Below are 144,179 nucleotides of genomic sequence, written 5' to 3'. Positions count from 1 at the left end.
GTGGGACGTGGACTATGGTTAATTCTGGCATCCTTAGATATCAAACACTAAAATCTAGTTGGAGTCAGGCACTGTATCCACAATAGACCCAGAGTCTGTTACGACAAAAGCAGGGTCTTTCATAAACCAGATAGGGGATCTGGAAGAATTGTCTTGGCATCCTGTTCTCTCGCTTTCAAGTGTGCCCCAAGTATTACATGCGAATCAAGAGACCGGTCAAGCAGGATTTGAGAGTGAGTCAGAGGATGCCTATAGCCCAATATTCTGGGAAATTCAGAGGAGGCTTATCTGCTCATTCAGGTCAGCATGTTGCTCCTGGGAGGCATTCCACACTGATTTCACATCTAATCAAGGCGGAGCACAGGCTGAGAGATAACAGCCGCTTATTCTAATTAGCCTTTTGACAGTTCAGACAGGTATAGGGCAACTTTCTTAAAGGTACTTTTCTTAAAAATGTATTAAAAATCCAACCTCATCATTGAATTGTAATATACCTATTAATAATAGTGACTTAATTATTTTCCTATGTGTTCATTAGTAATTTGAACTTTACTATGGTATTCTACACAGGACAGCTAGGCCTATAAGTGAGAAAACAGTTTAGAGGCTCATCACTGTAGGAATGTGATAACATTAATTTCCTACATCATGCACCCTGCCTTTGGACAATAAGGCCTCCATAGCTGTTATTCAATAATATTTAAAGGAATGTTTTTACCGGTCAAAAAGGGTCATTTTAACCGGGTGTACTGCAGTTTCACACTGCACGAGATAGGCAACAGAGGGTAGGCCTGAAGCCATGTTTACACACAACCATTGTAGTGAATGGCCCAAAATGTGCTGCATTTAACTCTTTTTGACCCAGAGTTGTGCTTCAAAGACATGCATGTCTGAGGTTGAAATCGATTTTCTAACGATGTGCAAGCATCAACAATGAATAGGCCCTTTGATTGGGCCAGAGTAAAAAAAAAAAGCAGACTGCGCTATAAAGTTTTAAAGACAGCCAAGCCACTGCACACTATAGTAAATCTGCCTTTTCTGCATAGTCACCCCTAATTGTTTGGCTTTTGCTAGCCACTATTTGTGTTGGCTTTAGAACTTTGTGCATGTTACCCCTGCTAATTTGTAGGAAAGTTCCTCAGCTCCCCCTTTAACAATGGTTAAAGTGGCTTATTCTTGATTGGCACATTTAAGATGTCATTGACCCTAGAAAATGGTTTAAAAAAGGAATTGGGATGGACTTTGCTAGTGGATTTCTGAAAAGTAAGGCTCTCATGTGGCAGGTGCTTGGTTAGGAAGCTGTGATCATAAGGTGCAGGTCTATGTGGTCAGAAGGTGACATGGACCACATATCGATCAAAACATCAGAGTGGGCATCATTAAGAGATAGTGAGGGCTTGGAGGATATTTGCCCTGGTTAGAGAAGTCATATCAAAATGTTTTTCAATGGAGGGCAAATGCAGATCTAGTGTCTGAGCTGCCCTCTGGATCACCACTGCAAATGACGCACTTTTGGCAAGAAAAGTACCATTACAGGGAAGCAGTTTATCCCACTAATATTTTGAAAGTCCAAGTAAAGTTCACCATCAATATATTGAGGTTGGAGCAGCCCACACCTTCCTTATCATCGTCCAGAGGGACCTTATTTGTTTCTTTATAGGGTGAGAATTAGAGCCAAAAGGAGAGTGGAGTCTCTGTTAGTTGCACTGTAGTACAGGTATTGGGTTAGGTGCTAAAACAACTGGTTGGTTTTTGTAATTTCATAGCGCAATATTGGTCAAACTCAGGCGGACATCAGTTTGGGGATCAACATGGGTTTTGGCACCATGTCTTCTATTAAAGCTGGTGGAGTCTAGAGCTGCTTTGGTGCAGTGGGAGCCAGTGTGGAAGACTGTACAGGAGTCGGTATGGGTCCGGTAACAAGTCCCACAGTGAGAAAACGAGCCAGGGAGGACCTGCGGTCAGTAATCTGACATGACACCAGAGGGAGATTGAATCACACCAAAAATGTGCAGCACGACCTCCTCATAGGTCATTGGACCAGCTACAGTATCAGTCCTGAAATCAGGAACTTCAAAGGGGTGCGATGTTTAATGAGGTGTAATCGTGTTGCGTCTTTTCACCTTTGGTTTGGAATTTCACTTACCCGAAGACCTTGAGTAGGAAGGAGTAGTTTCTTACCTGTAACTCCAGTTCTGTAGTAGGGGTATCTCTGTTATAGTCATAATCTAGTGAATAGTCCCGCCCATGTGCAGGGACCCCGGAGCAATCAAAATAATTTCTTACGATGTCTCCATGTGCTAAAATAAATACATCATAGCTACTACAGCTTATCTCCCTAGTTAATGACAACATTCATCAATACATCTCTATATACAATTCAATTATCCTAGATCTCATCTTTCCATCTAGTTATTGGTTCCCATATTTTCAATCCCAGTTTCCTCCCTTTCTTTCCCCTTCTAGCATAGATTGCTTTTTCCAAATTATATATATTCAAAATCCTTGCCAACCATTGTTGATATGTCGGTGGTGTTGGGTCAAGCCAAGCTGAAGCAATACATAACCTTAATATTGCCATGGCCACAAAAATAAAATAGTATTCTTCCCCCTGTGTACCGTCTGAATTTACACCCAACAAGATTAAAGTGGGGGTTAAATTAACTGTTAGACCAATTGTTTATCAACTATGGGTCAGTCAGGACTGGTCTTGCTACCTCTAAACAGTCCATCTCGAGGTGGATTGTGTCCTGTATACAATTGTGTTATCAAAAGGCTAATAAGTCCACCAGGTGCAAAGCGGCCACGACAGCTTTGCTCCGTAATGTTCCCATTGCAGAGATCTGCAGGGCGCCGACTTGGAAGTCGGTCCATACCTTTGCTAAGCATTACTGTCTGGACTCTGATGCCAAGGTTTGGCAAGCTTCGCTGCGAAATCTGTTCGCACAGTAGTGGTGTTGTATTTCTTCTTCTCCACCGCCGCTTTGGTTTTGGGGATGGGCTTGCCATTCTATTCACTAGATTATGACTATACACAGAGATCCCCTACTACAGAAGGAGTAGTTTCTTACCTGTAACTCCAGTTCTGTAGTAGGGGTATCTGTTATAGTCATAAGCGCCCGCCCTCCTCCCCGGTGGAGAAAGATGTTCATGTACTGAATGCTACAGGTCTAGCTTTATACGCCTCCAAAAAGAGCTGAAAGTGGAGGGGACCTGCTGTGCATTCTGGGATACTGAGATTTCAATAAAGTTTCCTTAAAGGCACAGTATCCCTTTTTGAGCCCCATTATGGCAACCTATGGGTCTTGTCTGTCCACCCCTTCCTCTCTATCTTCCAGAAGGCTTTCTTGGTAAAAGGGGAAGTTTTTCTATGAGAAGAACTTGACAGGCTGTGCTGAAGTTAATTTTAGTGGAATATCTAGTTGAAGTACTGGACATTGTAGCCTGATAAGTATAGGCTGCATTATTGGTCTTTAAATTCTCTCTTAAGTGTCTATGCAGGACTGCACATGGAGACAGTTTAAGAGATTATTTTGATTGCTCCGGGGTCCCCGCACATGGACGGGACTATTCACTAGATTATGACTATACACAGAGATCCCCTACTACAGAAGGGGATGCATTCACAGGAGCGAGCACGAGACCAGAGCCAGGCCCACGACTTCAAGCAGGACTGGTGTTTCAAATGCAATCTTTTGTTCAGCCATGCAATGCTTACCCGTCCAGTTCTGGATCACCTTCAGGTGCATGATGGCAACCTTGTTAAGTGACAGTGTCGAAATCAGAGATGTGACAAAAGCCCAGGCGCCAAAGACACTTTGTGCAGGTTTGTGACTGACATCTGCTTCCTGCAGCCTTAAAGTCTGTTTTTTGGAAGGGACATTGTTCGCTGATTCACTGCCTAATAATTTTGGAAATTGGCAAAAGTTCGAAGTGGAGCTAAGGATCTGCTTTGGAAGGAACAGAAGGGAGACACAGAAAGAAACTACCTAGTGTCAGCATTCAGGGGTAGCACTTATATGCAGGTCCACCCAGTCACTTCTAGGGTGGTACAGAGCCAAGATGGAACAGCAGGACGCCACCTGTTGGTATGTGGTGTACCTCTGTTGAAACTCTACAGATCAACTGGCACTAGGGGGATATTCTAAAGGTGAGGAATCTCAGTTAGAAGCATCCATCTGAAGTACTTCTTTCAGGTGGGCCACATGCTCATCCAAACTGGAACCGTAAACAGCACATTCACCTATGTACATAGATGGTACTAAAGGCTTCCAGGATAGATAGGAACGGGTTGACCATGTTTGGAAGGTGGAATGAGAGTACTTAAACCCACAAGGCATAACCTTAAACTGAAGGTATCCCTCTGGGGGTACAACATACTGGTCTCTGCTTTGCACCCTATATTAGAGCAATCTGATATTACCTTGAAGTCAAATTAAAGGTACTCAGAGACCTAGAAGACCCTAGCCTGTCGATGAGCTCAACAGTTCTTTGTACTATGTGAGCAACAATCTTGAAATTAGCCACCTGTTTTCCACACAGAACCTCTAATAAGACCGCTGCTACAAGTTCAAAGAATACTAGACTGCCTACTAATAAATGCTCAATCAGTCTCTAAAAACAAGCACACCTATGACCTACTCACTGACACAACCAGACTTGCTCTTCATAACTGAATCATGGTTGGGAGATGACATGGCTCCAGTGTTGCAATAAGCCTATCTTCCAGGCTATCAAACTGTCACACAAACCGCAAAAGGGGAGGTTAACTAGCTGTTCTATTCAAGGAAGCAAATCTCAACAAAGCTAGCGACATTTCCATACAAGGTTGTGAGGCCCTCACCATCAAATGCAACCCTACATCAACTTCCTGCTGTAACTTCCCCATTACAGACCACCACCTAGCAATGAAACATTCTCAGACAGTTTCTAACCCTGCGACACTACACTCCAAACTATGCATCCTTGGTGACCTAAGCATATGGTTTGACAAACCCAATATACCTCATCCAAGAACCATCATCACTGGCCTAGGCGCACTGAACCTACATCAGATCGTCCACAAACACATTGCTGGATACATCCTAGATGTCATTTTTTGCAAATGCATAACTAGTTACGTTTCAAAAGATTACTTGGTCACATAGCCAGCCCACTGTCTGGCAGCTTCCCAACACAAAACACCACACCTCAGGGCAACTCAACAGTGGAACAAACTCAATTTCGAATACTTATAAATACAACTAACATCCAAATCAGATCTAGACAAATTCAGTTAAAAAGCTGAGTGGCACCAGAAAGCTTTTGATACCCTAATACCACTAAACTACAAAATGGGACAAAAGAAAACAAGCACCTGGTATAAATGTATATAAAACAAATCAATTTCAAACCTGCAATGCGCCTGGCTTAAAACCAATTAGACAAATTTTACCTACACAAACTTGAATATACAAGTCAACAATCCAAAAAAGTTTTTAAAAAGGTACCATTCAAACAGAATTCAAACATGCAAATTCTACGAATTTCGTAGACCAAAATGCACAGAATTTACTGACAATCTGGCAAACCTTTACACAACCAAACCATAAATATTGGACTCCTATTTCAAACAAAGGAAAACCATCCACCCATTTCCAACAATACACCCCCCCGCCCACCTCCCAAGGGTAGGCTATCCCAGCCTCTATATTCCAAACAACTACCAGAAAGTGAATTTATGGATCTTATCAAAGCAAGCAGGCCAGCCGACTGCTCTTCTGACACTTGTCCACCACAAATCAAAAACACTGTTAACCACCTGTTGCGAAACTAGTCAAAACAATCAACAATTCTTTAATTACAGGAACCTTTTCGGAAGACTTAAAAAAGGCATGCATATGCCCATTATTAAAGAAAACAAACCTGGACCCTCATGACCCAAACAGGCAGATTACAAATGGACCTTTCCTGGACAACCGGATAGAAAGAGCAGCTCCACCCAGATGTCACAATTTATTGAAGATAACTCCAAACTTTGACATTCAAATCAGGAATATGTTTAGGAAGAGGAACAGAATCTGCCTTCGCCGCCAACTGGTATGACCTTAAAAACAATGTAGAATGATACGGGGTAACTGCACTACTGCTCATTGACTTTTCAGATGCCTTCAACATAGTTCCTCATGACACTAATTCAGGCTCTAGCGTAGAGGCCATCACAGAGGGAACTGCTCCCGACTGGCACACATCCTACATTCAAAACCGAACAAATGTCATTCAAACCCCTTTCTTTCTCAGCCAAACTGTTCTTCACAAAAGGAGGATCTATCATCTCACCCATACTTTTCAACATCTACAGTGAATTTCATCCCACATGCACTATGCAGATGACAAATACTTCTTGAACTGGAAAGCTCAAAAGACATTGGAAACTCAAAAATCTTCAGTTGCCTCCGAGCAGTTAATCAGTGGATGACATACCACCATCTCAAATTTAATGCATCCAAAATGGAAATACTAACATAATTAATCGACAAATGATGGCCCACTCTGCATGTGACATGAAGATATGGGCCCACCTTCTAAAGAATCAAAGAAAGAAAGCTTGGAATTACCATGGCCTCCAAGCTATCAATGAATGCCCAGGTGGAAAGGTTTACATAGAGATATCAAAAGGGATGATGGACGGAGCGTTTGAGCAAATCAAACACTCACCCCCAGTCAACTGATCTAGGTTTAATCCATCACCATTCTTTAGCTCACTCCACCACCCCAGTTCAGACATGGCAATATGCAAATCAGTCTGACCCTGTGCCTCATGGTTACTGCTTCCTCTTTTCCTTATGGGTTGGGAAGGTATAGGTACCACAATACAAAGTATGTAATTTCAGCATTTTTGCCATGTTGGAAACTTTTTAGGCTGCATGTTTGTTTTCACAAATGCGTATATATGTATTTTGTAATATGCTCTGGGATCCCACACATGTGCGGGTATTATTCATAGATTATCACTATTGATGAATATCCCCTGGATGAGAACTTAGATATGCTTTAGTGAGAGTAATTAAGGTGATCACATGGCCAATTACTCTCGATTGGTCTACGATTTAAGGGATGATCCAACGCCCCCAAACAACCATGGGAGGGCAGCGAGTGGCAATGATGTGCAGTGTCGGGCCCTTGAGGAAGCAAGTGCTGGGGGATTGAGTGGTGACATGGAGCATTAAAAATACTCCACGGGGACCCAGAAGGAATTGGGGTCTGCACCAGAGGAATGGTCACACTGCAGAAGTAGCCTTCATAATTGGCGTGCATGAGACTCACCCAGACAAACCCTTTTAAGGATATGCACTGGCGACAATTGACCTCTGGTGTAGGGTGCCATGGGGTCCTGAGATTGACGATGAGGAACAGCGGAGTGGCATATGGAGGGAACACAGGGGCTGAGATTTCAATAAGCAGAGGCGATATGCATATATTACATTAATAGCATGGAGTGTGTGCTGCGGGGGAGAAGACAAAACACAGCATTTTATGTGTATTACATTAACGAATAGAGCTGCACGGTAAAGAAGGGACGTAGAGTACGGGATCTAAATCCTGACAGAGGTCAACAATGCAGAGTGGCAATAGAAAGGTTGAAACATGACATCAGAAAGGGGGACAGGGCACCATTTACCCAGGTACCCCTAAATCAGTTTTTAACCTTGCAAAGGGGTAGATAAAATTTGGGAGGGTACCCCTTTAGGTAGTTTTAAGTTCGTTCTGCACAGTGGATCCCTTGTAAGGCTGAGGTATTGTCCCACCCAGAGCTTTGGTCTGAGCTTCGGTCTGTGCCAGTGTTGTAGAACACGCTATGATGAAGCATGCCAATATTTAGTGGGTGAGGGCAATTTTGAAAAGCACTTAAGGCTTCCTACAGAGGGCGTTTGTTTTAGATTGGTTCTCTTGTGTGTCAAAATTCCCAGTGGATAGTGGAAAACGTTCCCATATTAAACAAGCCATTGAGGAAAACTTTTCCTGTAATACAAGTGAGACTTACCTCATGTCAGCTGAGAACTTGGAAGCAGCCGCCACAACAAATACAGCTTAAGCCAATTCATTACAATTAGACAAGCAAGCCAAAAATATGACAGCTTCAGTACGTGGACCTACAACTACTCCCATGGCAACAAAGATATTTACTTCAGAAACAAATCTGTCAATCATTACTCCAACTACAATAGCACAGCCATCCTCTTGACATTTTTCTTTTCAGAGTTTTATATAGCGCAAAGTTCACCCAAAGGTATCGGGTATCAGAGGCTTTACATGAGCACCAGTTGCTTACACAAGGACACATTCATTTATTGCAGGCATGGGGAGATCAAGTGATTTGCCCAGAATCACAGGATGTTGAGCATCATTGCAGAGACTCGAACCCAGTTCCCCAGATTAGATTGACCGCCTTAACCGTTAGGCTACATACTCTCCCTTTCAATGGCAATAACTAAAACAACTTATAGCGAGATCTTGCAGTCAAGGATGCCTTCTATGTGCCAAAGGCAATTCAATCCCCAGACAAATCAATGCAACTTTGACTCAAACGATTCAGAGACATTATGGACAGCGCAGCAATGATAGCCAAATCATTAGTAGTTTACCTTCGGGTATATCAGTTTCAGCAAATCTAAACCTTATCCATGAAACACTAAATATCAAGTGAGACTCCCTGTTCGAATACCAAATCAAGAAGAAATACTCATTTCTAACAATTGAATAGCAACCGAGAACAAACTGTGGTCACAAACTATCCCAACACGGCTATTAATAGTCAGTCAAAATGTACAATATTCCACTCATGTGAAGCATAATAGACTTCACGCCCGCATAAATGTTAGAGGGCCGACACTGCATATCAAACAGACTACAGCCCAAAGAATGTTATGTTATTTTTATATAGCGCAAATTACCACTGGTCTATAAGCGCTTAAGAGAAGGAGCAGAGCACTGCAAAGCTGCAGGGCGGAGGGCTAAACAGATGTCAGCGTTTCTCTGAACAGGTGTTTTTAGCAGATTTCTAAAGGGGAGCAAGGCTGGTTCCCTGCGTAAGGACTCTGGTAGGTCATTCCAGATCCGTGGCAGGAGAACCGAAAACGCTCTGCCCCTTTTGGTCTTAAGGTTGTATCTGGAAGAGGCTAATCTGCAGGTCTCTGAAGAACGCAGGGCCTGTCCCGGCACGTACTTTTGTACTCTGTCTTTTATATATTTTGGCGCATCTCCATGTATGGCCTTATGGGCTATACACAGGCTCTTAAAGTGCACCCGCTGTTCTATAGGCAGCCAATGCAATTTATGCAGCGGGGGGGGGGGTGGCTCTCATGCGCCTAGGGAGGCTAAAAATTAACCTAGCTGCGTCATTTTGTACAACCTGCAGACTCCTTAGTAGCTTCTGTGGGATGCCTAAATAAAGGGCATTCCCATAGTCTAGCCGGGAGATGACCGTAGCCGATACAATTTACTGTAGGACAGAGGTGGAGAGGGACAAGTTTACATAGTTGCCTAAGTAGGCCCATACATATACCTACCACTGTCGATACCTGCCTGGACATCGACAGCTCAGAATCGATCTTCAGGCCCAAGCTCTTTACTACTGGTACTGGGGTTGGTGCAGTACCTAATTCAGAGAGCCAGAACAGTTCGCACCAAGGGCTATTTTGAGCTGGGACAATAAGCACCTCGGTTTTATCCGGGTTGATTTTTAGTGAGTTGGCTGCCATCCAGTTAACACTGTACCAGAGAAGATTTCTCACGGATTCTTGAGCCTAGCTGGTATGGTCAAGACTGACCAGGAGTTGGGTGTCATCAGCGTAGTTAAAGACCTGGCAATCCCTGTCTGTGAGCGCCTCCACCAAGGGCTGCAGATAAATGTTAAAGAGGAGTGGAGACAACGCAGAACCCTGGGGGACTCCACAGGTCAGGGAGCCCAAAGTCGACACCTGGTCCCCCATTTGGAGACTCTGGGAACGGTTGGTCAGGAAGGATCTTAGCCACTGGAGTGCTTGTCCTTTTATGCCCAGATTCGACAACCGGCACAGCAAGATGTCATAGCTGACCGTGTCGAATGCTGCTGACAGATCTAATAGAATCAGGGCACTCGGATGTTTGTTATCGGCCCTGCATCTAAGCTCATCCATAACCGACACCATCACCAGCTCAGCGCTATGATGTGTTCTAAAACCCGCTTGTCTAGAGTGGAGCAGGTGATTGTCATCTAGATATTTTGAAAGGGATTTCAGGACATGTTCCAATATTTTGGCAAGGAAAGGGAGCTGTGAGATGGGTCTGTAGTCTTTTAAGGCTGACGCATCCGCCCCTGGTTTTTTTCAACAGGGGAGTGGCCCATGCTTCTTTCAACATTTCTGGTAAATAGCCCAGATCTAAGGACTCATTAAGTAGTTCCAGGGCCTGCTTTTCCACTACCGGCAGGGCCATTTGAAAAAGGCCTGGCGGGCAGGGGTCCATTCTCGAGCCTGATTTAGTCTGTTTGGCCACAGTGGTTATGGTGGCCTGGTCGAGTTTTGGAAAGCTGGCCAACTGACTACTCAGGCAGGGGGGGGAGGGGGGAGCGTGGTGGGGCATACTGCTCCAGGAGACTATGGTCTACGGGGTTTGCAGTGATTTGAGACAATATGCCGAACCTTTTGAAGGATAAACTCCTGGAAGCTATCACAGGTCGGCAAGTCTCCCGTGGTGTTTGTCCCCTATTTGGCTCAGTTCCTTCAGTATTGCGAAGATCTCTTTTTGTTTGTTTCCCGCTAAGCTAATCCTAGTTTCGTAGAATGCTGCCTTCTTCTCTAGGATAACTGATTTGTATGTGCCAAGGAGAGTTTTATAATTTATTAGATCTAAAGGGTCACACCTAAAATTCCACCTCCTCCCGGCTGGACGAAGAATTTGTGGTTTTTTTCCCTTAAGGACTCGTCGTACCAAGGGGCTCCTTTCCCTTTATCTCTAACCCATTCTTTCCGTTCAGGTGCTAAAGAATCAAAGCCCTGTAATAATCGGGCACAGAACTTCTAGTGGGAGATTATGGCCTCAAACTGAAAAAACATCCATAAGGAACCATAAGTTCCATAAGGAACCAATGGCATGCTGCAAACTATAAACCCCCCCCCCCCCCTCAAAAAAAAAAAAACTACAAGGGCCCAGATTCAAACACTATTTGAAAATCTAAAAGTTACAATCACTGCTAGAGAACTCACGGTCAATAAACCAACCGGCATGCTCAATGAATCCGTATACCGGGTGCAGAGTATAGTAGAGAATGTTCCTTTATAGAATTTTCCATTTTTTGGAACATCGCAGGCTTTGAAAGGCTATTAAATCAATTAGGGGAAATAATGTTAACTTTAATTAATGACCACTGTATGTAAGCAATATGGAACCCTCCAAATTTAACGATTTCAAAGTACACTATTTATGAAACCCGGCCAAAGAAAAGAATGACTGGGAGATAGAATGGAGGGCTGATGACTGATCAGTAACAAACTGGTTATGAAACTTAAAATTAAATAGTCTTCCACCTATATATTGATGGTCTTACTAAAGCACCATACTACCACAATATTGCTAACCCGAAACATCTGTTTGCCCCACTGATCAAAAAAACCAAACGTAATGTGTCAACACATTAGAAGAACTGAATTTATTAATGAAGTATGGCCAGCTGTTTGCTATCAGTACTGGGGACTTTAATCAATCTGTTTTGGCCAGTGAAATATACCCTTCCATGGAGGACACAGATTTAAGTTATAACTTAAGCATTCCTTACTGATGCCAATTTTGGGGGGACTGTATTGTTTATTTTGCTGAAAAAATTAAGTTTAAAAAAAAAAAAAACTTAAGCATTCCTAAAATATTCTGGCCTAGGAAACTTAAGGGTCCAAACACCCAAAACAGATGTATAATCTGATCGACTCCAGCTATGGAGCGCGTAATGGTAAATTTGTCAGCAATCAGCCTGCCAAACTCACATACTGGAGCCAGAAGAAACATCCACCATTGATTACACCTTAATTCACTATTCCAACTTCTCCTGCAAGAGGTTCGCTATTTGGAGAGGTCTGAGAGTGATCACCCACAGAAGATAGTTTTTAACTTCATACCAGACCTACTGGAATCTAGAAAAATGATAGATCGTAATTGTATGACGGCTTGGCTGTTCATTCCAAGCTCCAATGGAAAAAGTTCTAAAAATACAGCTTCAAATTTACATGCAGTGCTTCGTCCATTATGTTCATATACTGAAAAGGAACATTCCACATTCATGTTTAGCAAAGGCTGGATCCAAACATGGCAACATACCCTAGACAACATCTTGGCTGCTTTGATCACAAAGTTACCAAATACAATGAGAAATACTTTTCACAGGTCTACTGCTCAGGAAATAAATCAGGCAAAAAGGATTCACTACAACAGTTTTAAAGCAAGCAAATTACAGACTGATTGCGCTTATTGACGTAGAGGCCAAGGCATATGCATCAAATCTCCTGATAGCACTGGAAGATTGGATTAGCCGTAACATCCTCCCAATCACCCAGACAGGGTTCAGGCCTGGAACCAACACATCATGCAACCTGACAGCGCTGAACTTTCTTGTCGATAGAGCAAACACCAAATCAACAAAACTGTACACCTGTTTTGTTGATCTAAAAGCGGCGTTCGACACAGTACCAAGGGAGATCCTATGGGAAAAGAAGGCCAACTGGGGCACACCTCCGAAGTTGTTACGGGCCATTATAAATCTATACTCATCCACCTGGGTCAAGATAAAACTGGGCAATGGGGACAGAACATAAAAAATCCCCACTCACATCGGCCTCAAGCAGGGATGTGTATTGGCCCCCACCCTCTTCAACATCTTCACTGCGGATCTCGACAAGAGCATCTCAGAGATTCAAAGTGACCCACCAAATCTAGCCCAACACAAAATAAGTATGCTGACGACATAGTCATTTGCAGCCAGACCCCGCTGGGTCTTCAACGCGCTATAACAAGGTTGTACAAATATACCTGTACGCAAGGGCTGCAATTCAACTACAAAAAAACTAAAGTGGTTTGCTTCGTGTCTCAGCCAGGGCACCAAACATTCAGATGGCACATCGCGGGAAACAGAGCAATGTACCACCTATAAATATCTGGGAGTACTAGTTGATTTAAGATGGTCATTAAGAGAACACACCTTGTATAGAAAAGCCCAGGCAAACAAATTGCGGTTCGCCCTAAACATACTAAAAACAAAATTAAAATGTCCATCCAATGAATACTTGCTGAAAGTGATTGCTGCTAAATGTTCACCCTCCCTCACGTACGGCTCCGACCTATACAGAGGCAGACACGCAAATGTCCTGAACCTCCAACAGTCAGCGCTGTTTAAATACCTTTACCAAATCCCGCAGTCTGTATCACAGGCGCAGGTACGCCTTGAATTCAGGTTACTTAATCAGCATCAAGCCAGACAAGCCGCCATAATAAAAACGTGCTGGAAACTAAGAGCAGCACAAGAGGACACGCTGATGGGATACTGTTGGTCCGAAATTATCAAACAAAAGGAAAAAAGGCATGGAAAAAAACACTGGAAGAAGCGTTGGGAAACCTTGATAAGCAAGAGACGTGGAACACCGATCATACCTTAGCGGCCTTAAAAAAAGCAGCCAATGGTGCGGCAAAACAAATCCTGGATTGCTGACAAAGCAACATTGGCCAAGAAAAAACACTGCTGGATGGTACTGGCCACGTATGAGAGATGCGTTCCGCAACCGTACTTAGTTAACTACGTAACACCATCCACGCAACAAATGCTATTACGACTGCGAACCTATACCACAAAAGATCAGATCCCAGCATGGCGGCAAACATGGCCAACATCATTGTGCAGACTTTGTGGTCTTTCTGAAGAAACCTTGACCCACGTCCTGTGCATCTGTCCTTCTCTGAGCAACTTGAGACGGTATTATCTCCTTCAAACATTTCGCCTTTACCAAGTCAGATCATGTCGGCCGGCAGTCATGCTAGTACTGAACAGCCAACAGCTGCAGACAGCCTGCAGGGCTACCAGATTTTTTCAGAAAGTGAGCCTCCTATTGCTGAAAAACGAAAAAGAGGTGATCAACGGGACAAAACTCAAAGTCTTGGGGAAATAAAAGACTTTGAAGTTAGATAATGAAAGATAGACTTTTTTACTTTGAAATGGACCAGTCTGCAGATGCATTCTCACTTATTTTATGGAATAAGCTCTTTGAAATTCTCTTTTTTTGTAAAGGTTTTAATTAACCATACACAATAAAATTTTACTTACGTTTTAAAGCAAGCACCCTTGATAGACCCTAATGTAAAGATCAGGAACTTTAAGGTAGTAAATTACAAAAAATGACAAACTAGAAAATGCTTGGGCCAAATTGATACATGCCATCTCATCATGAAAGGGCCTTTTGGGCTCTGGTTGGTGAAGGTTCTACATCTTAGCAGCCCATCAACCTGTTCATATCAAACGACAAGTGGGAAATATACATTAAGTCACGCTAAAAATAAGCTCTCAATGTCTTATCCAAACCCTTACCAGACTTTGTATCACACTCTGCCATCACCAAGGAGGAAATAAAACGTTCTTGCTCTTCGCAAGCTGCCGCCTAAATGGTATATCCATAGACTGTTAACCTTGATGTCCCTTTCTAGAGTTCATTACTGGAATAGCTATTTCTCATTGTCAACAGGATTGGTCAGTAGCTCATCCAATCTACAAAAGGGGAACAAAACAAGATCCAGCCAGCTACTGATCAATTGCCCACTTAGATTTTGAAAAGCAGCTATTTGCCAAACACTTAAACAATATGGCAAACTGGGCTATGGAACAACTTCTAATACCACTAACACAAACTGGATTCTGCCTAGGCTGCCCATCAGCGGATAACATTGTGGCCAGACTCCTTGTAATAACTTAAATAGAACACTGTATGGCTGCTCTGTGGATTATTCTTCAGACAGCGAATCTTCAAAGACTATGGGCATAGCTCAAGAACTGGGAAATCTACCCTTCATTATGGCACTTCATCATCTAACACCATACCAACACATGGTTGCAAGTAAGCTTATCCACCAATAATGTCATGCAAATTTCGCATGGAGAATGACATCTAACAAGGCTGCATTGTGGCCTCCTTTATTACTCTATATCACAGATCTGACAAAGTATCTTAAATCAAACCTCATAATTCAACCCAAGCTGATAGGCAAGGGAATATCATACCTAACCTATGCTGACTACCTGGTGATCTTGAAGCAAACTCCATAAGGGTTACAATATTTACTAAATCATCTAAATGAAATCAATTTGGTGTAGAGGGAACACCATCGCAGAGGTAGCTGACCCAGCGGGTCACCTCCGATACAAGCATGCAGACATAACAGGTTCTTTAATTATTACAAACAGTTCTACAAGAGCGCTGGGCCCCGAGGGAAGAGGGAGGTAAGGGAATACTTCGAGGGGGTTTCCCTTTCCATTATATCAGAAGAAGATGCAGACCAGCTGGGGGCTGACATTTTGTGCAAGATCAGGGTGGCTATCATGGGCCTGAATAGGGGCAAATCCCAAAGAACAGATTGATTCCCTACGGAATTTTACACCACCTATGTGGAGGATTTGGCCCCCAGATTAGTGGAACTATATAAAGCGGCAAGGGAGGAGGGAATCCTCCCACAGATTAACCGGGATGCAGTTGTGATCCAGCTACTAAAACCAGATAAATCCCCTCTCGACTGTACAGCTTACAGGCCCTCGTCAGTGCTTAAACAAGACTTTAAAATTCTAAGTAAAGTACTAGTGTCTAGATTGCTTCAGCACATGACCTCCCTGGTCCATCCTGATCAGGCAGGGTTCATACCGGGCAGAAATACAACCATATTATAAGGAGACTCGTCTCAATCCTAGACCAGGGGGGCAGAGCAGAACTGGAGGGATTGATATTCACAATTGATAAAGAAAAAGCCTTTGACAGCCTAGAATGTAAGTTTCTCTACGTTGTGCTTGAAAGGATGGGAATGGGATAGGGTTTCCTGCGCTGGGTGAGACTGCTATACTTAAACCCGACAGCAAGGGTGCACACTTGCCACACGATCTCAGCAGTATCGTTAGGAGAGGGGCACTCGCTAGGGGTGTCCCCTCTCACTTGTTGTTCACCCTGGCGGTGGAGCTATAGGCCAGCGTTGCGAGGATGGGAAACCGATATAGGGGACTGCACCTGGAGGAGCAGGTACACCATATAGCACTATATGCGGATGACCTCCCGCCGTTTTTGAAAAACCCAGGGGAAGCTATGCAAGGGGCCAAGAACATGGAGTAGCTTAAGGCTCTCTCTGGCCTAAACATGGGGCAGGGAACTCCCCAGCTCGGTGGCAGGAAGGATCGCCTTGTTTAAAAAAGTAGCCCTTCCCCGGCTGATGTACTTCGTCGCACTGTCTGTGTGGTTGCCCAAGGCGTGGTTCTGGGAGCTCTAGTCATGCCCCTCGGCCTACATCTGGGGTTCTGGGAGGCGGAGAGTGGCCTTAGCCACACTAGAGGGGCCGTTGAGGAAGGGAGGTATGGCAACATCGGACTTCAAAGCATACTACTTGGCAGGTCAACTGCAGAGACTCACAATGGGTAGCAGGGCAGGTCACGGCAGATATGGGGTGCATACCTTTACCCCAGGGAGGGATGAGCTGCTTTGAACTTTACTGTGGACTGCAAAGCCACACGTGCACCAGCGAGCATACAGTGATAGGTGTTGGAATAGGTGCCTCCAAAAGACCCAGACGAAATACCCATATTTGCCAGAATTCCTGCTGTTTGTGCTCAGGGTACAACCGCACAGGGACATTGTCCAGGGCATAGACTGGGGTGACAAAGAGGGGACCTCTACAGGGATGGAGAACTGCTCCCAATCGAAGACCTCAGAGCTGACTGGGATGTCCCGCAGGACCACTTTCTGCTGCACAGAGCAGTCACGGGGCGATGAGACCGCACTGGCAGATGGGCACAATAGAACTACCACAACACACCACATGCGAATATATTGGAAGAGCCAGAGGGGTCAATAAGGCAGTCACCTGTCTGTACAGGGCGATCGGAAGAGGCTTGTTTAGACTACTAACGGGGTTAAGGAACCGTTGGGCAGAGGATATAGGACACCCCATGGAGGTCAAGGACTTGGAAAATACACTGCAAAGGGCACCAAAGTCATCTCGGTACGCACGACTGACTCATAAGTCTTTACACGTTACATCAAGCATACATCACCCCGGATCAAATAAACCAGTACTTATAAATGGTGGACACAGAGTGCCCTATATGTAGAGAGGTAGGAGCGAACTTCATCCACATGCTGTGGAGCTCCCGGAAGAGGTCACATGGGAGACGTCGTGTATCACTGAAAAAATATAGTACCCTGTACGCCGGCACACTGTCTGCTCAATATGTTCCCACACACAGCCAAGACCAAAGTTACCACCAGATTCCAGGATCTGGCTTTCATATTAGCCAAACGGGAAATCACCAGCAAGTGGAAGGCACTGTATGGCCCTAGCATCACTAGGTGGAGGCGGGAGGCGGACCGATGGGCAGGCTGTGAGTAGGGTCCCGATGAGAAATGCGAAAAGCACTATAGGCAGAATAGAGCGGACCCAAGCACGGGAGATACTAGTGGAGGAGATGCAGCACACTGGCCAAGAGTCTGGCAAGTCCTCTCCAGTGGTGGGATCCAGACAGTGTAGCCCCCAGAGACAGGACCCAGAGCCTGGCCCAGGGCTGGGACCTCAGGAAAATGCAACACAGAACTAGAACAATTGGACGAGATCAGGTATGGCTAGGAGGTGCAGATATGAAGATTACACAACTCACTACAGAGTATTACAGTAAAAGTGACCCATGGAGGAAGGCAAGAATTGAGACGGCCTGCAGTGAGAGACAGGGAGAGGGTTGGAGGAGGGAGTTTGATTGAGCCCAAACAGTTCGGAGTTGTTAAGACAATAACTGGGTTATCAAGGAAGACAGATCTAACTCAGTCATGCAACATGAGATGCAATTTTAATTGAGGACAAGAGGATCAAGATGGCGGATGGACGCTGCATCGCAGAGGAAGCAGCATACAGAGGCTCCCGACTCCCTGCCATGAGGAGCTATGAGAGCGTTTCTTCTGTGACTTAGTGTATGCAATTAAAAGGGAAAAAAAGGACTTTGGCGTACCTTGGCTTGCTGCATATTTTCTTGTTGATGTCCTGCCTGTGAGCTCTTGGTTGCTGCCGGATGCTCTGTTTTTTCAGCGGGTGCTATTAGCGGTGGCTGGCTGTGTAGAGACTGCCGAGCGTCCGGCCACTTCTCAGCCATTGGCCTCGGTAGGCGGGCCTCACGTTGCTCGCTGCTGCACCAAGCACTGAATGGTGGGAAAGGATACTGCGGCTGGAGCTCCCAAAGAACGGACCGACGCTGAAGCAAACAATGGCTCCAAAACTAAATACCAGAGCAGCTCGCACATGAAGAGTTGTTAAAGCAGAATCTCCGACGCCAGCACCGAAGGTGATATCTGGCGATTTAGCCGAATCCTTTGTGGGGGTTAAAGCATTGGGGACTGCTGGCACAGCGGTAGCGGGTAAACAGCTGATCCAACCCCCGCTCTTTGTAGCTAACTCCGTAGCAGACTTGAACACCAGCGCATATACAAGTGCGAATATTCGGAAAACTGCTGCAACAATGTTTCTAACAAAGAGAGCTCTGGCAATACGGTGTCTACCCCGGCTGACCTTGTAAATATCAAAGCTAAAGGAATTTTAAGTGCGCCTGGCTGTGTCAGTGCTAGCGATAGAGGCGAAAATGCACTCATTCCTACTGAGCCTATCGGAGAAGAGATGGAGAATGTCAATTTGGTGGAAGATGCTGACAAATATGATATGGATTTGGAGTACTAAATCAAACCGGTTCTATTACTGAAGACAGAACTGAGGGCTACACGGACTCAGTTTCAAATTTAGTAAGCCATGATTCACCTGATGCAGCCGATAAAGCGGATACACAGATATATTAAACGAGCCTCCTGTGCCGGCAAGACCAGCTAACCCTGGGAAGGAGGATCAGAGTGCTGAGACAATTGACATTTCAGACACTGGTGGTTTACTCACTGAAGGGGCAGATGAGGCAGAAGAGATATCGAGTGCAGAGTATGAGGAAATCCCTGATGAAGAGGGGAGGTATGCAGGGGTAAGACCGGAACAGGCACTGTTAAATCTCTTGGTCTTAAAAAAGGCAAAATTAAAGCTAAATCCAAACTTAAAAAAGGCAGTGGCAACTCTTCTAATTTGGGCTCCTCTCCAGCCAATTTTCGTAAAAAGCTGAATAGAGATGAAAGCCCTTTACAAAAATGGATCCAAGCAAGGGGCGGTGTTAAGAATATGGCTCTGAGGTTATCAGATGTTAGCCCGGTGGATGATACTAATTTAAGAGACGGTGCAAGTTCCCCAATCATTGTTCTTGTTGAGGGGGATAAAATGGGGGAATCAGCTTGCAGTAACGCAGCTACTGTGCAAAACTTAGTCACAGCTACTGCCATGTCCACAGCTACTATTACTACAACTACTGCGTCTGCCACTGTTCCAAATCTAGCCTCTATGTGCATTAGTGAGTCACCTGCTGCTGAAGCATTGGGGTTTGACCATCCTGCCTCTTCTGTAGATATAATTTTGAAGACTCATGGACCAATGGCAAGAAGGGCAACATTTTCTGCAGCTGAGAGAGGATAACACTAAATTGCAAAAATCATTGAGAGTTATCCAGCAAACTAGGTGGGGTGACGCAGGAAATAGAGGAATTAAAGCAGAGAGTAGTCGAGGTGGAAGAAGGAGCTACACAAACTGAATCCTTAACCCTTCTACATGCAGAACGTATAACAAGCCTGGAAACTAAACTGGAGGACCTGGAGAATCGCGCGAGAAGGCAAAACCTCCGACTCTTTGGGATTCCTGAGGGGTCGGAAGGCACAGACCCCAGGGCCTATATGGTTAAGCTGTTCCAGAAAGCCTTCTTAGATCTTTCAGATTGGGACTGGGACACGCAATTACAACATGTACATAGACTAACTCTTGTTCAGAGGAATAAAGAAAGCAAGTTTCCACGCCCTCTTTTGATAAATGTTGGTAATTTTCTTCTGAGGCAAGCTGTGCCACTAAAAGCTAGGCCCAATACTCCGGTCACTGTAGATAGCGTAACTTTTTTGTGCACTCAGATTTGAGCAAAAGTACAATGGATAGGCGATGGAAGCTTCGTCAGATAATGGATTCTTTCAAGACCATTGGTTGCGCTGTATACTTTCAAGAACCAGCTCGTCTTAAGGCGATTAAGAATGACCAGGTGTATTTTTTTACTAACGTAAAAGAAGCAGAGCAAGCACTAGCTAAACTCAGTATCTGAATTAGGTGCTGGGTATTCGGTAGCTTTATATATATTTTGAAATGCTTACATAAGTAAAGGAGTACTTATTATTGAATGTAGATATAATCTTTGCTCTTTTATATGTAGTTATGAGTCTTTTTGGTAGGTGTTGTCGTACGATGCCTCCTGACTGCTACTTCGCAGTGCTGCCATGCCAACGGCAGCAGGGTATAGGGTGTTCTCCCTGCAGGGACTAGAGGGGGGGGTGAATCTGGGGTGAAGGGTGGGGGGTAAGAAGGGTGAAAAATGTTATTGCAAGAGGTAGAAGAGGTCAATGGAAACAGTAAAGTACTCTTTGAGGGGTTGAATAATGCAGAGGAAGGCTAATCATTTAATTTAAAAATATGTCTATGGTTAGATGTTTAGTATGGAATGTAGCTGATCTCAACAGCACAGCAAGCATAGGAGGAGACTGGTTCAGGAAGAACTTAACATGTACAAACTGCATTTGGCTATGATTTCAGAAACTCATATTGGGTTTCAAGATAGAAAACATTTGGGTCAATTGGGGTGGCAATATTGAAACAAACATTTCATGATTGAAATTATTCGAACAGCTGCTGATCCGAGGGGAAGATGGGTGATCGGCTAAATATTGAATTTAGATTGGGAGGGAGAACTATTGATTATGGGCGATTTCAATTGTGTCATGAACTATGCGATAGATTCTACAAGACAAGGTGCTTCACAACGGATGTGTAAAGTCAGGGCTGCTATATTGGAACTAAGCCGGCTGCATAACTTGAAGGATGTGTGGCACACTATACATTCTAAACTAGCAGGGTTTTCTTATTATTCAGCACCTCACAAATTATGCTCTCGGATTGATATGGTATGGGCCACAGACAGAATTTTGGAAAGTTGCAGTATAGAGCAATGCCCAAGAGTAGCATCTGATCACAATCCTATACTTGTGGAATTTAATATTTATATCAGGAAACAAGGGGCTCGGCAATTTACGTTCCCTAGATATCTTTTTTCAGATTCAATATTTATTTCACAACTTAAAGGGCACATTACTGAATTCATAGAGATCAATCTGAACTCTGCAGCAGTAATCTCTGTATGGGATGCTTGTAAATCAAGCATAAGGGGCTTCGCCCAACAATATGTTTATAAAAAGAACTGAGGATCGGAATGAGACAAAACTTATGACTTCCAATATTCTGTCTTTGGAACAGCAGTTAGCGGCGGCCCTCGAGCAAGGAAAATCTAATAATGAGGAGCTAAGACTCGAACTAGTGAAATTACAGTCAGATACTAAAAAGATTCTGAGGGAGAAGTATAGTGTGAGACTTCATAAGTACCATCTGTCACAGTACGAAAGTGGCGACAGAATTGGGAAAGTGTTAGCCTACAAAGTTGCCAATAAGAAAGCCAGAATCACTATTAAAGCAATTTACGGTATCGATATGGTCACTTTCAACCAGCCAGATCAGATACTGGATCAATTTGCCAAATACTACCGCAAGCTATACACTCCAGAAAATTCTCCCACCAACGATAACATATTATCATATCTCAATACTCATTTTAATGACCGACGAGATACAGAAGGGGTCAGAAGTTCAAAGATTACTTCTGCTGAGATAAAATCTGCAATCTCATCTCTCCCCTCGGGCAAGGCAGCCGGCGAAGATCTACTCCCTATTGAACTCTATAAGACTTGTATTCAGGAATTACTTCCTCTTTTTAGGCTAGTAGTAGATTCAATTGGCCCCTTCTTCCTGGAAAATTGATAAAATGGTATTTTTTCTCAAAAAACTAAAACCTGCGGACGAATGTGGGTCATATAGACCAATTTCATTGATCAACGCTGATGCGAAGGCCTTTGCTAAAATTTTGGCAAATCGACTAGCTCCCCATTTGTCTGAGCTGGTCAATATACAACAGCATGGATTAGTCATGGGGAGAGATGCTACTGCCCATATTAATATGTCTATTATGGCTTTTGATGTAGCATCAATTGAACCCACCCCACTCGGAATGGTCATGCTAGATGCTGAAAAAGCATTTGACCGAGTGGGGTGGGATTATTTATGGGCCGTCCTTAAGGCTTTTGGCATTCAGGGTCAATATCTTGGCTGGATTCGGTCATTGTATGATCAGCCGATGGCTAAGATTAGCTATGCAGGAATGAACTCAACTTTCCGATAGAAAGAGGAACTAGGCAAGGGTGCCCTTTGTCACCCTTGCTGTTCGCCCTTTCTATGGAACCATTTTTAAACTCACTTCTTCTACAAGGTGATATTATCCCTTTCCAACATGCGGGGAATAGTTTAAAAATAACCGCGTACACGGATATCGCGATATTTACTACCGACGTAGTTAAGGCTATTCCGGGGATAATAAAGTAAGCTAAAAGATTCGGGGATATTTCTGGGTATAAATTAAACAAATAAAACTCCGGTCATTGTCAATTATAACCCATCGGTTCCGGTACAAGGTTTGTGTTCAAATGTTGTGTATCTGGGAGTTAAAATTTCGTCAAAGATTGACGAAATAGCACTTAATTATGACTCACTATTGAAGGAAGTAACTATCATTTAAAAAATGGCATAAGATACCACTCAGTCTGGTAGGACGCATTAATTTAATTAGGATGAAAATGTTACCTAAATTTCTTTATTTAGATCAATTCCACTGCGCCTTAACAATCCTTTTTTGTTTAACACTTGATGGAATCTTTAGCAGCTATATTTGGGGGTACAAAAAAGCTTGCACATCAATCCAGCTACTGAAACGCCCAATTGAAAAAGGGGGTTTAACTTTCCCAGATTTCAGATTATATTTTTTTCGCAACTTTTTTCGTCGGATCCAGTCTGCTTAAAAATGAAACTTCATAATTCATCAGTTTATGTTAGGACCCGATTGTAAACAATTTGGCACGAGTTAATGATCCAAACTACTTTAAACGAGTTAAACTTAAGACTGCTAGACATAACACAAATTATTAATTTGGAATCTGATCATTTGACAACATTTTTCTTTAATGCAGAATTACAATTATGGGGGAATCCAGGACTTCCCGGAAGTTTCTCAGATGGTGCAGGGATTCTATGGTCTAGCTGCGGTATTAATACCTTGGGGGACCTTTATGGTTCTGACGGATTATTAGGATTTGCAATACTTAAATCTTTGTATAAATTGAATGATGGTATGCAATTTAAGTATATGCAAATTCAGGATTTTTTTAGTCCGGAAAATGAAAATTAAAGAAATCCGCTATTCGGATACTCTAAAATGTCTGTATTCTGATCGGATTAAATCCCTTGTTAGCAAAAGCTACGGTTATTTAATTCAGGGCAAGGCGGATGATTGCGGCAAAATAGCATCTAAATGGTCGAATAGATTGGGATTAAACAACCGCTAATCAGATATACGCATCTCTTGCCCAAAATCAGGTGGTCCAGTCCTCTAATATAAGACTACAATTATACAGAACTTTGTCAATTATACTACACTCCTCAAAGAATTTCCAGTTGGGCATTAGATGATTGATCGAAAGAACGTACAAGATGTCCTAAATGCGATCTGGAGGCTGCCGATATAGGGGATATGCTCTTTTCCTGTCCTACGCTGAGTTTTGGAAGGGAATAGAATGTGCTTTAATTAAGAAACAAATTATATTCCCGCATTTTTTAGCTCATTTGATTCTATTAGATTTGCAGGAAATAAATAGTCCACATAAAGATTTGATCTCTATTTTATTTGCGTGTGCAAGATTGATAGCTAGGTCGTGGATTTCTTCAGAACCTTCGAATGTTATGGAGTGGTTGGCCTTAGTGAATGAAATACATACAAGGGAGGTAGCATTAGCAAGGCTAAGAGGGCCTAGGTCATTGAGAAAAAGAGAAAAATTGGTGAATGTTTATCTGATTAGTTGAATATAATTTAACTCCAAAAGGCTGTTGAGACCACTCCAATATGAATTTATTTTTCCGCTTCTTATTTCGTTATTTCACTCTGTTTTTTCTTCTTTCTTAATGAATTCCTCTGTATTAGAAACATGTATAGGAAAATGTTAATGTATTTGTTTTATTATCCTCTTGCAACAACAATAAAAATGTCAAAAAAACAAAAGAGAATGTATTTCGCACGAAAACCCAATAAAATAGGTTTTAAAAAAATGAAATCAATTTTGCGAATTGACTAATTGCGAAACTTTCAAAAAACAAAATTATGACCTTTGGAATGACAAATCAAGTCCATAGCTTGGGCTTTGGAGATGCTGTGATCAAAACCACCGACACGACTACCTTGGAGCTACATTTGACATTAAGCCATGACGAAGTAACCACCTATTACAAGAAGTCAATTACGATTTCTAAATCATAAGCTTTACTAACCTGGTCGGGTCAGAGCAATCAAATGTTTGAAAGCAGTAAACATGAAACGTATCCCATACTTAATGCATTACTAAACAAGGTCATAGCTAGTCTCTGTAAAATGCATCTTTGCACAGCCAATACACAGTGCCATCAGGTTGGAATTGAATCTAAAATCAAACATCACTTCACTACAGAAGCAGTTTTAATTATTCCTGTGACCGTGCAAGTTAACCTTAAAATCCTTAATTCGTCAAGAACTAAGGAAAACATACAAGGACATTGACTTGAATGCTGTATTTCCAAAAACTACCCTAGAAATATATAATTATCCGATCTAGTGTTGCTGGCAAAATTAAACTGACTGGCTCAGAAAAGACTACTTAGAGGCATTTTTAACCAGCAGACTGAGGGAGAATGACCTGGCCAAGTAACAATATAAACACATGGACTTAGTTTCTGAAACCCTCGCCTAACAGAACTAAGAATATCAAGGGTAAAGTCTGCTGGGCTACATTAAAATGAAATGCTTAAGATTCAGACGGTTCTACACTCCGTTATGAATTTGAAGGAAAATTGAATCTAGTGCTTAAAGGAAAAACTGCATGTCAACATTGCAGAATTACTGCTGAAACCGTTTTGCACATTTTTTGCATCTTTCACAAACGTTTATATTCAAGAAAAATGCACCTAAGGCCGATATTTAATTAAACAAAAATTAGATTAAATGTAGAAACTGTTAAATGCGGTTTTGCAATCAAAAGATAATTGTGCAATTGTAAGGCTAATAAACATGTTGGATGAAGTTAAAGTGTTAGACTACCGAGTTTAATTTCAGATTTTAGCTTACATATTTTCAGTACTTTTTAACCACCACTTTTGACATTCATGCCAATTGTGATCTTTTGATTAATACAATAAATCAATTTCTACTACTGCCTCAAACCTTTTGCTCTCCCAGTCCAGAGGGGGTGTCTTGTGAATGTAGGCACTTAAGCCCACTCCTCATCAGCAGATACTATCAAGGAGTTGCGATTACATTGGTCTTTATTAACATAGGATGGTTTTGACTTGAAGGTTTCAAAATCGCAAGTATAGGTGAGACTGCCTTAGACTAAGAACTAGATTTTCAAAGATACTAGGGCGCATAAGAAGAAACTGGCTGCCCTAAATTAAAGTAGAGTTTCCAGTAAAAAGCAAGCCTTCACTTTTTTCTGCAAACTGTTTCCCCCCCCCCCGTAGGTACCTGCTGTTATTGATCACAGCAATGTATGAGATCTAAAGGAAAGGGTTGACACAATGAAGTGGGTTCCTTCTTCAGCAAGGCAGTCTGCACAGGTGAGCCCTCTGCTATCAAAGGTTGCTCATTATAAAAATCAACTAAAGAGAAATTTTAGAGAAAGTTTTGTGAATGGGTCTGTCCGAAGAGTCCGCGCCAGGGATTCAACCACTTCGAGAGGGTGACAGGGCACAGTTGACTCGTTCACCACTGCAGGGAAAACAGTCACGATATGATCCCCACGATCCTGACTAGTGCCCACGGCTCTGTATCAAAAAAGCACACATGACAAGAAGTGTGGTCCGAATTCAGTGTGTTGCATAACTACAACCAGGTTGACCCACGCGCACAGTCGATGGATTTCTCATAGTCCTCAATCACCACCACTAGTTGTAGGGTAGAAGGCTGGCACTTGCCAGACAGCTCTGTAAACTGCAGATATGTCCTGGGCAGCCACGTGGGCATGAAGCCGCTTTGGTTGGCATGTACTAGAGTGGGACGCACGTCAGGCATAACGCTGGTATGTTAGCTAGTATTTTGGTTTCACAGTTGATCAAAGGTCTGGGCCTGTATGACAAGCACAGGGTGGGGTCAGCAGCAGTGTGGTCTGTGGATGACCCTGTTAAAGACTCGTCTAGGCTTGGTCAAGGGGCTAGCCCCACTTATGGCACCTTGCAAAGCTTTAGCAAGGGAGGGGGTGAGAAAGTCCATGTAACAGTTGAAGCCAGGATTTTCACTAAGCAGGAGATGACACCTGCTAGCTCCTTGGTAGTGAGTGGGTTGTCTAGCAGGAGACCGTGAGCTGCTCAGGTTTGCAAAAAGTGAAGAGACCCAATCTCGTGTTTGGGGGCTGTTGGTGAGCATGTGGAGGAAGTCAGTAGTCAGCTAAGGTTTTTGCCATCTCATCACGTGTAGTGTGCCAGTCATCCTCAATGGAGTGATGTGGCTGTGTTAGTCAGGGACTTGGCCAGTCTTGTTACCATGTTTGTACATGCAGCTCCATGATTGCTGCCATAGTCCCCTTTCCTCTTCAGTTTAAAAGCGGAGTGCCAAGGTGGTCCTTAATTTTCTATTGATCCTCCTGTGGCACAGGTTTTAATAAGAGGGTCTATGGGTAATCTAATCACTGGGCCTCTTTTCAGCTGCATTTCAAGCAGTCTTGAAAGTTTCTGCAACAATGCTGCCATGTCTGCTTAGAGATGCTGTTTCCTCTACGTCAAGCACATGCAGCTCAATGTAGATCGCCTCATTAATCCTTTAAAGGAGACAGTATGTTCTTCCTTTTGTAGTGTTACCTCCCTTTTGGAATCTAACCAGAGTGCAAACGTTTGTTCCCAGTGCCTGCTTTCATTCTCAGTTCAGCAGCATCACTAATCTTCAGTGCCGAACCAACTGCTGAGTGCTTCGATGTCAAAAGGTTTTTGGTGTCCAAAACTTTGACTTGGACACACTGCGGCCACGCAGCACTATGGGCTTTTTTGGCATCAGTGCAGGGTCATTTGGTACTTTTGGTGTCAAGTTAATGTTTGCAACTCTCATGCATTGTGTTCAGCATCAGATCCTCCCTCTACCTAGGCCCCTATTAGCATTGTATTGCCTTGTAGACCAAAGTCTTTCAGGGATACTTCTTTTGCATAGGATATGGCGTCATGGGCCTAATCTTATACCCCACACCTTTCCGGTTCTTGGGAGAAACTTTGCATGCTTTACACACTTCTAATCCTTAGGAAGCCACATATTATAAATTGGCTCAGGAAGTTGACCATAAGATATGCAATGTCAATTTGGACAAAACCAAAAAAAGAATATTCCACTTTGTTATCAAATTCAGAGTCATAATTTCACACCCCCGTTATAGATGATGTAGTCTCCTCTCATACACGGTTGAAGACAAACAGAAAAACCTGCATGTTTTTTGACGTGGTTCCACTTTGAAGTTTACTGGAGTCATTTTCTACATGCGGTCTCACAATCTTAACACTCCATTGATTTCCTCAACAACCTCTGATCCAGAACTCTCAACACAGGCTCTTAATCCAATGACCCACTGACGGAAAAAAGATCAGAAGATGGAAACCAAGTACTGGGATATCGTGGCTTACGCTTGGATGTGGGCCTGGTTTCTCCACTGGTCAACAACCACACCAAAAAAAAATTCTACAGGCCCAAGAATAGATGGCGGAATGTACATCATATGAACCCAGAACAGAATCAAGATGCAAAGATAGAAAAACATGTTCTCCTTGAAGGTAAAGTAAAATGAACAGCACTGACTAAAATGAGAAAGCACCACTAAGTACAATTCTGTACTATCCGCCAGGCAGTAAAATGATAAAGGCTTTAATTGGATATACTTTTAAAGGCAGCTTCCTGCCCGGACACTCAGAGGGGAGGATAATAGCACATACAACTTCGACCTGGAAAAACTGTCAAGGTCTCCTGAGTGGGGGATACGCTGCTAGGAGTCTTGGCGTTCGATCTTTAATTTGTAGTCTTCCTTAAGAAATGTGTATGGCCTATTGCATTCTTAAATGGAATATACATTGTGGCTAAACAGCATTGGAGCGGCAGAAGGCAAAGGCCTGGTACTCAATGAGAAAGGAATGAAGTCTTGCAATTTCAACAGCTGGCGTAGCTAGCAGACTAAATAAATCCAATCACAAATCTAACTTTGCACAAGACCTTTATCAAGATGGTCGCAGAACGGGGTTTTCAATTCAGAATGTAGCTTCGCAATGGAAAATGTAAGCCCAATAGGACCATCTGCTGTGACTTACTTGTAGTCCAGAGATGCAGCTGAAAACAGTTGGGTCATGATGGGCTTTTTAAGGTTGCAAAATGCAGCTCTACACCCAAGTGGAACACCGATCAAAAGATAGACCACCAAAAAGCAGGGTGGATAGGCGAGGTGATTAGGCTAAAGAGCACTGATCTGCAATGAAAGAGCATATAGGAAGGTGGGGGTAGGGAACATTAGAACTGACAAGAGCTTTGGTCTTTACCATCTTTTTTGAGGCAGAGGGAGAGAAGAAAAAGGGACCTACCAAAAGATGAAGTAATGCAGCCCAAAAAATATGCAATGCAAGAATGGCAGGAGAGTCAATAAAAGTAGTAAGAGCAGACCACTTGAAGGAGGAGCGGAGAAATGACCAATGGTTATGAAGTGAGGAACGGCCAGGGAGCCTTCCACATGGCTGTTGTGAAGTAGGCTGAAAGCAACACTCTTCAGAAGAGGGGATTTGCAAGCAAAATCCTCTGACAGACTAGGCTTTAGTGAACAGTTTACACTAACATTAGGACTTAAGATCTATTTAATAGGCCTAGCTCGGAGTTGCTGGAAACCTCTGCGAGGTTCCGTGGAGTTCCAGGAGCATGCAGTGTTTGAGAGAGCTGGGGCTTGTGGCCTCAGCAGACAAGATGTCAAAGAACAAAGGTGTCCCGAATTGGTGGACAGTATCGTCCTATTTATGTGTTAAACGTAGGGGTATAATATTATTAAGAGCAGCATGCCATTCAATCGGCGGGAAAGGCAAAGTTACAGTAAGATGTATTTTAGTTATTTAAACCATGAGTTATACAGTAACATCCAAAGGACAATTGTAAATACTAACAAATTATAAGTAGTTCTTAAGGCAAAGGGAATTAAATCAATAAAACTTGTCAAAGCATGTATTGGTAAAAATGTGTGTTGAATTTATTTACACAATCAAGTTACAATTCATATCAAAACATTGTTTAAAAACATTTCACATTAGACATTGATTAAAATGATTACATGAAATACATAAAACAAGAAGAATCAAAAAGATCGACGCGGCGTTTCGGCTTTCTTTTAGTACACCTTCATCAGGACTGATTCTAAACAAGTAAAAACATTAAAAGCACAGAGTTACCAGCCATTTTTACATTGGAGCAAGTATTACCTCTTTGCAAGAACACCTCTACCTTTCCCCCATAGTTGCACTATTATTTACAAAACACTAATACTGTTTTTTAATTTTTTTACTTCTAAAAACACATTCGAATATTCAGGGTATGCTCATATTCTATGTTTTTTTTCTTGACATCTCAGTATATATTTAGAAAAATTGTTTGCCTCTCCCTTGGACCTAAATCCCATGCTGTTCCCCCATAATATTAACTCTACAACAGTGGTTTATCGTTTCAGCATGCATACCTTATTCCAGATGGAGCCCAACTGGAAAATGCTGGGTGGATCAGAAAGTCTTATGGACTCTTGAACTGTTATCAGGTCACAGGATGCTTTTCTCAATTTGCAATGCCTGCTGTTTCTGAATAAGAGAGTGAGGATTATCAATACCATCCTTTCTTATCGCCCCTACAACTATCAGCTTATATAAGATGGGCGATGTTCTCATTACATACCTCCTCAGAGACGAGTGACTACCAAGTTTCTTTGATGTCGTCTATATCTGTAGGTGCAAATTATCTCATTTCTGCAAGTATAAGAGTAGGATTTTCCTTACTTACTAGGTTTCTAATAAACAACCCCACATGTTTTTAGGTAATATATTATGATGCACCTATTACCTGTTTGTAGGATATGATCCTGCTTATATATCTGCCAGGAGGAGCCACCGTTTTTATACAGGTTATATGGACTCTTCTTCCTATGGGGTTTATAATTAATATTCTTATCAGGATTGTACACATTTTTTTACCCTCTGATTCTAGTAATATGTCTACGTGCCCATCTTGCACTCACCATGGGAGCTGTGTGATCAATCGTTGCAGTCTGGAGCCTCTTTCAATTAGGACAGCCTTGCGCAGAGGATCGATTATATATTCGGGGTTGGCCTCACGAATTTATTATTCACTGTAAAAGTATTTGATAAAATAGTTTGTATTATTTGTAATTCTGGATAGTACCCTTATGCGCTAAATTCTGTTCATTGGTATCCTGTCTGACTATTTTTATCGAGTCAGGGTTGAAGACTTCCCCATTACATCTCCATTACCTGATGTATCTGTACCCGACGTGTAATTTTTAGGAATCATATTGGCCTCTAGGAGCCTTGCCTCTCTCTATAGCCCAATTCCCTGATTTAACACATTGTCAGGACTGTCTTTAACATATATTCATAATGTCGGTAACTCCCAATGTGGGGACATAGTTAATCTAGCACGGTTCCACGCTATTCGATTATTACTCGCTAGTATATATTACAAGTCCGCTTATTTATCTATACTGCTATTTTCGAAGTCCGTTCCGTTTATTAGAAACCTAGTAAGTAAGGAAAATCCTACTCTTATACTTGCAGAAATGAGATAATTTGCACCTACAGATATAGACGACAAAGAAACTTGGTAGTCACTCGTCTCTGAGGAGGTATGTAATGAGAACATCGCCCATCTTATATAAGCTGATAGTTGTAGGGGCGATAAGAAAGGATGGTATTGATAATCCTCACTCTTATTCAGAAACAGCAGGCATTGCAAATTGAGAAAAGCATCCTGTGACCTGATAACAGTTCAAGAGTCCATAAGACTTTCTGATCCACCCAGCATTTTCCAGTTGGGCTCCATCTGGAATAAGGTATGCATGCTGAAACGATAAACCACTGTTGTAGAGTTAATATTATGGGGGAACAGCATGGGATTTAGGTCCAAGGGAGAGGCAAACAATTTCTTTTCTAAATATATACTGAGATGTCAAGAAAAAAAACTGAATATGAACATACCCTGAATATTCGAATATGTGTTTTTAGAAGTAAAAAATAAAAAAACAGTATTACAGTGTTTTGTAAATAGTGCAACTATGGGGAAAGGTAGAGGTGTTCTTGCAAAGAGGTAAAACTTGCTCCAATGTAAAAATGGCTGGTAACTCTGTGCTTTTAATGTTTTTACTTGTTTAGAATCAGTCCTGATGAAGGTGTACTAAAAGAAAGCCGAAACGCCGCGTCGACCTTTTTGATTCTTCTTGTTTTATTATGTATTTCATGTAATCATTTTAATCAATGTCTAATGTGAAATGTTTTTAAACAATGTTTTGATATGAATTGTAACTTGATTGTGTAAATAAATTCACACATTTTTACCAATACATGCTTTATGACAAGTTTTATTGATTTAATTCCCTTTGCCTTAAGAACTACTTATAATTTGTTAGAATTTACAATTGTCCTTTGGATGTTACTGCATAACTCATGGTTTAAATAACTAAAATACATCTTACTGTAACTTTGCCTTTCCCGCCGATTGAATGGCATGCTGCTCTTAATATTATACCCCTACGTTTAACACATAAATAGGACGATACTGTCCACCAATTCGGGACACCTTTGTTCTTTGACTACTGCCTTCTCCCCAGTCCCTTATAACTCTATGAGGGGTCCTCCTTTTTTTATTCTCAGAAGACAAGATTCCCTAAACAGTGGAGAACTTGGCCCCATCTGGTTCAGGTCAAACAGGTCTACAGTTGCCCAAAAGTGCGTGCTCGGATAGTAGGGTGAGTGTGTGCGCACTGAGGTGTGCTGTGCAGCGCGGCTCCTTGGCGACACTGCGAACCACTGGTTCCTGGGAAGTTGTGTAGGCCTCTAGGCTCGGTCTCTTACCTGTGCTCTCCATGCAAGATCACTGCCACAGGCACTACCATGCCGAGCTGCACGCCACTCCCAATGGGGCTTTGACACCATACCCAGCCAGCTCCCTGATCTGGTCTCCCCCAGAGTAGAGCACATACTCAGTCTTCAGACTACTGCTGCCATTTTCACAGAAGTACTTGTGATCTCACGAGAGGGAAAGCGGAAGTTGGTGATGCCTCAGTCAAGACTTGGGTGACATGAGACCGCTCCAGTCTGCACCCAGCTCAGACTTATCTTTGTTCTAGTTAAATTAACAGGAAAGATGCATGAGAAAGAGAGTACCACATTACACTTTTTAAAGTTGGTGGGCAGTAAGCTCCGCTATGTGACTGAGCAGAGCTTTTTGATTAACTCCGTGCTCCAAGCAGATCGCTGAGTGTGCCAAACTCTGAAATCACTGCTTACAGAGCCCACCGCCAAGCCTTAATATTTAAAATTGAAAAACTACTTTCCTTTAGCACAGCTTCAGCACTTGAATAAGACATGTGCGGTTCCAGGCAAATCACTTAATTTGTCCCTAAACATTCCAAGAGAACCCCTTGTAATTTAGAAGTCATTTCTTGTTAATTTACACGGTCTTGCAATCACTAAACACCCATTACCTCCCACCCACCCATGATATTCATGCAGAGCTCAGATGTTTGAGGTAGATCTCCGCTTCCCAAATACAGCTATAAGTATATACATAGGCTACCTAATGCATTAAACCACAATTACCATGATAAACCTAGTAAAAAAACACTGCTTGGTTACAGCACTCTTCTCTAGACTGACTAGGAAATCCACAAACTCCTTCAAAATTAATAGCACAAATAAATGATTACTCTAGGAGGCATTTTTGCACAGGTTACGCAAGACATTAGTTAAGTGTTTAAATATCGGAGGCATTTAAGTGCATGCAAAACAATTTTGGGGAAGCCAAGGCAGCAAATCCCTACCACTAACGGACAAAATCCTAGTCATCCATACATGGTTCAATCTTGTAAGGAGGCACAACTTGAACAGGAAGAAAAATGTCATAACTCATACAACGTATAGAAGACAAACTGGTTAAAAAAAAAATCACCTTTTAACTTCGATAATCTGAAACAGAAAGGCCATATCCAGTGTCCCACAAATCAGCCTAGCACTGCACAAACCAAAATCTGAACAAGTCTGATTGATGCTCAACAGATTTATCACGTTTATTATGGACAAGTGATTAATGGTGGAGAGGCCACGCCCATTTCCTCATTGGCTTAACAAGAAACTGAAGATAAATGTTTCATACACATTTTACAATTTTTTCCTTCCTCTCAATTTCATTTCCTTGTAAACAAAACAAAGTTTGCCGCATTTTTTTACCGCTGTTCGCCATCAAATCAAAAAAAGAAAACCAAACTTAATTTGTAACCAGCACTAGAAAAGAAAGAAAAAAGGCATAAAGGACTACCTAAGGAGCAACAGAATCACTGGAAAAGGGAGCGGGAGAGGGAGTGCCACAAGGAATTTAAAAGGATAGGAGAAGACTTCTGAACCAAAACACAAGGTTAGGAGAATAAAGAAAATCTTGAAACGCCACAGAAACCAACCCAGCCGGGTCACATCCAAGTCACCATGCTTTTCTTCCACCACTCGAGATTAGAGGGGGGAGGGGTTAAAAAAAAAGTCTACCCCCCTGACAACGGTCTTGAATTTCAGCGTTGATGGCTGTTGTCCAAATCAATCAATGCTTGTGGTCCAAGTGCAAATGTCGAAAGAAATGTTGGGAAGAAGAGAGGGGAGGAGTTAAAACAAAATGAGGCATCTGCCAGATGTGGCTATTAAAATCCAAAAAACAGTAAAAAGACACAGAACGTAAGCTTGTCAATGGTTCATAAATCACAACCAAAGTCGAAAAGTGAACACCTTTCTATCATGACGAGTTTTATCCTTTCAGTCCAATGTCTCTTGCAAAGTTCGATTTGTGTTTTTAAGTTTTAAAGTCTGTTTTAACTGCGAGTTTAATAAGGTCTTTCAGTTCGGTTTTAACTGCAAGTTTTTAATAAGGTCTTTCAGTTCATGAAATTAAGCAGAAAGAAGAGCGTGTCCTATTTCTTCCGCGGGTAACCGATTCATTGAGGCTTCCCGGGTGTCAAGAAGAGGCAGTCGCTGCAGCGAGCAGTTTCTTTTCATTCGGACACTGCCTCAGCGCTTCTGCAAAAGAAAAAATCGACACTAAGTATATAGCATCTGCAACTTAAGTCCACAATCAAAACCATAAACGAGAATGTGTATAAGAGCAAGCCTGCTAAAAAGCTCATAACCAGCCTCAAATGCTTAATGAACAGGCTTTTATATAGATAAAATGAGATCCTAGAACAAATTCAATTATAAAACTAATTCCAGAAGGGTTGCGGGGAACTTTGAGAGGAAAACAAGTGTAGCAAAGCACGTTAGACCAAGGATAGTTGACTGTTCAGAACATTACTGTAAAGGAATGATTTGGAAACCAAATGTCTTTATTAAAACTATCTTCCTATCTGGTCATTTATTTTCAAAGGACTTGTACGTGATGCTCAACTGTCTTAGCGGGTAAAGCCGTTAGGCTAAATAAAGCAATTGTAGCGCTCTACCCTGGCAAAGCACCATTCTGCAAGTGAAAGGGCCAGCAGGATTTATATTTACATAGACCACACAAGAATCATAAATCCTGCCTACTATAAAAACAGCAAATGCGGGCTCTGCTTTACACATTCACTTAGACAAGCCCTAGGTTAGAGTCCAATCTTAGAGCACGGTAGCAGCAGGGACGGCCTTTTACATTGCTTTACATACTGGGCACTGCTATTGTTTTAGTAAAGCAAGAAATAAATGGAGGCTAAAGCTAGTCTTTCATGCCATGCTAAGGACCTGAGCAGACCAGCGAAACCGGAAACCCTGCATACCACCCCAAGAGCACAAAAGTACAGTGGGAGAGGTGTGGCGCCGCGGCCAGGGCGACTGACGCTGGAATCTGGGGACCACGGTTCGATCCCCGGCTCCGGCGGCAGGTTAGCCCAGCACCATGTGACTCTGGGCAATAGCTCGCTTAATCTTCCCGACGGCCCCCAGCGCCTAGAGACCCTTACGGGTGATTGTGCGCTTTACAAATGTGGACTTTACTTTACATATTTGGTATAAATTAGACATACACCACTTACCTAACTGATTCTTTCAGCGCTCTAATTCTTTAACACCTAGAAGGGAAAAATACAAAAACAAAAAGAATTAGTGTAAAGTGTTAAAAGCCCACAGAATTTTGTAACATAGTTTATCATAATTTTAAGACAATTCAGGTAATCATTTAATGATTGGGCCAAAACCCCATTCCATCACTACTGAAATGTACTTCAAGCCTTATTATGGCTTTGGCGGTCTTCCAATTGGACTGCCATGGTGACTGTCCCACTGGAAGACTGCCAGAGTGAGACCTGCGTCAGATTATGAGTTTAATCGAGGGCGGGCAGTGCAGAGGCAGTCTCACAGTGGTGGCTGTGTTAGGCTCATAAGAGCGCCATAACAGCATAGTGCTGATGTGAAAGTGGCTGCAGCACGTTCCTGCACGCTGTGGTATGCACCATGTTGTGTATGCCACACCGTGCAGGAACATGTGTGCAGTTTCCAGGGGGTACAGTACCCCCCCCCCCCCCCCCAACACCCCGCACTCCAAGGCAAAAATTTGGCTGAGACTCCTGTAAGGGCCCCCTAACCTGCTTCTCCACCACCCTTTTCATGGTGGGTCCCCACCATGAAAAGGACAGTGGTTACGCAGGTCGTAATGCTTAATGCTAGGCACCCCCTGCATATTCAGGTCATTTCAAGACCGCCACTATAGCGGGATCCTGGACCCCAGCAAGGGAGGTGGTCTCGTGGCAGTCCCACGGCCACACAATACTGCTGGCAAACTGCCACCGCGAGTATGGCACTACCAAGACTGCCGTACTCTTGATACGGCCCTTAGTGTCCTTTTGGTTAAACACTGTTCAACTCACTGAGGAAGGAAAACGAGATGAAGTATTTTACTGATAGGATGGAGAATTGAATAAAAACAAAGCAGGGGTTCTAATTGCTTTGTTAAAATATGATTACCCTTGGTGGGGTATCAAGTGGTGCATAAATGTATCAATACAACAGAGCGGGGTAGGAAAGAGCAGAACAGAAATTCAACCAGGATAGCCAAACTCGCAATCTGAAATCTTTTAGCGGTCTAAAAAGGCAACAAAAAAGTGGGTGAACTTAAAGAGCCTCAGCTCACAACCATACTTCAGGGAAAGCAAGGATTTCAAACCCGATTTTGAAGACACTTCTAAATGCAATACATCTGAATGTGTAGTTAAACCAACACAGCTGTTTGTGTCCAAGTTGAAGATTAGTTGTCAACACGAAACTGATCATCAACAATGGAACCAAGCTATGCTGGCTATAGCATTTTGCATAAAACCCACTAAAGCACCATACACTGAAACAAGCCTGATTCAAAACTCACCAGAAGGAAACAAAGACAGTCACAGCACTTATTACTGAGTCATTATACCATTGATCATTTTCACTTTTCAGGTGAATCAATGGTAAAGTAGGACAAATGATTTGCTCGATCACAAAGAACCTTTTTGTGCATTAAGGTACAGTTACCAGTAGAGATATACGGGCTACTTCACATGGTTCTAGATCTTCTAGCTGTCTCATTCTGTTATCTAACAGAGTAGGGCAAAGGTTGAAGATAAAAAAACTCAAACCAAAACTAAAAAAAAAAAAGGACTAAATTTCCAACACATCAGGAATAACCAGACTGGGATATGCAAAGTTGATCGAACCTTTATTAATAAAGGTTAAAAACACCTCATTGCGGACATGCTTTTTTTATGTATATTAATGGTACTCAGTATCTTGACTTGATTCAAAGTTCAAACTTTTAGATTAGAGCAGAGATCTGTAGTAACCATTAACTCGCTGAACTTCTTCCAGCACATTTCAGTACTAGAACAGTTCTAACAATATCAGATTGTAAACTTAGAAACAAAAATGTCTTCCCACACACAGGATACATTGAATTAATGACTGACAAAAATAGGATTTCTAGTTCAATTTTTCGGATTCGAGAACCCAAAAGATGAGTAAGCACACCAAATGAAGGGATGGGGCAAACATAAGAATTTTAACAGAAACCAGAGGACACCACACAAAGCAGCATGGTAAGCTGAGCTGCTAGTTTGTTAAAGTCATGAGTAGTCAGGCTAGAAAACTACCATATGGAGAAGTGGCATGTGAGCACCTCTTGGAAACTGCGAGCAGTCCACCAATCAAGCAGCACTGAAATGGACACCAATTTGCATTCAGTTTGCATTTATTCTTTGGTATTCACCAGAAATTTACAATCTTCCACTCCATTTCCATTTCAGATGTGTGGGGGAGAACAAATGCAAAAATACAAGAGCTGTATTTGCAACTCCAAAAATACCTTCTGTGAAGCAGTCACATCTGCAAATGTTACGAAATGTGGGTACTTTGCCTTTTCAAGAGGACAGTCATTTCTCAAAGAGCCCGAGACAATGTTTAAAAGGCACAGGAAGGCAATAGAACTTGTGCTTTAAGGAAGAGCATTCAAGATACACAGACCAAAACCGAAAATTGATAGCATCCCAAACAAATTAGGAGACCGTACGCAAATGGGCTGATGAATACTAATGTAGTCTGCTGGGATTCAAGGCAAGAATGCAACTGCGAACAAAGACTAGAGCTTGTGTATATAAAATTGGTAATCAATAGATATTTAAAAGAAACACTGTTTAATAGGCAACCAATAGGGCAAACACAAAAGGGGCGGAAGCAATCAGTGAGTGCTCGTGCAGAGGTGAATGAAGTGACATGTCAACAGTGCCCTCATTTTAAGGGGACAACAGTTGGGGAGAGGATGTAGCCAATGGCTAGAGCGGTCGGTTTTGAAGCTGGGGAACTGGGTTCAAGTCTCTGCAGCGATGCTCAACATTGTCATTCTGGGCAAATAACTTAATCTCCCCATGCCTAAAAAAAAAAATTATGTGTCCGTCTAATGAAACTCCTGCTCATGTAACGTGCTGATCCCTTCAGGTAGTGTCTGCACCTTATTTAAAACTTTTAAAACCTGTAAGGCTTGGAGGGCCGCCATTACGTGGTAAGACTAAACCCATTGATTTTTACTCTGATTTGCGCCAACTCATTTGAGTACAACTACTGTTGCCAGACTGCCATACCCTCATGCTTCCTGATGCGCATAGGTGAGGATATTCAGCCAACTGCAATGTATTCATCGATTTGGAACACTGCGCATTGTGATGGAAAGAAGGGGTGCCTTGAAACTTGCCAATGGGTGCAGTGCCCTGTGATGCACTTAGACTGGCACACAAGTAGTAGTAGATCAGTTCTTTAATTGACATTCATCAGACATGCGCTCCTGATAATGGTGAGGATCCAAAAACAAGAACTATAACGCTGACGGCACATTAGTGGAGGGAAATGCAACGGCTTCAGGTGGTGGGCAGGGGGTTGCAGATTAACTTGACAACATCTTGCAGCCATAAGTTAGGGGACTCACTAGAAAGTAAAATTGACTCACTGGTGGCCATGGGATTGATACGGTATGATGATCACAGGAAGATGTCAGAGCAAGCGACAAAGTTCAAAACTGGTGGTGGGGATTGTCCCAGCATACCTTAAACTTGCAGCTGTGGCAGAGGATCTCCAACTTTTCGAAAGCAAAGTAGATGACAAAGAAGACACCAGGGTAATTGGACTACATGAAAAGGCAGAAGGAAATGCAATGGTGTCATCCTTTGAGGACTGGCTGCAGGAGGCGGCGTCCGAGGGTCTCCAAGTTCTATGCTCTCAAACAGACATATGGAGTGACAGCGCAACGCCATAGGGCCTGGCGTTATGCCATAGCCTATGGTGGCGAGACTGCTATACTTCGAGATATGAACTATGTTTTCCAGCAGTCCAGTTCGGCTGGACCTTTTACAGTAGATCAAGCAAAAAGGTCTACATACCCAGACTAAGACCTGCTACTCCAGTACTGGTGCATGTTGCTCGTGGCTGTGAAGAAGCATTTATGAGAACTAAGCCTGCAATGACCTGCTACTCCAGTACTGGTGCATGTTGCTCGTGGCTGTGAAGAAGCATTTATGAGAACTAAGCCTGCAATGTCTTGGTATTTTCGGCCTTCCTGACGGTACAGGAAAGGGTAAAGTGGGGGCATTCTTTTTCACCAATTTCCACGTAGAGAAAGGTACTGGATCGACAGCTAGGATGCTGGAGACCGAGATCAGTATCAAGGGTCTCACTAACCCATCAATACGTTAAAGACCACATACCAGAAGCACAGGGAGGCAGAAGTCTACAAAATGGCATGCTGAGGAAAGAGCAAGCGGTGGCAGCCACAGCGGCTCCTCGGCTAGAGTGCACACTTCTGGTGAAGCCTCGACCTCTGGGCCAGAGTGTAAGAGACACACTGATCAGATGCTACCTGGAGTAACCCCCGACACTGCAGATTATATAATACAAGCCTCTATAAGCAGTCACTGGCAAAGTACTCCTATTTGAACACTGGTGAGGTCTAGATTGGAAGATATCCTGTTCAAAAGAGGAGTGTTGGGGCTGCCGGCAACTTGCTGGCCAATTCGGTTGTCTGGGACTACAGATTTTTCCACACAGCACTTGCTTGCAAAATTTACATGAGGCAATCGTGTTCCCCCCCCTCGCCCCCTCCCCAAGCCTTGTGTTTTATGTCTTGGTGTTCCATGTTTTGCACGATCAGTCAAGACCAGTGTCTGTTGTCATCATAACTCCTGGTGACATTACAATTGTACACATTTCCCTGGTGTTATGTTTAGGTGCATCTTTTTGGAATACCATCACAGATAGCGAATAGTTTACCTGTCGGTGTAGTTTTGCAGCTTGAAGATCTTTCTGGATTCACTATGCTGTGCATTATTCCTCGGTCTTGTGGTTGGGTTCGGATAAGTCTTTTCTTTTGTAGCCCAGGTGGGCGTCAACGTCCCACCTTTTGGTGTATTTCCGGAGACGTCGGCACGCTTCCTGCAGAAGCTCCCACTCTTGGGCGCCATCTTCAGATTCTTTCTCATGTTCGTTTTGTTACTGAAGTTATGACAATGTTCTACTGAAGTGATTCCACCGCTTTAACCTTTAAGGTTTCTTTTCCAAGTATTTGTCCTTGTTTCAACCACCTTTTCTCTCCAGCCTCATCTTTCTGGCGGAGGCGGGTGGGTTCGCTAGTGAATCCAGAAAGATCTTCAAGCTGCAAAACTACACAGACAGATAAGAAACTATTCGTTTTGCAGCGTGAATCTTTCTGGATTCACTATGCTCTGCATAGACTTTGTAGCGGTTTCTCATGTTTGTGGCGGCTGGGTGGAAGATTAGCGTTGGTTATTGAATATGTGTTGAAGCACCCTTTGTCCGGCTTGTGCTTCCTTGTTCATCTGTATATCCACACAGTAGTGCTTCGTGAACATGTGCACTGAAGCGCATGTTGCCGCCAGGCATATGTCCTGAATAGGTGTGTTAGCTAGGAAAGCTATTGTAGCTCCCTTTTTCCTGGTAGAGTGGGCACGTGTCCCCTCTGCTAGTTCCTGTCCTGCCCGCTTGTGGCAGAACTGTATTGTTTGGGCGATCCATCGCGCAATTGTTACTGGTTTCGCCATGAAACTGTAAGCGAAGGACACAAACAACTGCTTGTTATCCTGTGTTCCTTCGTTCTCTCAATGTAGTGCATGACTGCCCTTCTGGCGTCCAGAGTGTGCAGTGCTCTTTCAGCTCTTGTTGCCGGTTTTTGGAAGAAACTCGGTATCTGTATAGTCTGGTTCATGTGGAACCTTGACACCACCTTTGGCATGAAGTGTAGGTCCGTTCTCATCACCACCCTATTGTTGTGTATCTGTATGTAGGGTTCTTGCAGCGTTAGTGCCTGCAGTTCGCTCACTCTGCGCAGTGAAGTGATTGCTACCAGGAAAGCAGTTTTCATGGTCAGCATTTCTAGGGAGGCCTTGTGAATTGGCTCGAAAGGTTCCTTCATGAGTTCCGTTAGGACTAGGTTAAGGTTCCATGCAGGTGGTGGCACCCTCTTTGGTGGTGCGAGATCCTCTTTGCTCCCTCCAGGAATCATGTAACAACTTGTGATGTGAAGAAACTCTTGCACGTTTCTCCTCTCGTGTAAGCGACTATCGCTGCCAAGTGAACCCTCAGTGAGGATGAGCTTAGATTTTTGTCGAGCAGGTGCGTGAGGTACTTTAGCACTGTCTAGTCCTTCTGCATCTTATTGTGTAGCTTTTCTCATGCACCACAGTGTAAATCTCTATTTCACTACGTAGCACTTCCGTGTGCTGGGTCTTCGTGCCTCCCGAAGTACTCTATGTCCTCAGGAGCCACGCTACGAGGCTCAGGCTCTCTGGCTCCGGGTGCAGCACTTCTCCGTTTTGCATGGAGAGTAGGTCTGTCCTTCTCCTGAATTTGTGGGGTGCACTCTGTGTCATCTCCATGATCTGCGAGTACCATGTCTGCCTGGCCCACTGCGGTGCGACCAGTATCAGGGTCATGTTGCTCGCTCTGCACTTGCAGAGTACCTTGTGCATCAGCGGTATCGGGGGAAAGCGTAGGCAAATGTCCTGAACCAGTCTATCCATAGGGCATTCCCCAGGGAGCCCTCCCCGGGCTGCCTGGATGCGAAGTTTCTGTATTTTGCATTCTGGCGTGTTGCAAATAGGTCTACCGGCGGTGTCCCCCACCTGTCGAAGAGCCTTCTTGTGCATGGAGTTCCCACTCGTGGGATGCCGATGTCTGTCTGCTTCTACATTGTCCTTTCCTGGTAGATGTATGGCTAGCAGGTCTATCTTGCGTGGGATGGCCCATCTCCAGATCTCCTGCGCTTCGAATGCGGGGCTGATTGTGTCCCACCCTGCTTGTTGATGTAAAACATAGCTGTTGTGTTTGTCTGGATCAACACCCTCTGGTTGTACAGTTTTGTCTGGAAGGCCTTTATGGCTAGGAAAACGGTCTTCAACTCCAGGTAATTGATGTGTCTGACCTCTTCTGCTGGTGTCCACAGGCCTCTTTGAGTTCCTTCATGTGAGCGCCCCATCCCTTCTGGGATGCGTCTGTGGTGATGGTCACTGTTGCCGTTGGTGGCGTCAGAGGCTTCCCCCTGGTTATGTTCGCCATGTTCCACCATTCCATCTCTTTCTGCACTGCATGCGTTACAACCACTAGATCCTCCCAACGACCTGTAGCTTGTGACCATTGCTTCTGTAGCCATTCCTTTAAAGGTCTCATGTGGAGCTGTGCGTTTGGCATTAGGTGTATGCATGATGCCATCATGCCCATGATTTTGCTCGCTGTCCGAGCTTTCGCCTTCTGGTAGAGCTGCGTCTCCCTCAAGAGCGCGCTAGTTCTCTGGGGAACACCTTGCTCTGCAAGGTGTCGATCTGTGCTCCCGGTAAGATTATTTGTTCTGGTTCCAAGGAGGATTTTCCCCAGTGGATGGAGAATCCTAGGTTCATCAGTGTGCTGGTCACTTTGTGCATGCTGCTTGCACGTTTTGTATGAGCTTGCTTTGATCAGCCAGTCGTCCAGGTAGGGGTACACGTGTATCCCTTCCCTTCGTAGGTGTGCTTCGACTGTTGCAAGGCACTTTGTGAAAACCCTTGTTGCTGATTTGAGTCAGAACGCCAGGGTTCGGAACTGGTAGTGGTCTTCTCCGATGATGAATCTGAGGAGGTGCTTGTGGCCCCTGTTCATTGGGATGTGCAGGTAGGCATCTTTTAGGTCTATGGTGACCATGAAGTCCCAGCCTTGCAATTGAGGAAGTACCTCCTGTAGGGAGGTCATCTTGAACTTTTGCGTTCTTACGAACTTGTTTAAGAATCTTAGGTCCAGGATGGGTCTCATAGTTTCGTCCACCTTTGGTACCAGGAAGTATGTGGAGTATACACCCTTGTTCCTTTCCCTGTAAGGTACTGGTTCTATGGCTTGTTTTTGGAGGAGCTCCCTTGCTTCTTCTCGAAGGAGCTCTAGATCTTTCCTTGCTAGTGGCCTTTTTGGCTTTCTGACAGTTGGCTTTCCTGCCAACTCTATGCAGTACCCGTACTGTATGATGTTGAGTACCCATTTGTCTGATGTTATACTCTTCCACTCCCTGAGGAAGTGTTTCAGTCTTCCTCCCACTGGTCTTACATGTACGCAGGTGTTTAATTTGCGTAACTCCTGTCTGGTGTGTTTGTGTGCTCCACCCTGGGAGTTTTTGCTCGGGTGGACACATGGAGCTTTATTGAGTCACTTAGAGGCGGGTTGCTGTCCCCCTCTTCTGTCCACGTCCATTCCCTCTCCCGCGAAAGGACTGGCCTCTTGGTTGGTACTGCCAGGACTGTTTTTGCTGCCCCTGCTGTGTTTGGGTGTCTGCTTGTTGGGCTTGTTGAAACGCTTGGTGTGATGTTCCTGGCTGGTTTCCTCCCCTCCAGTTAGGTCTTCGTGACGGGGTGCCTCTGAACTGCAATGTCCCCATGGATCTTGCAGTCTCATTATCCTTTTTCAGTTGGCTGAGTTTCTCGTCAACTGGGGCCCCGAACAACGTTTCTCTGTTGAACGGTGTGTTGAGGATGCTGTGCTGCACTTCTGGCTTGAACCCCGAAATTCTGAGGCAGGCCTGCCTTCTTTCCATGATGCCCATCACGAGCCTGCTGGAGGTGTCTGCTCCGTCCAGGGAAGTTTTTAGGCAAGAATTGGCTACATTCTTCCCTTCTTCAACAAGGTTTTCAGCTCTTTGCTTGAATTCCTGTGGCATGTTCTTAATTAACTGGCCCAGCTCTTCCAGGATCTGGTATTGGTGCCTGTTGTGCAGTGCGTTGGAATTCGCCATGCGTCAGTGCATTGCGGCATTCCGTTCAATTCTTCTCCCCACCAGGTCCATCCTCTTGCTTTCTTTGTCTGGAGGTGGCCCTGAAGTAGTAGGCACATTGGCCCTCTTTTTTGCCGTGGCTGCGATGGAGTCTGCTGAGACCGATCCCTGAATGTAGGGTGGGTCCTTGGAGGAATGTTTATACTTTTTCCTCCATCCTGGGAGTGACGGCTTTACATGTAGCCGGTTCTTTGAAAGCCTCTTTCCCCTGTGCCATGACACGGTCGAGAATGGGCAGGAACTGGCTCCTCGTTTGTGTAGGGAGCAGTGTCTCAAGAAGGAAGTCTGCTTTCTGCTTCTCTTCGTAGAGTTTCACTTTGAAAACTGCAGCTGCATTCCTGATGACTGTTGTAGACTCAGATGTCATCCGGTGGCGAGGGCCTCGAGGGATACGTGTAGACGGCTTCTTCTGGGCTCTTGGTGTCGACGTCCTGCCAATCTCTTTCCCGAGTCTCCGAGGATGCAGACCCGAGGAGCGTCCTGCGGTAGTCATCTCCTTCATCCTCGTAGTAGGAGGCCTCATCTTCTTGGTCGTCAAAGGTCTTGACGCCCACAGACTGTCCTTCGACGTCGTAGTCCACCTGTATCGTAGGTTTAGTCGGGATTGTGTATTCCTTCATCCTGGCGTCGAAACTTTTTTTCCGCTGCAGGATGTTTTCTATCTCGGCCTCGAGCAGTCTTTTCTTTTTCTCCATTTCGGCCGCGTGGTCTGCATCGAAAGGTTCGGCTGCTCTTTTCGGCGGACAGGTCGGCGCCGAGCCGACTTTCGGCGTCGAAGGTTTTGGTGCAGAGCTGGCTCTCTGGTCCTTCGTTGGCGCCGAAGTGCTCTTCGGGTCTTTTTCCCTCGGCGTCGAACGCTCCTTTTCGGGGGCGATTTGACGTCTTCTGCTGTTCTCCAGCTCTCGGCCCCTGGGAGTCCTTCTCTGAGGATCAGTTGTGCCTTGGTGTAGCCACGGACGTCAAAGTTTTCGGCGTCGGCGCTTGAGGTTTTGCCCTCAATTTTTCGAGACTTTGGGGCTCTCGGTGCCTATGGGGCCGTAGTCTCCTACCTTCTTTGGAGTCTTCGTAATATCGGTCTCTTCCACCGTGTAGCCGTAGTGTTCGGCGGCGTTGTCCTCCTCGTCTGATGATAGCACCAGGTCTCGGAGGGACGGTGGCTGTCCCTCTGCCCTGCATGGTGGCGTTGGCTATCCTCAGTCTCTCACTCGAAGTGTCTTCGGCGTGAGGGCGGAGCAGGCGTTGCAGTCCTCGCTCTCGTGGTCGACCGGTAAGCAAAGGTTGCAGACCGGGTACTGGTCCTTCTGCGCGTACTTGTGGTGGCAGTTACAACAGAATTTGAAGGGTGTGTGGTCCATCTCATGCGTTCAGGGGGCCCCTTGATCGTCCAGAAAGATTCACGCTGCAAAATTATCTTTAATGTGCAACGACCAAACTTGCCACATTAACTTTATGAAATAATCTCTATTAACTGATGCAAGGGTAGAGGAATACAGCCTATGGCATGCTGCTAAGGCTACTTAAGGAACCCAGGCTGGTAGCAGGACTTTCCTGTCCTAGGTAAGGTAACATTTTGAAGCTGCCACTACCACAATATATGCTGCCTTGCTCAAGGTGTGCATAATATTTATAGTTGGTCGCCTTGCTGACTGCTCTAGGCACAAATTAATTTCAACTTCCCATATTATCTATTCTGATAGATCCCAATAACGTAAGCAACGGTAAAGAAATGATCAAATATAGCATATGCAAGGACACTGCATGTTCGTTTGTAGATAGGAAGTATTGCAAGACACGCAATTTATTTGTTGGTGTTCAAGTTGTATTAACAGTGCTGTACACGTGCTAGCAAAAAAGTAGGTGTGCTAATCTGCTGCCAGCTGTACGGGCGCAAATTTGTTTTTTGCAGTTCTGCTGATGACGCAATATGCGTGCAGAACGCTGTGTTTGTACGCATGGAGACATTATGCGTGTGTTGTGGGGACAGAGCAGGTTCGAGGACTAGTATTGAAAGAGTAATAAACGAAGTTATTGTAAACTATAATGATTCAGTGTGTGGCTTGTAGCATGCAAAAGCTTTGTGCTTGTTTTAAGTTGCAGTGCAGTTTTTTGTTGGCAGATGCAAACTTAAAGATTGGAAGGCAAGTGTGGTATTTAACAATATGTAAGCGACAATTAACATTTTATGCGAGAACACTGTTTAACGTGCATGTGTTTTGGGATAAAAGAATTGCAAGATACGTAATTTGTTTTTGGTCCTTTAAGTTGTATTAACGGTGTTGTGTGCGTGCTAGGATATAGAAACAGCCGTGCTATTACGCTGCCAGCCGTATGCATGCACATTTTCTGTTTTTGGGAGTTCTGCTGATGAAGCCATACACGTGCACAACGCAGTGTTTGTACGCATGGAGACATTATGTGCGTGTTGCGGGGAGCAGAGCAGCTTCGGGCGACTAGTATTCAATAGTAGAACAGTACGTTTTTGTAAGCTATAATAAATACGTGGCTGGAAGCATGCAAAAGCTTTGTACTGGTGTTAATTGCAATGTAGTTTATTGGCGAATGCAAATGCGGTTAAAGTATACAGTGTTGGTTATAGCAATGGCTTGGACTGTGTTAGCAACGTGAACGTTTGTAAAGTGTGAAGGTAGTTATTTTATCTAAGATAAAGAGAGGCAACAGGTGATAGGGCGCACAGCTAATAATTTAGGCTTTTTTTCAATTGACGTGTAACTTCTCTTGCTACTAGGCAGAATAGGGAGGTTACCTATCTCCCTTACTAATACACTGATCCCAGGTATTAATTAATTCAAAAGGTTTTCTGCCGAGCAAAAAATTATATTAAATAACACTCTCAAAATACTTAGTCACAATATTCTTATATTATCCATTGAATATATTCTCTAGTTAGACACCAGAATCCAGTAAAGATTAGTCCATATTTATTTCTCTTGATTCAGTTCATCAATTTGAATATTTTCTGTAGTCAGATCAGCCTTTTAAGCAGGTCAGCCGACACGTGTTTCGTTGTTTAAAACAACTTCATCAGGGCTGCAAACCAGACACCATATGTTGTATATGTAATTGCATGCCTATGTGGGAAAATATACGTAGGCAGCACTGTGAGGAAATTGAAAGACCGTATGATTGAACACTATCGGGCATTGAAGAATGGTGATACCAGGTATCCAATTTCCTCACACTTGATCCAAAATAACAATGATTCTGTAAGGCATAAATTTTCATACCATGGAATTGAGCAAGTGACATTAGATAGACGAGGAGGGAATAGACTACTGTACTTAAGACGTAGAGAGGCAAGATGGATTATGGTCCTTAGAGCAGTTGAAGATGGTCTTAATATCGATTCTGAGCTTCAATATTTCCTAGGAGACCGTTAAGAATATGATAAAATGAATGTACAGAGTATATTTTTTATCATAACTGTAACCTACATATAACCAGTTGTAATTTTATGAGATGTAATTACACTTCTGCTTTTGCCTTTAATCCCCCTTAAGCTGTTATGTTTAATGTTTTGAAAAAGAGAATGTAATGGAATAGTGTGTGATGCCAACAGCTTTGACACTGGGGGTCACCGCTATGTTAACCCCACTTGATTTTATTTCCACCTTTCATTAGTGAAATACACTGATAGATTGACCACTTCAATATGGTGGAATGTCAAATACATCTAAGCAGGCTATGACCTTTACTGTCACGTAGACAGCATAATACCATTGTAAAAAAATTTTTTTGCTATCATGTAGATAACACAATATCATTAGATAGCTATATTGGGGTTACGGCCAACTTAAAAGAATAATTTATCCAGATTAGAGAGGGTCAGACCATTCATAAATAAGAAAACTTTTTAAGAGATCTAAATTTTCTTTACCCGTAAATTAGCTATCATTAAAATCACATATAAGACTTTGATATAAAGTAAAACGCTAAATCACGTTAAGCCATACACAAGATGGCTGCCAAATTACACAGTACAACAACACTCATTATAAAGTATATTAAATTCAACCTATATATATGAGCACATTAACTTGGCTGCAATTTGTATTATAAAGTTATAAGGAAAGGTATTATGCGGCCTAAACTGTCAGACTTTAGATATATGTAGCGCTCGTAATTACGCCATTACTCACACAAGATGGCCGCATAACACTTCAACACGCTGTACATATTAACTTAAACAAGATGGTGCTCGGAGCAAACGTCAGATTTTAGATATATGAAGCGCTCGTAATACTTCAACACGCTGTACATATTAACTTAAACAAGATGGTGCTCGGAGCAAACGTCAGATTTTAGATATATGAAGCGCTCGTAATAACGCCATTACTTACACAAGATGGCCGCGCAATACTTCAACACGCGGTACATATTAACTTAAACAAGATGGCGCTCGGAGCAAACGCCGATACTCGAGCGGATGGGAAGAAGTAAGAGGAGATAGACACTCTTACTAGGTGAGTACAAATGACTTCACCGATCGTTCTTTTAAATGAGATACTTGGATATACAACTCGTATTATAAGATACCAATGCTGTTAAAAAATATTTTTTCATAGATACAGAAGTGGATAATAATACATGTTACTGACAGACGATTAAGAAGTGATTAAAATACTAGACTCACAGATTTCGTTAAAGGTAAGGACTACTGCTAAAATAGTTGCAAAAAAACCGCTGTACATTAAAAATATATAGGGGTGAATTAAGACTTCAATTTATCCCCTATAGCTCAATTAAAGTTATCGGTACCGCGCTTATGGGACTAATAGGCGAACTCTGGACATTTGAATGGTAAGACCTCCTAAGTTATGATTATTATTTATTTGGAGTAAACTGAGGACACGCATATATAGTCATGTCCCTCTTTTCACAGAACCTGCATAATAAAAGTGGAAATTTAACTTTAAAGAAACGGAAGGAACATACTATTAACTAAGAACTGAAATTTAGAGAAAGGTAAAAAAACTTTATTTGAACTGTAGAGAAATGAACTTTGAGTAGATATGAAGAGTAAAAGAATTTCTTCTGGGGTTGAAGTGGCGGTGATCAACAGGACGAAGCGGGGGGCTCCATACTACTCCACAGGTTTAAGATAGATGAGTAAATAATTTTTGTAAAACGTTGTGGAAATGTATGTACTAGTGTACAGATTGTGTACAGAAGGCTATAGATCCGAATGATTTTGATGTGGTTTACTTGACGACACTGGGAATCACCGATTTACAAGTTCGAGACACGAATGTATTGGGAACTCTATGCCTGTCTTTCACTCAGGTGGTGTTAGATTAATTAATATTAATACTTTCAAATTATTATAGTTGATTGTAAATAGCTAAACATACAAGGTTTTTATTTTACTTTATATATTCATTCTGGTTTGCAGCCCTGATGAAGTTGTTTTAAACAACGAAACACGTGTCGGCTGACCTGCTTAAAAGGCTGATCTGACTACAGAAAATATTCAAATTGATGAACTGAATCAAGAGAAATAAATATGGACTAATCTTTACTGGATTCTGGTGTCTAACTAGAGAATATATTCAATGGATAATATAAGAATATTGTGACTAAGTATTTTGAGAGTGTTATTTAATATAATTTTTTGCTCAGCAGAAAACCTTTTTAGTTATTTTATCTACTGCAGCTAAGTTTAGCAATTATTGGTAAATGATAGTAAATAATAAGGAGAGCATGTGTAGTGCTTATTTTAACTTAATTGTTGTATCGTACAGGTTTATGAGTGTGCTAAAACTAAAAGACGTAAAAGAGTGGCTGACGGCACGTAGTGTATTGTTGGTTGAGGTGGTTAGGAGTATGTAGGATGAGAATGATTAAAGCGTATGTAGTGTTTAAGAGATACAGTCAGTGTGTGAAGATGACAAAGTAATGTAAGCTTTATTAAGGGTGAGGGTCATGAGAGGTGCAAGAAGAGCTTAGTAAGACACTAAAGGGCTCATTACGGAGTTTGTGTTATTGTCGTTTGTGAGCGGGCTGTTCGATGTGGACAATGGAGGGCAAGTGTGGTAGGCTATTTGTAGATAATAAGGTCTATGTTGCGGGTGAGCTATAGTTGTAAGGTGTTTTAAGAGTTGGAAAAAATGTTCTTTAGTACGCAGTGGTAAGAGGTAACTTGTGAGGAAGGAACTTTTGAAAAAACTGTGTAAGGAGAACTACTGTGCAAGTAAATGTGGTAGTAGGGATAAGTATAAAGGGTACATGTAAGAGCGAGCTTGGGAAAATGGGGAAGCGTTTAGGTAAATGAGTAGGGATAAGGAAGTAAAGGATAAGCAGGAAGACCTTGTTGGTTGATTAGAAGGGTGGTTAAGAGTTTGGCAAGTTATTGTTGTTAGTGAGGGGGTGTATGCGGTCTGTTGGAGATTGTGCATGGAAAAAAATGGTTGTTGTATGGAGCGGGAAAAGGTAATCTGTGAAAAAAAGGTGTTTGTAAAAGTAGTGTGGCCGCGAAGGAGTATTGTGTGGGTGAATGACAGAACGCATGTGAGCGAGTAAGGAACGTGTGTTAATACGCTGGTAGCTGTACGTGTGCATTTTTTGTGTGTAAAGTTGTTGAGGACGCTATATGCGTGGGGACGTCATGCGTGTACAAAGCTGTGTTTGTATGTATGCATATATTGTGTGTTGCGAGTAGGTGAGCTTTAGAGGACTATTAGTGAAGCAGTGCAATAAACAGTAAGTATTTTGAACAACAACAAGTGTAATTTGTGGTATGCAAATGGTTTGGGCTGGTTAATTTGCAGTGGAGTTTGGGGATTTTTGGCTGCAAATGAGGTGCATCTTATTGGTAGATAAAAGCGGTGTTAGTGATGGTAACAGCTAGGAGTTTTTTGTGATTTGATAATTTGTGAAGTAGAAACGTTGCTATTTTATTGAATGTGGCTAACTGTCGTTAATTGTAGATGAAAGGCAATAAAGACGGAACACTATGCATGTTGTGTTGTAACCTATTGTAGGTTTGTATGGGCTCATAATGGCTTTGCTAAGACAGAAAGGAGGTAGAAGAATGACTGATGGCAGGAAGCATGTTGTTGGAGGTAACTAGGAGTATGGACGGGGTGAATGCTGGGAAACATGAAGTGTTTAGGAGATTTTAAGTATGCTCGAAGGGGTTGGTAAAGTGTAAGCTTTAAAAGTGGGGAGGAGCACAGAAGAGGTGCAAAGTGGGAACCACTTGGAGGGAAATTTGAGGGGCGATTAAGGAGTGTGGTGGGTCATTGTGAGCAGCCTTTTATATGTGGTTATTGGAGTATAAGTGCTGTTGAGTGCTCGGCTATGTGCAGAAAATATTAAACTTTGTGTGGCGGCGAAAGTAGCGTTGTAAGGGATGTGATGAGAATGCAGGAAAATGGTTACTAGCATGCAGTGGTAAAAGGTTACTTACGAGGAAGTTTGCTAAATAGTGTTATGTGTAAGAAAAATATTGGATAGGTGAATGCGGTAGTACAGATAAGAACAGGGGGTATACCTATCAGTCAGTGCGAAGAATGTGTAAGTGTGTACCCTTAAATAAGTTAGGAGGCGTAAGGTTAAGCGCAAAGCAGGAAGAGCTTGTTGGTAGATGAGTGTTGACTAACAGTTTGGTGGGGCACTGTTAGTGAGGAGCGTATGTAGGTGGTTGAATAGTGTATGCATGCACAAAAAATGCTTACGACTACTATTTGAAGAGGCAATGACAGGCACCTTAAACAGAAGGAAAAATAAATAGGCGCGGAAGAAATTAGACAGCAACTGAGGAAAAACACGCACGCTCACGTCGTACGCACACACGTAATAGTACCAAAATAGAGACAAGGCATACAAAAATGGGGAAAGATGAACGAGGTAGAAGTCCACTTGGAGATATTCGAAAGGGGACATCTAGAGGCCGGGGGAAGTAGTGAAAGTCAGGGCGATGGGGCACAGAAATAGAAGCAGGGAAAGTCGGGTGTGTGATCAATTAAGAATTGAGGCAGAGAGGGAGAGAAAAAAGGCAGAGAGGAGGGAGAGAAAAAAAGAATGTCGGACAGATAGGCAAATGGATTGAGAGGAAAGCTGGGTGGATGAATAGGTGGATGAGGGGGATAGGTGGGTGGATGGGTGAGCAGGCTGATGGGCGAAGCAGACAAAGACGCGAGAGTTAGGAAGAGACACTGCTACTCCGCAGTACTGAGTGTAAGAGAAGTAGGCAGAGTACTGTTCACCAATAGTCGAGTGGCGCATATGGAGTGTGGAGACACTGAGCGACATACAAACACCAGCGAACAGAGAGAGAGTGGGATAATTAATCATTTTAGATGCTGGCAGATGTTTCATAATAAAACAATGTCGCTACTATTAAGTTGCCGCAGCCGCCCATTATTAAAAGCCTGGGCTGTGCTGAGCTCACTGTTCAGAGGGAAGGGAAACAAGAATGTAACACTGCAAGAATATGCTTTGCCTAATAGTACGTTGGCCTAACTGTCTACTGGCCATTGAGGAAATGTTTAAATGAATACATTTTTTTGTTTGTGATCACTTTTGCGGCTGCTTTGATGTTCAGTGGCAGCGTGGCTCACGGAGATCAAAGCAGCCGCGAAAGTGATCACGCAGGCTGACAAATTGTGCACGAGCCCGGCGCACATGCACTGTACCCGATCCACCAGCAGCCTTTGGGAGCACATTTAAAAGCCCCTTACTTAATATCTCGCAGAGCATCGATTACGCGATAGCTAGGCGAGACCTAAAAAATGGACACCATGAATAATCAGTGTTTATATTCAAGTCTAACCTGGTCCGTCCTTTAACAAGCCAAGTACACATGCCCTACTACACACCATTGTTCTTTTAGCAATTCACTAACATTCATGAGCCATGAGTTAATCTTTTAAAACAATCACCTAGCGGGCAGTAAAATACAAGGTGCTTTTACAGCATTTGGTCGCTACCTCATTTAAGAGATAGCAGCAACTCAATGTTAAGGCACACACTTAACCTTGTTATCAGTGTTACTATAAACCAACTGCTCATCCAATGGTTATTTGAACTAAAAACAAGAGTTAAGTATATTACTATACAAACCAGGAAATGATCTCTCCCTCCTGAGCCAGCAGTGAACCCTCAACTTGTGGGCCAAGAGGTCCCTTACTTTTCCATAGCACACGTTGGTATGAATTCAATGTATAAGGCATGTAGTCCCCCCCATCTGATCAATACCAGTAGCAATGCGGTACTTTTGTCATAAGTGTACGACTACAGAACTGTGCCTCCCACCAGATACGCATGATCCTCGAACCATATGCAATAAGATAAGTGTGATTGAATTCCTATGGGTTTTTGAATGATGTAATGTGCATGTCACATGTGCAGTGTCTTTCTTAATGGTCTGCCGTACTTCACTTTATAACATGTATACACAATGGAGTAAGTTTTAACCACCTATTTGTCTGCTGTAGTGAGGTGAATGACGCCAGTCGGGCCGCAAAAAACAGGGCCCCCTACCGGTACAATCTACCAGAATATCGCTCCATGTAAATAGACAGACGTTTAAGGGATAATTATTTTCCCTGGACCTTTACTATTGTTACTCTGTTTCCTCCAATAGGAATCCAATGAAAGGCAAGAGCCTTCGGTCTCATATCTGTGCATAGTACGAATGAGTAGACCGGCAGGGATACTAACTGGCCTGACAAAAGCCTCAGACCCGAATGGGTTTTAAAAGTGGGCCGAAACATGTTGGCCTATAGAAGGGACTAATGAGTCCTCGCAACTCAGACCCTGCAAATTGTTTCAGCCTAGGGTGCCCATAAAATAAAGGATCCCGCTTTATAATCCAGTAACAATTTATATAAGAACTCCCAATTCGGAGAGTCTGCCCTGGTGGTACCATCCTACCAGGGGGAGGATAGGAGCAAATGAAGCATGCCATTATCTAGTTGGTGAAGTCAAATCTAAAATTTTAAACTTTTCTTCCCCAGGACCTCACTATCATTCCAGCCTAATTGCTCGTGTATAAAGTTGTATTAGGGAGGATACAACTATGTTCGCTACACTCTCGCTCTGTAACAAAGTATAGCGGAGCCTCCACAGCTCTGGGAACATTGGTATTTCCCAAGTAATCCTAGATACCTCTGCCATTATAAGTCACCCTTTCGTCATGATTCAAAAATTTGGCAATGGCCGAAAGATTATCCTTCGAGGAGAAGGTCATCTCAATTGTATCAGCATCATCTCTTATAATAAGACACATTTCCAACACTTACCAGCATTGGTTCTAATGATAGGGTGTCCCAATCTGACCAAATACAAATGCAAGTAAAGACCCTACGCCATTGGGCTATTATGACTGAATATTTGAGAATATAGGCATGAACAGCTCGATTATATCCAATTAACCATGAATCTTTCTGAATGACAATTCAGAAAGATGGTTCCTTATAGTATGGAAATGCACAAGGGATTAGCTTGTCTACATTATACAAGTAGCCAAAAAACTTTTAGATAGTGTAGATAATCAATGAAACCGGTCTGAAAGCATAACTTTAAGCATCCATTTAAAAAAAGGAACTTGCTGATAAACAAAATCAAGGAATTCCTAACGCAAACCAAGATAATGAAGTTCCAAAAAGACTTGAAGCATTTTTCAATGGATCCTTACCATATACAAAAGAAAGCAAGAGCATTGGATATATCAGACAGCTCTGGACCTGAAACTCTAGGGTTCTTCAAATGACCATGGACAGCACTTACAAACAGGGAGATGGGACAATTGCACACAAAAAGGGCGTGATCGGTTCCTTCATCCCCCACAGACCAAATACCCACAACCTTTCTTCAGGGAGGGGGGGAGGGAGGGGGGGAGGAAGAGGCCTATTCAACGACCTTTTCCACCTCCACAATTTGGATCTCCTAAGCAACCAACGCCTGGCCACATAAGAGGCAGACACCGCTCCAGAAGCAAAACAAGAGAACAAAGTAATGGCAAACCCAACCTTAAAAGGAAAAAGAACCAATCCCCAACTAGTGATGAGCAAAGCTCAAAAGGAAGTGTCAACATGAGTGGGCATATCTTCTCGGAACTACAAATCCAGGTACTGAATAAAGACGGGCCAAGGGTTTGTTCCCAAACCTCCACATTTTCCATTTAAGAAAGGAACTGGCTGAATTCTTTCGCCACATACACCTGTGTTTTCCACTCCGATCAGCCCATTGCAACAAGCAGAGAAAAACACAAGGCTCAGAAATAAATCGCACTCCTACCCACCTATGAGTACGATCCCCTGAGGTTTTGGCTTTTAGAAAGCAGTTTCCTGTGATAGATGGTTTAAGAGACTTCAACACTCAGACTTGCCATTACCTGAATAAAACAGGGAGCAGTTGGAGAAATTGACAAACCAGACATTATCAGAACACCAGCCTATAAAGGGGGTGCCACAGTAATCCGCCCCAAAGAAACTTACTGAGCAGAATGTCCAACACTTCTACATGACTGCAGAAACTACAAGCAGCATAACAGAGCACCCACGAAAGATATCATGGAAGATTTACAATACATGGTTACCCATGGCAAAGAAGGCTGGACTCTTTCGTAAAGAACGTCCCCCCTGCCCCTCTCCCCCAAGTACCACATTTTTACATTTTACCAAAAAATACTTAAAGGTACAAACCTCCCCCTGCGTAGACCACTTTAATCTGGCATTGGACTATTCTGAGCCACTCGACAAGTTCACGGACCATTTCCTCAGGTCATTGCTAACCCAGATGCCTTCATAAGTTAAATACACCAAAGACTTACTCAAAATCAAAGCATTCAGTTTGATCCTAGCACCAATTTATTCGTAACTCTGGATGTTGGGGCTTTCTATAGGACTATTCCTCAAGAGGCCTCCCTCAAGAGTACCTGAAACTATTGAAACAAGCATTGTACATGCAAATACTTAAATTCTCACAACTGCCAGACCTATTGCATTGCAAATATTTGTGTCCAAGCGCATCATGGTGCGCTTGCACATTAATAGGAGTCAGTGAAAGCGCAGTATGGAGGAGATTTTACCCAATTTAAAAAAACAAACAAAACATGCTTTTTTGGTAAAAGCACCCCAAACAGCTTTTATTTTAAGAGCTGCTGCGCCCTCTTTAGATGCGGATTGTCTAAAGAAAAGGGTGTGGCCTCTAAACGTGCAAGCCCAGCATGGGGGGCTTTGAAACAAAAAAGCTAATAAAGAGTAAAAAAACATGCGACTGCGTTCGGTGACAAAAAATAAAAACGGGACCGGCCGCCACCGTGGCTAGCCGTGCCATTAAAAAAAAGCATTAGGAGAGAGCATATCCAGCCTGCAAAAGCAGGCAGGACAAAATTTAAACGGAAGTGCTCCGAGGCTGTAATAAAAGCCTACTGAGTAACACATTTAAAAGGGTCAGTCCTTATGGAAGGTTACCAGATGAGAAGGCAGTACTAAAGGCACTTCTAAGCCTATTGACCAATGAAGAGCCAGTTTACTAAGGACAGTGACAAGCCAATGAAAAATATGGGCGGAGCCACACATCAAAACACGACTACAGCATTCTTGGCAGAGCAGCACATGCGCTGCCCAAGCTACACCCCCAAAGGATTCGATCATACACGTTGACTTTGTGCTAAACTGTGCACAGATGGCCCTTAATGGAAATTAATTTCAATTGGAGGACCAGTATTTCTTGCAAACACAGGATGTCTATGGGCAGCTCATTTGCCCAAGCATAGCATGCCTCTACGTTCATAATTGAAGTAAAAAACATCTACCACAACAGCAACCCATACAATGCAAAGAACCTGTAAACGTTAAAAGGACAACGTTTTGATTTAGCAAGGAAATTAACCAGAAGCCGATCTATTCGCCAAATGGCTAAACTCTAGAGATTAATATGAGATTCACAATCATGAACAACAAAAACAATCACATTCTTAGACTTAAAGATATGGGCTCATGAGAATCATCTAAAAGCCGAGGTATACTACAAGCCCACCAACTGTAAAACTTATGGTACGACAGTTTCCACCCCGAAGTCACTAAACGGCAATCTACTGGTGGGCCAACTTCTTAGACTAACCAAATTGCACTGAAGAGTGACTAAGCAGGCTTTGACAAAAATTTAAAAATAAAAAACAGGCCAAAAGTGACCCCAGTAATCTCATCTATAGAGCTAGAAAAGTTAACCAGAGACCATCCCTCCTACAAAGCTTCTAAAAATAGTCTCATCTGTGTCACGTCCTATGCCAATTTGATGAAGAGAATGTTTTTGGGAGATTCAGGGGGCCAGACGTTAGGATCTTCCAGGGTTTGGATACCAATGTTCACATTCAAACGGGGGAGGGGGGAGGCACTATTTGTTGGCGGACACCAGACTAAGACCCCACCATTCCCAACAGACCTACTATTCGGACACACCGGAATCTACACAAAATGGTAGGCCACTACTCATGCAGTCACAGCAACATTTGCCAATTGACTAAGCCAATGAAGGAAGTTGAATCAGGCCTAACTATGGCCCTTTATGCAGCATACCAATTGGGAGTTAACCACTGTAGTCTACATGGTGATCTGACCATGTGGCCTGAAGTACATTGGCATGACCACCAGAAAGGCTCATACCAGAATCAACAAGCATAGGAACACGGTCAGATGCAGGAAAACAATCAATGAATTACTTCCTTACCATGGGACACTCCGAAAACGACTGGTTCGTAATCCACAAGTTACCACCACAGGCACCGGAAAATAAACTGTTCAATTATTAACAAAGGTAGATTTATAGGCTCCGCTCATCCACAGCCCTAAAAGACTACATCCCTTGACCCCAGCTGCAGGAAACACTGCTAAATAGCATCAATTAATCAGGTCACATACTGGGCCAGTCTGACCCCACCCCCCCCCCCCCAATACTCATTAGGTGAATTACTAATACATGCAGCCAAGAAACCCAAGACCCATCATACACAAGGTCTGTGCAGCGGCTTGAATATAACAAGCATCTTGGTCGACATGTAATATAGACTGCCCAGGGATCAAACTATTTCCAACAATTACCCCATTGCACTGCTGCCCTCACAAAGTCACCAGTGGGCTTCTGAAAGACCTTTGCATTATTTTTAAAAATCAGTGCATCACTTGGGATTCTGGGATTTTGTAGTCTTTACTTACGAATAATTTCTCAGCTGCGCATCTGCCAAAAAAGGCACCAGCTGACACATCCCCATGTTAAGCAGCAGTCTAGGTGGGGAGTTGTAGGAACGAACAAAAGGCAGGCAGGCCGGACCCCTTGACGATGTTGGGGCACTTGAGCGCACACACATTGGGCCCAATCTGGGTACGTCCCTGTTATCTTAAGGCTATCTTCCTGAAAAGGAACCATTTAATGCCGCCAATCTTCATGGATGTAAACGGAAACCATAACTACTGGTAAAATATACACTAACCCAGTGGGTCCTTTAATAAAAAAGTGCAGTACCAGGGTGTTACTACAACCCAGTGTTCTTTTAACGATTCACTAACCTTCGTGCAGCATGCGGTCACCTTTTAATACACAATCAACTTGCAGGCAGTGAAATACAAGGTGATTTTACTGCATTCTTTCACTACCTTTAAGATACGAAGCAACCTGGTAAAACTCGGTTGGCCTGTAACAAGCTAGTTATCAGTTACTGTAAACCAGTTGGCCATCCAATGATTATTTCCAGTACAAACCATGGAGCATCCATACAGTCTTACTGGTATACACACCAGGAAAGGATTCAATGATCACTTTCCCTCCTGAGCTGGCAGTGAACCCTCGTCAACCAGTGGCCACAAGAGGTCCCTTATTTTTTCAAATTTTTCCATAACAAACACATTGGTATGACTTCAATGTACAAGGCATGTAGTCCCCATGTGACCAATACCACCAACAAGGTTATGCTACTGACACAAGTGTGTGACTGAAGGAGTGTGCCTGTCATCAGATACTAATGATCCCCAAAACACCCGCAATCAAGGTAAGAAGTTGATAGTATCCTGATGGCTTTTTGAACAATGTAGTGTGCATGTTCACGTTTGCTCTGTTTAATGGTTTGCAGACCTTCACTTTATAGCATTTGTACATAACTGTAAAAGTTTTAATGGTTTGCGGTGATACAATTTATAGCATATGTACACAATGGAGAAAGCTTTAACCAGCTATTTGTCTAATGTAGTGAGGTGGTTGATACACCCTCAGTGGCAGCAAAAGATCAGGTCCCCTACCGGCACAAGCTATCAGCATATCTTTCTATATACATAGACACTTAAAGGTCCTGGAAAAAGAATTATGTAAACATCTCTACTGTTCCTAGATTTCCTCCAATAAGAATCCACCTCAAGGTGAGAGCCTTAGGCCTCATATCTATGCATGGATCAATGGACTAGACAGACAAGGGATACTAACCGCCGTGACGAAGGCCTCTGACCCGAAAGGGCTTTAAAGGAGGGCTAAAACATGTTGGCGTACAGAAGGGCTATTAAGTCATAACTATTCATAGATACATTGTTTATCATTTTCTAGGGTACCCATAAAACAAAGGACATCTCCTTGGATATACACAGACATTTTTACCACTTTTCTGCTGGACATCTGCTTTATAATCCAGTAACGATTTAAGTAAGAACATCCAGGGTGCCAGGGTGGAGATAGTGGCATGCTTTATAATCAGGACCTATCTAGTGGGCAAGGAGGCTACTCCAAAATCTTTGGAATTTCTTCCACAAGACTTCAACCATCAAGCCAGCCTCCATATGTGTATAATGCTTTAATCGTGGGACGGTTGTGGAATTGGACAAGTCACACCATGCCCTTAATACATCTAAGACGTGCAGGATGAAAAAGTCCTTTGGAAAGTGAACACAATGGGACGTGGTGGAAAGCTGGCGGGTTCACAACCCGGGGGGGGAGGGGGGGGGGAGATATTATTTCTATTAAGGTTTGCATGACTTACAAGTCCACTGAACAAACTCCTCTGCTGCCCCCTGACTTACTCTGGCCATTGTCCATTGCTTCAGATGGCACAGTGAGGTGCCTAGAGTCATTTTTGCAACGTGGAACCCTAATTTAGCTTTGAGAATGTAGCTTTTAATACTTCCCTAGGGAGGCAAAAGACTAATTATTGCACTGACAACACAGTCGGAGATTCCTCCAAAGCAGTGGAGTGAGGCATTTAAGACCAAAGGGCTAATGCATTGCTGCCAGGGTCAGAACAGTTTTATCAGTTCCTAAACACCAGTGAGAGGCAGGTAATTGGGGGCGGTTGGAGGGGGTTTGGACCTGGAACCTCTGGCAGCAGAAGAAAACAAGCATTTGCAATGCAATAGGTCTCGCATTAGGAAAGTTTGAGCTATTGGTATTGTAAATGACAAATTTTTAATTTATGTGTTGGTTTTGAAAATAGCGAAATTAATAGCTTTGTCATTTACGCCAATATGTTCAACTTTCTCAAATGTGACACCTATAGCATTTGTAATGCAATATGTGTTGTATTTACGTGACTTAGGTGTATTGATCTTACAAATAACAATGGCTTTTATTTTTTTTAAATAATTAATACTTAAATGAAAGTTATTGTAATTTATAATGGCAAGAGCTTAAACTTTTGTAAATAAGTTTTGTGGAGCGAGGGCGGTAGATGGAGCGAGGACGGTAGATGGAGCGAGGGCGGTAGATGGAGCGAGGGCGGTAGATGGAGCGAGGGCGGTAGATGGAGCGAGGACGGTAGATGGAGCGAGGACGGTAGATGGAGCGAGGACGGTAGATGGAGCGAGGACGGTAGATGGAGCGAGGACGGTAGATGGAGCGAGGACGGTAGATGGAGCGAGGACGGTAGATGGAGCGAGGACGGTAGATGGAGCGAGGACGGTAGATGGAGCGAGGACGGTAGATGGAGCGAGGACGGTAGATGGAGCGAGGACGGTAGATGGAGCGAGGACGGTAGATGGAGCGAGGACGGTAGATGGAGCGAGGACGGTAGATGGAGCGAGGACGGTAGATGGAGCGAGGACGGTAGATGGAGCGAGGACGGTAGATGGAGCGAGGACGGTAGATGGAGCGAGGACGGTAGATGGAGCGAGGACGGTAGATGGATAGATGGAGTGAGGGCGGTAGATGGATAGATGGAGTCAGGGCGGTAGATGGATAGATTGAGTCAGGGCGGTAGATGGATAGATGGAGTCAGGGCGGTAGATGGATAGATGGAGTGAGGGCGGTAGATGGATAGATGGAGTGAGGGAGGTAGATAGATAGATGGAGTGAGGGCGGTAGATAGATAGAGTGAATCTGTTTGTCACAAATTAAGCACTAGGAAAGCAGCACCAATTCCAAAGGCCACACAAGAAATTCTGTAAAGACACAAACCGTGAGCAAAAGGCAGGACTAAGAAAATAAAAGTCACATTGAGCGAACAAATGTACCTGTTTCCCCCCCGCCTCCCCAACACCACCTTAGGAAGGATGCTGTAGGCGGTTATATGTAGATGGCAGCACTATTGCCTTATATTTCCACAGCATAAGCCTGTGTGGGCACCACAGAGAAGCACCGCAAACCGCGGATACAACTGTGTTCTGTTAGTGGCATGGTGAGCGTTAAAACGGGTGTGTTCATACAGCGAGAGTAACGCTTGCCCAAAAGGATATAGTTTTAAAAACAGAAATTGATAATTTGGTGGGGGAACTGGGTCACTAGCACCACTGCAGTCCTTTATTAACTACTACACATGCCTGTCTTCATAAACATATTACTTACCTGTAACCTGCCCCATAAATCTATATTTACATTCACATGTAAATCTATGTGGCATTGTGTGTCCGGAGAGCACCCAAAAATGTTGCTGGGTTGACGAAATTATGTGCCCCAAAAAGTCAAATTTACTGAAAACAGCTGCCGCTAAAATCCTATTAAAGTTTAGTCCATATACTCTTCTTTCAGGTACATTCCCCCCCCCCCCAAAAAAAATCATATTGTGAAGCTGTTGCCTCATGAAACACCGCCACTTCATTATTTGCAAATTAAGCATTACGAAGGCAGCAGTAGCTACGTGTTTACTGAGCAATGTAACTAAAAGGTTTACGAAACTAAAAACCACATATCAAGTTTAAAGGGCACGCCTAAAACATTAAAAGCAGATATCGTGAACAAAGGCACAATACACAGTGAAGTGTAAAAGCCAAACGTTACGTCCAAAAGACTCGTATATAGGTAAAGAAGGTTTGTGTGGCCTGAAAAGGACACATTCGGATTCCAAAGAATGCACAAGAAGCACTTTAAAAGCACAAATGGTGAGCATAAAGCACATATAAGACAAAAAAAACTCACATATAGCAAAGAAAAGTAAATGTTTGGCCTCCCCACTTTAGGATGCAGTAGGCTGTTAGGTGTACATGGCAAGCCCTATTACCCTTATATCTCCACAGCATAAGCCCTGTGGGCACCACAAGGAAGCACAAAGTACAGCCGCTGAGTAGAAAGCAAATACAAGGACTGTGGTCTGTTTCTGGGATGGCGAGCTTTAGGCAGGGTGTGTACATACAGCACGACTTGCATCTGACCAAAAGGTTGTTGGAGAAAACTCTGTACACGGTTAATGCGGTGGGGGGCCCGGGTCACTAGCACCATTGCACTCCTCCTTCATTAACTACTCCACATGCCTGTCTTCAAAAGCACATTACTTACCTGTAACAGTTGCTTTGCAACATAAATCCTGATGTCCATTTGTGTATATTCCAAACATCAATATATCTGTAAAGCCACTGAAATTATATGGCTGACGACCACCCAAATATATGGTCGGGTTGACTAAATTATGCACATTAAAAATGACAAATTTACGGTGCCTTGTCTGTATGCTAAAGATCGCAATGCAAAACCCGTAAACACATATCGTTTTCAAAGTATAAGTTGTGCATAAACCATTCACAAGCACTAACAGGGCGGCAATAGCTAATTATTCCCATCTACATACAAAATAATTTCATAGCATCACTTGCGTTCAAATGTATTTATTACATGTATCAAAATTAACAGTACTTCGTCCACAATAAAAGATGAATAACTACAACTAAACAATAAAAAATATTTGCCAAACTCGTACGGTGCCACTTTGACCCTTTAACAACATCCCACCCTTATTTCTACAGTTTATATGCTTTATGTTGTGCAAGCTAAACAGAAAACACCCTGTGTGAAGCTACCGCATAATTAAAACGCATGCATCTCTTCTCTTAGAAATTAAAGTGTTAAAGCGGCAGTAGCGGAGTCCCTATTAAAATTCAGATGATCAACTCTGTGTAACGCAAGTTACAAATTAACCAGTACCAAAACGGCTATACCTACATGTTTGCAGCTACACACCAACAATGTTTGTAGCTTTAAATTGAAACCGAATCAATTTGTTAAATTAAACTTAAAACTTCGTTTTTTTTGTTTACAAAATTGCTTTCACGAGGTTTGTAACTGTGTTAATTACATAAAATACATAAACATATGTTATGGGGAAGAGAGCAGGCTCAAAGTCTGCTGTAGTGTAAGTTTCGGTGTAAAATTCTACACTTCAGAAAGGATTCCAGCACACGCTAATGAAGCGTAAACAAGCTGAGCAAGACATTGTGAAAGTAAAGATAAGAGAAAACTAGCCAGAGTCCACGAAAGTCTCTTGTTACAGACACAGGCTACAGCGTGGGAAACAAGCACCGTTTGTGAAGCATCACCATACAAAACCTGACGGCGATAATGCATTCCATTCAGACTTGCATAATCACGGTTTCACTCCCTCAGTCCTAAACGCCAAACGGATTGCAATAAGCCTTCGGTGACATTTACTCAAACACACGCAGTTAGCAGGGGCGGAGCGGGGAGAGGGTGTTAAGCAGCCGGGGCCTTTGAAGTGAAGCTAAGCTTCACTTCAAAGGTGTGGGAGGAGTGCGGCAGAGGGAACAGACGGCGATTTGGTGATGTGCACGCGCATTTTAGGTCAATGCGCAAGCGCATTGACCTAAAAGCCACGGGCACAGCACCAAATCGCCAAGTTGGGTAAAGTCTGTTTAGGCCCCTATAGAGCTTCGCCAGCTAGGCGCATGCGCCCAGCAGGCGAGCCCTAAAAAACTGATGTCACTGGCTGACAGTAAGCAAGGGGTTAGGATTACAGGGACATACATCACAAAAGTGCATTACGAGCGCGAGAAACAGGGAGGCTGCTGGCCTGGCTGGTCAGTTGAGAATAAGGAACTATACAGATACAGCACATTCACCGATAGGAGGGCCAGTTCATATATTACCAAACCGAGATAAACAGCCTTCAAGAACGACTATGACGACTTATTCGGCCAGGGATGTCAACTATGGCCAAGAATTAGACTTTGCCTGCCAAGATCACGCAGTAGGCAGCAACTGCTCCAAAAGCACAGTGCAGGAGGTAAAGTTGGCTATCAAGGAATTGGCCACAGAGGTGGTGTTCGGAACTTGAAATGTATTGCCATATAAGGGCTTACTGGCCCCCAAATTGGTGATATTCAATAAATCTAGGAACGCAACATCCTACCGGCCATGGTCAACACTAAGCTGTGATAGTAAAATCTTATTGAACCGACTGCTCCCTAGGGTGACCTTGTTCACCCAGACCAAAATGGAATTACTCACCGCAACATCATGCCCAACATAAGGTGATTCATAAAGGAGTCATGACCCATTGATGGTCTGTTACTCCGCTATGGTGTTCTACATCAACATCGAAAAAGCCTTCAATTTCCTCTGGTCGGACTTCTAAACAGCAATTTTAGGGGGAGGGCGGGGCCAAGGCTTCTTTGGGTGGCTCAAACTATTATACTCCAGTCCTTTGGCTAGAGTCAGAAAGGGCTTGATCACACCGGAGCCTTGAACAGTGGCAGGAGGGTCCCCTTTCCCCTGTATTTGCTTTGGCAGTAGAGCCACTGGCACTCAAGATTCAACAGGTGCTACCAGGGGATCCAGATCAAACTTTTCACAGCCGCACCCTATACTGGTGTCGCAACCCCCCCCCTTTCTGTCACAATTGCTTACCCCTTTCAGAAGATGTCATTTGTCACAGATTATGGCATCAATCCAGACACGCTGTTCTTTTTCTGGACATGTCAAATAGAGAGAACAGAGAGAACACACCTGCACCTGCCTTGCACTAAATAAATAGCTATAACATTGGACATATTGGCCACCAGGCAAACTAGAAAGGACAGCACTAATGTGATGAAAAAGGCATTACAGTAGCGAGCAGTCTTATCTGCAGGGGCACTAGTACAGAAATCCCAAAACTGAGGATTAAGATTTGCAGCAGGGACATTTTCTGCTACATGGCGCCTTGATGGTAGCGAGATGGGAGGTGCTGGAAAATGGCACAGAGGAACCTCCCTAACATCTGTCTGCAATACTGGTCCATGACAATTACACTCCTTTATGTCTCACTCATGTGAACCGCAGAGCTAGACCCATTTGAACTATAGTGTAAACGGGTGAGTTATGGGAGTGCAAATTACTAGCACTGAATGGACCACTATATTGAAGCACTCTTACAAAAGGCGTACACCACACCTACGAGAATCATTCATATGTTCCCAAAAACGCAGGCAGGGTGCCCATGTGCACCGTTGCAAGTGCAAACTTTTGAAATTGTTTGGGGTTGCTCTTTTCAGTGTTTCTTGGGATACAATGCAACCACAGATGTTAGGCCAATTGAGCCATTTCACTAAAACAAAGCCAACTTGGTGACAAGCAGATTTAGAGATTTGGCATTGGTGCTACCTAGTCAGCAAAAAACCATGGACCGGAAGAGCAAGACTGGCCAAGAGCTGGCGAAGTAGGAGGGGAATTTACAAAGTAGTCCGAATGAGAGAACGCAGTCCCTATACTGGACAAGAAAATACGGCTGCACCGTACTGCTATTGCACAAGCTTGGATTGTGGCCACTGCCTGGTTTTGAACCAAGACAGTCAGCAGCAGGCTTCATCAGACGCTTTAACTGCAGCGTCCTCAATGGGACTCCCGGTTGCTTAATCTTTCCATCGCTTCCTGCCCTCCCCCGGGGGAAGCGCGATAGGATACTGAATTACACGACATGCACTCATGACATCCACTTCCTGTTTGGGTTAATCACAGGCAAGAGGCGGTTAGCAGCTTTCTAAAGGCAGAATAGGTCTACACTTGGCAATACAACAAACACATGGTTCAATTGGATTACTATTAAATAATCACTAAGCATCACCAATAACTGACCTGGCGTGGAATAGGACACTTTAAAAATACCACAGCAATGCGATTATTTTCATACGTTTGTTAAAATTGTGCATTAATGAACATTTCTATACTGAACGGAAGTAGGCAACCATCCATTACTTTGAGCTGGCTTATCAAAGAACTCAAAGGGAAAGCAGTGTTAAAGTGAACAGACCCAACCAAGTATTATTGAAACCACTGAGGGTCACAGAGCAACAACCACATATTTATCACTGTTACTTTATCACAAGACTATTCCCAATCTTTAATAAGGAATAGTGATCCCGGTTTCATGCATTTATTTTGTCATTTACGTCTGTATTCATCCATATTTATTATGGGTTTTGTGAAAAAAGTAAAAGATGAAACCGGTATATTTCCACATTTATTTAACCAATATGTAGTCATGCTTGAATGCCTGCCAGGTTTCAGTAATAAACATTCGCAGAAGATAAATCAATGCACTTATATGAAAATATGCACATTTCAGTATCAGCCTACTGCTGTTTAAGCCTCTTTACTAAAATTACTTTTTGTTTAACTCCCTTACCTATCAATCCACATTGTTATTGGCCTGGCAATCATGGCAAAGTGAATTTAGAATCACTCAAAACTCACCCAATTTCCGTTTTTATCCACATTTAAAAATAAATACAGACAAGAAAATAAATGGGGTTCGGTCTGTATTTCTGTAAAAATCAGTAACAACGGAAAACAGGGAGCCTTAATAATGAAGCACTGCAGCAGACCCGCACAAAAGACTCGAAAAACTTGCTTGCATTTATGATAGAAAGGACAGTCAATGGGCCGATTTAAAGCAGCCCAGAACACTAAGAAAATTGGAGTCGATACAAGCTAGACAGTTTTCTTGGGATCACTACAGACTTGGCGTTTCAGGGTCAAATTCGGTCTATAAAGCACCTAGGTATGCATACATTTTCTTTTACATTCAAACTAAGGTTAGGATGGTCGCTTAAAGACTAGCATGTATGAGGGGGTCCTCTATTCAAATTATTTTTCCTATTAAACTGGAGATATGACTTACTTTGGCAGGTAAAATGAAAGGCCTGACCTCAGCAAAAAGGAAAATGCGCCAAATTACAAAATTAATTCCAATTTTACAAGTCTTGTATTACCATACCGCTAAAAAAATGGATTTGGGGTGGGAGACTATCCACCCTAAAGAATCACAATCCTCATCAGGGTGAGCTCTGTCACTAGATAAACCTGAGCTCAACCTTGGTAGCTGCAGCAAAGAGAAAGCAGGCTTAACAGAGAAATGTAGGTATTTATGCAGTACCAAAACCAGTAATTAAGAGTAAAAACTAAAAAAAATCCAAAACCAAATTAGAACAAGCATTTCCAATGCAATTGGTCTTGCATTCGTGAAAGTTAGAGCTATTGGTGTTGTAAATGATAGTTTATTTTGTTTGTAGTGCTTTAAACCAAAAGTCCAAGTCATTTACAATCCTGCTACAACTAGAAATTATTCCAAGTGTATGCCTCACATTTTGTTTGTGGCTTTAATGCATGTTCAGGCTTATGACCAGACAAAGTAAGACTTAGATCAGTTTAATACAGGTTTGAAATCAGACCTTGCACGTAGAGGCTTCCGACCAGGAGTTGTCCAGTTGAAAGGAAATTGATAGTCCTTTGAAGTGGAGGCGTCACTTCCCTGATAGCATCGGAGCAACTTATTCAAAGCCAGGAGTACACTCTGGGTGGCTGATGTCAGTATTCTGCACTGAATACTATTCAACTGCATGGGCGACTCACTAGAGCCACGTTCAAAGCAATCCGGAATTAATCCGGCGAGCGCATTTCTAAAATATTTAAAGAAAACCATGTCAATCGTGATGCAGAATGTGCAGCCTACCTAAAGCACTACAGTCTCTCCCTAAAACACTGATAGTAGCTGGTCTCACTAAAGCAGTACACAGCATCCTCAATAAGGTGAAATGTAAAATAATATGATATGTCAAAAGAAATACTGACTAAATCGAATGAATTAAAAATAAAATAAAAATCAAAAACATTTGGTTTCATTCCAATGTTTGTGGATTCAAATTGTTGCGTTGAATCGACTAGCACCAGCATTCTCTCTTAACTATTAATAAAGTTAATTTGCTTTGTTCGGTTTGGGAACTCCCATGAACCCTGGGAAACCCAGAAGTTAACGCGATACTGAACGCGGCGTTTACACCAAGGAACAAAGCAAATGCTCGGTGCCCCGACCGATTGAGGCGGGAGCACTGGACCCCAGCGCCAACAAGAAGCAAGCAGCTAAGTAAGACCTAAACCCCCACCGTGTCAGCACAAGTTGCTTCACAATGGATTTGTAAGTCGGGAAATTGCCAACCCTCCCAGGCTCTGATTGAAAAGAGACTACCGTCCTGTTGAGAACCCTTAAATAAATTCGGGTTCGAAACGCGTAGACTGTTGAGAGCCATTGAAAAGACTGAACAGATTAAGAGACTATACAATATATTTGAATTTCTTTATTTGTCACATGGCTTTGCTGAGAACATTGTATTTCCAGCTGTATTTTATCTGTAAGAGTATGAGTGGAGTATGGGTGAGAGCTTGAATGATTGTTATAAATTGTATTGTTTTTTGAAAATTTGTGGTTAGGTTTTGTACATAAGGTCCAAAAAATATGTTTGAAAAAAATCAGGTGAAATGTAAAATATGGTGTCAAAAGAAATACTGACTAAATCGAATGAATTAAAAAGAATAAATCAAAAACATTCGGTTTCATTCCAATGTTTGTGGATTAAAATTGTTGCGTTGAATCGACTAGCACCAGCAGTCTCTGTTAATCAGTAGGTTGTGGCTAAGCTGTGTTATTGGGAGCCCAGACCCAGTGGTGGTATTTTCATATTCTAGATACAGCATGCATCAATTAAACAGCAAATTCGCTGCCTAAGCAAGACCTAAAAATAGAGTAAAACAAATGATACATTTAATCAGGTGACCCAGAGATCAGAATGTTTAAAGTTTCAAATTGAAAGAGCGCGAAGAAGCATAAAGTGCCAATGGACAAAGTAAACAAGGACCCAGGTGCAATTTGACGTTGACCGTGATGAAGCATGGGTGAGATACACCAACCAGGTTTGCCCTGGACAAAGAATTTACCTTCTGATTTTAGTCCTTCAAGTGCCAATCCACCACAGGCGTATGCTACTTAAGTCCCCCAGGATCCAAGGGGAGGCAACAACTCAGTGTTATGAAGAGGCCAATCATCAAAGTCTAGTTCATGTCCATTTGCAGCTGGGAAGCTGAATGAAAAGGCCTTTTGTAGCTTGCTGTACCCCTGCAGCTTTAACAGATTTGCCTTATGACCCAGAGTCCACTTCTCTGCCCCGGGTACAAGATAAGTCTAGTTCTTTACTCATCTTCCTCGGATCCGAAGTGCCCTGAACTAGGTGCCATAGTTCTACATGGCAAGGGTTAGCAGGTGGGACAGACTCCGGGGCACTCCATAACCAAGGAGTAAAAGTGCCTGGGGCCCTCTATCACGTTGAGCATTTTCAAGATTGGGCGAGTCTTTAGCCACACTAAACTTGGGCGCGAGTGGTATACTAGGGAAATCGCAGCATCCCCCAATATCTAACACTAATGTCCAGTTTTAGGCAGTCACTGTACTGGCAATAAGTCTGGTAGAACAAAGCATGGTTTTCCAGCCACCAGATAGTGGATGCACAAGAACTTGTTTGGCACCCTGCTCCCACAAATTAAAGTGCACCCCAAGTGTTATATGTCAAATCCCAGACACGTACAGCATGATTTGACACAAGTCAAAAAGGTGCACTGTGATCGGAGCCTGCCTGGCTGGGGGATAAAGGTACGGCCCAGTGGTCAGTTGGACCTCGCTTGCTTGCTCATTTCATAAATTGAATCAAGACTACAACGTATTTCGTGGGTCCACTCTGTACCCACTAATAAAGTTAGTCTCAAGCAAGTAGAACATTGTTTCGGTTCTGTAACATTTGAACCATGCCTCCCTTCCATGTCCACCCAGTCACTCAAACTACGACGCTTAACAGTGAATATTAAAAACTATTTTAGGTTAATGTTGAAATGTAACATTCTAACTTGATTGGAAACGGGTTCTAGATTTTAATCTGATATTAATACATTATATAAGAAGTCTATTGACCTAGACCAAAAAAAATTGTGAAATAAGTAAATGCTTTAGGACGCTCTAGAATATTAAGATGTTAACTGTCCTTGGGTAAGGCTGCATAAGCTACTTTAAAGGCAGCACATTTTGGATTACTGAACAGAAAAAGCTCTGGCAATGCAACAAGGACCTCCAGGAATATTTGGCAACAAAAGCGTCCACAAGAGCAATGGTGCTAACAAAAATCTAAAAAGCCTGCACACTTGGTAGAACAGCTCCATGTGCAGCCTGCTGAGAACCTATTTACAAGGGATGTGTCCAGATTAGTAATATTTATTTTACACTAGTACTACGTCCTATAAATCAAACTACCTGTCCCCCGGAAGACTACACATGATAGTTTGAAATACCTTAGTGGTGGATTCTTATTTGAAGTTACTAGCGATTGCCATCTGGCAGCAAGGTATAACAATCTAGTATCTTGGCAGAAGATAGTTAATTCGCTAGTTCAACTAATGCAGTCATTGTCCAGTTGGTTAAATGCAATTTCAAAAACAGGCTTTGAAATGGTACTGACTTAATAGGACACCTCACAGACTACAAAGTGTTAGGTCTGATACAACAACAAGAAAATTGGACTACTACAAATGTTTGCTTAAAGTTTCCAGGGAATTTTATTTTCAACAAAGACCTTGGAGTCCAAAACAAACTAGTCATCCACGTCATTAGAGGACAACCCAATATTTTGTTTCCACTTTGATAACTCCCCTTTGTTGGAGTTCAGGTTCTGAAATTTTGGATCCATGATAGCTCAATCAAGAGTAGTGGCAGAAATCAAGAACATTTAGAGGGCGATTCGCCTGTAGTTATAGTAACCTTCATTTAGCTTGGACACATTGTGTACTAAAGAGGTCGGGATCTACTGCTCCTACCCAAGTAAAACCTGTAATCACCAATCACCTGGAACCCTTAAATTCCACCATGATTTGCTGCAACTGTGTGGGTCTAGTAGACCCATAGTTATAGGACAAGGTAAGAGACTCCATAAAATCTTGGTTCTCTTGCAGGATATCTCCATGCACCTGTGCATACCAGTAGGTCTTTCTAGTTCCCTGCCTGGAACATTCAGGGCTCTAGAGGGGAATCAACATCTGCTCCTTGTCAACGCTTTGTGGTCAATCCACAGAGTACGCAAAGCAACCCCTCTCAGAACTCCACAATCCACTCCCTTTTTGCAAAGGACTGACCCCAATGGCCAATCATGACTTGGGCTGAAGGATGCCTTCGTGAACACCACACTGCCCAGTAATCTTCTCTACAAAGAAGAAAAGCCCGTGAGATGCTCTGCATCTTAAGTATGACATTAATGAAAATTTGTGAATTCTTGATTTCCTGTTACTATGTACAACTTTTATTCCATGGGACCTATATATCATAAAGCTGCTGGGAAAAGACATACCATGACTATAAAGACGATGGACAGAATGGAAACTACCTTGAAGGTGGCAGTTCATCCCACAGCCAAGAATATGGTTAGACAAAAAAATAATAATTTGCAGCTATACTCTAGATTGGAAGAGGAACCATTATATTAGCCAGAACCATGAAGACAAATAGGAAGGCATTGCAAAATAAAGATAATGTGCAAAACATTGCTAAAAAAGCCTTTGTGAGCTGCAGGGAAGCGTAACATCAGTCTGCCAAAATATTCAAAATTTAACTGCAATACCAAAGGCAGACAACGTTCAGACACTGCGGGACTGCAAAGGTTTTGGAAAAAGCTTTGCAACTAGACCAAAGGGAAGCCCACATCTCATTCCCTTTTCCCACAAGTACAAAGATTAACTCTACACCTCCGAATTTGTGGTTGCATCCAATTTGTTGAATTGGTTCACTCAGATTTAGAACGGATGCAATTGTTCTGTCCTCCCTAATCACTGGACTTATTTCAAGATTAGAAATTTTCCCCATTCCCCAACCCCCCAAAACCACATAAGCTCTTGGTCATTCCTAACTGAGCCAGTGGCCATGGACATCACCTGTGGGAAACTTTCACCACTGCCTCATAGCCAGATACAGGCACTTGCAGTTTGCCCACATCATTGTCTAGAAGGATAGCCTCCCTGGATACAATAAGTTATGAACATAACTAGCCTCTTTCCTTCCTGTCCCATGTGAATGTGCATTGTAGCAGTATCCAAATACCAGAGACTGGTTAGTCTCACCTGATTTTTTGACTGGGTAGGAGTGTTCTGCTTAATTCAGATACTCTGTCCATCACCACCCCCCTTTTTTTAATCGTTTTGGCCACCACAAGTGTGGAAGGGTATGCTCAGATGTGAGTCCCTTGCTCACTGCACCATCAGGATTCAAGCAAGCCGGGCCGAAGGCGGCTGTAATGCCAGAAACCGGTCCCCGGAAGCTTGTTTCCTTTCCAGTAAAGAATTGGCTTGGTAGTTTGGTCTGCCCTGTTCCCATGATGCACTGGGCCATGGTCAGACTAATTTGCATGTAGCCAGGTTCTGAACTGGGATGGTGCAGTGAGCTTAAAAAACGGTGATGATCAAGCCCTGATCTTTTGACTGGGTAGGAGTGTTCTGCTTAATTCAGATACTCTGTCCATCACCACCCCCTTTATGAATCGTTTTGGCCACCACAAGTGTGGAAGGGTATGCTCAGATGTGAGTCCCTTGCTCACTGCACCATCAGGATTCAAGCAAACCGGTCCCCGGAAGCTTGATCCTTTCTAGTAAAGAATTGGCTTGGTAGTTTGGTCTGCCCTGTTCCCATGATGCACTGGGCCAGGGTCAGACTAATTTGCATGTAGCCAGGTTCTGAACTGGGATGGTGCAGTGTTTCGCCAATGGGTAACTTGTGAGCTACTGGTAGCTTCAGCTACCAACAAGTAGCACTCGTGTACATCCCAGCCTAATAAATTAGAAACTATTGCTTAGTTAAATAAATATTTGTCAAAATGTGAAAGTATTAGAGACAACATTGTGTGCATTTTCAGAACTCAAAAAAATGGTGTTTGGGGAGACTTACTATTAAATGGTGCCAGGTGTATTGAGGCTTGGGCAGTTATGTATTACCCACGTAGAAGGATTCCCATTGACAAAGCATTTTTTACATTAATGCTGGAACTGTGCCTGATGTTTTGAGGTGATCACTGCTGGCAATCTTGCATATGGTGAGCACTAATGCAATCTTTCCTGATGTTTGTATCAAAACTCTAAAAATATTTGTAGCTCAGGATCATTGTCCTGGGACAAGACTAGCTAAACCAAAAAGATTGGAGACCCTCTGCCCTAGCTAGAGGACAACCAGGGTAAGAACCATGTTCAGGTTCTGTTTTCGTTTGTGGTCATTTTGTACTGGATAACTCAGCCACATTGGCCCAATCTCAGATGGCCAATCAAGAAACGCTGGAAGATAGAGGAAGCAAACTATGTGGCAGCGTGTATGCCACACTAAACTTATTTGAATCTGTAACTTTTGTCAAAACCATCAGATTAGAACGTGACGTTCTGCAGTAGAGTACCTTTCTGTACCACTAATTTGAGCCAAATATTTCCACAGTAACTGTGCAATCAAGATGTTTACCACATCTGTGATCTTGGCTAATAAACCTTTAGGCTCAACTGTGGAGAAAGCCTTATTAACTTGGAAAATTAGCATCCACTCCACATATAATCTTTGACTAAAGAGTTTACCACACAAATGAAGTGCATCTTTAGTCTGACAGCTGAAAACACTCGTATATGTATATACATATATACACACACCACAAAGCAGTAGAACTGTTAAACCCCTAGCATTATGTTACGTTGATATTAGCTCCCGACACCCTCTCTCATCCTAGTCCTGTAAGACAATAGCATCAGTCTTCAACAATGTTTAAAACATGAGCTAACCATAAAGTCATAGCTCACACGTAGTACTTTCAGCTGCAGGAGTCTCATCTCAGCAGGCCATGGTTTATTCCATGACATCTACGCCCTCAATAACTTGATCTACCCGGATCAGAGGTACAGAAGATATTTTACAATATTTCCCAGATTCATATGCATGCAAGGGTGCAACCTCCTGCACAGAAAGTGTTGGTAGCCGAGGTACACTGGAAGGAAAAAAATGACGGATCGGGGAAGCCCAAGAGCGGCCTTGAAACAGATGGTGACAAATTATGATCTACCAATGGGAGCACTTAAGACCTCAAACTGCTCCCTACCAGGTCCCTTGAAAATAACTACCCAACCGTCTATCAAAACTGGAAGAGACCCTTTCAAACATCAGTTACACAAAGCTCAAATTCACATACACAAGCTAACAGAAAATCATACTGAAGGGCAAGGTACTCTGACACTTTAAATGAGCTATCCGTTAAGTGGATACCACACTAGAGAGAATTGTGGATGCATGTGCAAACCAACCCCTGTGATGTGTATCATACTTAATCCTCAATGTCAGAAAAAGGCTACCCCCTATTTACTAGGTCTGGGAGCAGGGGGAAATAATACATTGCAAAATCAAGTTCCCACCGACCTTTATTACTTTACCTTTGGCTGTCTACAGCTCAACAAACTGGGGCATTTACAAAAAGTTGTCTCAACACATCAATTTCTTGGATCATCATTTCGTTCTGGATTTATATAAAAAAATTGGGTATATTTTTCCAAGATTTTTTGTATACACATCAAAAAACACAGGGGGGTCTGTCTGTGAAGAAAAATGGACAGCCTTCCAACTTGCTCGGTGCCAGTAGGAATATGGCTTCTGTCGCCTGGAATTCCAAGCCTAATAGTCTTTAGGTGATTCTCATCTCCTGAATAGAAACCAAGGTTACTACATTGGGGCGGATAGGTGTTTATCTTGCTTCCCTGATCTCTGCATCAGTCAGGCTTCCTGAAATATCTGTCAATATATCCTTAATGTTGGTAATGTATTTTTAGGCCTGCTGTCTTCTTTCAATTTTCACAAAGTACTTTTCAATAGTTAAGAGATTATCTGCTTTGACCTCTCATGGGCCATCGAAATCACCTCCATAGTTTCAGCGCCTCCGAAATAAGGATTCTTGGAATTCCAGTGCTTAATTATTTTATGTACAAGCAAGTGGACATGCAAATAAGAATGAAAACTGACTGGTTCATAAAAACGCTTTGTTCAAATTAATTGTGAAATTGTAGAAATGTGTTTTGATATGTATACAAAAAGAATTTTGGAAAAATATACCTACAAAATGTTTTAAATAAGGAACGAAATAATCAAAGAAAGTGATGTGTTGAGACAACTTTTTGTAAATGCCCCAGTTTGTTGAGCTGCTGACAGCCAAAGGTAAAGTAATAAAGGTCGGGTGGGAGCTTGCTTTTGCAATAATATATTTTCATACTTAACCCTCACCATAAATTGATCTGTCCACATTATAATATACAATATATTACAAGTGAGTGAAAGTCGCCTGTGTGGTACAGGCCGTGCAAATCACCTAATGTAGCGTAGAGCATGCAAGAAAACTGCTTCAGAATCCTGGGTTCACTAGCTTGGTCATAATCCGCTTTCTGGTCCAGGGAAGGCTTGGCAGTTCTGGCTGGACTGTTCCCATGAGGCACAGGGTCAGACTGATTTGCATATAGCAATGTCTGAACTGGGGTGGCAGAGTGGGCTAAAGAACGGTGATGGATTAAACCCAGATCTTTTGACTGGGTGTGAGTGATTGGTTCAGATGCTCCGTCCATCACCACCCCCTTTTGTACCGCCATAATCCGCTTTACACCTTAACACATTGGATACCTTGAAATGAGTAAAATATCAACAAGCAGAGTAAATCTCATTGGAAAACAGTAGCAATGTCACCTAACCTGAAGCCCCAAAAAAATATACTGAAAAAAAACAGGCAAACAGAACTGTCACAATGAGTCTACTCCTTGACGGCAAAGAGATTCAAAGATCTCCTCTACCAATCGTTATATAAAGCAGAGCTCTCATGCTGTGTACCAGCCCCCCAGCCTAAAAAAACCCCAAAAAAGTTATCGTGACCACCTCATTTTGAAAAGAAAAAAAATAGTGTACCAAATCGCTTTAAGGCAGAGGGACCAGCTATGATTTGATGACACCCAACCCAAAAATTACCTTAAAAACGGCAGTGGGTGTGGGGCACAACAAAGGGGTGTGAGGGGTTAAGAACAGGGGAGTAAAATAAATCAGCACAGAGCTACATAAAGGTTGGGTAGAAGCGCAAGCAAGAAAGCAACAGACTACAGGAGAGGGAGAGCATCTGTCGGGAAGAAGTCTGCAAGAGCCCTTGCAGTAACACATGGTTGACCACAACAGTGCAAGGGTTATTTGGAGAAGCACAAAAGTGGGAACACATGAAAGCTCATGAAGTTCTTAAGGAAAAAAATATGATCCGCATAGGTGAGCGTGGGAGGATAGAAGCCAATCAGATAGCAAAGAAGCTTTGCTCCATTGGAGGGACAAAGACGACTGATTAATGCCTAGGACCCCACAAGGCTTGGTCAAAACGCAGACAGCATAGAGATGCATACCAATCTATTTGGACAATGGTTTTTATTCATATGACCGGTAATGTAGATGCCATACACAACACATTTTTCATCGAGGTCCTCTTACAAGAATAATTAACGAAACTCTGGGAGATTTAGACCTTTATAACAATCCTACTCATTGCAGCTGTGTGTCAATCTAACACATACTTAGGCTGGGCATGTCTTAGCACACAGGTGGTCGTGGTGAGGAAGAACCCCATGGGACTACCCACTCTTAGTGGGAAAGGTTACCCTCAATATTTCGATAAGAGGGCTTTAAATAGACCTTTAGTTCTCTCAAAGCTAAAGAAGGTAAATTGGCTGGCCTAGCATTTGTTGCGGTATACAGTGGTGCTTCAGAAGACATACCGAAGTCACTAGTTATATGTGAAATCTCATTCCATTTTGGAGATTTACCATTGATGTCCTTAAATTGTGCCAAGGAGGCTGCTCATTAATGTCAGAACACTTTTCAAACCTGCAGAAACATGGACGGCATTTACTTTAATTGTAAATAAGTCTTCATGTTGCCTCTTTGCTGAATATCCACCTCTGCATCCCACTGAGCTCCATGTGCTTGAGCAGAGGTTGTATATGCATAAACTCAGCCTTGCATTACACTGCAATACTAGACTGGAAGTTACAGTCAGTAACACTTTGATGGAATCTCTAACTGCATAGGTCTCACCCTTTATATTCCCTAGGCCATAGACTTGACCAGGAATCTTAACCGCAATTGATCCCTGCACCATCTAACCCCACAGCGGCCTTATCCTGCCTCTGATCTGGAGGAGATAGTCTGCAAGCCAACGTCAATGAAAGCATTTGAGGCCCTCAAGCCGAGAGCATTGGTTACAGACTGAGAACCAGAATAGTGTGCAGAAGCCAACAAGGAGCCTTAAGTCCACTCCACAGAGCAGGAGGAGGGAGGTTGATTAATCTGCATTTAGAGTATCCACAAGAAAGAGCACTACTGAAGGGGAGTAATGTATTCTTCAGATGTATATTTACAACTGTAGGTTTCACACCTCTTGAAGATATAGCAGAGCCCTTATAAGGTGTTTGGTCGGACAATGCTTGCAGCTGAGTAATTCAGGATTCGCAAGTTATCACTATGAGAAATACAGTCTTGCAGGTCACTGATCTTAAAACACCTCTGCGTGAGTTCAAAAGGTGTGCACAACACAATCAAATTAATGCCCAATGCAGCAGCATAAAGGGTGCAGCAGGGAAAATGTCAGTAAGCCAGAGAAGGGCTGATCAGGCAAACTGAGGAGGGCATACAATACTGACAAGTAACCTTTAAACAGTGCCCACATCAACACCGTGTCAAGTCAAAGGCAGAAAAAATATTTTTTTCAGAAACGGTAGCGTTAGGCAGATTGTGGCCTGGTACATGGACTAGGCGTGTCCAACTCCAACCAGCTGCAAAAATAGACAGAATCTGTGGGCAGGAGGCAAGCGGCCAAAATCAGGTCTACCACTTCCACATATCTGTCAAATTTAATTAAGTGCAGAACCTTATCCTGGTGTTGGAACAGCATGTTCTCTGAAGAGACAGAATGAGCCGAGGGCAGACGTTCAGATTCAGCAACTCGAACTACCAGACTCAGGGCATATAGGGTGAGCTGTGCCCAGTTCCTTCTGACAATCTTCAGTATTGGGAACCATCAGCCGAAGTAGAAAAGCGTAATGATGAAGGTCCCACAGAAATCAAAATGATTCTCCCACTGAGCCCAAAGGCAGAAACTGCTGAGTGCAAAAAGCTCAACATCCAACTGTTCTTGGCAGCAGCAAAAAGGGGTACCATGGGATTCCCCACTGGTGCACATGATCTCTACTCATTCCCCAGAGGAAACGCCTGTGGGACTGCAGGATGTTTAGAATTAAGTGCACATCAAGTCCAAAGACACCATCCAATCTCCATGAATTAGGGTGAAGAGGACTTTGGCCAGACTGTGCATCCTGAATCTGTCTGAAGGAAAGTGTTCAAAAACTGAAGAACCAAAAAAATACTGACCCCACTGCCTTTCTTGGGTACGTAGTAACTAGAGTTGACTTATTCTCGGGGATTCTCCACTGCCACTTGGTTAGCAATCATGGACCTTCTTTGGCAAGGATAAAGGTATATTCTTCAAACGGTGTGGTTTTAAGTATCCACCAGAACACATTTAAAGTCATTTAAGCACATTCTGCTTTAACAATAGCATGAATGTATGGTAGGAATTCTGGCATACCTAAAGCATTTCCAAGACTACTTCAGTGATTCATTTAGGCTTGGTGACAGTTTCAGATAAACTGTTCTTACAATTTTTAGAAACCTTTTGCCTAATTACCACAAGACTATGCCACACTTTGCCACTCTCCATTTCCTATAAATGGGAGATGAAAACTAGCAACTTCCATGACTCTTGGTCTGTGATAAGTTACAGTGGAAAGCCCAAAAAGCCAACAGTTAGGCCATGACTAGCGGTAGCTAGAGACTGGTCTAGCCAGTAAATGGGCCCAAAGCAAAAAAAAAAAAAAAAAAGCAAAACGATTAGTGGCCAAGGCAAAGTGCACAGAATTAAAATCTGCTCAACAAAAGCCCAGGTTGCTAGATTTTCAAACAGTACAAGACCATCCACACAAACAGGAGCCCAATCATACAAATAACCACACCAGAATAGATTTAAAAAAAATATCTTCCAATTAAAGAAAATCTCACGGCTACTTTTAAACCTTATTTATGCCATCAGCGCTCATAAAGGAATACTCTGGATGGATCAGAATTCATCAGCTCAGTTAAACCCAAATAGAACTCTCCTTTGAACACAATCATGGTGTCCACTGGAAGTATGCAGACAGCTGTACCTCCGACATAAGGGGAACAAATAAAATTCAGATATTTGCCCAACGTCACTTAAAGGCCTTTCCTTATTCTCACTTTAAATGTGAAACAAAGACCACAACTTGGGATTAAACTCCTCAGTTGTGAAACGCATATCTCCAAAAATAAGTTTAACATGCATACACTTTGGCGTACCAACAGACCAACTTTCTAACATGCTGGGCCCTTTACCTCTTTATAAAAACAAAACTGCAAACCCTGAATCGGCATTTAATTTACAAACATGTATAAGCTGTATGAACAGCACCTTATTCAGTGAAGTTGGCTCTTAGGGCTATTGCAGCTTTGTCTCACAGGTCCTGCCATTCAGGGTGTGGCTAGTTACATAATTTCAGTTCCTAGGTTAAGTGGGGTCTACATGAGTAGTTCAACTGGGCAATTTTTAATAATCACAAAATTAAGTGGGAAATAAATCTGCTGAGCACCCACTCCTTTCAACAAAGCACATGAAACAATGTCGAGGTAGTGCCAAAGTCATCAGAACAGGCTGATCATGAGTATCACAAGAGTTATCTGCCTGTTTAAAATAAAGTGGCAATCCAAGGACCTTCCTTCATAAATAGAACCATTCCCACACTTTAATGCCTCAACTCATCCACTGAAAGTTGCCCATCTACATCGTCCCCATGGTAAAGTGGTTTCCCCTAGCTTCAGCAGGGTCTAGTTTATTGGAGACTACAAACCAAGCACAAATTAGCAATCAGATCCATCACTGCCTCCATGCAAAGGAGGCAGACATTCTCCAAACTCCAATTGTCAGGATGTAAAGTTCACGGTCACTGTAATGGGTAGTTTATCTCAACCACAGATTACTGACAATATTTTACATAGCAAGTACAGCAACACACATTATGTACAGAGCTTTTTTAAAAACCATTGCAGAATAGACATGCCTGCACGCACTACTAGAGTGAAGCAGCCATCCAGTAGGATGAGGCAAGCACACTGGCATAGAGAGCACAAGGTGAGAGGCAGTAACATAATTGACCCACGTGTGTCTGGGCAGAAATAGTACCCTTTCCACTGCTACCTTGTCCCCATCCCCACCTATACTTTATGCCCATAATTCCCACACCTTTCGGCTATGGACTAACATTCAATGCAAACCATATCATAGGTGCAATTTTTGAGCACTTTATTTCTTGACAGCCATTTTATTCCAAGGCCCAGCTCTTCTGGAATGCATTCAGACAGGAAATGGTGTTCGTAAGCCTGGCTTAAAAAAATCTTGCCACTGGGCCCAATTTAAGAATCCATTATTGGATCCAAGACAAGCTACATGCAGCTAGTTAACTTGAAGACTCCCTGCACGCTCTTGAGAAGAATAGGTTTAAGAAAATCCTCTATCTTTAAGCTGCTATGCCACCACTGCCTGCTTCTTTTACTATACATCCATTTAGTGGTCGAGTCAGGGTTTATTTTTTTTTCCTCCATACTTCAGTCATTAAAATCACGGTGTGGGTGCATGCCTACCGCTGATGAAAATTTTCATTTCTCAGGAAAGGAGATGAGCAATATGTACTTTTAGAGCACTGATCTTTTCCTATCTGCGTTTCATGTAGAATGAAAGGTTATAATTCCTTAATGATGGTTATGAGACTGCAGATTAGGAGTTGCCGGAAACGTGTGATGTTTTGCAAGGTATTTGGCTGCTATTTTAAAGGTCTTACTAGATGGACACAACTTAAGTTTGTGAGATATTCTCGAACAGTGTACAACTACGGTAAAAATTATCTCAAATTGAAAAACTATATAGGGATTCTAACCAGTAGCACTAAAGTTAATGTAGAAGGGCTGCAACAGCCCCTACTGTAACCACACATGGAAGGCATTTCTATTTCTCCAGCCTATGAAAGGGCAAGGCTGACCGTTATTGAACTCGAAATGATGACCTAGGTTTTGAACAACTATCACAGCACACCCGTGCTGAAGATTCTTACTATCTTGCTGCTCTGCACAGAAATTATGCTACATGTGTTTTAATCTATGTATGTCAACATGCAAAAATAGATAAACATACGCAACAAAGCAAATTTGTACAGGTGGTGTCTTCCAGGGGTAATGCAGATGAGGGTGAACTTAAGGAAAGCAGATGAGGGTGAAATTCTAATAGGTGACCCAGCACTCATACATGGAACTGACCGGGGCTGATGTCGGCAAAAAAACAGCCGTATAATTAGTCAGATGTGAAAGGCACAAAAAGTAACTGTACGGAAAGAGCATAACAGTACTACCTGTTGTAGCCACAGACCAAAGGATGGGCAAACCAGATGAGTGATTCGGACCAGAAATGCATTAGGGTATGTGTAACCAGACAAGTCTGGGCACAAGCTTTTACATTGTATGAGAGATTGCAGTCGCCATGCTATTTTGCTCCTTTGAGTTTCAAGTAGCTTAGAAGCGCCTCTGAAAATCAATGCGGTCAGTTTGTGCACAACCTACAGACCGCAGCAAGGAGCAAAGTTGTGCCTGCTGCCGGGAACAATAATGCAAATTATAGTTCCCTCTTGCAGCATGGAACATAAAGCCTTGCTAACTAAAGTCACCCTGGATAGGCAGAAGCACAAGCTGAACACCGACAATCTTTGGGTAATCATACCTTCCAAAACGAGCAGGAACCAAGGGCACACATTGCGTTACTATGACAAACTGCTACCAATACAAAAAATAAAGTGACAGGTCTTGGGTATGTGAGCGAGTTGGAGGAGAAACCTACTACCACTGGGATATCCATGTAGTAACAGGAGATCCAAGAAATAAAGGGAGTGCATAGAGGATACATACTGTGCCTAAATCACGTGAAGCACAGCTAACGGTGACCTAGCTACCCAGAATTCAGTTTCTGCTCTTAAAGATCCATTCATTGCAAATCACTGCAAGCTTGCTGTTAAGCTAGCAGAACACATTGGGCTGATCAATGATTATATACTTTAATAACAGCTGCATGGCAAAGGCACAATTTACTCTGTTTAATAAAACTTGCTCAATTCAACCAGCATTCAAAGCTAGGGGGTGCGAGTAAAAGTCAAAGAAAAACTTTAGGTCTGCTCAGAAAAACGTTTACCTATTCAGTAACATCACTGACCACCAAAACAGCAGATAGCCAGGATAATTATGAATGAGAAATGGCCTCAACGCAAGTCCAAGCAAGGGGGGGGTGGCCGCACCGGCATCCAAGAGAACCGTTCAGATGTGAACCTCCAGCTAGTGGGAGCCGTTAAAAATTTATATTGCCACAATCACCCATCTACAGCCACCGGAGATGCAGCACATTCTACAACAAGGAACGGGACGCATATATGCTGAATTCTTGCACCGGTATGCACAGAGAGGCAATAAAACCCAACAGGTGAGGTGGTGCCCGGCCTTAGTCTCGAAGGCCCCAAATTGACTGGGGCAATAGGTGAGCCGGAGGCTAGGGCAATCGAGCCATGCTGGGCGCCCCGCCAGCTCACTCGCATCTGTGGCTTTGGGTGCTTGTGGGGCGATGTACCCTAGACAGCTGAATCACAGTCTTCAATATTTAATACTATGTGCCCTGAGGAGGCTGCAGCGGTACAGTCATGGCCTAGACGTCAATCGACAGCCAGCTGAGGTGTACAGGGGTGCAGGTGCCCCCATTTGCTGTCCTCACCTCAATTGTTTGCAGACTAGTCCCCAACCTTGTGTTCAATACCTGGGGAGCGCTCTCCTATTAGGCCTTACAGACTGATCTGCCATAACTTTGGTGAAAAGATCGCGTGGGACCGTGTTCCATCAGAAGGCTGCTCGACATTTGGGCGTTGGACTCGCATATCCACTCTTGATCCTCCGCAGTTTAACCGCAACAGGGATCAGGACAGATCCGAGACCGCGGGAGAACTGGCATATGGGTCTACTGGGCCCCCTGACCCAGATAGGTTGAACAGTACTGACACATTGCTGGCGGAGATCAGCTCTGGCTCCCGAGACATGGATGCACGGTTCGATGCCCTGACCAACAAGCTGGATGGCATGAGCGAGTGCCTAGATGGACATCAGACCACTTAGTCAGTGCAGAAGAACACCAAACAACCCTGGAGGAGGGAGTGGTGAAGTCTATGCGACTGGACGAAGTTCGAAAGCCTCCACAAATCATTTGCTATCAAAAATGAGAATGAGCCTTCCCGCCACAATAACCGGCACGTTGTGGAGTCAGACACCAGTAAGGTGAATCTGTTTATGGAGTGGCCACTGAGACTTTTTTGCAGTGAACATTTTACTTCTACCTTCATGTTGGAGCGGGCCTACCGCTTGCGGAGGCCGCAGCTGCCCCCTGGTGTCTTGCTTCGTCCCATCATTGCCCTTCTTTTGGGGCACCTGGACACTGCTCTTCGGTTAGCATGTGAGGCTAGGTAGGTACAGTACCAAGGAACTAAACTGACTTTGCATTAGTGGCACGGCACAATTATACAGAAACCAAATCCATGCTTAGAAAATAGGGCCTGAATTACGGCATGTCTTACCCAGCCCACTTGCAGGTCGACATCAATGGTAAGGCGTAGATTTAACAACTTTGCAGGTGCCCAGGCTTTCTGAAAGCAATATTCCAAAGAACACCAGTTACGTTGCCGGAGCACTCTTCACCGGATCTGCATGCCACCATCCGCTCTGATCTCCACCCTCCCTGCCACTCCCATTGAACAGGCCAAACACAGGGGGCTGCAGCATCTCCCCGATACTGAAACTCATGCTAAAATATGCCTGCGTATTCTCAACTTTCAGCCCTTTTCCTTCCTTTCATTACCATCAGCTGTCTCTTCCAACTCGGATGATGCTTGGCCTTAATTTGTATTCCCCTCTTAGTTCCAGTTGCTGCAGTGTCACCGTCACCCCTCGACTTGCTTGATAAGGTGATGGATAACCAGCCTTTCCGACACTACCATCGACATGTATTCTTCATTACAGAATCTGCAAAGCTCAAAAATATATGGCAACTACTAAATGACTACTGCAGCAGGAACAGCCTAAAAACCCCTCTGCATTGCTTAACTGTAGACCTTTAAGAATCAAGCAAACAAAATCAACCCAGAAGACTCAATTCTGCAGCATCTTGAAAGCAATTTGTGATGGTACAGTAAGTAATCATACAGGAGAAACTGACAAAACACCATGTCGAGGTCTCACCTCACAGAAGCATCAACACTTTGTGCCTTCCATGTTAAAGTGGAGATCCTTGAAAGCTGCTACAAGAAAAAGTCCGCGATTTACACAAAATAGAAAAAATACACAAACTAGGCCTTAGTCTGCTTTTCCAGATAACCAAGCTAAAAATAGTAATTTTGGTACAAAAAGGTATCACAGAATACAGAGCACGGTGATGCAGGCAAAGAACACCAAAGAATACACAAAGATGTAATAACCAAATAAAACCGCTGCTTTGAAAAGTTGTCAAGATTCCACAAGCACTGGTGCAAACCAAATTGTCACCTGCATCTGAGAAGCGTAAATTCAACAGGCAATTAAATGCTTTTGAAAACACGAGGTTAACTTCACCAAGAACAAGTTTCTTGTACAGCACCTATACAACCCTTCAAATATTAGCCTTTCTTCGAGATTATTAACCTCGCAATGACCTCAGTGACTGGATAGAGATAGTGGCAGAAAAGTAGCGAGAAAAACAAGTGCTACCAAAGAACCAAGCGATGCAGAAGTTAAATGAAGCAGGGCATTCTAAAATAAAATCTAACCAGAAAACTTGCTTCGAGAGCAGCGCTACAAATAGTACAAGTCAGAGCCAACATGTACTTTGGCACCAAGTACGCATTCAACTAATTGAGGCTGGGAAGTTAGATTTGGAGGGGTTGTCTTGCGAATCTGAAATCTAGAATGTTTTTCATAGAAAAAAAAGCACATGCAGAATGCCACAGGGCCGGCATTACAGAGCCTCTTCCAAAGAAACTGTTAACCTGAGGAAGAGTTCAGAAACAAATGTTGAGGCATGCCCAGGTTTCCATAAAGGAGAGCATATTGTGGAGTGGGTATTTCGCACGGAAAGCTAAAAACACTAGGTTCTTGCATGCGAAGTGTTGAGATTGTTATACAGTGCAATTTAGTGCCCATAACTGGAAGAGACGCACAAATGGTTGTTGTAGCTTCAGAATACAGCAGAACAAATTTTTTAATACTCCATTTGGGATGGCAAAGAACCATGCACCCCTAGTGCGGAAAACAGGGAGCCTTGGCTTCGACTCGTTTTATTATTTTGGCAGCAATAAATATTTGCCTGTAGATTCAAAAGGTGTACAAGAACCATAATAAATAGGACAAAAAAATTGACATTCAGTTTCAAACTCACTTCTCATGCTGCTCCCTTTGATCTTGTAAATAAACGGGACACATTCTACAGATAAAATTGAGCTGAGCTGTCAATCTACAAAGAAAAACAATGCCAAGTTCAATTGCACATTGCTCGGGGAAGCAACTACACACCACCTCAAGGGTACCAAACTAAACCAGCAGTTCTATTGAAATAAATATCCAATGAAAAACAAAGAGGAGGGTGGGGCAGGAACCTTGCCCCACTGAAGTGCCCCACTGAAGTGCAGAAAGCAGTAGACCAGCACAAACTAAACATACAATAGAAAAGGTGCACGCTTACGCCTTTTCTATTGTATGTTTAATTTGTGCTGTCTACTGCTTTTTGCCCTTCACAGGAACATGCCCCACCCACCCCTTTGATTTTCATGTGCAATTGAAGTTGGCATGGTTTTTTCTTTGTAGATTGACAGGTCCGCTCTATTTTATCTGTAGAATATGTCCCGTATGCTTTCAGTTCCTCATCTCGCAAGTAAAGAGGACACAGTAAGACGGGAAGGAAAAACAAACCCAGCCACCACTGACGAAAAGTTTCACGCGAGAATAGCATGTCCAGGAGAATCAATAGGGCATTGCAGAAAGCCTTCAGGGCAGCATTTTATCCCACACTGTACCCGAGGTCCAAAAAATACAGAGTTAAATCCGCATTGTTCGTGTATACTGGTTGTTCTATAGCACCAGTCTAAAGAACTCGGTTCCCATTTATCAAAATCTGATAAGAGTGGAGAACGCGGATGCCAAAGGCTTTGCAGCTAGGGTCTACAAGTGCACCACCTCATCCAGTTATGTTGCTAGAAACTCATTTAAGGATAACTAGTTACATAGCAGCATAAGTGCGCAGACTTCAATTTAGAGGCATTTTCTTAAGATCGACAAAACCAAGTGTGTTAGTGGCGAAATAAGCTGCTCCTATCACACTGGAAGGCATAGGAGACATGACGTAGCCTCATGCTCACACCAGCAGACGCATTAAAAGTATACAGAACTTAACTTTTTAACTGCCCAAAAGATTTCCTAAATTAATTTGCCAGTTTAGGCAAGTGGTTTGACGGATATCCATCATACACACTTGTATATCAATTCAAATCCGCATGCTAGGGAGTACCCACTTCCTGGCCCAGGCAGCTCAGAAGAGCTAGACTGTTCACGCCACTTCCTCTGCTGCATCACCAACACGCTGAGTACATAACAACGAGCACATTTATTCACAGTGCACCGTTTACTTTACCTAGCTTGAAAAACCTGTTTAGCAAGTGTGGTGTAAACATTTCAAGAAACCCCAGGGCGGTTACTCCCAGCTTGCTCCCCACCCATAGACACATACAATGAGCCAGGAAGACTTACAGCAAAACAGGAGAACCGAAAGCCTGTGACGGAATTAGGAAAGGCAAGGACGGCGCTTTATGTGGATTACTCTAATGACCTACACACATGGGGTAATCGCACTTAAACTCAAGTGCCATGCAGCAAAACATGATCAGAGTGTGCCGAGACTACAAGAGAGGCAGCAGCAAAACAGAAGCTTTAACCAATTCAAAAAAGTCAAATTACAATTTTGGTTTGTCAATTTAACAGATTTAGGGATCCTCCACAACTTTCAAAAGCGATCCTCCGATCGGAAAGCCCTTAACATTTAGGCTCCAAGCTACTGGCAGCCTTCATGGGGTGGCGGACCCAAGAGACTAGTGAGACCATTGCACACCCGTTGGTGCTTAATGCTTACTCCGCTCACTGAAGTCTAAATAGCACCTTGTTTTAAAGTGTCTAAATACTGGAGGTGCGAGCATTCTTAAGCAGCCGTAAGATGGCACACAGATTTTTCTTTTTTATAAAGCATAAACCTGGAGATGGGTATTAGACATTGAAATAAAAGTGTAAATCACCCCTTTGCAGCGATTGGCCACAAAACAATTCCCCAAGTCCTCTGAAACGGTCAAAAGCAGGGACTCCATTTGTTCGACATACATATATACTGGAAAAAATGCCCATTGAAATGACCATTTATGTTCAAATTAGTTCCTCTGGGCACATAAGTCACAGGTATCAAATTACGCCAGTAAGAGTGCATCAGTTCCGCTTCGAATATACTTTCAGTTCATGAAGATAAACAGATCCGGTCACAAAACTGCCAGCCTGGGTATGTACCCGGTTAGCCACTGTTTGGTGTGGGTAGATACAAAACGATCCCTATCACAACGTGTACTTTCAGTAAAGGGATCACAATAGTGCAAGAACATTCGCTTCAAGCTCAAGACACAAGTGACTAGGACTATTTGTTAGACAATGATGCTGGGCAGAGGCTGCGTTAATATGACACACGGACACTATAAACCCTCTCCCAATCAGGAACCTCTACTCAGCCACCAAAACATTCTGGTTTCAGCAAAGCCACCTAAAGCAGTGTCTAGGATGTGGTCACTACCTCCTAGGTCCCCATCCACTGGAACTCCCTGCCGCCCAATAACCGGGCTCACTCTAGATTACAAAAAAAAAATCTTAAATGTCATAATGGGATCAGAAGGTAAGAACTATAGACCATCACTGAAACAAAGTTGTAAAAAGCTGTATTTGAACTGACGTGCGCACGATAGATTGACGACATGTATCTGAAACGCAACAGTATGTATTCCCAACTACGTTGACTCCTTTTAATCACCCATTTAATATATATGATATGCAAAGTTACTTTCCTTCTGTTCACTATTGTCTGAAATGTTTACCCAACTACAACTATGGTCTCAGGAGAACTTTTTTTGGGGCCTGGGCATGCAAACATTATCGCCTGGGGAGGAACTTTTTTTTTTTTACAGGAAATGGGTATACCAGTTTAAAGCACTAGTCCTGCCAACCTAAGCAGCCACAAAGAATGCCAGAAGCCTAGCCTCCACCTGCTGCCAAACTGACAGAGGAATTACACAATTTACCTATTCCAAATCAGAATATTTTCCACAACCCCAGGCTCCTGCAATGCACAACAGGGCTCTAGATAATGTCAGCGAGTGTCGGAAAGGAGCAGCAGCATGTCTCCAGAAACTTTTCAGAAACTCAACCCAATCACCTTTCATTACCCAAGCCAGGTCTTCCATGTACAGGAAACCAGCACCCTGGGAACAGTTTTGGAGTAACACCCCGCCCACCAGTAAGGCTAGCTTGAATCCCGTGGCAAAGTGAGCAAGGGACCAACATCTGGGTATACCCAGCCAGGTTACGAACAAAGCAAACCAAAGATTATGATGGAGCACTGAAACTTTTCAGATACTCACCCCCAGTCATAGAAGTGGGTTGAATCCATCATTGTTCTTTAGCTCACTTCGCCACCCCAGTTTAGACTGAGGCATATACAAATCAGTCTTGACCCTGTTACTTATGGGAAGAGTCCAGTCCGAACTTCCAAGCCACGTCTTACTGGAAACCAGCATCCTGAGACCTGGTCAAGACAGATCTGCATATGGCTGGGTATGGGCTGGCGAACTGAGCTAAAGAATGATGATTGATTCGACCCAGATCTGTGATTTTGGGTGGGGGTTGAAGAGTTTCAGCACTCCCCACGTCATCTCTTTGTGTTTGCTCAACTAGGTCCACCAGCGCAGCAAGAAGTAACTCTTGCCAAGATTACTACGGTTCTACATGAGGATAGGTCTCTGAAGCCCAGAACAAACGGCTGATGAAAGTCCGGGTGAGCCTCACACATTCTCGCCAGAGAGTGCAAACACTAACCTCTGAGCACCTGTGTAACAGCTTTACACAGGCAGCCCGTAGACATCTCCTTCAAAGTAATATGCATCGCCCATCAAGCAATCCAGGAGAATGGACCACTACACTGACTGAGCACCTATCAGCTAACAATGCCCTTACATTCCAGGCGGGTCCAAAGGGCTTTTGCACTGTAAGTAAAATAATGATAATTTTCCAACCACTGATTCCAAAGTCTAGACAGCAAACCTACTGAAAGTGACCAATTGCAGTATAAAAAAAATTGAGTGCACCCAAATGCTGGCTTCTCTCCATTCACTTAATTGAAAGAAAGTAACTAAAATGAAAGTTTTCAAATGACTATTCACACCCTGCCCTACGACTCATGAACAGCGTCCTATACAACGCCGTGTAAGCTGCAAGTCTTCAAACCTGAAATGCTGTCTCAAGAGACCTACATCATCCGCCATCCTTACAACTATTGGTCTAACTAAGAGTCAGATGCAAACGTGCTTTGCGGCCTCATCAAGAGTATGGCATGCTATAAATTCTGCAATACAATACGACATGCAGTAAAAACCCAGCAGGGAACACCTGAATTCCTTCCTGTAAGGGACCGTTACTCAAATGTATGTGTGAAAACGATATTTGGGTATGCTATTTTTTAGGGTTGTGTCGTATTTGGCACAAGTGGGACGTAGTGAAAATGGAGGGGCAATGAACAAAGGATTGCTAATGAAGAAAGAGCGATGTAATTAACAGACGACTTGGTGACAACTTAAAAGACTGTGTTTGGACGTGCCAGTTTTAGGGACACCTAGGAAAGCTGGTTATAAACCACTTAGCACACAAGCTCCAAACTTCCACCCGAAGACCATTCCAAGGGATGGCTTAGCTGAATAGAAAACTGAGTTTTCAAAAAACAAAAACCGCCAAGTTTGCAGTTTCTTTTGCCCCAAAGTTGACCAACTCGTGCCTCCATCAGTCTAATGAAATATGGGATTCACCTGAGAAAATCAGCTGCGGGTCAACATTCTGTTCAGCTACCACAAAAGCAAATCAATATAGCCCCAGAATTTCTTTGGAAAAAAGCGTGTAATAGACTGAAGACAGATAGATGCTCGTAATGGGCTACAACTAAGTATTGCTTATCACGAAAGAAATGTGCATTCCTGCAGGAACCGAGATTACATTATTACGCAAAACCACAAGTAACGCAACTTTGCCCTAAAGCAACGTTTTCCTGCTGCAGCAACATCAATTTGTGGGAGATACCTTAGAAATTACAGAGAGCAGCACCTAAATACTAGGCATTTAAAAGGTTTTGACTTTTGCCTATTTTACGTCAGTCTAATAAATAGCCAGGCGCAGCAATCGATAATCACCCGCTTGTATGCCATCACCACCAAGTGGGCAGAAATGCAATGCATGTCAACGCACAAAAAGGTCCAGGTTAACCACATGGCCAACATCACAAGTTCTGTGTTTGACAACATGTGCTGTTACCGAATGTTAGGAGATGCCACAAACTGTTACCATCAGGCCCTGGAAAAGCCCCTTCAATTGGGTGAAACAGAACAGTTCATCTGCAAAACAGCTAAGGATAAAACGAATTTGTAAATCGGCTATAAGCGGTACAAGGAACGGTACTTATGTTAGGGGAATTTGTAGAGTGCAAGACTCACTCGGGAGAGTACCCTGGGCCTAGGTGAAGAACCATGTCTTCAGTTCCTTGTGAAATACAATACATTTAAAAGTGGAACGGTCTGCAGTGAGTACAGAGGGTGGCAGACAAATACCCCACTTTTTTTTTAATTTCGAAAATCTGAAGTTTAGAATTATCCACATGATCGAACTGCGGGAGTTTCAAGCTAGGGCAGCTGGATAGATATACCAGAGTTACAAACGTAAAACAGTTCATTTTGTACATTCTATGCAAGATGGTCTTAAGTGAATATCTTGTTAACTGGCGAGGCTAGGACACCGATGGACCACCCCTTGAGTCACTCCTACTTTAAAGCGTCCTTTGCCAAAGACAGACTACTTAGGTAGTTAAGTAATTGGCATAAAAAGCCAGATGTGTCTGGATCAGGGGGAACACAGTTACTAATAGAGGCTAAACTTTCCTAGATCAATCAGCATACTTGCATTTCAGTTGTTCAGTCTACTGTAGAAGTCAATTAGACACAGGCCACTCTGGAGCTTTTCATGTGAAGTAATTTGTCCTAGAAACATACTATCAAACGTTTTTTTTTTTTAATTATTACCCTCAGGATACGCATGTAGAATTAGTTGTATTTTTACCAGTAAAATTAAAACGTCCCTTCAAAACCGCAAGTGAGTCCTGGGCACAGAACATATATACGTACACAGAATGGAGGGCAGAACAGATTTCCAGGACGCAAACTTAAATACCTGGAACAGGTGAAGCCACGATTTTAAAAAAGGAGAAAAAAAGCAGGGTTCTTGAAGCCCAGTCCTTAGATAAGTAAATTTATAAAGAAGGGTGCATGTAACAAATTAACCACTGCTCGGAACAAAATCTTTATTTGATGATGAGTACTCCAGCATGCATTATAGAGAGCAATATGCTCCTTTTAAGCCCAACTAAGATGTCACTACATGGCTGTAAGTGTTTAGAATAGCCAAACGAACATTCAAACTTCACTCCAGACGATAACCTGGTGCCGTGGCCGTCCATAAAGATTTGCAGAAAGGGGGAGCCCTGGGTCCACTTCCACCACAGATGGTCGAAAAGTCACTTAACCTCACCCATCGTGCACAGAGGTCACAATAGCAGTGGAAGGTCACCCATAAGTGCCTGAACATTCACTTTTGTAATAACACCACTTTTAGGTTCATATTTTCTGAGGGGAGGGGTTAAAGCAAAACGTTTAAAAAAGGATAAACATGAAATCCAACGCAAAATCCCTTCTGTGCCCTCAGCCTATGCTGGATAGTCCTCTGCACTCCCAGAGACAACCACCTTACAAAGGAATGGAGTCGGGGCAGAGAGTTACCTTTTTGACCGTGTCCTCCTCTTCTTGGCGTTTCTCGTAGTGCGAGAAGTCGTCAAAGATGGAGGTGGTGTGCTTGTAGCTGGCAATGATTTTCAGCACCTGCTTGGCCTTCTCCAGAGGCACCTCCTGAGTGTCCCTGGAGTTGGTGACCGGTTTGTTCTCGTTGTTCTCCAGGCGGATGTGCCGCAGCTGGCTGTTGGGAACGTCCTTCACAAATATCCACCTGACGTCGAAGCGTCCCTTCCACTTGTCCTGGGACCACACACCAGCACACGTGTTGTAGTCCACGGCAGATTTCATTTCCGCAACCCCACAGAAGTGGCCGCTGCCATTGACACTGAACAGCAAGTAAACAGGACCCTTAGCATTCATGGAGCGGTAGGCAGCATCCAGTCTCTTGTTACCATGCTCTGTGCTGCACCAGATGTTGTATTTGATGGAGCGGTGTATATCGTCCTCAGAGTAACTCTTGATGATAAAAACACGCCCATGTTTAGGGTTCCAGTCAAAATCCTTGGGGTTATAGTTGTTAATAGACCTTAGCTTCTCCAGGATAGGATGAGGCTCTGAAGGAACAGAACCAGAATTGGCCTGCGACAGGCCAGCCCCATTGCCGTCCACACCATTCTGCCCGAACGCATTTCCACGGTTCCTGGGAGCTACCCAGCGAGTAGGTTGGGCTTGCTGTTGCACAGGCAATTGAGTGGGCTGCGGCGGTGGAGGCGGCAAGTTTTGCTGCTGGCCCAAAGAAACTTGCGATACTGGCTGGCTGTTCATCTGCTGTCCCACCGGCTGAGGAGAGATTTGGTGAGGCTGCTGCCCAGTGTTCTGAACTAAAGTGTGCGGAGGGGCCTTGGCCACTGGCCCTTTGTTATCCCAAGTTCCAATATCCATATTGTTCTTTATTGGGGGTGGAAGATTTGAACCTGCAATCCCATTCTTGGTCTTCAACTTGGGCTGCTGTTTTGCAGGTTTGCTAGCAATATCCGCCCAAGAGGTTGGTTTTGGAGGAGCAATGGTAGCTGGAGGCAAGCTGTTAGAAACAACATTACTAGATATAGATCCACTGCCCACAGCTGAGCCAACTCCTTTGGGGATGTTGCTGGATACATCTGTGCTGCCCAATTTCAGTGCAGCCATTCCCTGGTCTATTGTGTTCATACCAGGAGCCTTATTCAGAGTCTCATTGGCAAATGCAGACTGGCCGTCAATCATGGCACCACCAAGGGAGCTAGGTGCATAAGCATAGTTGCTGCTATATCCAGAACTTTGAGTGGATTGACCCTGAGAGCTGTTAGTGCCCCAGGCCGAAAAGTCAATTCCACTGGGGAAAAAGTTGAAGCCATGCTGGCCAAGGAAAGGAGTATTGCTCAGGGTTCCAGGCTGTCCAAACATGGCATCTGGGAGGAAATGTGGCTCCCCGTTGCTGAGCTGTCCGTAGGAAGTTAAGTAGGACATTGGTGGGTCCCCACCTGTAGACCAGGCAGCAGCTTCACTCAGCGAATAGGAGAAGCCAATGGATGGGCTGTAGTAACTTGGCAGATAGGAATCCGACATGGCAGTGTATGCATTGTTCTGCAAGGAAGAAAGACAATAAAATTTAGCCAGATCAAACAGTTACACTTCGAAGCACACAGCAGTAACAAGACGTTATGGTCTCTCGTGCCTGCCATGCCAATTCTATGCAAATTATGGGCTTAACAAAAAGTAGCTTTAGAGTCAAAACAGCCCAAGAAAATAACTACAACATAACCAGAATGTGGACACCCCAACCCATCCGCCAAATATATTTTTTTTATACATTTAAAAACTTGCTATCAAGCACTTTATATACTCAAGCAAGTCTTCACTCAAAACTACCCTGCTCGGATGATTAAATACTTTTATAGAAATTGAAACCACTTCCGACAATTTATAAAGGGCGTATCGCCCTGAAATGCATTTCAAACCGATTTGGTCCTAGGTGCACAAGATGCAAATCTAGTTTCAAAAACTAACAGCAACAAATTAGACTTAAAGCATGGGGACATTTTATGCAGTTGAGAACACATTTATACCCAGCAATAAAGGAAAGGCTACAAGAACTGCACAAAATGCCTCAAAAAAAAGGATACTGAAATGCATTTGTCTAGTTAGAAGAGGGCGCATTCAGCAAATTGAATCAATTGCAGAGAGAATCTTGTGTAGGCGGAGGGATCAATATGAAATATTGCCTTTTTGATAGTACGCAAGTTCCACCATACATTAGCTGACAATTCCTTAGATCCTTCACAATTCTGCCCCTCTTCAAAAACAAAATGTAACTGTATTGGTATGCTACGGACTTGGCTACAACAAATTTAGACTGTTTCATTCCTTCTTCCTATACTATCCTCCCATTTCCCCCCCACACGTTGTTCAATGACAAGTGTGTCCACAGTGGAATGCAAACTGTGCTTTAAGCACTCTGAGCTTAGGAAAAGTTCTCGTTCCTGGGCTGCTGGCATACTCTTCACATTAATCAAAACTCTGCAGCTCTGCCCCTTCTTACCTTTCTGTGGCCTGCCCGCTACAGTCCTGAGCAAGTGTAACAGGTTCACAACTCAACAACTCTCTTCAGACCAGTTGGCATGATCAAAGTCCATTCGGTCTGAGCCTAGCTTACTCTATACTGCTCGCTTTATCACGCCCCCCCCCCCTAACTGCAATCCACAATTTGTGTTGTGAAGAGAGAATCGACTTTCGCATTCTATTGGAGAAAGTGTCCTGATCTCATCCATACCTTTACATTTTGGCCCAAATGAAAAAATCTGATCAATTCCAAATGAAACCGTAAAACGCCTAAAAGACCTTTTAAGTAGAACTGAAACTACTCATTTTACAAAAAAATGCATGGTTCATATGAGGGGCAAGAATAGATGGACCCAGACGAATGTCAATGATCCTGGCACAGGGATTAGGCCAACAGTCTAGTAGTTCACTTGGGACATACTGTCATATCCAAGTAATGTGGACCGGGACCCCCACAATAAACTGCGGGATAAAAGGCAGGTTATGCAAAGGTGGCTTATGGAGAAGTGGGGAGAATTTTAATTGCTGGTTTCATTTATTGTTTAATAATCTTTGGTGAGGACTACTTGTTCACTCCATGCATGCTTCTTGAGATTAGCAGTTTCGCTTGTGATCCATTTAAAAAAAAAAAAAAAAAGTGGTAATGAAAGAAGGAAAAAAAACCGAGTGACAAACATGACAAGAAAATCAAAACTTGGATTACTGGAGTGTTTGCAAACAAAAATATGGGTAAAGGAGATGAAAGCCTGGACAGTACTACATGGATCAGACAAAGAGCAACACGCTTGGGGCAGCGTTTAAATATATTAGGCTGGGTATTACTACTATGTGTTATGCCCTGTACACAAGACATATCTACAAAGTCAGGAAACGGGAAACTAGAGTAAATGAATAAGTATTAACAGAGTTGGTAGTAGATCAACTACAGATCAAACTGTACATCAATTTGCCAAAGAGAATGCGGCACCTTTTTACTACAGCTAAAATACTGTTTACCGTTCAATTCGTTTTAAAATGGAACTATTCCCCGTAAACAGAGCCTCGTGAACTGTGGGACAATGGAGGTACAATGTAGCACAACCAGGCACAATAATATTTAGTAATTTCAACACCCATTAACACCGTCTGGGTAAAGTGGTGCCTCGTTATTATAAGTTTATCATAGCAATAAGCAATCGAAAGGCCACCAATTGACTTTTATAAAGGGTCCATTACTGCACAGTATCACATTTTAGTACAGTTTAGTAAATTCTGGTCAGTGTGGCTATTTGGCGGGGGTGGGGGGGGGGGGGGGGGGAATTATGCAACAAACGTTATATTTTAGGGCAAATCCAGCAAGTTCAAAATTATGCAGAATACACTCCTGCATCACAGAAACCAAGTGTTCCTGCTCATAATGGAGGCTCCCTGTTTTGCGTTTTTACAGATAAATACAGAAAAACATTTTCTTGACTATTTTTAAATGTGGATAAAAACGGAAATTTGGTGCTTGGAGTGACCCTAAACACACTTTGCCATAAGTGCCAGGCCAATAACTGTGTGGATAGATAGGTAAGGAGGTTAAAAAATAAAAACAATCAACAGTGTAGAATATATACAAAATGTGCCACCTGCACCTTTTTCAGGAAGCCGATTGAACCCATTCCCCCCCCCCCCCCCCCCATCACAAGATCATATTGTCAGTGATTACCTGGCACTTTTGGAAGCCTTTATTGCCTTAAATGTGCCAGTTCTTTGGTAGTGCAGCCAATTCTGCAAATTTTGTAAGGGAAAAACTAATGGGGAAATTGTTCAACAAATTATAGCTGCTCCAGCCTATGATGAATGTTTTACTTACCATGGACTTTATTTTGGGGCTTAGAACACCCCCATACATTGCAAAGAAGTGCTGAAAAATGCAACAACGTGCAGGTATTTCCATTAATCTTCCAACCGAAGAAAAGACAAGCAAGCAAACATCTTCAAAGCAGTACTAAGAACAATTGCTCAAGTTCTAACAGCATGACATACTACCGGAGAAGATTCACTTGACGGTCCTAATGGTTAAGTCCCTCCTGAGTTGGAGGAGACAGCATAACAGAAGAAAGGAATGTGGTCAAAGCTCACAGGAAAGCTGATTTTATTGTAGGCATTCTTAACTACAGTTCATGGGTGTTTTCATGTGGGAGGGGGCGGTCATCTGATGAAATACCCCAGGAACATCGCAACCTGACAGGGCAATTGTAAGGATCTTCCATAACCAGCAATAAAACATTAACAATTCTAGCTTCCAGTTATCTGAAAACACCCCAAAATCATCATCAAGATAATGCTTTGACAGCCTTACTTTTAACCTGACTACAGGTAGTGTATGTATTAAGTGCGTTACCTAGAGTAATACAAGAATTTTCAGATTCAAAAACAAATAATTTGTGGTGCAGTCAACTTTGAGGAAACCAGAGTATCCCCAATCGCATTCGCTCACAAGTTCACAAGTCTGAGCTTCCAGTTATCTGAAAACACCCCAAAATCATCATCAAGGTAATGCTTTGACAGCCTTACTTTTAACCTGACTACAGGTAGTGTATGTATTAAGTGCGTTACCTAGAGTAATACAAGAATTTTCAGATTCAAAAACAAATAATTTGTGGTGCAGTCAACTTTGAGGAAACCAGAGTATCCCCAATCGCATTCGCTCACAAGTTCACAAGTCTGGCTCACCTGTCTAGCTTGGGGGTTCAAATAAGGCTCGTAGTCGTCATCATTCAAAGAATCCTTGGGATGCACGGCTCCGTTTTGCACTGGGAAGGACAAATCGAAGCATTAAAGCACATTTAAGTTTGTGCCTACATATGTACTACAGAAGAAGAAATATTCATGTGAACACAAATAAGTAGGTTGACACATCCCCCTAACCCCCCAAAAGAGGAAACCAAACTAGAAAGAAGGTGGTGAGAGCAGAGGAAAAGCTGAGATTAAATAGTTTGGTTTACATAGCAGTTTAGTGAAAAACAACTGCCTGCCTTATCCAAAATATGCAGGATCAGCTTCTACTCTCCATTTGCACTCACTCCATTGGCTTCCCGTGAGCAGGAGAATCATTTTCAAGATCTGCTGTATAGTGCATATATTGCTAAACTGCAAGGGACCCAAATACCTAGCGGAGTAGCTCACCCCTTACCTGCCAGGCAGACCTTTACGATCTATGGGCAAACCATTTTCTTACCGTGCCCTGAATCAGGAAAACTTTATCTGGGGCAGAGCTTTCTCCTATTTGGCCCCTGGCTACTCGAATAAGCTTCCTACTCACATACGCAAGAACACTGATCACCTTTGCAGAAAACAGCTATTCCAACACTTATGCTGCCTCGCTTGTTGGTCTCTGCTGCCCTGAGATACCCCTCTCGGGGGATGGGGGGATTCATGTGCATTATAAGCTAAATTAACAGAACATAAAATGCACAAAAGTGGAATAAATAAATGTGCTCTGAAAACTAGCACGGCAGGAGAGTTATTTAACATAATTGTCTACCTGATTCAATTTGCGAGGACCTCCTCATAGTGGATTCTGACTGGCCCCAGAAAAAAATATATATATATCAATTGGGTGACAAATAGGCCACAACTAGTTGCTTTAAATTTTTATTTGGTAAGTTCTTCCTAGAAAATTGTATATGCTAAAGACGAACCCTACACTCAACCTGTGGCCCTGCCGTTAGGCACATGGTTTCAGGCTGCCCCATCGCTGCAAACAGTTAAGGGAGACGGGTGGATGGTTCGTTCATCAGCCGCTGTTACCATCGGAACCCAACTTTAGAAAGTCGTAGTCCCTTCTGACTGAAGTCACACAGGCACTACGAAACGGCAGGGAGGAGATATCGAGTTGCAGCTTTTAATGCTTAAAGTGCCTTTAGAGTAGCAAGGAAGGCAAACTGAAGTCCATGTGTGGAATGACAGAATCTCCAATGCAATAAAGATTAATACAGCAGACCTATTTTTTTGCCAGGGCCAAAAGTAACCGATGACAGACATGAGAGGCTTCACCTGCCAAGTTCAACTGCACAATAAAGACATTTGCTAATTACTGTCCTACTTAGTCAATTACCGATATGAAAAAAGTAGCCATTTCTTTGATCTTTCTTCAGCAAAAACGTGGGCAAATGGGATATGAATACAATAACAAAATCAATATTTTAATATAACAGTTTGTAGCATGCATAACAGACCCAGAGATATTGGTGCCATATAACCCTTCAAACCAATGTCTTCCTTTGTGGCAATTAATACCGGCTGCTAAAGACTGTCTGATTGTATCGCGGCCAATATGTGGAATTAGCTAGATATAACAGTTAAATCAACAAACCGCTAAAGACTGTAGTAACGCTTCGTAATAAGAGCATGATGCAGGACTTCAACGCAAGAGAGAACTGCCTAATGTGTGAAATCTCTCCGGTGCAAAGATAGCCGCTCTGTATTAATAGACTATCCATCTTTCTGTATGGTCTACAGAGCATCTCGGGGAAATCGTCGATCACAAGTTTAATATACTACAAATTCCTCGTAAAGTATTAGACCCATGTTAGAAAGCCGCCCTTAAAGTTACAATTGAAATCTGCAAAGATAAACCTCACGTGAAAATCAATCAACTTTAGTGACATAATAAAGCATCAATTCCCAGTGACCACGGTCGGGAATCGGTAGAGGTTCTCACCTTTGTTTCCCTGGCTGCCTTTTGGTCTCTGCAACATGTCCGAAGCAAATTCCATTGGAAACGGGTAAAGAAAAAAAAAAGTAGTTAAGAGCAAGTGCATTACAAGAGCAATGAAGACTGCATTGTGAATTGAGGGGGCAGCTTAAGCATTAAGGGAAGCGGGTACTAATGCTGAAAAAGAACTGGTACCATGGAGCCACCCACGACTGTCAAGTAGTACTGATAAGAGTATCGGAAATATGCCTTTATTTTAGGGATAGGGAAGTACTTGAGATTATTTATGCTGAGCAGCATGACGTGCATAGCGAGACGCATAAGTAAAACACTGCGGATTGGTAGAACTGGAATGCCATGTCCTGGGGGAAAACTGGGAAGGGGGCGCCAAAGAAAATCAATGAAGCCTGTGCAAAGTAGAGGATCCAAAAATGGAAATAAAACCAAACCATATGCTAATAAAAAAAGCAATTCCCACCCAAAAAGTGAGGGCAATTAGGCTTGAGGTCAAAAAGGGGTAGAAGGATGCTGAAGAGGGGTGAGTGCCAAAATGACTCGTGAGAAAAAGACTGGAGTGAGCGCAGGAATTACATTCTAAATGGGGGAGCGAAAGCGCGCAGAGTGACGGGTGGAAACCAAGGCGGTAGAGTAAAAGGAAATCCGATGCCGGGGAACAGAATACACGGGGAAGGGAAAGATCCGCGGGCCGTTTGTCTAGGAGTGGAGTACCAGGCCTTTGCGGTGAGTCAGAAAGAAGCCAGGTTGGGTCTTTGAGGATTTAGGGCCTGTACTGAGGAAGGAAAGAGAACCCGAAATGTGTCAGAGGCCTGTGCTGAGGGGTCCGTACCAACCTAACCTGTAAGCAGTCACGAAGTGTGAGATCTGCGTATACAATGGAGAAATGGACTTATGAAGGGGTAAGGGTTGTGACAGTGAAGGCCCACGCTTCCGCCCGAGCCGCGGCCCTCCCGCGCTAGAGAAGCGCGCGGCCTTTCCCGGCCAGTGCTGGCGGCATGCCGGCAGGATGGCCTCACCTGCTCCAGTAGACTGCTGGCGGACATGGCGGCGGGAGGGCGGCTGAGGAGGGTCGGCAGCGGAAGGAGAAGACCTCGCGCTCTCACTGTAGCTCGCGCTGCTGCTGACGCCTCGCGCTCCGTCTCCTCTGGCTCCTTCTTGGTGTGCGCGCGCCCTGGAGCTGTGCGTCTCGAGCGACGGTCTCGCGCACGTTTCCTTCAGCAAGGGCGTGCGTCCGTACGTAAGTTCGTGCACAATTGTGTTGCCTCCTTTGCCTCGCCCCTAATTCCCAAGAAGAATAGGCTACTCTGGAGGACATGTTGGGGCCAGGCATTCCGAAACGCTGTACGTGTATCGTGGATTTATGTCTTTACTAGTTTCGATATGGTACATTTTACAAACATAAATGTTCACTGAATTCTGTAGCTACTACGCGCAGCGCTTCGGTCTTCTCTTCGACTTTGCGCGTACCAGAGAAGAGCTGCGCGTGACACCTCCCCCGCCAAGGAGAAAACTTCGCGTGCGCGCACGTAAATCTGAAGGAGGCAAGACGCCGTGACGCTATCGCGTACATTCTTAGCGGAAGTACGTTTATAACAGGGAATGAAGAAAGAGGCGTGTGCAGAAGAGGAAGAAAGACTCTTTCTTTGTATTGTGCAATGGGTGGGTTCTCCGCAGGCCCAATGATACAGCACCGAGGCCTGTGGCTTGGGCCTCCAGGTTAGGCCTCGTTGTCCCCGGTACTTAAGAATGACTGCACCGGGTTTTTATCATACCTATTCTACGTGTGTACAATTAGTCGTAGATTTTAACGTTTAACAAATAAAAATGATGCTCCTTTAACTTTTAACCTTTATTTCTCTTTAAACTTCATCCACTCGTAATACAAGTAGGGAGGAAATTGGTTGCTCCATGTTGTGCGAGTTCCTGTGTGTTTCACCGTAATCTGCTTATTTAATTTGACCTGTTAACGTTCTAAATTCTGTATGCTGGGATGTGGTTGAGGAATGATTGGCATTTCGAAGAAGTGTTTTGTTAATTCGTGGCCTAACGAAGGCCCTGGCTTTGCCAAGCCTTTAGAGAGGATCAAATGAACTACACAAGACACTTAGTGTATGACTGTAAAGTGCTCAGCAATGAGTGGCAGAAGCACCTTAGTGTAAGACCTCGGGTTGCATGCTTGACACATTGGTTGGTAGCTTCCGGGTGGCTTGCGACATCTGTTATAACCTTTAATTTAAAAAGACAACATCAAATAAAGGTAACTTACCGTACATCTCACTACTGGGTGCTCAACACATTAAGTTTCTCAGTCTCTAGCTGAGTGGAGAGTTGGCCCTTAGTCGATATGGGTGACCTCAGGGTTTTCCTCTGGCCGCTGGGTTGGTTGCACATTGTTCTCTCCTGGTGACAGGGTCATGTTTCTAGTGTCACTCCTCGCACCAGCCGCGGGGGCACCTTCGCTCCTGTTCACCAGATCAGCCTCCGGCACACTCTCATTCATCTCTTCTAACTCCAGCTCCTCGGCGGCCCCTGTCTCCTGGTCAGAAACTTTCTTGAAATAAGAAACATTTCTGGACACCTCAGCATTTCCCTTCACCGGAGTTATCATGGTGCCTTTGACCCTCATGACTTCCCAGGTCTAGCTCGAACAGGGTGCGATACTTCCACCCAGGGTGGCGATCTTTGATAATAACTCTATCTCTCACCTGGATACTGAGCTCAACAGCCATTCGATGGAGGCTAACCTTTTCGTTGTTGTATTGCCTCTTTTCTTGGGTAGCAGTCACATCCACAACTGCCTGTCTCCGTAACGGTCCTGCTGGCCGCACATCACGTCTTGAATGCTTCATCATCAAGTCACTGGGGGCACATCCTGTTGTGCAGTGTGGAGTCTGGCAGTAAGCCCTTAGAAATTGTTGCAAGCAGTCTTCCTGGTCTTCTCCTTTTTCTACTCCTATCTGGAGAACTTTATTGAGAGTCCTCATGAATCTCTCTAATTCACCATTGGCTTGAGACCATTGAGGAGTGATCTGACAGTGCAAGATATTGAGGTTGGCTAGGTAGTCTCGGCCTTGAAATGTCTGTCTTGACATCATCGGACAGTCCCAGTAATGCAAACTCCTGGTCCAAAGCTGGCTTCACTCAGTCAAACGAGGTAAATCTGGCAAGTTCCAGCACGAGAAACTTGAAGTGGCTGTCCATGAGTACCAGCGTGAGCCAGTGGTCAGGAAAACTTCCAAAGTCCATGCTTATAGTTGCCCAGGGTGTTGTGCTGGGATGTTCAGTGATCACTGGGGCCACCGGCGGTTCCCCACTGGTGAGGAAGCAAGATTGACAGCTCTGCATCCAGTCTTCCACATGCTGGTCCATTCCTGGGAACTATACGTTACTCCTCAGATAGGCCTTGGTTTTGGCATTGCCTTGGTGGCCCTGATGGGCCAGCTCCATGGTACAGGTCCACAGCCCACACAGGATGACTATTTAGTGACCTCGGAGAATGAGTCTTTCTTCACTCTCGCTAAACTCATCCCTAAATCTCCACATTTGAATCGAGGCTTTTCACTCATCCTCTGTCAGCCCCCAAATGTCGTCCGGGAAGTTCTTCCACCGATGTCCCTTCAACGCCTCCTTGACCCTCCTGAGGCTGGCATTGGTTCGAGTTTCTTCCACAATCTCCCCTAGAAAGAGAACCCTCGGGCACTAAGTCTCAGTGACCAGCCGTATTGTTGTATCTGGATTATGGTATTATAAATCTTTCCTGATTCTTTGCACCTGCTGCTTAGCCAGTGTGAATGTCCTGTGTGGAATGTTGGTGTGCATGGTGATGTAATGGAATGTGAGGATGCCTGTGGTGTAGAGTGTCAGTTGGAGTATGGGCTGAGCAGCAGGGAGGCCTCTCCTGGTGGGGCCAACTACAGAACTCACTACAATACCTTCTTAACAACTAATATCAATAAAACCTTCATCTATAACTTTACCTCAGCTCCTGGATTTCCTACTTTCATCATAACATATTTTGGCGACCATTTGGAAAATATTCTACAGAATCTATGCATGAGGATCAACTCCAAGTAACTATAAAGGAAACTTTACTGAAGAAACATTTTGGTTTAAGACAAGAGACAGCACAAAGCATTTTAATTCCCTGCAGCCCGACCAGTGTCCTGTCTCATTCATACAGTCTTTAGGCAGGGCATGTGCTAGTCCGCCTGAATTTTAATTTCAACCCTTCTAGGGTTCACATTCAGCACATGTCAAGAGACAGTTTCCATTTCAAGGAGACAGTGGAGTGGCAGCAGCCTGAGACGAGACTTCACTGCTGTGTTAATTGTATTGGACTGGCAGTGTTTCATTGGTAGAATTTAAACTTATCTGCAGCGCTGTTGTACTTGTTATTTACAAATGAGGATGAGAGCCGCCAGATCTAGCAGTAACTGTTTTGACAAGGGGACATTAGCAGCCTGTGCAGCGATGCACTTATATGGACAATTACGTTTTAAGGTAATTCCTCAAATCCCAGGACTTTTTGAAGTGTGTACACAGTTGCAGCCTGAGCGCAGTTGAATGTACTGCAATTTTGCAAAGATTTTAAGTAATTATGCAAAAATAAAATTCATTCATTCATTCAGTTGAATTCACTTTCAAATTATCTCACCACAACGGATGTATGACATTACAACGCATGCTTTTACATTGCATGCTTTTACAGCGCTGTTTTTACAACGCATACCATTACAACGCATAGTGCTTTTAGGCGCTGGATAGTGAATTGTTTAATTTACTATTCCAACTCCAGTCCCCGTGGATAGTAGGGAAGGTGTTGGATAGTACATTAAACACATTCCCTATCCTAGAGCGCCCCCCAGCGCAATTCGTTGTAATGGTTTGCGTTGTAAAAGTTGCGTCGTAAAGGCACTGCATGGTAAAAGTTGCGTTGTAAAGGATGTTTCCCCACCACAACATCTCGGCTCGATCAGGAGGTCTGCACTTTGTCTGCGTGTTCGAGTGTGGCTGGTGTGAGCTCTGACGTCGGGTTGTGGGTGGGTGCTGGTGAGCCTGCAACCAATCTTCGCAGGCCCTGGAATGGTCTACGAGTGACATGCCTTGTCTTGTGCATGTCACACTTCAGGATACTGTCAGGTTCTATGTATCCTTCTCGGGAAATAGTGCATGGAATTATTAGGCGCTGGAGTGCTGACCTGTGCGTTTTCCCTGCTTCACGTCATCGCGCTGAACTGGTGGCGCCGTCTTTGTATTGGTACATGGAATTACCTTGTGCTGGATGGCTGACCCGTGTGTGTCCTGCAGCACGTCATCGCGCTGAACGGGCAGCGTCATCTTTGAAGGAGGGCTCTGGCGAATATATGGCAGAAGATTGCGTTAGCGTGCCTTTCCGATTCTAAGTGAGGACATGTTCGTTAGGTGACCGGTTGATTTTACAGTTTCACCCCTTTTGAGTATCGAAATCCATACTGAAATATCTTACTGCTTGAACATTTTCCTGCTTCTACATGAGAAGTCAAGTTCACCAGAGCTGTTTACCCGGTGTCGACTTCAAGTGAGAGTGTCAGTTTGACACTGTAGAAAGGACTATTGGTTTCTTCTGGGTACTACATTCAGCTTGAGTAGATATGACAAAGCATCTTAAGGTACCTGGGAGTTAAGAGGATCTTCAGGTGAGAAGTCGCTCACCGGGGTTAAGAACCCGTCTCTTACATAAGGCTGAATGTTTCAGTGCAGATTTATTTTGAGGTGTTCAGTGCTATGCTGTTTGGTTATGCTGACTATATCTGCATTTATTTTTGGCATATATGTGTAGAGCGTTTAGTAAGTGTTCTGAGTGAGATGGTTGCTAGTATGCTGACATTGTTACATTGCTCCATTCTGTTCTTCATTTTATTTCAAGTTAATTCCATGATATTCAGGGTTATATATGATGTTTGGATTCAATTTTTGCTGCTTTGATTTCTTAATAATATGCTTGCTTTTGCCATGTTGTCATTACATGCGGATGTACTTTGTAAGTGTGAATGTGTACTGGCACGCACATTTTCCTGTGCTTTGGATTATTTGTTTCTGTTTCTGTTTTGTTATATAGATTTCCTGTGACAGTGTGAATCCCTACTTGTGCATTGGGTGAATGTGCGAGGCTTATGGCTTTACCTGTGCTTTCCTACCTGTGTGCAAGTTTCTTGTGCGTGGAATATGCACTTATTTATTGTCATGTGAATTTTACTGTGTTTTCTGCTACATTATAATACTTCCAATGACAGTGTGCTTTTCCACCAGTGTGCAAGGTTCTTTTGGGTGGAATCTTCACTTGTTTATTGTCACATCACTTCTTTTCATGATTTGTTGATACACTAGTGGGGTGTAGTTCACCAATTCATTGCGTTTACTGCTTGTTGATACACTAGTGGGGTGTAGTTCACCCATTCATTGCTTTTACTGCTTGTTGATACATTAGTGGGTGTAGTTCACCCATTCATTGCTTTTACTGCTTGTTGATACTTTAGTGGGTGTAGTTCACCAATTCATTGCGTTTAATGCTTGTTGATTCACTAGTGGGGTGTAGTTCACCCATTCTTTGTTTTTCCACTAGATGCCTTTTCTTCAGGGATGATGTGTTGGGTGTAAGTCACCCATTGCTTCCTTTCTAGGTTTAGTGGTTTTCGTTTGGGTGTGAGAGTAGGAGAGTCCTGTGTTATGTATTGTGTTTGGGAGTACCTAGTTGGTGTTTGATATTGTGTCTCCTACCTCCCATTTGTTGGTGTTCTGGTTATCTTTAATTTTCATACTAGTCTGGCCAGCTGCTGTGTTGGTAACTTGGAGCGTCATGTTTGGTCTGTTTGCGTCTGCTTGGAGTGTGCGTTATTTTTGGTGTGCTTGTGAAAGGGATATATGTATTTTTATATATTGTTTCCTTCCTTATTTGGATGTTGTTGTGGGACTGTATATATATATATATATGTTCAAACAAGATGCCTGTGACATGAGAGGCACACTGCAGGGCTCTCCTCTCCGGGCTGAAATGTCACAGCGCGCTTCTGCACGTTGCAAGGAGTAATGTGCCCGACGCGTTTCTGGGGGACTCCACCCCCGTCATCAGGGGTGGCTTCCAGTCAGATCTCGATGTATTTCACGTGATTTATGGACATTTTCTATCAGGCAAATCCATAGGCAAGCATGTGGCCTCTTGAGTTGGAATTATGGGATTTGTAGTCCGTGGTGAAGAATACACCTCGATAATCTTGGATGAATGGTGCTTGAATTTGATACCTTGAGTAGGCTTGCTTTTTGTGCTTTGGCGCGCTGTTATTAAAATGACGAGTCCTGCGCTCCTGTTACAGCCAAGAAGTTTGGATGCTTTGAGCTTCATCCTGCCGCTCCTCATTACAGAGCAGCAGGCGATGGTGCCCTCTCCGCGGCCAGGCTGCCGCGTAGAAATGTTCAAACAAGATGCCTGTGACATGAGAGGCACACTGCAGGGCTCTCCTCTCCGGGCTGAAATGTCACAGCGCGCTTCTGCACGTTGCAAGGAGTAATGTGCCCGACGCGTTTCTGGGGGACTCCACCCCCGTCATCAGGGGCTGCTTCCAGTCAGATCTCGATGTATTTCACGTGATTTATGGACATTTTCTATCAGGTAAATCCATAGGCAAGCATGTGGCCTCTTGAGTTGGAATTATGGGATTTGTAGTCCGTGGTGAAGAATACACCTCGATAATCTTGGATGAATGGTGCTTGAATTTGATACCTTGAGTAGGCTTGCTTTTTGTGCTTTGGCGCGCTGTTATTAAAATGACGAGTCCTGCGCTCCTGTTACAGCCAAGAAGTTTGGATGCTTTGAGCTTCATCCTGCTGCTCCTCATTACAGAGCAGCAGGCGATGGTGCCCTCTCCGCGGCCAGGCTGCCGCGTAGAAATGTTCAAACAAGATGCCTGTGACATGAGAGGCACACTGCAGGGCTCTCCTCTCCGGGCTGAAATGTCACAGCGCGCTTCTGCACGTTGCAAGGAGTAATGTGCCCGACGCGTTTCTGGGGGACTCCACCCCCGTCATCAGGGGCTGCTTCCAGTCAGATCTCGATGTATTTCACGTGATTTATGGACATTTTCTATCAGGTAAATCCATAGGCAAGCATGTGGCCTCTTGAGTTGGAATTATGGGATTTGTAGTCCGTGGTGAAGAATACACCTCGATAATCTTGGATGAATGGTGCTTGAATTTGATACCTTGAGTAGGCTTGCTTTTTGTGCTTTGGCGCGCTGTTATTAAAATGACGAGTCCTGCGCTCCTGTTACAGCCAAGAAGTTTGGATGCTTTGAGCTTCATCCTGCTGCTCCTCATTACAGAGCAGCAGGCGATGGTGCCCTCTCCGCGGCCAGGCTGCCGCGTAGAAATGTTCAAACAAGATGCCTGTGACATGAGAGGCACACTGCAGGGCTCTCCTCTCCGGGCTGAAATGTCACAGCGCGCTTCTGCACGTTGCAAGGAGTAATGTGCCCGACGCGTTTCTGGGGGACTCCACCCCCGTCATCAGGGGCTGCTTCCAGTCAGATCTCGATGTATTTCACGTGATTTATGGACATTTTCTATCAGGCAAATCCATAGGCAAGCATGTGGCCTCTTGAGTTGAAATTATGGGATTTGTAGTCCGTGGTGAAGAATACACCTCGATAATCTTGGATGAATGGTGCTTGAATTTGATACCTTGAGTAGGCTTGCTTTTTGTGCTTTGGCGCGCTGTTATTAAAATGACGAGTCCTGCGCTCCTGTTACAGCCAAGAAGTTTGGATGCTTTGAGCTTCATCCTGCCGCTCCTCATTACAGAGCAGCAGGCGATGGTGCCCTCTCCGCGGCCAGGCTGCCGCGTAGAAATGTTCAAACAAGATGCCTGTGACATGAGAGGCACACTGCAGGGCTCTCCTCTCCGGGCTGAAATGTCACAGCGCGCTTCTGCACGTTGCAAGGAGTAATGTGCCCGACGCGTTTCTGGGGGACTCCACCCCCGTCATCAGGGGCTGCTTCCAGTCAGATCTCGATGTATTTCACGTGATTTATGGACATTTTCTATCAGGCAAATCCATAGGCAAGCATGTGGCCTCTTGAGTTGGAATTATGGGATTTGTAGTCCGTAGTGAAGAATACACCTCGATAATCTTGGATGAATGGTGCTTGAATTTGATACCTTGAGTAGGCTTGCTTTTTGTGCTTTGGCGCGCTGTTATTAAAATGACGAGTCCTGCGCTCCTGTTACAGCCAAGAAGTTTGGATGCTTTGAGCTTCATCCTGCCGCTCCTCATTACAGAGCAGCAGGCGATGGTGCCCTCTCCGCGGCCAGGCTGCCGCGTAGAAATGTTCAAACAAGATGCCTGTGACATGAGAGGCACACTGCAGGGCTCTCCTCTCCGGGCTGAAATGTCACAGCGCGCTTCTGCACGTTGCAAGGAGTAATGTGCCCGACGCGTTTCTGGGGGACTCCACCCCCGTCATCAGGGGCTGCTTCCAGTCAGATCTCGATGTATTTCACGTGATTTATGGACATTTTCTATCAGGCAAATCCATAGGCAAGCATGTGGCCTCTTGAGTTGGAATTATGGGATTTGTAGTCCGTGGTGAAGAATACACCTCGATAATCTTGGATGAATGGTGCTTGAATTTGATACCTTGAGTAGGCTTGCTTTTTGTGCTTTGGCGCGCTGTTATTAAAATGACGAGTCCTGCGCTCCTGTTACAGCCAAGAAGTTTGGATGCTTTGAGCTTCATCCTGCCGCTCCTCATTACAGAGCAGCAGGCGATGGTGCCCTCTCCGCGGCCACGCTGCCGCGTAGAAATGTTCAAACAAGATGCCTGTGACATGAGAGGCACACTGCAGGGCTCTCCTCTCCGGGCTGAAATGTCACAGCGCGCTTCTGCACGTTGCAAGGAGTAATGTGCCCGACGCGTTTCTGGGGGACTCCACCCCCGTCATCAGAGGCTGCTTCCAGTCAGATCTCGATGTATTTCACGTGATTTATGGACATTTTCTATCAGGCAAATCCATAGGCAAGCATGTGGCCTCTTGAGTTGGAATTATGGGATTTGTAGTCAGTGGTGAAGAATACACCTCGATAATCTTGGATGAATGGTGCTTGAATTTGATACCTTGAGTAGGCTTGCTTTTTGTGCTTTGGCGCGCTGTTATTAAAATGACGAGTCCTGCGCTCCTGTTACAGCCAAGAAGTTTGGATGCTTTGAGCTTCATCCTGCCGCTCCTCATTACAGAGCAGCAGGCGATGGTGCCCTCTCCGCGGCCAGGCTGCCGCGTAGAAATGTTCAAACAAGATGCCTGTGACATGAGAGGCACACTGCAGGGCTCTCCTCTCCGGGCTGAAATGTCACAGCGCGCTTCTGCACGTTGCAAGGAGTAATGTGCCCGACGCGTTTCTGGGGGACTCCACCCCCGTCATCAGGGGCTGCTTCCAGTCAGATCTCGATGTATTTCACGTGATTTATGGACATTTTCTATCAGGCAAATCCATAGGCAAGCATGTGGCCTCTTGAGTTGGAATTATGGGATTTGTAGTCCGTGGTGAAGAATACACCTCGATAATCTTGGATGAATGGTGCTTGAATTTGATACCTTGAGTAGGCTTGCTTTTTGTGCTTTGGCGCGCTGTTATTAAAATGACGAGTCCTGCGCTCCTGTTACAGCCAAGAAGTTTGGATGCTTTGAGCTTCATCCTGCCGCTCCTCATTACAGAGCAGCAGGCGATGGTGCCCTCTCCGCGGCCAGGCTGCCGCGTAGAAATGTTCAAACAAGATGCCTGTGACATGAGAGGCACACTGCAGGGCTCTCCTCTCCGGGCTGAAATGTCACAGCGCGCTTCTGCACGTTGCAAGGAGTAATGTGCCCGACGCGTTTCTGGGGGACTCCACCCCCGTCATCAGGGGCTGCTTCCAGTCAGATCTCGATGTATTTCACGTGATTTATGGACATTTTCTATCAGGCAAATCCATAGGCAAGCATGTGGCCTCTTGAGTTGGAATTATGGGATTTGTAGTCCGTGGTGAAGAATACACCTCGATAATCTTGGATGAATGGTGCTTGAATTTGATACCTTGAGTAGGCTTGCTTTTTGTGCTTTGGCGCGCTGTTATTAAAATGAAGAGTCCTGCGCTCCTGTTACAGCCAAGAAGTTTGGATGCTTTGAGCTTCATCCTGCCGCTCCTCATTACAGAGCAGCAGGCGATGGTGCCCTCTCCGCGGCCAGGCTGCCGCGTAGAAATGTTCAAACAAGATGCCTGTGACATGAGAGGCACACTGCAGGGCTCTCCTCTCCGGGCTGAAATGTCACAGCGCGCTTCTGCACGTTGCAAGGAGTAATGTGCCCGACGCGTTTCTGGGGGACTCCACCCCCGTCATCAGGGGCTGCTTCCAGTCAGATCTCGATGTATTTCACGTGATTTATGGACATTTTCTATCAGGCAAATCCATAGGCAAGCATGTGGCCTCTTGAGTTGGAATTATGGGATTTGTAGTCCGTGGTGAAGAATACACCTCGATAATCTTGGATGAATGGTGCTTGAATTTGATACCTTGAGTAGGCTTGCTTTTTGTGCTTTGGCGCGCTGTTATTAAAATGACGAGTCCTGCGCTCCTGTTACAGCCAAGAAGTTTGGATGCTTTGAGCTTCATCCTGCCGCTCCTCATTACAGAGCAGCAGGCGATGGTGCCCTCTCCGCGGCCAGGCTGCCGCGTAGAAATGTTCAAACAAGATGCCTGTGACATGAGAGGCACACTGCAGGGCTCTCCTCTCCGGGCTGAAATGTCACAGCGCGCTTCTGCACGTTGCAAGGAGTAATGTGCCCGACGCGTTTCTGGGGGACTCCACCCCCGTCATCAGGGGCTGCTTCCAGTCAGATCTCGATGTATTTCACGTGATTTATGGACATTTTCTATCAGGCAAATCCATAGGCAAGCATGTGGCCTCTTGAGTTGAAATTATGGGATTTGTAGTCCGTGGTGAAGAATACACCTCGATAATCTTGGATGAATGGTGCTTGAATTTGATACCTTGAGTAGGCTTGCTTTTTGTGCTTTGGCGCGCTGTTATTAAAATGACGAGTCCTGCGCTCCTGTTACAGCCAAGAAGTTTGGATGCTTTGAGCTTCATCCTGCCGCTCCTCATTACAGAGCAGCAGGCGATGGTGCCCTCTCCGCGGCCAGGCTGCCGCGTAGAAATGTTCAAACAAGATGCCTGTGACATGAGAGGCACACTGCAGGGCTCTCCTCTCCGGGCTGAAATGTCACAGCGCGCTTCTGCACGTTGCAAGGAGTAATGTGCCCGACGCGTTTCTGGGGGACTCCACCCCCGTCATCAGGGGCTGCTTCCAGTCAGATCTCGATGTATTTCACGTGATTTATGGACATTTTCTATCAGGCAAATCCATAGGCAAGCATGTGGCCTCTTGAGTTGGAATTATGGGATTTGTAGTCCGTAGTGAAGAATACACCTCGATAATCTTGGATGAATGGTGCTTGAATTTGATACCTTGAGTAGGCTTGCTTTTTGTGCTTTGGCGCGCTGTTATTAAAATGACGAGTCCTGCGCTCCTGTTACAGCCAAGAAGTTTGGATGCTTTGAGCTTCATCCTGCCGCTCCTCATTACAGAGCAGCAGGCGATGGTGCCCTCTCCGCGGCCAGGCTGCCGCGTAGAAATGTTCAAACAAGATGCCTGTGACATGAGAGGCACACTGCAGGGCTCTCCTCTCCGGGCTGAAATGTCACAGCGCGCTTCTGCACGTTGCAAGGAGTAATGTGCCCGACGCGTTTCTGGGGGACTCCACCCCCGTCATCAGGGGCTGCTTCCAGTCAGATCTCGATGTATTTCACGTGATTTATGGACATTTTCTATCAGGCAAATCCATAGGCAAGCATGTGGCCTCTTGAGTTGGAATTATGGGATTTGTAGTCCGTGGTGAAGAATACACCTTGATAATCTTGGATGAATGGTGCTTGAATTTGATACCTTGAGTAGGCTTGCTTTTTGTGCTTTGGCCCGCTGTTATTAAAATGACGAGTCCTGCGCTCCTGTTACAGCCAAGAAGTTTGGATGCTTTGAGCTTCATCCTGCCGCTCCTCATTACAGAGCAGCAGGCGATGGTGCCCTCTCCGCGGCCAGGCTGCCGCGTAGAAATGTTCAAACAAGATGCCTGTGACATGAGAGGCACACTGCAGGGCTCTCCTCTCCGGGCTGAAATGTCACAGCGCGCTTCTGCACGTTGCAAGCTTCCTGTAGCTGGATGGGGGCCTTGCCCTTGGTGGAGGTGATGGCTGACAGTGGATACAGTTTCATGAACTACTCTGCGTCAATGTCATTCGCAGAGGCCCTTGTATTGAAGATGATTCAAAAAGGGGGGGTGGTGATGGACAGAGTATCTGAATTAAGCAGAACACTCCTACCCAGTCAAAAGATCAGGGCTTGATCCATCACCGTTTTTTAGCTCACTGCACCATCCCAGTTCAGAACCTGGCTACATGCAAATTAGTCTGACCCTGGCCCAGTGCATCATGGGAACAGGGCAGACCAAACTACCAAGCCAATTCTTTACTGGAAAGGTAACAAGCTTCCGGGGACCGGTTTCTGGCATTACAGCCGTCTTCGGCCCAGCTTGCTTGAATCCTGATGGTGCAGTGAGCAAGGGACTCACATCTGAGCATACCCTTCCACACTTGTGGTGGCCAAAACGATTCAAAAAGGGGGGTGGTGATGGACAGAGTATCTGAATTAAGCAGAACACTCCTACCCAGTCAAAAGATCAGGGCTTGATCCATCACCGTTTTTTAGCTCACTGCACCATCCCAGTTCAGAACCTGGCTACATGTAAATTAGTCTGACCCTGGCCCAGTGCATCATGGGAACAGGGCAGACCAAACTACCAAGCCAATTCTTTACTGGAAAGGAAACAAGCTTCCGGGGACCGGTTTCTGGCATTACAGCCGTCTTCGGCCCAGCTTGCTTGAATCCTGATGGTGCAGTGAGCAAGGGACTCACATCTGAGCATACCCTTCCACACTTGTGGTGCCCAAAACGATTCAAAAAGGGGGGTGGTGATGGACAGAGTATCTGAATTAAGCAGAACACTCCTACCCAGTCAAAAGATCAGGGCTTGATCCATCACTGTTTTTTAGCTCACTGCACCATCCCAGTTCAGAACCTGGCTACATGCAAATTAGTCTGACCCTGGCCCAGTGCATCATGGGAACAGGGCAGACCAAACTACCAAGCCAATTCTTTACTGGAAAGGAAACAAGCTTCCGGGGACCGGTTTCTGGCATTACAGCCGTCTTCGGCCCAGCTTGCTTGAATCCTGATGGTGCAGTGAGCAAGGGACTCACATCTGAGCATACCCTTCCACACTTGTGGTGGCCAAAACGATTCAAAAAGGGGGGTGGTGATGGACAGAGGATCTGAATTAAGCAGAACACTCCTACCCAGTCAAAAGATCAGGGCTTGATCCATCACCGTTTTTTAGCTCACTGCACCATCCCAGTTCAGAACCTGGCTACATGCAAATTAGTCTGACCCTGGCCCAGTGCATCATGGGAACAGGGCAGACCAAACTACCAAGCCAATTCTTTACTGGAAAGGAAACAAGCTTCCGGGGACCGGTTTCTGGCATTACAGCCGTCTTCGGCCCAGCTTTCTTGAATCCTGATGGTGCAGTGAGCAAGGGACTCACATCTGAGCATACCCTTCCACACTTGTGGTGGCCAAAACGATTCAAAAAGGGGGGTGGTGATGGACAGAGTATCTGAATTAAGCAGAACACTCCTACCCAGTCAAAAGATCAGGGCTTGATCCATCACCGTTTTTTAGCTCACTGCACCATCCCAGTTCAGAACCTGGCTACATGCAAATTAGTCTGACCCTGGCCCAGTGCATCATGGGAACAGGGCAGACCAAACTACCAAGCCAATTCTTTACTGGAAAGGAAACAAGCTTCCGGGGACCGGTTTCTGGCATTACAGCCGTCTTCGGCCCAGCTTGCTTGAATCCTGATGGTGCAGTGAGCAAGGGACTCACATCTGAGCATACCCTTCCACACTTGTGGTGGCCAAAACGATTCAAAAAGGGGGGGGTGGTGATGGACAGAGTATCTGAATTAAGCAGAACACTCCTACCCAGTCAAAAGATCAGGGCTTGATCCATCACCGTTTTTTAGCTCACTGCACCATCCCAGTTCAGAACCTGGCTACATGCAAATTAGTCTGACCCTGGCCCAGTGCATCATGGGAACAGGGCAGACCAAACTACCAAGCCAATTCTTTACTGGAAAGGAAACAAGCTTCCGGGGACCGGTTTCTGGCATTACAGCCGTCTTCGGCCCAGCTTGCTTGAATCCTGATGGTGCAGTGAGCAAGGGACTCACATCTGAGCATACCCTTCCACACTTGTGGTGGCCAAAACGATTCAAAAAGGGGGGTGGTGATGGACAGAGTATCTGAATTAAGCAGAACACTCCTACCCAGTCAAAAGATCAGGGCTTGATCCATCACCGTTTTTTAGCTCACTGCACCATCCCATTTCAGAACCTGGCTACATGCAAATTAGTCTGACCCTGGCCCAGTGCATCATGGGAACAGGGCAGACCAAACTACCAAGCCAATTCTTTACTGGAAAGGAAACAAGCTTCCGGGGACCGGTTTCTGGCATTACAGCCGTCTTCGGCCCAGCTTGCTTGAATCCTGATGGTGCAGTGAGCAAGGGACTCACATCTGAGCATACCCTTCCACACTTGTGGTGGCCAAAACGATTCAAAAAGGGGGGTGGTGATGGACAGAGTATCTGAATTAAGCAGAACACTCCATCAGGATTCAAGCAAGCCGGGCCGACGACGCCTGAAATGGCAGAAACCGGTCCCCGGAAGCTTGTCTCCTTTCTGGTGAAGAATTGGCTTGGTAGTTTGGTCTGCCCTGTTCCCATGATGCATTGGGCCAGGGACAGACTAATTTGCATATAGCCAGGTTCTGAGCTGGGATGGGGCAGTGAGCTAAATAACGGTGATGGATCAAGCCCTGATCTTTGGACTGGGTAAGAGTGGTCTGCTTAATTCAGACACTCTGTTCATCACCACCCCCTTTTCTGAATCATCTTGTATTGAAGATGGCAGTGATTTTGGCGCCACTTATGTCCACCTGGCACATGGGCGGCTGCTTCCTCTTTTGATGGTCTCTTCTCGTGAAGTAAATGCTGAACACATCATACTCTGGATCTTCATCCTCCAGTTGGCTGGTGTGATCACAGTTCTTCCGTGTCTGGCCATCCTCTACCCCCTCCAAGAACAGCTGTCTCATATTCACACTTCTCCACCCTCGTGCACTCACTCCTGTCGATGTGTTGGAGCTGTAACACACCTTCGCAAAGTGACTACGGCGGACACACTTGAGGCATGGCTTGCCTTGCGCAGGGCATCCCCTCAGTGGATGGTAACTCGTGCCACAGTTTTCGCAGCCCTTATCACTTTACTTTGTGGCGGAGTCTCCTCACGGCCTCACCGGCCACCGCTGTATAGCTTCCACCTGCTCCTCCTTGATCTTCACAGCCAGTGTCATTTGGGGACTTAAGAAGTTGCGGACCAGGTCCGACTCCATTTCCCCAGCTCTGCTGTCAAACAATTCGCGGGAGTGGGCGAGTATTAGGATATCATCTAGCGAGATCCCCAGCTGCCATAGAATGAGCTTGTGGAGGTTTGACGAATGGCACCCTTGAATCAGCTGTGCCCTTATTATAGTACATGCTTGCAAACTTAAGCAGCCGCACTAAAAATGCGTCCACCGACTACCCTTCAGTCTGTCGGGCATGCCAGAGTTTGAACCTTTCATAGTAGGGATTCAATTGGGGGTCGAAAATTCTATTCAGGGCCACAAGGGCAGCATCAAAATCATGGCCCTCCTATGTTAGGTAAGTTGTTGAAGAGGTCATACAGTTCGTTAGCCCCCATGTGTAATGTGGTACACAAACACTGATGCGTAGTCCAGTTGTAGTAGTAGATCCCTCTTTATTAGCAGGTAGTAAGGTGGCAGGTTACAGGATAGTAAGATACAAGTAGAAAACCCCACCAGGAGCGAGCTACCAGCTCCTCAGCCTCAGATGACCAACTGACTTTCTAGCCACAGAAAGGGACTCTAACATTCCATGATGTCACAATACATTCTGTTGCAGTGGTAAAGGGGAAAAGATATAGAAAGCATTTACCACACATCCTCTTCCGTTAGTGAACAACAGCAAATAATAAGTTAAGACAGAGTAGAAGAATCCAGAGGAGATTGTAGACATAAGAACAAGTCAAAGAGACAATTTGAAAAGCAGGAAACACAAGCGTGAAAGCAGAAACAAAAGAAAATTAAAAGAGGCATGTAGAGTGTATTTATAAAATGCACAAATGGTCATATTTGAATAAAACACAAGAATGCAAATTACATAACATGCCCATCCACCCTCCTTAATAAAACAAGGTAGCGATCCCGGTAAACTAAGTAGGGTGTATCAACTAAATGACAAATTGTGTGCAGATGGAAGAAAGCACAATAAGATAAAATGGTAACCTACACAGAAAAAGGTATGCTTTATAATAAAGACTAGTACATGACATGCACTAATAACCTCCCCTCTAAAGGAACACTCAGAAGGCAACCTTTAAACTGTGGAATAAAACAACTCCCCAGAAAAGGGTACACCAGAGGTAAATAACACCCCTGGAATAATGTACACGGTAGCTACACACTGACAATAGTGGCACAACTACACCACGAGGTAGCGCTGACAAAGCACCTCGACTACTTACATAGAGTGATGCAATTAAGACCAACATATACAACCTCCCCTAACAAAAGGGTACACAATTGAACAATGTAGAAATTGTTCAACGCAACATCACTTAATGGCGGCGCTGGCAACACACACCACCTTCCCCAGAAAAGGTACACATAGGATACTAATCCTTGAAACTCCAAACATAGTAGTTACATGCTGACATCCTCCCCTAATGAAAGGGTACACCACGTTAAAAGTGAGCAACGTAACTTCTCCAGAGAGTTAGAACATGACCCTAGGAAACAAAATTTTGGTACTGACTGGCACCAAAACTTCCCCACAACCTCCCCTAAGTAAGGGTACACCATAGGGTACTAACCCTTAGAACATGAATGGGGAATTAATTTAGTCACAACCACCCTAGCTGTCCAAGCAGGGTGAAACACAGGATACACAGCCTGTGAGACTAAAACTACAACATCCCCTATATATGTATACAGGGTACACCATAAGGTAACATGACCCTAGGAACAAAAATTCGGGTTAGACTGGCACCACAACTTCCCCTAAGTAAGGGTACACCATAGGGTACTGACCCCTAGAACGTGAATGGGGAATTATATTATATACAAACACCCCAGCTGCTCAAGCAGGGTGAAGCACAGGATAAACACGCTGTGAGACCAAAAACTGCAACAACTTAAAAATTGTATACACGCTCACTCACTATTCGTACTGAGAAAATGTCACAAGTACAAGAATGATTAACACAAACACCGACGAAGTAGGATTAAATTCAGAAAGCATCCCTTGAAAAGGTAAAACAGCAACATTCCCTATGAATAAATATAGGGTTCACCATGAAGTAACATGACCCTAGGAATTAAAAATAGGTATAAGCTAGTACCACAACTTCCACTAAGTAAGGGTACACTATTGAGTGAACATGTCGCTTTATGAAAACAAAACAGCATAACCTACAAGACACTTTGGAGTGCACAGTTAAACTGAAGCAGTAGGTTAATATAACACATAATAAAGCCAATCACAGAGATGTTAAGGCATTCTAAAATAAACAATTGAATTAACAAGAGTCGATAGCTCCGGTGAGCGATCTCTCACCCGGGTTCCTGTAAGTAGCTCCTCCTGGAAGTGGCAAGTCCCAAATGCGCCAAAATTGAAATCATCCGACAGAAAGTGCTGAATGACGTGATGAAAGTCACGAAATGGGACCAATGTCGGTAAAGTTCCGAAGACAAAAACTGTTGATATTCCATTTTCCAATGAAGTAGAAATTGGACTTGCACAGAAAGGCAGGCTGGAGCGGACCATGAAATAACAGGAAAGCTGACAGACCAGTGGCAGGAAGAGACGGACTAGTTCAGACTTGCGCAATGAAAATATAGAAGAAGAAGGAACGTCATCACGTGAGCGCCGGAAGGCTCACGGTGAAGATGTGCAGACCGGACTGGCAATGGAGACAGCAGTGACGGAGAGGCAGACGTCACACAGGACAAGATGCAGGCTCCACAAGGTGTGCTTGTGATGGCAGTTGGTATGCGCATGATGTGAAGGCTCAACCGTCTCAAAGCAAATTGCACTGGAAATGTGCACAAAACGTCTCAAAAATGTTCTCCATTCGCAGCAAAATTACAAATAGGTTTCCAATTTTCCACACGCTGCTTCCACACGCTGAATGGCTCCAAGTTGTGAAAGCAGAGGAAACACTACAGAGAACGCACTCAAAACCGAAAGTCTAGAACTAAGTTTGACAAGATAGATGATGGGTGTCTGTTGTGATTTATAAAGGACGTGACTTTATAAATGATGTTTGCTGTAGTTGTGAGTGAACTGCTAGCGCCAGGGCACTTTTAAAGTTCATACTGTGTGAAAATACCTTATACACACAGTGATTATATAAAAAGCGAACTGTCATTGTACACAAGGAAACCAAAAGGCACAACAGGGTGATCAGGCCCGCTGAGGCAGTGGATCTTTTAGCTGGAAACAGACAGACTCCAGATGACAGCGAAAAGGCAGTTAGCTCACTCACAACACAGACGCCCAGGGTGTAGGCTGTCCAAGTTGAAACGGACACTGGTGGGGTTAGCTGGGCGTTACCTTTTAGTTTGTTTAGGTTCCTTCTTCGTTCTTTAGTAGACACTTGTCCTTAGTTGACACACGTAGATTCATTAGCTTCAAAACGTCGCCAAATTGTGGTACACAAACAATGATGCGTAGTCCAGTTGTAGTAGTAGATCCCTCTTTATTAGCAGGTAGTAAGGTGGCAGGTTACAGGATAGTAAGATACAAGTAGAAAACCCCACCAGGAGCGAGCTACCAGCTCCTCAGCCTCAGATGACCAACTGACTTTCTAGCCACAGAAAGGGACTCTAACATTCCATGATGTCACAGGACATTCTGTTGCAGTGGTAAAGGGGAAAAGATATAGAAAGCATTTACCACATGTAACATCATCAACCGTCTCTCGGGTGGCGCGAAAGTAAAATTGTAAACCTCCGATCCATTGCCGCCACCTCAGTGCCGCAGTTGCGGGGCCCGACAACTGACTGAATGGTGGCAATGCTGTGTTGGGGGAGGGTGCGAGCATTGCTGCTGTGTAGGGGATGTTGCTGCTTGAAGCGGCGTAGACATGGGGCTCCGTCAGATGTCCTGCACGTGCATCCTGAGCTTCTCTGCACAAGCTGCTGGGTTCCCTGTAAGCTGCAGACGCTGTGCCGCTCCTGAGTCCTCCGGTCACCTCGATGTTCAGGACCGCACCAGATCCGCTGAGTCACCACTCCCTGGGTGACCCCGTCAGTCTACCCCATTGTCTTACAGGCCAGGTTCACCAAGACAAGGGTCCAGCCTTGGGGCTCCTCTAAGCTCAGACTGGTGCTGCCATCACTTCAAGCCCACCTTCAATCTTTCACCAGCCTCCTCAGGGCGATACCCAAGGGCTGCCGATCGCACACCACGTGGCTTGCAGCAGGGGTTATTTCACTTCACCCATGGGCCCTTGAAGATGCCAGTTCTCGACCTGGAGTTCAAGCATGCGGTCTAGCCAGCGCATTCACCCAAATGTGAGATCGCTGGATAGGGCAGCAGCCATGTCTTCGGGCGGGTGCAGCCAGGGCAGCAGGCAGCTCTGCGTATCTCACGAAGCACGCCGTGCGGACAGCACCTCTCCCGTAGGCCTCACCAGCAGCAGTCGGGCACCACAGCAGATGGTGTGCCGGGCGTACGATGCCTCACACAGCCGCAAACCAGGGTCATGCACAGACAGTCAGCCATGAGTCGGAGGCGGCCACGGCACAAAATGGAGTCCTGTCTCATCACCAGGGTTAAGTCGGGGCCTAACAGGGGTACAGGCCTTGGACAAGCCTATGGAGAGGACCAAATGAATACACAAGACACTTAGCGTATGGCTGTTACATGAGCTGCTCGAGCGTCAGAAACACCATTATTTAAGACCTCAGGATTCTTGCTTGACACATTGTATGGTACCCCATGTTGTGTGAGTGGCTGTGTGTTCCATCCTAATCTGCTTATTGCATTTTACCTCCTGTTTACTTTCTAAATTCTCTGTGCGGGGATGTGGTTGAGGAATGGTTGGCAGTACGAAGAAGTGGTGACAGCATATTGGCACCCAGATCGGTATGAATAAATATTCTGAGCCGATCCTGTTTATGCGCTTTTCTTTTACAACATGATTAATGATGAGTGTTGGCAGTGCTTAGTTTGTAAAACAATAAGTGCAGTGTGGTACAGTTGTATGTATGTTGTATAGCTCAGTGTGGTATGTATGCACTTGCATAGGCTGGTGACATACTTGAGGTTCTCTAATGACATGTATGTGCTCTAAAAGAGAACCTACTATTCAGAGAGCCAGAGAAGCGGTTGGGGACTGGTTGTGTCTTCTAGGCTCTGTATACTATTTACTTGTATTCCTGCTGTGACACAATAAACACCTGGATTACTTTGTGAGTGTTGGTGTCAACTTCACTTTAATTTTGGCAATGAGCTACTGAGGATAACCATGTCGGGAGGCACCTGCAGTCTTATGTCTTCTCTATTGAGGAATTTGAGCCCAGCAGAGTCTGTTTGAAGGAGGGAACTTGCTTATGGATCAGTATTTGGCGTCATTGATTTGCCATGTATGCTTTACTGGATTACGGTAACTTTGTTTATTTGCATGCTGGCTGTGTGGCAGTTGGTCCTGTCTGACACTCAAGTGCAGGGTGTTGTGCTCCATTCGCGAGCTCCCTCCACACGCAATCTTCTTTACTTGTCACCCCTGTGCCATCAGCCTGAGCGCTTCTATTTTCCATGAACGCGGCTATTGTTAGAGTGCGTGTATATGTATGAGCTGTAGCGCGTCTACCTGCTCAAGTCGTCATCGCTACAACGAGGTATCTATGCTCGCTTCGCAACACCCATCGCTCACCTGCATCCTGCTTGCTATTTGCTACTATGGCCATTGCGATGTGTAATTGTGGCCCCATTTCTGGATTTGAAAGGTGACTAAGAAGAGGTTGCTGCCATGATGCAAATGGTGACACCTCCAGCTCCCTTACTACAAGAACCTGCGGAGCCTTCGTAGAAGTGGAGAGCTTGGATAAGGTCATTTAATGCCTACCTGGGAGCAATTGATGATCAGAAATTTAAACCCGACAGAAAAAGGAATCTGTTGTATTGTTATCTAGGCGTAGAAGGGCGGTATATTTTTGATCATTTACCTGACTTTAACCTTAGTGAAGATGAAGACCTGGACGAATACCTAAGTGCTATTAAGCAATTCAAAGCACGTTTTAAAGCAAGGTCAACCTTGTTGTACGTAGGCGTGTGTTTTTTTAATAGAGTTCAAGGGCCTTCTGAATCGGTGGATTCTTAAATTACTTCACTAGATTTCGAGAACTTCGTGTCACAATTGATGAGCGATCAGTTAGTAGTGAGATGCAATTCTAAGAAAATCCAACAGCACATATTGGCATGTAAGAATCCTATATTAGATGAGGCCGTTGATATAGCTAAAAGCATAGAGTTATCTAGGGAGGATTCTAAGTTATTCAACAGTTCAGCAAGTGGCCATAGCCAATCAAGGTCTCAATAGAGGAAACCAGTTCATTCGTCAGCAGCAACAACACTTAGAATCTATGTTCCCTCTAGACTGCGCTCGTCCGCGAGTATGCAACCTTGCTTCTTACAGCGCCCAGACACTCAGTAAGAGCTTGCTCTCCCCTCGAGGAGCAAATTGCATAATAAAAGGGAAGCGTGAAAACGTCCCTTTTCAAGGCAGGCGGCGCACCAGGAGGCCCATTACATCAATTAAATGACAAAAAGGTGGCTTCCAGTGTTCCAAGAGGCCGCTAGCAGGCAATGTGAAACAAAACATATGTGAATGTGTTTCACTCTGCAATGAGAGGGTGTGGATGTGGCATTACGGCCACTGCTTCTGACATTGGAACTGGGGGAACATTGCAGGGCCAGCCCTAGGGCAAGTAGATTCAAGTTTAAAAAGCACCTGGTGCCTTGTTCCTGGCCCAAAGCAATTTTCAGGTCACAATAAAAATGTTAAGATATCGCCAGTGATTAATGTTCTTCCTGGAGCCAGATCGGAGTTTTGTCTAGTGGATGTTTTTGTAGGAGAGTATCTACCTATATATACAGACACATATTAACCTATAAGTCACTCATATGGCAGGACTTGACAATCCTGAAGGCAGAGTGCTTGGTTTTGTGTGAGAGGGTGCCCTAGCCTAAGCTGAGCCCCTCTGCTCCTTTCGGAGTCCCTTCCTTACAGCTGGTCTATGATATGGCCATACCATATACTCTTAAGTGCATTATAATCCTCGCGGTTAATGCTAACTTTTGTTTGGCTTTATCGAAACAGATCGTGTTTGGTGTCAAACACTTAGGAGTACTACCCCCCCCCCCCCGCCAGTTCTGGCGGTGGGGATAGCATTCCACCCTTCTAGAGGGAGAAGACATGTACACACTTACTTACCGGGTAAATGTTTAAAAGAGCCTCAGCATCACAAAATGGATGCTGCTGCCACAAACACGAGTCTAACCTCCTGCTGCTGGATGAAACTCCGGCAGGGGAGGCCTGGGCAATAGGTTTCCTGTACAGGGAGGTGCCAGCACCTCCCCAGACAGGCTTTAGTATATTGGGGCAGGGTGGGTTGCATTCAGTGAATGCTTTTCAGACAGTGCCTGGGGCACACAAGATGTCCCCATGCATTTCCCAGTTCAAACCGGTTGCTGGGGCACTCAGCCCCAGCTCTGGCGTGAAACTGGACAAAGGGGAAGGGGTGTAACCACCCCCTCCCCAGGTCCTCCCATAGGTGGAACCCTAGAGTTAGTACAACCCCTAAACTTAGTATAAGTATGGGAACCCAGTCACTAGGTCTTTAGATTACCCTGGACGAAACTCTGAAGAAGAAATCTTGGACCGTTGACATTCCATATCGACTGGAAGACCGAAGAAATCTCCTTTGGGGTCAAGGAGTGACTCCCCTGTTCAAACAGGCACCAAAGAAGCATCTTGCCGGTCTGCTTTTTCAAGGCTCCCGATGGATCCCGAAGAATCTGCGACACAGGGCACGGACTTCCAGACATCTCCGAGGCTTACACGAGTCCCCAGCGAAGCTGAGACCTGTAGCTATCACGAGAGACGACCCGAACTCCTGGACATCCTGCAATTTTGCAAGTGCACCTACTTCCCGAAGTTTCCCGAAGTTGTGCATTGGGCTATTTGTTGCCCTTACCCCGAGCAGCTTTTGCACCGAAGCTGAGAGGCCTACACTCCACGAGTGTTCCGTGGGCCCGCTTTTTGCATCGCAGCTCGAGGCTCCTTCGCGATCTCTAGTCCGTTGGCTAGTGGGTCTCCACGAAGGAAAATCCTTTGTTTCTTGGGCTTTCCTGGTTGCCCCAGACATGCTCTGACTCCCCTCCAAAGGGTGAGTCCCTAAGACCTTGCTGGTCTGCACCGGAGCCAATCTTGTCATCTTGCGTGGGTTGCTGTTGCCAAGATTTGTTGGGTAGAAACCGGATACCGACGCTGCAGCACTCGAAATCCGACGTGGGACAGCTCAAAACCAGCTCCTGGTTGTCGTCGACGCCTTCTGGACCGCGTGGCTGAAGAGTCAAGCTTCACCTACTTCACCTTAAAGCACCCGACATTGGCTGGCATCTTCCTGTCGCCATCCTTGTCACTGGCTAGTGACCCAGACTCTGTCCCCTCTGCTTTCAGGTTCTTCAGATCTCCGATCCACCCTTGGATCCATCCGGACACTTTTCCTCTGGTCGCCTGCAACACTTCTTCGCAGCTCTCCATTGGAATCGACAACAAAACCCGACACGAAAAGACACCTATGCACCCGGCTTCCCTGGGTGAGGTAACACGAGTACTTGGGTGCTCCCGTGGGTCTTGACTCTCGAAGTGTCTAGTTCTAAAGGGGTTTCACCGCAGTCCACTCCTAAGTGTCCTTAAACTTTAAAACTGTAACTTGAATTTCCTCCATAGAAGTTAAAGGTGATTTGCGGCTGTGTTTAGGCACTGCAGGCATCCCCCGTAGGTCTCTTGCTACCTTGAGTGGTTCCTGGTTGCCCCAGCGGTTCTACAGGCCCTAGGCCTCACTTTTATCCCTCACGTGGTTCTTATACCATTTTTTTAGAATATGGTTTGTGAGGCACCTCGGGCAAAACGTATACTGGGCTAGTTTACTGTGTGCTATTTAAGTTCTTGTATTGTACTTTTGCCTCTAGCCTCATAAAGAGACTAGAGGGGATGTGTTTAGAATAAATACATATATTTTATATATATACCTTGTGTGGTGCACTTTCATTCAATCATTCAAGAGATTATAGACTGGTAAAACAAGCTGCTTTACATTCCTTCAAGACTTAGCCTGAAGACTGCTCTCCACAGCTACCACTACGATAGCTTTCTATAAAGGTTGTCTAAACCTACCATCAATAAGGGTCGTTTGGACTGGTGCAAGGTGCCCACTAGAGTAGTGGACATCATATGCCAGGCCAACTCCTCACATTGGTGTGCAGCGTGTGGGATTCCAGCTTGCATTGTTTTACCAGATGATCTTGAGAATATCATTTGAAAAAAAATCACTAAAGGTACCATAGATACATATAATACAAGCTTGGAATACAGTAAGTTCTACTGAACTTAGAGTTGTGTGTCAAGAGCCTAGCACACCCTTTCTACAACTCAAGAGAGGTTTAGTAGGAAACCAAATAGTGTAGGTAGGTGCATACATCACACCTCACTAGTCATGTCTTCAAAGGAGGGACCCAGTGGGTCTGTTCCAGATGCCAATCAAGGACAGGTATCTAAGTATGACACATTTCCTTTCCAAGAGTTAAGGACTTTGTGTGCCATGAGAAAATTGAAGCCAGGACAGAACCCCAATACTCAACACCTTATAGAGGGGTTACTGCTTGATGACTTTAAGAAAGCATCAGATCCTGACAAGGTAAGCAATGGGGTGGATACATCAGAAGAAGATGTGGACCAGGTAGATGTCAGTGACCTAAACCTGGGGAATCCAGATCTACCTGGGGATGAAGAAGGCCAAAGAGGCCCTCTCTTTGTCCCCTCAGGTAGACTTGGTGGTGTGCCTAGAAGAGAAAGGTCTCTTTCCCAGGAGTCCAATCATTCTGGTACATCTGTAGGGTCTTCTGCCTCTGCTCATAGGAGGGGTACGTCACTTGAGAAGAGGGAGCATAACGCTAGGATGAGAGAAGCCCAGCTTAGAATAAGGAGACAAGAAGTAGCCTTAGAAAAGGAGACCCTAGCTCTTGAAAGAGAGAGAAAAAAGATGGGGCTAGAGCCCCATGGTGGCAGCAATATCCCTAGTGGTAGGGATAGGTCTTGTGACCATAGACACTTAAACAAAAGTGTCCCTCCCAATCCACATATGGATTACTGCACTGGAGAGGGCCTGCAAAGTACAGAAGGTACCCCAGGAGCAGTGGGCAGCAATCTTGTGGCTCTCCGTTGTCAGACAAAGGTAGAGATAAGCTCCTCACTGTAAGAGAAGAGGATGCTGATGATTACAAGGTCCTGAAGAGTGCTCTGATAGATGGGTTTGGCTTAACCACTGAACAGTACAGGATACTGTTCAGAGACAACCAGAAGGCACAGACTCAGGACTGGGTTGACTTTGTAGATTGTGCTACTAAGGCTCTGGAGGGCTGGTTACTGGGAGGTAAAGTGTGTGACTATACAGGATTGTATAATCTGATAATGAGAGAACAAATTCTTAATAACTGTCAGAACCAGCTGTTGCATCAGCACCTGGTTGACTCTGATCCGACCTCTCCCTAAGAATTGGGAAAGAAGGCAGACAAATGGGTCAGAACCAGGGTGAAGCAGAAGGTACAGAACCAAGGTGGTGACAAAAAGAAGCAAGATCAAAAGGGTGAGGAGAAAGGTAAAGACCAGAAGTCTTCACAAGGTCCGCAAAAAGTTTCTAATGGCGGGGGTCCCCAATCAAAAAAGAAAGAAGGCCCAAAGAAACCATGGTGCAAAGTTTGTAAGACTAATAGTCACTGGACTAGTCATTGCACCAAAAAGGAGACAGCTCCAGTCACCATTGCCCCTAAGGCAACTGTTCCCCCTAGTTCAGCTATAAGTGGTGGTTCCCAGCAGAAGGGTGTAGTAGGGTTAACCCTGGGATCTGAGATGGACTCTGGCCTAGTCAGAGTACCAATTCACGCTGCTTTGATCTGTGATGGAGGCATGGATATGACCTCCTCTGTGAGTCCCAGTAATCTGGGCAAGTACAGACAAACACCTTTAATTAATGAAAAAAAGAATGAGGCCTACAGGGACACAGGAGCCAGTGTCACAATGGTGGACCCTGGACAAGTGATACTTGGTGAGACTTACCAAGTGATCAACGCCAGCAATGTCAGGACAACCCATGCCATGGCAGTTGTTGATTTCTCCTGGGGAGGGGTAACTGGCCTTAACAAGGTTGTGATCAGTGAAGACCTCCCTGTAGAATGCTTGTTTGGCAATGATTTGGAAACTTCAACCTGGTCTGAAGTGGAGTTGAGGACCCATGCATCAATGCCTGGAATTCCTGCACATGTGTTTGCTGTGACTAGGTCACAGGTCAGAAAGTCTAACACTGGACAGGCACTGGATTCTGGAATAATGGACCAGTTGCCTATCAAGAGAAGGAGCAGTAGGGTAAGGCAGTGCCTTCCCCCCTGACCCAGAGTGAGGATCAGCCTTCTGAGGAAGCTGTTTGTGAGCCTGAAGAAGGAACTGTCCCAGAGGAGCTTGAACCTGATCAGGTTGAGTTCTTAGGGACAGAGGGCCCTTCCATGGCAGATCTGAGTCAGGCATAGTTGAGCTGTCCTTCTCTTGAACCCCCCCCCCCCCCGCCCCAGACAGCAGGCTGCTGCTGAGGCTGCTGAGAATGCTAGTGGCACCCATAACATCTACTGGGATGATGGACTCCTTTATTCAGAGAGTAGAGACCCCAAGCCTGGTGCAGCCAGGAGGTTGGTCATACCTTTGGCATTCAGGAACTTCCTATTGACACTAGCCCATGATATTCCCTTAGCAGGACACCTGGGTCAGAACAAGTCTTGGGACAGAATTGTCCCTCACTTTCACTGGCCCTACATGTCCGAAGACACCAAGGAGTTTTGTCGCTGCTGTGTAACCTGCCAAGCCAGTGGCAAAGCAGGTGGCACTACAAAGGCCCCCCTTATACCACTACCTGTAGTGGGGGTTCCCTTTGAACGTGTAGGGATTGACATTGTTGGACCAATCGATCCCCAAACTGCATCTGGGCACAGGTTTATCCTAGTGGTAGTGGATCCTGCCACTAGGTACCTAGAGGCAATTCCCCTTAGGACCACTACTGCACCTGTTGTGGCAAGAGCCCTCTTGGTAGTTTTCTCAAGAGTGAGTTTCCCTAAAGAGGTAGTATCTGACAGAGGTGCAAACTTTATGTCTAGCTACTTGACTGCAATGTGGAAGGAGTGTGGAGTGAACTACAAGTTCACCACACCCTATCATCCACAATGCAATGGTTTAGTTGAAAGGTTCAACAAAATCTTAAAGGGTATGATTAAGGGTCTCCCAGAAAAGCTCAGGCGGAGATGGGATATCCTACTACCCTGCCCTTTGTTTGTATACAGGGAGGTTCCACAGAAGGGGGTTGGCTACAGCCAATTTGAACTTCTGTTTGGGCACCCTGTCAGAGGACCACTTTAGACTAGCTGATGATGCAAAGCCAAAATCAGCATTTTCAACCCTTAGTGGACATTATCAATTTGTGGTAATGCCCTTTGGTTTGAAAAATGCACCTGCCACATTTCAAAGGTTGGTGAATAAAGTCTTAATAGGTCTGGAGAACTATAATGCAGCTTATATTGATGATATTGCTGTCTTTAGCTCCACCTCTGAAGATCACCTGATCCACCTGAAAAAATGTTTTGGAGGCCACGTAGAACGCTACTAAGTGCCAGATAGGGCAGAGTCAGGTTCTGTACCTGGGCCACCTTGTAGGTGGAGGCCAGGTTCAACCATTGCAGAGCCATACCATAACGGACTTTGTTGCTCCAACCACCCAGACTTAGGTCAGAGCTTTCTTGGGCCTGACTGGGTACTATAGGAGATTTGTCAAGGGGTATGGTTCCATAGTGACACCCTGAATGACTTAACTTTTAAAAGAATGCCTAAGAAAGTTCAGTGGACAGGCAGCTGTCAAAAGCCATTTGATGACCTGAAGCAGGCCATGTGCACTGCACCAATTCTGCAAAGTCCTAACTACTCCAAAGAATTTATTGTCCAAAGAGATGCATCTGAGTTGGGGGCAGGGGCGGTGCTGTCACAAGTGAATGATGAACGTCAGGACCAGCCAGTAGCTTTTATTAGCAGAAGGCTGACCCCTAGAGAGAAACGTTGGTCAGCTATTGAGAGGGAGGCCTTTGCTATGGTTTGGGATCTGAAGAAGCCATACTTGTTTGGCACTCACTATACAATTCAGACAGACCATAAGCCCCTCTTATGGCTAAAACAGATGAAGGGTGAAAACCCCAAACTTTTGAAGTGGTCCATTTCCCTACAGGGGATGGACTATATAGTGGAACATAGACCTGGGAGTAAACATGCTAATGCAGATGGACTCTCCAGATATTTCTACTTAGAACATGAAGACTCAACTGGTCAAGGTTAATTTAATGTCCCTGCGTTTGGGTTGGAGTTGAGTAGGAGAGTAGGATCTGCTTCCTATGGTTACCCCCACTTTGTGCTGTGTTTCACTGGTTAGGTCTCAGCTAGCCGCGCGAAGCGCGTCTCCGCTGAGAACCTCATGTTGGCGTGTGAGCTTCCCAGGAGACAATCCTGGCCGCGCGCATCGCCTTGGAGGCGATTCCAAACTGACACGCTCACGCGAATGAGCGCTGCAGCCAGGCGCTGTCTCCTAGGAAGCTCAAAACACCACACACGCATGCACATACACACACAGACACACACACAAGCGCCCACGCACGCACATACATACAGAGACACCCACCCCCCCACACATACACACACACACGCGCGCACACACACACGAGTGCACCCCCCCTCTCCCCCGCCGTCGCACACATGCATACACACACAAACACACACACGAGTGCACCGAGCCCCCCCCCCTTTCAACGTACCAGTTTAATTTAGAGGGACTCCGCTCTCCTTCTGGCGTCGCGAGACGCTTTCACTCCGCCTGCCTTCTTTTCCGGTGCAGACGCAGCCCCGTCCCCGTCACAGGCGACTTTGCCTGACTTCCGGAGACATCGCGGAGGCCATCTGAAACCGATGGGAAACGAACTCCGGTAGCCCTGTTCCAATGAACCAGAGCATGGCTTACAATTTATCCCACCCGTTTACCTCTCGCGCGGGGGGTCGACCAGGCGCTTAAATACCTCGTGATTTTTTGCAGCGCTCAAGCATGTGATGCGGCGCACTATTGACTTCATTATTGACTTATCGCACGACGCCCCGCTCTTCATGCGCTGATTTGTGCCCAGGGCGAAGCTTGGTCAGTAATATTGGGGAGGGGTGTGTTTCAGATTGTCCAACACTCACGCTGACATATCTTGTTAAAATATGTTATATGAGAAGCGGGGAACAAGGGGGCGTAAAGGGCAAAGGGCTGAGAGGAGCTCAGAAGGCCTTCACAACAGAGATGAAAAAGATTTTTTGTCCGAGTGGGCATGTAAAACTGCCAGGTGAAATCCGACCACACCTCACAATACCCGACTGAAAGCTCCTGTCCCCAACTATTTACTACAGACTACACTTTTTAGGGGGGTGCAACACCCCCACCCTGAGCCTACAGCCCTGCTTGTTGCTGTGGTGTAACCAAGTGCTGTCCACTTTGCATGGGTTGCTTCAGTGCGCCAAAGTGTGAGGAGGTTCTACATCTACATTGCGCCAAGATGGTGGACACTCCGCCGAGAGTGCTATCTTCGTCCCGCGTGACCCAGTGATACATTTTGAAACTAGAAGGGCTGTATTAGCCCCGCCTGTGAACAATGTGCCCAGTATTCTGAATTGTGGCCCGGGGGTCAGGGTTTGCCCGTGCTATGAACACGCGCTGCACTCGCGGCCCACGTGTTAACATGATGCCCGTGTGTGAGCGGACGCTGCACACTGCAGCTGGATTGAGAATGTTGAACACTGTCGGGGGGTGCAGCACTGTGTCCAGATTTAAGTAGCTGCCAGGACACTGCATTGTACCTGGTCGCGCTGGCACTGCTTTCTGTGCTTACAGTACAAAGGAATGTGATAATCTTCTGTTTGTTGGTCCTGTTATTGATGAGAGAGATTTCTTTCTCCTGAGTGCATAGCAATTTCGCTGCCATCATGCCGTTCTATCTGAAACTGGCTGTTGAGGAGCGTTCGTTGTGTTCCACAGCTCCTCTTTTCATTAGGCTGGCAGACAGTGCAAAGAACCAAGGAGCATAAACATGCTCGTTCTTTGCTCGGCTTCTAGAAGCCAACCTTTGTTGCCTTTAGCTCTTTCTCCGAAGTGTAGAGGATAGGTGTGAGTCCTTATTTAACAGTAAATCTCACCCCAAAATTACCCCAAGGGCCAATGAACAGCTCTCCGCACTGAAATAAACAATGCAAGACATTGGAGAGACGCGAGAGGAAAAAGTATGACCCTTCCCTCAAGTCTGATTACAAGCTGTTAAATGAAGAAAGCCCAATCTCGCGTTAATTTACAATGCTAATAGCTCTAACTTTTGCAATGCCGAGACCGTTGCATTGTAAATGCTTGTTAGTCTGGCTGTGGCCTTGCTAATCAGGACCGCAGCCTAGCTGTTCTCTCTCTAAATTGATTGCGTGTACTTTAGGTACATCCCAGATTGGTTACTGGGTCACCCTCATGAGTCCCTAGTATATGGTACCTTAGGTACCAAGGGCATAGGTACCCCAGAGGCCTTCCAGGGGCTGAAGCATGTATTATGCCACCCCTGGGAAGCCTTCCAAAATGGCACCACAGGTCTGCACTTGCAGCCTGGGTAAGGTGGTATAAGCACCCCTTACTTACATACAGTATGCCTATATCTACCTATACACATATATATATAAACACATATTAACCTATAAGTCACTCCTATGGCAGGCTTTGACAATCCTGAAAGCAGAGTGCTTGGTTTTGTGTGAGAGAGTGACCTAGCATGAGCTGAGCTCCTCTGCAGCTTTCAGAGTCCCTTCCTTATAGCTGTTCTATGATATAGCCATACCATATACTCTTAAGTGCATTATAATCCTTGTGGTTTATGCTAACTTTGGTTTGGCTTTATCAAAACATGTCGTGTTTGGTGTAAAACACTTTGGGACACTACCCCCGCCAGTTCTGGCGGCGGGAGTAGCATTCCACCCTTTTAGAGGGAGAAGACATGTACACACTTACTTACCCGGTAAATGTTTAAAAGAGCCTCAGCATCACAAAATGGATGCTGCTGCCACAGACACGAGTCTGACCACCTGCTGCTGGATAAAACTCCGGCTGGGGAGGCCTGGACAATAGGTTTCCTGTCTAGGCAGGTGACCGCACGTCCCCAGTCAGGCTTTGTGTATTGGGGCTGGGTGGGTTGCATTCAGTGAATGCTTTTCAGACAGTGCCTGGGGCACACAAGGTGTCCCCGTGCATTTCCCAGTTCAAACTGGTTGCTGGGGCACTCAGCGCCAGCTCTGGCTCGAAACTGGGCAAAGGGGAAGGGGTGTAACCACCCCCTCTCCAGGTCCTCCCATAGGTGGAACCCTAGAGTTAGTCCAACCCCTAAACTTAGTATAAGTATAGGAACCCAGTCACTAGGACTTTAGATTACCCTGGAAGAAACTCTGAAGAAGAAATCTTGGACCTTCGACATTCCATATCGACTGGTAGACGGAAGAAATCTCCCTTGGGGTCAAGGAGTGACTCCCCGGTTCAAACAGGCACCAAAGAAGCATCTTGCCGGTCTGCATTTTCAAGGCTCCCGATGGATCCCAAAGAATCTACGACACAGGACACGGACTTCCAGACATCTCCGAGGCTGACACGAGTCCCCAGCGAAGCTGAGACCTGTAGCTATCACGAGAGACGTGGGACCGGAACTCCTGGACATCCTGCAATTTTCCAAGTGCACCTACTTCCTAAAGTTTCCCGAAGTTGTGCATTGGGCTATTTGTTGCCCTTGAACCAAGCACCTTTTGCACCGAAGCTGAGAGATCTACACTCCACGAGCGTTCCGTGGGCCCGCTTTTTGCATCGCAGCTCGAGGCTCCTTCGCGATCTCTAGTCCGTTGGCTAGTGGGTCCCCACGAAGGACAATCCTTTGTTTCTTGGGCTTTCCTGGTTGCTCCAGAAGTGCCCTGACTCCCCTCCAAAGGGTGAGTCCCTCAGACCTTGCTGGTCTGCACCGAAGCCAATCTTCTTATCTTGTGTGGGTTGCTGTTGCCAAGGCTTGTTGAGTTCAATCCAGATACCGACGCTGCAGCACTCGACATCCGACGTGGGACAGCTCGAATCCAGCTCCTGGTTGTCGTCGATGCCTCCTTGACCGCGTGGCTGAAGAGTCAAGCTTCACCTACTTCACCTTAAAGCACCCGGCATTGGCTGGCATCTTCCTGTTGCCATTTATGTGTGTAACATCCTAGGCATTTTAAATATATAAAACACAGTAACAAGGAACTCAGGGAGAACACTCAGGAAACAAAGAAGATAATAAAAACAATAGTTTTTTAATTTATCCTTCATATACAATAAATTCTTTCATTAAAAAAGACACATAATAGACATCAATTCAAAATTAAAACCATTGTTTTGAAAAAACAACCACAGTATACAATTAATGTAATAAAAAGATTAAACAATTGGTGGCATTAAAGTATTCGACGCGCGTTTCGGCGTACACAGGACGCCTTCTTCAGGAGTCACAAATTTTATTCGTTTCTGAAACATATGAAAAAACCAAGTAAATTAACAATTCACTGTATTAAAATCATTAAAGCAAGATTCATTATTAGACAATATAATTAATCATAAACATTTTATTACATATCTTCCATTCATATTTCCCTGTGAAATCCCCAGCTTCCTCTCTGGTAATTAATCAGAGTACAGATTAAACAATTATCTGAGTATTCAATTGTATTCCAGGACAAGACCATTATCCAATTGATGATTACAAAGTTCTATATATTATGGAGATATTAGCAGAATCGTGGGCGTATCTCCAATAACAGTAGAAGGTCCCCTATGGTGTGATACATCTAGTAATGTCTCTTTTTAGATACTATACAGGATATACGGTATGTATAAAAAGTAATGATAAAAAGGCTTAGAATAAGTTAGCATAGTCCACAAAATAATAAAGAAAAAAACTTACTGGGAACGTGCAATACAAGCAGTGTTGTACAGACGATTTTTGTAATGTAAAGTCCTATTTCCCAGTACAACTAGCAAGGGACAGTCACCTGTTAGGATTGATATTGAACACAGCTATTATAACACGCTAATTTTTAATGTGTTCGTATGCTAAGTGAACATGTCCTATGTATAAAATGCTTTTGGTATATTTAATCGTCATCTGAAGTATAATAGAACATGGACTTAAACTCACAGTTCTGTATAAAAAGGGTTTAAACTGAAATAAAATATTGAAATGTATATATAGGGTCAATATCCACACCAGATACACTATTCATATTCCGATGTCATAGCGATCCTTTAATTTATTTTGTTAGATTTCTTTTTTTTTAAAAAGGGGGGTCATAACTGGTTATATCTGGTTGAAAGGGCAAGCATATGATGACCTAGATCAATGCTAAGGCATCCTTCACCTATAAGTGACTCCCTAGTGGGTCACACAGAGGAACTCACCGTATGTCGGGCAGATAAGCTGATAGACACTTAAGGTGTATTTCATATATAGTATCTTTGGTTTTGAACGACGATCATATGATTTCGAACCTTTATTGCAGTTAGGTGTCAAACTTCCAGATAAGAAGTTCTGAGTTCCTGTATAGTAAAAAATAGAGCACAATATAAGACGCCCTGTATTTACTCGCCCTGTTAATCCTAATTAGCAACTATTTTATATCTTCCTGTTGCCATCCTGGTCACTGGCTAGTGACCCAGACTCTGTCCCCTCTGCTTTCAGGTTCTTCAGATCTCCCATTCACCCTTGGATCCATCCGGACACTTTTCCTCTGGTCGCCTGCAGCACTTCTTCGCAGCTCTCCATTGGAATCGACGACGACGAAACCCGACACGAAAAGACACCTATGCACCCGGCTTCCCTGGGTGAGGTAACACGAGTTCTTCGGTGCTCCCGTGGATCTCGACTCTCGAAGTGTCTAGTTCTAACGGGGTTTCACTGCAGTCCACTCCTAAATGTCCTAAAACTTTAAAACTGTAACTTGAATTTCCTCCATAGAAGTCAAAGGTGATTCGCGGCTGTGTTTAGACACTGCATGTGTCCCCCGTGGGTCTCCTGCGTCCCTACCTTGGGTGGTTCCTGGTTGCCCCCGCGGTTCTACATGCCCTAGGCCTCACTTCTATCCCTCATGTGGTTCTTATACCATTTTTTAGTATATGATTTGTGAGGTCCCTAGGGCAAAACGTATACTGGACTAGTTTACTGTGTGCTATTTAAGTTATTGTATTGTACTTTTGCCTCTAGCCTCATGAAGAGACTAGAGGGGTTGTGTTTAAAATAAATACATATATTTTATATATATATACCTTGTGTGGTGTACTTTCGTTTGATCATTCAAGAGATTATAGACTGGTAAAACAAGCTGCTTTACATTCCTTCAAGACTTAGCCTGAAGGCTTCTCTCCACAGCTACCACTAGGATAGCTTTCTATAAAGGTTGTCTAAACCTACCATCAATAAGGGTCATTTGGACTGGTGCAAGGTGCCCACTAGAATAGTGGACATCATATGCCAGGCCAACTTCTCAGTTTTGACTCATTGGAAGGTAGCGCCGAGGATTAATATGCCTGATGCAAAGGACGTTTACCATGCAAATCACAGAACTGTATTCATGAGGATAGCTCAGTTGGTTAATGCTCTTGTTTGAACATTCCTTTAATTATTTGCAGTTTATAAGTTAAAATCCTAAAATAGAACAGATAACTATTAACTAATCAAAGAGTTGCATGTAAACTGCAAGATATATTTTACAGCGTTATGATTTTTTCCCTGAGTCATTCATTATCCTAATGTGGCAAAAAGGATTTTTTAGGGTAGAATTTTTTTTTATTATTACAGAGAACCCCCAACCATTGTGTTACGTTTTAAATCCTGAGTTTGCACTTTTCCACACTGAGCACTCTTAAATTATGCTGCCTTCCAGAATGGATGACATGTAACTGGTACACATTGTAATCCTCTATGTCGCGCTATATAAAACTTCAAATAAATAAATAAATAAATGTGTAACATTTCCTATACACTGATCTACACACGTATGATTGATTATCTCTTTAATGTGTGTGATGTAAAGTGCTCTGACGCCCTTCACTGGTATGAGTGGTGCTATAAAACTATTAAATGCATCAGAGAGAGGATGGTTATGGAGACTTGAGGGGCACTGTTAAAGGGTGGTAGTGAGGGTATATGTGGCGGAGGTGGTCATTGGGAAGCACCAACAAACAGTGTCACACTGGGCACCACCAGCAGTAAAGCCGGCCCTGGAAACAGGTTCCAGTCTTGACGCTCTAGAAAAGAGCACCAGTACTTTCCCAAAAACTTTTAATACACATTAACTTTTCATCTTAAAGACTAGGCAAATACTTTTAAACCAATCCTCCTTTTTTATTCATCATCACAAAGACGGCACCTTCAAATACATGAATTCAGGCTTTGCACCGTACAAGTCTATCACATTAAGGAGCCACTGAGGGAAAATTGATCAGGTCGCCCTCCACCCGGAAAGTATCCAAACAACAAAAAGACCTGATCAACAGGGGCTGAATCCACTTTTGTATATAGGATTGGGAATTGGTCTTCAACTTATTATGCCCCCCAAAATGTTTTTGTTCCGTTGTCCACAATCCTTATAGACCAAGATAAAATCTTGTATTTCTGAAAAATCTTTTAGGTTGTCAGTCACTGCCCTCCAAATATACCAGAATTAGACAAAGCTCCTCCTGCTGGTACATGCGATTTACGACAACAAATGGTGCTGTAAAAGGGTCTTATAAAAGAAGGAAGTACCCTGTGGAGAGGTGGTACGATGGGCCTTGGCTAACACCTGTCACTTCGTGTACAAAATGGAAGCCCAGTAAGGTGATTTACGACCTCAAGCCCTGACGAAATTGCCACAAAGAAAACAGGCAATGAAACATGTTGGCCCATCTTCAATTGGTCTGCAGCATGCAGTTGTTTTTAACTTTGAGTAAGCTCACAAGTTTTGAATAAAATTGACATCTGGTGTATGTGAGTCTTAACTCAATTTTAGCATTACGGGGTCTCTCTTCTGTTTCTTTTTGTGATACACACAACACTTTCTTCCCCTTTACTGTTTGTACTGGACACTCTTTCTGTTTCCACAGGTGATATAGCTACCTATGATGAGAAATGTGGGCACAACTGGTGAGAACCAACCAGTAAGCTCCTTTGGTGTAGCGCACGTGAGGTGCTATCTTGCCTATACACAATTTTTTTTTGTTTATACACCTGTTTAAGTGGGCAGTATATTTGGAGCGCAGTGACTGACAACCTAAAAGATTTTTTAGAAATACAAGATTTTATCTTGGGCTATAAGGATTGTGGACAACGGAAGAAAAAAATATTCTGGGGCATAATACGTTGAAGACCCACTTCCTATCCTATATACAAAAGTGGATTCAGCCCCTGTTGTTCAGGTCTTTATGTTGTTTGGATATTTGCACGGTACAAAACAAAGTTGCTCGATATATATTTTTAACGTAGGCCATATATGGGTACACATGACCCCTGACTTTCCTTTTAGTTCACTAATAGCATTGTCTTTTGGGGGGAGGTGGTGAGGAGCAGGAACGATTCTCAGTTCATGTTTAATAAACACTTTGCTCATAATCCAATGTAACAAGATGAGGTGCTTCCAAAGACCTACTGTAGTTTAACATAATCTGTGCTGCATGATTGACATGCCACATATTTTCAAGGTTTGACTTGCGTATAGGTTCTTAAGAGCCAAAGCAGAGCCTTGGCTCAGCTCTCCCTGTTAATTTGTTGGCTTACCCACCTTTGCCTTCCCCCATAGTCCGGGCCACTGGAATTGTGCGTCAATAGAGGACAAAATTATGCAGCAGGGTTGAATTATGCAGCAAGAAAAGGCAAGTTATGCAGCATAATGTGTATTTTGACATTTCACACTTACTAACATTAACTGGGCAGATGTTTCACCTCATTAGTACCAATTTAATACCCAAATACTACAATAAGCAACAGAAAGGAGCCCAGTCAACCTTTGCGAAGGGTCTTCCACTTCACAGCAATACGGTTAGACCCGGTTTTAGTACCTTTTTATCCATTCATGCAAATTTTGTGTTTTAAAATCAGCAAATTATACTGCAGAAGGTGGATTATGTGGCAAAGCCATATTCATGCAGAAAAGGCCACAGACACAAACTCTTATAATTCCAGTGCCTGACCTTGGATTAAGGATATGAGCATTCTGTTAAGCATAGGTTTTGTACTGGAATGGGATCCTTCCATTACCAAAAATATCCATTAAGCCATCTCTCACTGTATGTGTGCTGTAAAGTGCACCACACTTGCAAAGTTTGAAAAATATGGAGACTTTTAAAAGTTAGTCCATTGTTATGCCTGCCTTGAGGGGACATCAGTTTTTGCCTCAATTCTCTGTCTATGAATATTATTAGAGAGGAATTTGCCTCAAAACTTTGTGGGAGAGAGAAGAGTAGTACATAGATTGAAGAGAGGAGACAGATGAGGGAAAAGTGAAACAGAGTTGAAATAGAGAAAGAAAAGTGGGATTGTAATGAAGAGCAAGGAGAGAAAAAAGCTATAAAAAAGGAAGGAAGGTGGTATGGACAAGCTAGGAGATCAAGTGGAAGTGGACAGAGATAAGAAAGGGTGCGAGGAGGAGATAATAGTGGCATGGAGATAGCAAATAGAGAGGAATTATAGGTAGAATGAATAGGGCACAAGATGCAGTGGCACCCATTCCCAGGGGTGCGAGGAGCCCTCTGCGCCCCAGTAATGAGTGTCTTTTAATACCAACCCAGAGGTGTGCGTGGGGGTGTTCTGTTTTTTACTGGTTTGCATTAAGGCCAATGGTACCCTTACTATGCCACTGATTTTGGTAGCTTGCACATGCTTGTATATTAGTTTGTTGCTTATCCTCAGTGCACACAGCCTTAGCTGCAGTGTACAAAGCACCTTTATTGCCACAAGGAGAGAAAAATATTAAAAGGGAACATTGCTCAGGAACCACCTCTGTACCTAAAGGTGCCGGAAATAATAAGTCTTTTTGGTGTGGTTCCCTGCTTCATGTTTCCAATTTAAAGAATTGTCCAGCAAGTGTGCAAGAATGTTTGAAATGTAACATAGTGGGTCATTTTGGCAACGTGTGTTGTGGGGGTAAAAACCCTTGCTGTAGTAAACCTATCTCAAGAGGCACAGCTGTTCATGCTGTAGAAAATCATGATGCTATGGAAGATTTACACTGGAGAATAAGAAGGAGGAATTAGCTCTTGCTGTTGATCGTGTGGGTTCCAAATGTTATAGTGACCCTTTGGTTGAATTTGTCATTGATGGTCGCACTGTTTCCTTGTTAGTGAATTCTGGAGCAAGGATCACCATCATTGACATAACTAAATTTAACTAATTGTGGAGTGACCGAATGTTTTTACCACCTGATGTCATTACCACTGCTTTCGAGGGGAGCAGGATAGACTTATTGGGGTACTTTAGGGCTACCATTGCTTTTCCCTCCAAGTCAATTAAAGGTAAAGTCTATGTGGCTAAGAATAGAATCAACATGCTTGGGTGGTGGCATCAGGCTGATTTTGGCATTGTGATAAGACCTGGTAAGAAACACCCTGTAGCTTTGGAAGAGAGCCTTAACATTGGGAGCAGCACAGTTAACACAATGCGTTGGGTCTCTTGAATTTACTATCGTTTTTGCAGATAACATTGAGGAGATCAGAGATTTCAAGCATTTCATCGAGGTGAAAGAGGGTTGTACTCCTGTTAAGCACAAATTACACACTGTGCCCTTTAGTATCAGGAGTGACTTGTGTAAAAGTATGTCACAAATGCTACTTGATGACATTATTCAAACGGTGGATGCCACTGTATGGTTGTCATGAGTTGTTTTTGCTAACAAGAGACCTGCCGAACTACGCCTATGTATTGATTTGAGGAGTGTGAATGATGCCATATGGGTGGAGACTTTTCCCAGCCCACTGACTAAGGACTTCGACACAGTGGTGGCTTAGGCCAAATGGTTTACAAAATTGGATTTAAAGGTGATATATCATCAGGTGGTTTTAGATGAGGAGTCATGCCATTTGACAGCCTTTCTGACTCCAGATGGTACCTTCAAATTTTGTAGAATGCAGTTATTTTCTGGTCTCCGCTGCATCTGTGTTTCTGAAGATCATGACAAAGATTATCCATGGTATAAAAAAACCTGCTGTTGTTCCAGGACTACATATTAGTGTTTGCAGGTTCCCTGGATGACTTGACATTGTTTTATGATGTGTATTGAATGTCTTAAATACTAACGGTGTTACCTTGAGAAAGAATAAACGTGCATTTGCAATAAATGAAATTGAGTATCTTGGTCACATGCTATCATCAGAGGGTTTCAACCCTAAGCCTGGTTTGGTTGAAGGCATTGTGAAAGCTCCTCATCCCTAGGACAGGGACCAATTCAGGTATTGTTTGGGTAAGTGTGAATCTTTTTTATTCTAAGCTCGTGTGTAACTTTTCTGACATGACAGTATGCTTTAGAAATTTGTTTTAAAAAATGCAGAATTTATTTGGTCCACTGAATGTCAGCAAAATTTTAATTCAATCAAAAAGAGTGTCCCCGACTTTGGCTCATCCAATTAAAATACTTGCATCGCGTGTACTTCACCAAATATCGCCTCAAACTTAGTGGTATACCTTCGCTGTGGCGTGAATGAAGGCACCTTCTTACATACAGTGTGAGATTGCACGGCCGTAACAGGTTTCTGGCGGGGTGTGGTGTCATGCCTGGAAGAGGTCTTATCCTAGGAGGTCACTTTTAATCCCAAGAGGATCCTGCTTCAGTGTACTGAGGGGATGGGAGTAACAGGTATAAAAGGCATCTGCTTTTTCTAAGCCTAACCCTGGTGAAGAGAGACATTGCAAATATGTGGAAAGATGTAACGCCACCCACAGTGGGTACTTGGAAGAAAGGGATGGATCATTGTATACAGTATATTAGGCATGGAGCTGCCTGCATAAATATAGTAAGATTTGGCAGAGGTGGGCTGATAACAGGGTTTTGGCTCCAGTCCTCACTGTGGATTCCCTCCTTGAGGCAGAAATGCAACAATATAATGTCTAGCCATGAGGTCCTCGAGCACTCTATCAGGATTGCTATACATGATGTTGTCATGATTGGCATGTAGATTATAGGTGGGGTGATGGGATTGATTAATGTTTTTATAACTATATCACTGAGTATGGACAATGGGTTTTTGCTGCCTTATGTGTATTGGTGGGCCAGGTTGTTCTAAATGTTTTGACTGAAAACTCAATAAAATTTGTTGTGAAAAATAAAGTGTTCCCTCAGCTCCAGCACTACAACTGTATGTCGAAGGATGTAGGACAGAGATTACAGTGGATGCTAATGCATATGATCTGGGAGCTGTACTCTCTCAATGTGAACATGCCAAAGAATCGACTGTTAAATTTGATTCCAGAGAATAAACTGAGGTCGAGACTAGATTCTCTTATTGAAAAAGAAATGCTGGTTTGCACTTCGGGAGTAGAACATTTTAAACCTTATGTTTAGGATAGACAATTTTGCTTACAAACTTACAACAGACCATTAGTGCATATTTTTCAAAGGTTCAAGATCAGAAAGTCTACTGGCAGGTTGGCACAGCTCACTGTGAAACTCCTAGAGTCCAATATCGAAGTGGTCTATATTTCTGGGGAAAGAATTGTAAGGCTGATTGCCTGTCAAGATCAAAAAGGGGGAGGCAGAGGGACAATGCTAGGTCCACCCTCCTGATGCTATAGTAGACCTACAAAATCCGAGATATTGGGTAGGAACCTTGCAGAAAAAGAAGGATTTTCGCTCAATCTGAGTTGGAAAATCTGTTAGAAAAGAGAAATGTAATTTCTTGAGTCCCCTCACTCACCAGGGTTTCCCCACAGTGACATGCTTCATCATAGGGGCCATCTCAATCCGCTGCGGATTGAGGCATGCTACGACTTGCGACATTGCGTAGGAGCACTATATTGTAAGGAGCTATGTGTGGTGCAGTGGTGTCGTGGAGTGAGTTAAAAGTACCTAACTAGTGGGCGAAAAATAACTTTATTCTGGCTCCTAGTTGGTATATTAAAATCGGGATGAGTTTCTAGGGGGCCTACCTATAATGAGTATGGGGTCCCTAGTAAACGTCAACGTGTTTTGAGCTTCCCCAATGCTCTTCTTCCCTGCGTGTACCACTCCGATGGTGACCTAAATTGAAGGTAAAGTGAAATACAAAAACGCTGCAATAATAAGCGTTAATAATACATACGACACATATTAGTCATGTTGTATCTGTGAAAAAAGAAATAAGAACATTGTTATCAATAACAGTCCCCCCAAGAGGGGTATGTAAGTTTAAACTGCAATCTCATGTGGCTCCTCATGGTGTGTGCCTAGATGCTGCATTCTCATGTTTCGCCATGCGGAGCTACGAAACACAACATACTGCATACTAAAATCCTTGCTGAAACCCCAGGCGCTGCTATTCCAGTGCGTAGTACTTAAAAACATGTGCCCCTCGTGACTGTGCTGTGGACATAACGAACGATACACAAACTAACATATAACACAGAAAAAATACATACCTTTCAGGAAGCAATGCTGTGCTTCATGGTCTT

At 44.1% G+C, this 144,179-nt stretch overlaps 1 protein-coding gene and 1 long non-coding RNA gene across 3 annotated transcripts in view; both read right to left on the bottom strand.

The window, feature by feature from the left end:
• Nucleotides 1-33,847: 33,847 nt before the first annotated feature.
• YTHDF2 (YTH N6-methyladenosine RNA binding protein F2) lies at nucleotides 33,848-101,999 on the bottom strand. 2 transcript variants are annotated; one of them, XM_078682571.1, is made up of 6 exons: nucleotides 101,777-101,967; nucleotides 100,749-100,776; nucleotides 98,759-98,838; nucleotides 93,509-95,083; nucleotides 35,850-35,885; nucleotides 33,848-34,863 (listed from the first exon to the last, which is right to left on the bottom strand). In XM_078682571.1, exons 1-5 carry the CDS (start codon nucleotides 101,801-101,803, stop codon nucleotides 35,871-35,873), a joined length of 1,725 nt encoding a protein of 574 aa, XP_078538697.1. In that variant the 5' UTR covers nucleotides 101,804-101,967; the 3' UTR covers nucleotides 33,848-34,863; nucleotides 35,850-35,870. The 2 variants fall into 2 exon arrangements, with proteins under 2 accessions (XP_078538697.1, XP_078538696.1); XM_078682570.1 differs by lacking the exons at nucleotides 33,848-34,863; nucleotides 35,850-35,885 and having other exon boundaries at nucleotides 93,014-95,083; nucleotides 101,777-101,999.
• A 32,806-nt stretch (nucleotides 102,000-134,805) lies between these two features.
• The window catches only part of LOC144823762 (uncharacterized), a 9,699-nt gene continuing 325 nt past the window's right edge, over nucleotides 134,806-144,179 (bottom strand). The window contains exons 2-3 of the long non-coding RNA XR_013608835.1: nucleotides 144,147-144,179; nucleotides 134,806-135,037 (exon numbers count right to left, since the gene is read on the bottom strand). The exon at nucleotides 144,147-144,179 is cut by the window's right edge and continues 30 nt beyond it. This is a non-coding gene — a long non-coding RNA (uncharacterized LOC144823762). The remainder of the gene's footprint in view (nucleotides 135,038-144,146) is intronic.

This window comes from Lissotriton helveticus, chromosome 3_1, assembly GCF_964261635.1.
Source record: "Lissotriton helveticus chromosome 3_1, aLisHel1.1, whole genome shotgun sequence".
Classification (NCBI taxonomy): Eukaryota; Metazoa; Chordata; class Amphibia; order Caudata; family Salamandridae; genus Lissotriton; species Lissotriton helveticus.
Note: the sequence above shows the minus strand (reverse complement) of the source record. Positions and strands in the feature narration are given on the sequence as shown.

What these genes read in the sequence shown, in the direction of transcription:
- YTHDF2 (XM_078682570.1), bottom strand. Translation starts at nt 101,803, where the DNA reads ATGTCCGCCAGCAGTCTACTGGAGCAG. An exon ending in CCAGCAGTCTACTGGAGCAG is followed by an intron (nt 100,777 to 101,776) that starts GTGAGGCCATCC and finishes GACATGTTGCAG; the next exon opens with AGACCAAAAGGCAGCCAGGG. An exon ending in AGGCAGCCAGGGAAACAAAG is followed by an intron (nt 98,839 to 100,748) that starts GTGAGAACCTCT and finishes TGTCCTTCCCAG; the next exon opens with TGCAAAACGGAGCCGTGCAT.